Here is a 118025-nt window from a genome sequence, read left to right as displayed (position 1 = left end):
TGGACACATTTTTAGTTGTCACAATGGGTGGTGCTGGGGTGGGGGTCCGCTACTGACACCTAGTGGACACAGGCCTGAGATATTGCCTGCAATGCACTGAACAGCCCTTTCCAATTACCCAACCCAAAATGGCAATAGGGCTGGAGTTTGAGAAACTGATGTATTTTTTCCAATACATCATCTCTTTCCCATAATTTTAGTTCTGGTTGATTCTAGTATGATGATTGTGTGACCATACTGCCAACTTTCAAAGACCAAGGTTTTTGATGTTTTGTCTGTTTAGCACAAGTCTAATTAAGTTGCCCAGTCTCTATCTTAACTCCTGGGCTCAACAGTCAGCTTCCCGGATAGCTAGGACTACAGGTGTGCACCATCGCACTGGGCAACAAGGTCTTTTTCAATTACATAATACCATTTAGTACACATAAAGTGGGCAAGAGGTGACACCTTCAGGGAACTTCCATGGACTTATATTATTTCAACAGCTCAAGCAAAATTAGGTTTTCCATGTCACTGTGCACAAAACTGCTGCTTGCAGTGGGAAGCTAACCCCATTTCTGTCCCCTTTTGAAATACAGAGGACCTGCTACACTAGAGTTCCTGTCAGTGCTGAGACACAGGCTGCCAAGTTCCCAGGTCTTGTGCTGGAGGATCTTTCCAGTTGGAAGATCTACTCCCACACGCAGAACTGATCCGAAACCGGGAGGCAACTTCACATGCTGAAGGGGATTCTAAAAGGAAAGGTCCCTCCCTCTATTCTTTTTATTAAATTGTTATTATTATTCTTATATGTTATACATGACGGAAGAAAGCATTTCGATTCATAGTACAAAAATGGAGCACAATTTTTCACTTCTCTGGTTGTACCCAAAGTAGAGTCACACCATTCGTATCTTTATACATGTACCTAGGTAATGATGTCCATCTCATTCCACCATCTTTCCTACCCCCATGCCCCATCCCTTCCCCTCCCTCCCCTTGGCCGTCCCTCTATTCTGAAGATTTGATTTACGAAACTGCGGAGGAGTTGACGATGGTGCAGGATTTACAGAAAACAAGAATTGCTCGGGGTCTCACTGCCCAAGAAAGAGGTATGGCTGCTCTCAAGGGCTAGAAAAGGTAATAAAAACGACCTGGACGGCCCAGCACTATTGTGACTGACACAGGAGGGATTTCTGCACCTCACCAAACCCGACAACTCAGCACAGCCCACACGTCGCCTCCTCCTGGCAGGCGCGTGGAGTTGGGCTCACACGTATGCGTTCCGCCCTTCGCGGCGTCATACTTCCGGCACTCTCTTCTGCATCCGGGGTATGACAGAAACACACTCTTCTCTCGGTCGGGCCTCAGGAGCCCGCCCAGACCGGAAGCGGAAGTTAATCCCGAACTCGGAGGAGGAAGCCGGCGAGGCGCCGTCAGCAGCCGGCCTCTGGTACGCCGTGAGGCGGCGGCGGCGGCGCCAGCGGGCGGTGGCTGCTGTGCTCTCTACAAGTGGGTCCCACGGCGGAGCCGGTAGGCGGCCCAAGGGCCTGGCGCCATGAAGCTGTACAGCCTTAGTGTCCTCTACAAAAGCGAACCCAAAGCAGTACTGCTCAAAGCCGCTTACGACGTGTCTTCTTTCAGTTTCTTCCAGAGGTCCAGGTGAGCGGGCAGGCGGTGGTGGCCGGGCAGAGGCCAGGGATCGGGTGAGTCCTCGAGGAGGGCCAGGTTTAGGGAGAGCCAGGGTCCGCCTCGGCCTCCCGCAGTGGAACCTGGTCATGGCTTCTTTGGTTCGGACTGTATCTCTGAGGAATCGTTTAGCACTCCCTCGTAAAAGTCTTATGTCATTGCATTACCCAGCCCTTCTTACATCATTCTGCACTTTTGTCCTGTACTCAGGGTTTTTCAAGTTTCTGCCGCATAAAAATTAGAATGGGACTTTGAAATAGGCAGATTCCCAAAGTTGACGCCCAGATGTTCTGAATTAATAGCTTCTGTCCCAGAAGTGTATATTTTAAATCAGTGTCTGGAACCCAATCAGTGATTATGATCAGGGAGTCTGTGTATTATGTTTAGAGATCCACCTTTGTAATTTCTTGTGGGACTTACCAACAATTCAGTATGAGAGATGCTAGTGTATTCTTTTTTATGGTTAAAGTCAGCTACTGAAGCCCCAAGATGTTACACCGAAATGAACTGGAGTCAAACCCAGATTGTGTGCTTTTTAGTGATTGGGCGCTAATAGTACACAAGGGTTCTACACCAAAGATTTGGAAGAAAAGTATGGGCTGTGTAGGGCTACAGGCTTTTAAATGTATTTGGAGCACTTTAATTGCAGGAAGGTATACATTAGAAGTGCCATAACATGCCCAGGCCATTTGTGGGAGCCGTTAGAGTGACTCAGGCAAAAAAAAAAAAAAAAAGAAGGACCCTACAGGAGAACCTTGTCTCGGAGTCTGGTGGAATCTGCCATGCAAATTGTTTTCATTACTTCAGTGCAACAATTTGTTCTTGATGAGAGTAGCCAGTGGCTTGCTGGCTGGATCTAAAACAGTTATTGTTATTTTGTTGAAACTATCTGTTCCTTTTGGGGTTTTTTTAAAATTATTTTTTTCATTGTGGTAAAATACAGATATCAAAAAATTTATCATCTTAACCATTTTTAGGTACACAACTCAATGGTACTAAATGCATTCATGTTGTGCAACCATCAGCATCATCCATCTTTTTATCTTCTGCAACCGCCCATTTAATGCTAGTTTTCCATTCCCTCCTCCCCTATCCCTTGGCAACAGTCATTCTATTTTCTGTCTCTATGATTTTTGACTATTCTAGGGACTCATATATATGGAATAATAAGGTATTTGTCTATTTGAGTCTGGTTTATTTCACTTACTGTAATGTCTCTAAAGTTCATCCATCCTTTTTGAGACTGAGTAATATTTCACTGTATATATTTATTACATTTTGCTTTCCCATTCATCTTTAATGGACACTTGGGTTGCTTCCACATTTTAACTATTATAAATAATGCTGCTATGAATATGGTGTATAAATATTTTCTTAAGACACTGCTTATGGTTTTCTTCAGCATATACCCAAAGGTGGAATTGGTGCCTCATCTTTGGCTCCTTCTTGAAGTTCTTAATGTTTCACTTCATTTTACCATTGGTTTTCTATTTTCTGCTTTGTGTAATTGCATTTTTTTTTTTGATGGAACTTTTGGTGCCAACTTGGCTCTGGTCTTTTCTGTTTTTTTCCATTTATACTGAAGAGTCTCATAGATTTGACTATAGGACTTATACCTAACTTCTTGGGATCCCCACACTATTCTCAGATAACTAACACTAAAGGGACATCTCTCATTGTGTCTCTTAAAGCCATATGTATTCCAGCTGAATCTTTTTTTTTTGGTGAGGCCACCCATCCATCATTCATGCCCCATGATTACCAAATTCCAAGCTCAAAACCTTTGAATAGATTCCCAGCTCTTTTGACCCTATATATAGGCTCTTGCAATTAATGCAAGTCTTCCTTTGTCTAATTATAGCTGTATTCTAAGCACTATGTTTAGTTTTACTGCAAAGTCTTCCTTCTTTGAACATTTTTAAAGATTGTTTTCCTCTTTTCTATAATTATTTTGATCATATCAAAGTCTTCCTTCTTTGAACATTTTTAAAGATTGTTTTCCTCTTTCCTATGATTATTTTGATCATATCATTCCCTCATGATGATGATATGTAGTAATACTATGTGCCACACATTGTGTCAAGTTCTTTACCTGGTTAATGCATTTAACCATCACACAAATTTTGATTTTACAAATGAGTCACAGCACAGTAACTTGCTTGACATTTGAACTGGGATCCTGGAGATGGGTCTTCAGATTATGTGTGCCTCTGTGGGAGCCTTGTTTGGACTTTCATTTAAGGAATCTGTTCTGTTGGCCATGACTGTCCTTTACATTGCTTCCCCAGTCAGAGGCTCCTTAACATCTCCTATGACTTTTCTATTTTGGCCAGATCTCTCTGTTAGGACTGTTGTGAACCTTCTCTTTTCTCTCAGCCTTTGCATAAGTTTCCCACTTCCTCATCTTGGCTGTTTCCTTCTTCTAATTTTTTTTTTAATGTTTATTTAGTTATAGATGTTTACGTAGCTGAGGATTGAACCCAGCACCTCACACATACGAGGCAAGCACTTTACCACTGAGCTACAGCCTCAGCCCCAGCTGTTTCCTTCTATTTCTTTAAGAGCGGGGTTTGTCCTGTGGATGAGCCCCAGCAGACCTGAGCCAGCACTTACTGCAGAGGTGTGTGGCATTGCCAGGGTCTGTTGTATGGCTACAACAGTGACTGGTTGTATATCTTCTTGATAGATTTTTGTCACTAGTGTATGTTTTCTCATTCAGTATTTATTTATTCTGTTTCTTGGAAGTTAGTGGCGTTTTGCCAGTAGAAGCTACCTCCTGCTTTTTCACTTTGTCCCAAACCATGCTCTGACCCAACTGTTAAATTTAAGGTAACCCAAAGAAAATGCCTCCAAAATCTGAAAGTGAATTGTTTTGGTGAACTAGTGGACAGACAGATATAAAATTTATTACCACCATTTAAGTCATATCTGTCATTTATTTTTTATGTGGTGGTAAGGATTGAACCCAGGGCTTCACATGTGCTAGGCAAACACTCTACCACTGAGCCATAACTCCAGCCCTGTATTTGTGTTCTTTGTAGTGGGTTTTCTGTGTGTGTGTGTGTGTGTGTGTGTGTGTGTGTGTGTGTGTGTACAGGTGCCTATGTATCTGTGTATGTTGTTACTACAGAGGGAAAGGAATGAAACCAAGAAGCAGTGTCTCCTTAACTTATAAGCTCAGAGGTCACTTTCCATTGTACTAGGGACAGGTGACAGGAAGAAGGTAATAAATATGTGTGTGTTTCTTAGTGTTCAGGAATTCATGACCTTCACAAGTCAACTAATTGTGGAGCGCTCAGCGAAAGGCAGCAGAGCTTCTGTCAAAGAACAAGGTAAGAGGACTCTTCAACTTCTGAGTGTGTGGAGCCTGGCTGCCACATTTTGGCAGCACATAGTTTTTTCAGCACATGGAGAGAACTACTAGAACCTCACTTCTGTGCTGGCTTATTCTCTCTTCTCTCCTCTTCCTTTTCCTATTTACACAGAATTCTATGTTCACTGTTGAAGTCTAAGCTTCCTAGATAAAATTCCAGAATCCAAAGCTTGGATTCACTTAAGATTAGGATCTGACTCTCCTGGAATAATAAACAGCGTTCATATTTCCTTTCTCCTCCAGAGTTGCAAATTCCCACCAAAAAAAGGATTTTTAGTTAGCACTACTGAGGTAATGCTTCATTCTGTGCTCCATAGGTTTTGTTTTTCTTTTTATGAAAGTTTTTAGGCACTTGTTTTAAGTTATATTAAGGTTAGAAAAGAGTTATGGTAATTTCATTAGGCAGAAACAAAGACCATATCATATGTGCACTGACTTCAAGCGACTTGATTGTAGAATTACTGAATTGATGATATAAATATCATTTACATCATAGGCAGTATTCAACACACACACACACACATACACACATATATTCCACTTGAAATCCCTGCACAAAGAGCATCACAGAAGTGAAATTGAATTACAGACATTTAGTGTAACAATGATTCCTCAGACACCGATTAGCTTCTTAGTTTCTGTGGAGTATGTACACTTTGACCCCATGTTTAAATATATTTTGGATTGTATATGAAATCTGGAAGCATATATCATAATTCCCTATCCATTTTCTGATTTCAAGAGCTCACATTCTTTCTCTTCTTATTTATTTGTTTTCCTGTTGTTCAGCATTGAAATCTTTTGAATCAAATCCTTAAGGACAAGAAGGGTCTTATTTGTAAACTGTAATCCTTTTTTTTTTTCTCCTTGTTTGGGGAGGTGGTTCACTGTCATTTCTGAATCCCTTCAAAGTGATGGAAATTAATAGTAGTATGGATTGTGACTATTTTGTGGAATCCCTTTTTCAAATCATACCTTTTGGTCATATGATAATTTTAGTGTAATACTGCTAGAAACCTCAGTCAGCAGTGGCTAAATTTTTTTCCAGATAGCTCTCACTAGTCCCCCACTATAGGCTGGAGCATGTTGAGCAGTATTGCCATAATTTGGCAAACTGTGGCCTGGAAGGTAATTTCCTATCTTTTGGGCACTCTGAAAGGTTTTGTTTTGTTTTAAGAAAATAGAAGATTCTTGTCTTGTGTGGTCTTCCTTCAATTTGGGAGCAGCACAGAGCCTCAGAGAGGTTATGAATTGCCAAGACATAGCCAGGCCCGTCCTGAGCTCAAGGAAATAACTTGGAATGCTCCTGGGGACATATTGACTGGTGGCTCATTTTAACCTTGGCTTCATAGATAAGGCATCGACTGGTCCTAAGCAGGTATTGGGCTGCACTCTGGGTTAGATCCTTGTAGCTGTGCTACAGAGCCTCCACAAATCTTACCCAGCAGAGTTGAGCTTCATAGTTGCTTCAGATTGGCTTCATTTGACCCAGAATGCAGGAGGGAGCATTGTGATGTTTTGATTTGGGGGATTAAAAGTAGTACAAAACCTTCATGTCATTATTGATATGTCTGATCTCTTGTCTCCTTAGAGTATCTGTGCCATGTCTATGTTCGGAATGACAATCTTGCAGGTGTGGTCATTGCTGACAGTGAATACCCATCCCGGGTGGCCTTTACCTTGTTGGAAAAGGTAAGTATGTGGTTTGTCTGGATTGGACTAGGATGAGGGTGGAACATCATGTACTGTGCTTAAAGCACACAGGATGATTGGTTCAAAGTCCACATGTTTTTAGCCATCTCCCCTGCCCAAACCAAGAAACAATTTGACATTCCTGCTCATGTTCCCTCACTGCTACTGACTCTGAACCTCATTTGACCCATGTCCAGGCCACTGGGTGATAGTACCTTTCCTCTGACCAAAGCCAATTGTGCCTTGGGTTTTCACAGCTCTAGTCCTGCCCCCTATGCCTCTACTGAAGATCTTTCACTCTTTCTATGTTGCTTCTGCAGTCACTGCAGCTCTCTCCTCTGATGTAAGCTCTTAGCACCTAAGCATTCTATAATTTCTTGGTGGATTGCTAAATATAAACTTGATGAAAGGGGACTCATTCTGTCCCCACAGAACTAAAATACTTCCAAGTACTTAAAATCCAATAGTTGCTTAAATCCAAAGGACATAGTTCCATTTTTTGAAGAATTACTTTGGAAAATTAGAGGGCCAGTGCCCTTTTCCCTGGAAATCTTGTCATTTTTAAATGTGAACATCTTTATCATTTCCCAGATGAGGTTCATCCCAAGCTGGGCATATTTTACTTTTGATTCTAGACTACTTACAATATGTTTTAATAGTAAGAAACATTTGGAAAGAGAAACTTTAACCTAGATTGTCCCCTTGCCTTTGGATATCCTCTTCTTCCTTTCCTGAGCTCTGGGGAGTCTGTGAACCTCATTTGGGGAAAGGTGCTCAGGAGGAAGCCCTGTCACTGAGGGTGCTGGTAAGCTCAATGGGAGACTTGTTGAGGCTCCTTTGTCTTTTAGGTACTAGATGAATTCTCCAAGCAGGTTGAAAGTATAAACTGGCCAGTAGGATCCCCTGCTACAATCAACTACACAGCCCTGGATGGTCACCTTAGTAGATACCAGGTAGGTTTAAAGAAACAGACTATAGAGACTGTGTGGCCTAGAATCCACTTAATCCTAAAAAGGCCAGTCATCATGACAGTTTTGGTGACTTCTTTTGCCAATGTTCTTTCAAACCTTCTGTTTGAGAAACACAGAACATCTGCCTTCAGACTTGGGAACCCAAGCTGTAGGCAGACTTCATTTCTTTGCTCTGTGTTTAGACAGGTTGTGTCTTTTCTTACTATGAAGTTTAGTCCATTTTCCTTGGTTCGAGTTTTTTTCTAGGTAATCACTTCAGTACTGAATGTTCTTATTTTGGCTCTTTCCTAGAACCCCCGAGAAGCTGATCCCATGAGTAAAGTACAGGCTGAACTTGATGAGACCAAAATCATTCTGGTAAGCAAGCAGAGAACAACTCTGGGACCTGAGGGCTCAGGGGAATGCTGCCAGCTGAGCATGCACAAAGCCAGCCCTTGTTTAGGTAGTGATGCGGTACTGTCAAGGAAGCAGTGACTGCCATTCTATCACCTGCATCAGAGTGTCCCTCCTGTGCCTCTTGGTTCACAGTACCCTTTGTTTGACATGGATCAGACTGAGAACCAGTGCATTCCTTGATCCTCCTTCCATGGCCACTCCTTGTCTGCAGTTACAGAGTTGCCCTCTATAGTACTTTATTCCCACCACCAGTGCCATTGTTAAGTTGGTTCTCCACTTCTGACAGGTGCCTCCCCTGGCAGTATCAGTATCGAAGGGGGCAGAGTGAAGCACATTCCACTGACCAGAGGCAGCCAAATTCTGCAATACAGGCCTATTGTAGAATGAGCTGGAACTTGCATGTTTATCTGAAATCTGATTTGGAATGGTTTGTTCTTTTTTTTTTTTTAATTGCTTTTAACTGGTTCCCTCACCTCCTATCATCTACTAATCAGTAGCCATTGATCTGTCACTCTTCTACTTAAAATCCTTCAACAGCTGTCAAATCTACTCCAGGATAAAGTGTACACACTTATGCCTTATCCTCTATTATACCATTGACTGCCCAGTTTGTACACAGTGCACCATGCTGGGGGTCTTTCTGAAGGACACTCTGTTGCCACAGCTTGTTAAAGTGTCTCCCTGACCACCAGGTGAGCACCTGGGGCATCTTTCCATCTTTGTTCACTGTGCAATGTCTAGCTTACCCTGGTGCTTATCAGTTGATGAGTAAATGTGTGGATATGAAGCCCAGAAAAAAATCCACAGCTGATGTGAAGTGCTCCTGTCCACACCCACATGGCTTCGGCAGATACTGTATCCTGGGCTCAGACTTGCTGGTTGTGGGGTTGGAGTCTTCTATTTTTTAAAACCAGCCTAGGGCTTCCACATAGGTCTCTAGCTAGAGACCTATGAATAACTTGGCTTTGAAATGAAAGTTAGATGTGACCAAAATCATTCTGGTAAGCAGGAAGGCAGAGAACTACTCTGGGACCTGAGGGCACAGGGGCGTGCTGCCAGCTGAGCATGCACAAAGCCAGCCCTTGTTTAGATAGTGATGCAGTACTGTCAAGGAAGCAGTGACTGCCATTCTATCACCTGCATTAGAGTGTCCCTCTGTGAAAGTCTTCAAGCATCTATCTTTTATATAGCCTGTTGGTCTTTCTGATCACTGAGATGATGTTTCTCCACAAGCCCTGAGTCGTCCTTGTGCTGCTTGAGTCTGAGTCTGAGAAATACAGAACCTGAGATATCTACTCTCCCCTTTTTCCACTGGGGAGCAGTAGATAACCTTACCCAGTCCTTTTCTAGCTGCAGTTATAAAATCTGGATTATTGGTGTCTGTATCTTTATTTTTTCCTCTTAATAGTTTCCCCTTAATAGGGGTTGAATTCAAGGACACTGTCTCTGAACTCCATTTTGAGACAGGGTCTCACTAAGTTGCTGAAGCTATTCTTGAACTTGAGATCCTCCTGCCTCAGCTTCCCAGGTTGCTGGGATTACAGCTTGGTGTCCATATTTTAATTCAGCTAACTTTATTTTAAAACTCTTGAGTTGCTTACCTTTGCATAGGGATAAAGAACACTTGCTGATTCTTCATCCTGTACCATTTCACATGTGCATACAGCTGCCTTATCAATGGCCATCTGGAGAAGAAGTTGAGCTCTGCTTCTTTGCTAACTGTTGTGAGGGATCTATCCCTCTACCCCTTGATAAAAGGTGTTCTTATTTCCTAAGTGCAGAATGATGACATTTAGAAAAGCAGGGTGAGTTCTATCACAGTGCTGTCTAGTGGACATATACTGTGTATATATATGAGTCATGTGTAATTCAGAATTTTATAGGAGTCATGTTTTAGTTGTTAGTAGTTTCAAAAGTAGTTGAAATGTATTAATATTTTTATTAAACCCAATATATCCAGATATTATCTTTTAAGTGTGTAGTGAGAATAAAAAGTCACTAAGAGGGTATGATCATGCTGAGCCTAAGTCTCTACAACTGTGTGTGTTTGTACTTGAAGTATATCTCAATTTGGACTTGCTTCATCTTTTGTACATGATAGCTCTATGTAGCTCCTGGGTTGAGACAGCACAGCTTTACCAACTTGTTAGTTTCTTGCAGATGCTGTTAATAAATACTCACAACAGAAGTATTTTCTCACAGTTCTGGAGTCTTGGAATCAAAGTGTAGGCTGCTGTTTTATTCTGGAAGCTCTGAAGGGTCTGTTTTAGGCCTTATTCCAGTGTCTTGTGGTTGCTGGCAATCCTTGATGTTCCTTAGATTGTAGGTACATTGCTCCAGTCTTTGCCTCTGTTGTCACACGGCCTTTGCTGTGTGTGCCACTCTCCTTTCTCTTAATTAGGATACCAGTCATTAAATTAAGAACCTACCCTAATCCATCATGCCCTTATCATTTGTAAAAGATTCTTTCCAAATAAGGTCACATTCAGAGGTTCTGGGTAGATTTAAATTTTAGGGGGGGCCACTATCCAACCCAGTGCAAGTGTGCATTGTCTAGCTATGGTTTTCTCTTCCCATAGAATGCCCCACCCATCTCCCATGTAACCCATGTATGTAGATGCACACACAGTAATGTATAAATATAAATAAGCATATGCATGAACTCTCCTAAATCAGTGCTTATCTGAGTATGTGCTGGGAGCAGTTTTGGGAGGTATTTTGTCTCTGGGAGAACTAGATTCTGTGGGAATGCCACCAGGTCCTATTTTATCCACTGGTAACTATTCTGAAACGCATTCCTAACACTTAGAGATATATCTGTGCTGGAGAGGTGGTGCTTCCCCAGCCTCAGAACTTCTGCGAAGTCTCTTGTCAACAGTTGCTTACTGAACAGAGCAAAGAGTTCTCTTTTCTCTTTTGTCCAGCATAACACCATGGAGTCTTTGTTAGAGCGAGGCGAGAAGCTTGATGACTTGGTGTCCAAATCAGAAGTACTGGGAACACAGTCCAAAGCCTTCTATAAAACTGTGAGTAGCTGCTGCCTGACTCTCCTGGGCTTCTCCCACGGGGCCGTTGTAGCTTGTTTCTTCTGATATTCTGTACTATGGTCAGACCCTTCTTCGTTCATTTAATCAGGGTGGATATGGATTTCAGTCCTTGGGGCGTGGGAGCCTAAGACAAACTTCACAGCCCCCATAACAGCAGCAAGTTCACTCAGGCAGTTTCTCTTCTCTGCTTCTGAGGCTGCACATTGCTCGTTTCTGAACCCACATTGATTCCAGTTCTTATGATCAGGAGTTTGTCCTCCTTCCTCTGTGGCTAAGCAGTTGGGCAAAAGTCCTTAAAATGCCAGTAGCTCCCCTTTCTCAGGAGGTCCTTTTTCCCTTTGGAATAGCTGTTTTATTGGCAGGATGGCTCTTAATGACTGCCTCTTTTCTTTTGGAACAGTAGTCATGTCTCCCTGAGTGGATGTGGCACTTTTGACCCATTATTGAATAGTAGTAGAGATGAGTCTCCCTAGCCTTTGTACACATACTTTTGTGTGCACACTGGAGAGGTCAAGTGGGGTTAGGAGGGCAATCTATGACCAGAAATCAAGAGAGAAAGTATAACAGCCATCTCCACAAACATGAGTAGGACCACGTCTATTCTCTGGAAGATCATCTTCTGGGAAGAAATGCTACCAACATGGTCAGATAGTGTTATTGGAAGACAAGAGTGGAGGAAATTGAGCAGATCTAATTTGCATTGTTGGTTTTTTGCTTGTACCTTGTGTAATAGGAATTTTATCCACTTTTTGATAGCATTAATAGAGTGTGGGGAAAAAAAAAAGAGGTAAGGATCTCAGACTGGAAACTGTGGTTGTGGACTACTAGTGGCAGCTTCCCTTGAGACCTTGAGGACAGTCCTGGTATATCTTTTCTTCCGTCCCATTTCATATTAGTTTCTCTGTTAGACTGCTGCAGAGTCTCATCTGCCATTCCTGACACCTGCCAAGATTGGAAGCCCTGCCTTCCTCAGCACCCTTCAGTTCCCTTTCTTTCTTTCAAGGCCCGGAAACAAAATTCATGCTGTGCGATCATGTGATGCAGCCCATGGAGGCCGGCACTGGATCGTCCATCACTCATATCAGAACTGCAGTCCTGAAGAAGAAGAGACGTCCGAGAAGAGGACCTGGAACTGTGCAGACTGGTCATTTTTATTTTGGAGTTTCCCAGAAGAAACAAGGGACGGTGGAAGGGTGGGGGAAATTCAAGTTCATATGTCTGGTTGTGATTTTTAGAAAGAATTTGAGGGCCTCAAGGTGTGTTTTTGGGAAAACGAAACCATAAACTCTGAGTGACTCCCATAGATGCTGAAGGGCTCATTTTCAGCCTACCCCAGAAGGCTCTATGGGAAGAAATTCAGAGCCAGCTCTTTTTTGATCCTCAGTATCTTCTGGATTTCATTTGTGCATTAATGATATTAACTCTTCAATAAGTGGGGTGGGGGAGGGGTCCCTGATGATAGGGCTGGGGTGGGCAGAATTTGAACACTTGGGGAAAGCCTCTCCTGGGGCACCATGGGGATGGGGGTGAGCCTGCTTACCACAGTGGCCAGAACCAGGTGGTAGGCCAGCAGTTTAGGCCTAAGGCCTGTGAGGGGGCAATGGTTACTAAGTCTCACAAATTCTCAACCTGTTGTTTAGCTTGTCTTTCTGTAAGGGTTGGCTTCCACCAAGGGCAGGACCCATCTAAACACCTTCTACCCCGTACTATAAAGTTGACTTGTGGGAGGTGTTTGGAAGGGGCTGAGCTAGATAAGATGTGAAGATTGTGGCTCTGCCATCCAGCAGGCTGGAGTTAGGCTCAGGAAAGGGGGCTCTTGTCCTGGTGTTAGCATGGTCATCTGGTAGTGCCCGTCTTCAGGGGAAGATTCACACACTGGTGCCCTCAGCTGCTCAGCATGGAGTCATACCCGCCTTGACTTGGAATTTGACTTTGAACATTAGTATCAAAGTGGTGGGTGCTGTAGACTTTCAAAACTGGTTTTTGTTTGCCTCTTCACTACAAGACTGTCTTGGCAATTGCCTGGGGCCTGCACATCTAAATAAGTCTGGTGGAAACCAAGAGGAGGTGCCAGCAGCCTGATGCCTCCCAGCACCCACCTGAACTTCCTATGGTGGGAATTATACTGACCTGACTATGAGGCCTTCTCCTGGTTAGAGGCAGCTATGGGATTGATCTGAACTGGTGCCTGCAGGAGCCACCTTGGCCTTGAGGCCCATCTCCGGAACCAGGCTGGAACAGTCCAAGGGATGGGCCTAGGATGTGCTAAGTACCAAATCGCTTCTTCATGCCCCACTGTGCTCAAGCTCAAGATGCCTGCTCAGAGTACACCAGGGGTTCCTGTCCTAACAGAAACCTTTGCTGGAATGATATCATCTACAAGTATTGAACCAGTGTCATCTCATCCTCAGGAGCCTTATTATGAGTTTCCCTGCTGCTCTGAGAGCCTGCATGTGGGTGTGGGGTGGGTGGCAGAGTGGGATCTGCTGTGTGTTTTGAGATCCCTATTCCAGTTTGGTTTACCAGCCATAGCCCTTTTTCTCTGGGCACTACTGGCCAAAGGGCTTTGGTCTTCCCCGTGGAATGGCCTGCCTGTGTTTTTTCCTACTGTCGTAGACATCGTCAGTCCAGGACCCCCTGAAAGACAGATCTAGCCTGTGTCCTGGTACCTGAAGTGGAGTGAAGTGTGCCTGAATCCCAAAAGAAGAAATAGGATGGTTCCTCTTTCCCCTTCCTGCTCTGGAGGATATTAGGAAGTAGTGTAGGTAAGTGGAAGAGGTGTGAGATTGGGGAAAGAGGAAGGGAGACTGGCCCACATTTGGCTGCCCTTCAGCAGGAAGGCAGGAGTGGGTGACTCGATGGCTCACCCCACATTTCCCTGCTCTCTGTTATGTTCTAATGTTAAATCATTTGGCAAGAGTGTATTTTAATAACTACTGCCTAACTTCTCTGTGTTCTGTTTGAGAGGTTCCTGTCTAGATAAAATTGTCTTTTGAAACTACAAAGTGGTCCTGGTGCTCTGTTTTTCAGCTTCAGAGGGTACCCCTTTTTCCAAAGCCCAGCTCAGCCTCCAGGGAGAGAAGCCAATGGCTTTGTACCTGGGGGTCCTAAGATCTTGTCCGGAAGAGGCAGGTCCAGGCCCAGTGCCTTAACCTTTCTCCACACTTTTCTAGCAGCGACTATCCCCCCCACCTGCTTTTTTTTTCCCCCCTTTTTTGCTATTAACCAGGTGAGGGAGCCCTAGAGTAGAAGCCCTGTTGCCTCTGGTCTTAACTCTGACCCAGGGAGCCTAGCTGGGGAAAGCTACTTTTTAGCCTCAGAGCCATGGAGAGGAAACTAACTGGCCCAGGCCTTGCGTCTCTGCGAGAGGATCTGAGAACACTCAGTTTACTACCCAGCACAAATGGAAACTACAGCAGGACATGGGGAATCCTGCTCCCTGAGGAGCAAAACTGACCTGCAGGTTTGAATGTGAAGATTGAGAGTCATTTCAGCTGCTGATCATTGGCATTCTGAGGCTTCTGCCTGTCCTGGAAGCAGCCCTGGACCCAGTGTGCCTTATTGGAGGACCTGTCATAGCTTGGGGTAACCTGAGCCTGAAGGGGAGGGGGCACTGGGGATGCAGCCCAGTGGTAAAGCTCCCTTGGGTTCAATCCCCTGTAAAAAAAAAAAAAAAAAAAGTGAAATACCTCATTGGCGTCCCTGCCTGTAGTGCTTAGAGGTTAACCCAGGGTGGTTAGCCCTGGGTGCTATCCCTAAAATTCCATCAGAGCTGCCCTGCTGGCATCTTGCAAAAAGGCTTCAGGAATAATGCATGTTGGAGGCTCAGGATCTGTAGTGTGCTGCAGCCTTCCTGAGGAAGGCCTGGCCTGGAAAGATTCCTCTGATTACAGTGATAAACAAGCAAAGCCCTAGATACTGTGCCATCACGGCTGCACCTGTGGGTACTGGCCTAGATCTTTTTTGCACTGGTTCTTGGGATCTGCCTCCTGCTGCTCATACCTGGGAGCTTCTGACCAGGTGTAGCACACAGGGTCCAATAAGCTGACATCAAGGACATCTTCACTGAGCAAGGGGGCCTGTAACAAAATGCTTAGTGAAGGAGATAACTGGAAGCTTTGACCACTTCTGGGGATCTCTTAGGATCCCTGTTCCTACTGACAAGATTGATGGTATAGGGCCAGTGGTCTTATCAGAAGTTCCTTGGAGCCAGAAACAGGTGCACACCTGTGATCCTAGTTATTCAGGAGGCTGGAGGACCCTGTGTTCCAAAGGCCAGCCTGGTAACTTAGACCCCTGTCTGAAAATTAAAATGTTTAAAAAGGGCTGGGGATGTAGCTTAGTGGTAGAGCTCTTTTCTAACATGCACAAAAGGTCCTGGGTTCAACCCCAGCACCACATACACAGACGCACAAAATTACCTGAACCCAAGGATAGGTGTGTTTGGTGTCTGGGATTGTTTTGAAGCCAATACTTCTGTCCTAGAAAGCACAAGTTATAAGGAACCGGGCAGCAGGGACAGGCCATGGGATGCAGAAATAGAGGGGAGTGGAAACGAAGATGTGTGTGGAGGACCACAAGGACTATCCAGGGTGTGTCCGGGAAACAAGAGGGTACCAAGGCAGAAGAAAGATCCACAGAGCTCTGGAGGCACAGGTCAGGGTTGGTGTTTCTGAGGCAGGCTCTGGTAGACTTTACACCTGAGACATAGGCTATAGCGGGAAACTGAAGGACAGCTGGGGGACAGCCTGGGAACATGAAAGGCCTGGCAGAGTTTTCACAGAAAGGGATTTGCTCTGTGCTTAGACTGGAGATGTAGGGCTAAGGCCTGGGAGCCTTTCCTCTTTACACCCAGGTCAGCCAACAGACCCCTCAGCACCTGCTGACCCTGGAGGCCCATGGCTGCTCCTGGGTTGTCTCCTGGCATCCCTCTGCTCCCACCACTCTAGATCTCTGACCTGGACTCCAGGTTGTAATCTCTGTATGAAGCCTCCTGACTACAGTAGTTACCTGATGTCCATGCTGGTCTGAGTGTCAGCTGTCTGCATAATCTATGGGAATAGAGCATGGCTGTGGCAGGCACATGTCCTCACACCCAGAATAGCCCATGTCAAATGGCTTGGAGGCACAAGGAGAGACTCAATGGGACACTCAGGGATCCTGGTCTTAGAGCTCCTTCCTGCCTAGAGGCTGCCCTTCCTGGCCTCATCTGTGTAGGCCACTGGGGTAACTAGAGAGGTCAGGGCATTGGGGATGGAGGCCTTTTGGTTCCAGTGTCTGGGTGGACAGCCTGGAGCCCAGAGGACTTGAGAGACCCAGACAAGGGGTGAAGACAGCTGTTGCTATGACCCACTAGCCACCCTAGAGGGACATAGGGCCTCATCCCTCGGCAACATCAGGGGAGGGGCCTGAGCCAGGTCAGGGCCAGGGAGTGGATGTGGGTCTATACTGTGGGGCAAGGGGTTGGCAGGGTCCCAACATAAAGCACCCAGCTGCAGTTGAAGCAGTTTGTCCTGTTTTTCTTTTATTTGCAGTTTCCCGAGACAGAACAAAATAAGAATAATTTTTGTACACCTACAAGGCTCAGAAAGAAAAGACAATGAAACTCAGCAAAAAGAGAGAAGAGGAAGGGGCCGCCAGCACTGCAGACAGTGACTCCCTGCAGCACTGGCCAGCGGCCAACGCCACCACCCGCAAACACCTAGCTAGCAGAGCAGGTGTGTCCTGCTCTTTAGAGAGGGTCATGCAAAAGAATTATCCCCCAGAAAAAAAAAAAAATCCCCAAATTATCCCAGACAGGCAGCTCCGTGGAGATAACAAGGTGAGTGGGAGAGGTGGGGAGGAGGCCCCAGGACGCCAGGGTGGCCGGCCGCGGGGCTGCACGCTGTCCATGGCAAGCCCTGCCGCTGTCCTGTGGCCTGAGCCACTCGCGCGGAGCCTGGCAGATGTTTACCCTGTGTCCATGGATGAGGACAGCTGTCCTGGGCACAGTATGGACGAAAGGTGGTGTCCACTGAGTGTCCATGGGTGGGCAGTCCCCTTGGAGTTTAGGATCCTGTGTCCTGTCCCCCACTCTGTGCCCCTCCCTTGACTTGATTTGTGGGGGAAGATAAAGAAAATCCTTGTTGAAAAATGATGTGAATTGAAGGTGGGCAGCATTGGGGTGGAGGCCCTTGTACCTCTGCACTCAAGGCTCCTACCCACTCCTACCAATCTGGCTTCAGACCCACCTTCCCTGGCCCAACTGCCCTGGGACTCTGTCTTTAGCCTTGCCGTGGCACCCACCATCACAAGGGGCCGGGACCACCTCAGAGTGAGCCCAGGCAACTACACCTGGGAGCACCACCGGCCCCTGGAGGCAGCACATTGTCCCTAGGGACCCTCCCTCCACCCATCAGTGTCTAACCCCACACCCATACATCTTGCCCCCAGCCTAACCTCTTTAGGCTGCATCCCTGGCCCACCACCACCCTTGGCCTTCCACGTGCTCCTGGATGGCTCCCACAGAGACTTCTGCTCCAGGCCCAGGTAATGAAAGTACTCCTACGTCAGCAAACAACTACTCAGATCCCTGCCCAGGCAGAAGCCCAGCACCTTCTTACCCCTCTTTCAAACTTGCTGTGTCACTCAACCCAGCCCTGAGCCCCCCAGTTCCCCATCTCTGCAGATGCAGCCTGGCCTGCTCCCAGTATCCATTGTCCATCAGAGATTCCAGACCCACAGTCCTTGGTAAGGTCTGCTCCGAGCTGCACAGGGAGGAGCTGCCCAGGCTGAGGGAGGGCCATTGTTCTGCTGCTGGCCAGCAGGGAAGGGACAGGTGCTCCAAACAACAGGGAGGCCAGCCTTTGGCTGATTCCCCTCTCCACAGCTGGACAGATCAGAGCTGCAGCCAAAGTGTCTTCTTGCCAGGCACAAGGCCTGGAGGCAAATTTTACCCTTCCACACCTCACTCCCCAAAGGACCAGAGCTGGAGCCCAGGGCCCTTGAGGCTTCTCTGGTAGCCTTGGGGGCGGTGGTCTCTTGCACACTCAAGGGGCGAGAGGCTATCCATGCTGAATAGTGACTTGAGGAAGCCCACACCCAGCCCTTCACAGGGATGAGGGAAGGGAAAGCAGGAACAGCAGCAACTCTCAGGCACGACTAGCAGGAAAGGAGGCAGCCCAGTGGCCCCACAACCCTCCCCAAGACACCTGACACCACAACAGCCAGGCAGCACACACAGGGCCCATGCGTTGGCGGGAGGATGCAGATGCCTGAGGTGTGGGGTGAGTGCGATACCTACAGACTAACACCGTTCAGCACGAGTGGGGGCCTCGTGGGTATGTTCATGCCCCAAGGGCTCCCCAAGGCCAGGAGCGAAACGGACACACGTGGAGCTTGGGTGGGGAGCGACCCCACAAATGCCAGATTTTTACAGCTTTTCCTTTCTTTAGTTTTTTTTTTTTTTTCTTTTCCCATTTCATCCGATGTCAAATTTTTTTGAGTGGTTGTCGTTGTCGTCATCTTATTTTTAAAAACAAATCACGTCTGGTCTTGTTTTCTGCAGACACAGGCACCAGGGGAGGGGGCGAGGCAGACACAAACATGCGACAGGCAGGCCGTGCGCCCAAGGGCGGCCGGGCTCCAAACACCAACTCTGTCCGGTGAAACAGGCGCAGCTCTGAAACAAGGGTGGGTCACCTTCCTCAGCACCCCACCCCTGTACCAGGCCCCCAGGCTTTGCTGTCTACAAAGAGGGCCCCCACAGGGAGTGGGCAAGTTAATGTTCACAAATGGGCCTGGCCGCGAGAGGGCTCCAGGCTCAATTACTACCTGGGCGTTGGCCCCTGTGCCTACCACAGGTGATCCCCATCTTAGGTGCTGATGAGTGGCGCTAGGGAGCCCCTCCACTATGACCCACCAAGTTCTGGCCTGCACGGCTTCTCCAGCCTCATCAGTTTCCAGCCTTCAGGGTGTGCCCTGTGACACTGCTGGCTATTGTCCCCAAGGGCCACTCACCTCACTGCAGTGGGGCCACAGGTGCTCCCGAGCAGTGGAAGTGCACATTCTGCCACTTGCCATCACGGCGGTGCCACACACGTGTCTCTTCGGACTGGCTGGTACGGGGCCGGCCCTGCCCGTCGATGTACTGCGTGAGGCGGATGTAGGCGATGCAGGCTGCATCCTCACCAATGACGTGCACATGTGGGTTCAGGATGGTCGTGTGAATCGGCTTGCTATTCTTGGCCAGCACTGCAGACAGGTGGGGACTTGGCACTGAAGATAACTGGTCCCTCCAGCAATTCCCCCACTCTGCATGCACTATAATCCCCCTCCACCTCAGCATCTGACTTGCACACCTGGCTCTCTGCCCCCACCACCTTGGCTCCCCTTCATGGGGATGATTCCATAGTTGGCCACAGCCCTGCCCCTGACTGAAGCACTTCCTTGAAGGTGCTCCCCCCTCATGCCCACCCCAGTTTCCTCACTCACGGTTCTCAAAGTAGAATCTGTGGAAGTCCATCCCTTCGACCAGGTTGCCTAGAGCTTCAGGCTCAAATGAGGTCAGGCCTGGGTCACAGATTTTCCTGGGGGGCAAACCCAAGTGAGGAGGGGCCCAGTTTTCCATCCTCCTCAACAACCCCCCACCCCAGCCCCCCAGAGACTCACGCATAGGCTTCAAAGTCACCATTGTTGACGGCCTCAATGAGCTGCTCTGTAGTTTTGATAATCTCCTGCTTCCGGGCTGCAGGAAAACACTGGGATGACCACTGGGCACTGAGGTGGGGGGCCTGGGTGGAGCTCGAGCTGCAGGCTGTATCCATGTAGCGGCTCCCACCCTAGTTTCTGCTTCCGGTTTCTAGAAAGGACTCCCAGGCCCTGGCACCTGTGCCCAAACTATCCTGATCACACCACTCCCTCCACAGTCATCAATGGCTTCTTCATTTCCAAGTGCAACAGCTCTATCTCATTTTTCTTTAAATGTTTTTATTTTTTTTTTAAATGTTTAAGATGCTTTTAGACCTATATTTGTTCATTTATTTATATGCGGTGCTGAGAATCCAACCCAGTGCCTCACACACGCTAGGCAAGCGCTCTGCCACTGAGCCACCACCCCAGTCCCTCTTTAAATGTTTTTAAATGACAGAAATACTTCATCCATATAACAAAATGTCTGAAAAATGTAGAAAGGGGGGAAAAAGCTCTTTTCACAACTCACCCCACAATGGTCCTCCTATCTCCATGGGTCCTACCTGGGCTTTCCTGTAACTTCCACCCTGACTTATCTGCCTGCCCCATCTTCCACCTTTGCCTTGTTAACTTAGCTGGTAAGAGTGGTGGGTTACTAGGGGTCAGCCCCAGGCAGGAACAGCCATCAGCAGACTCCGGGAGTGACTCCAAGGTCCCTGGAGGGTGAGGGGCTCCTGAACAAAGGCTAAGGTACAAGATGGTCCAGGGATCCACAGGAAAAAAATGTGCAGTCTCTGGCTACCCCATATCCTGCTTTTCCCTGGAAGCCACAACCTGTGGCTCTGCCTATTTATTGTCCTAGTCCTGGGCTGGAATCCTGGCAGACCCTTCTACCCCAACTGGCCTCAAGTCTGCTGCTACTCCTGGCTGACACTTCTCCTGGGTTCTGGCTCTAGGCTTCTAGACAGGCTCCCTAACCTCTAGGGCAATAAACTGGAAGCCCCTTTGCTGCTTTAATTACAGTTTATTGTAAAATTTTTAAAGATGAAAGCAACTGACAATAATATATCCCATGGCAGGGCTGCCTGTCACCATTTTTGCAGCACCTCTGGGACAAGGGGAACTTGTACCTGGAAGGCAGGGAGGAGGCTAAATCCACCACTGCAGTGACACTGCCTGCTACATGGCAGCCCACGTGTGACCACATGTGCTGGCAGAAGGCATCTGTGTCTGCCTGCGAAATATGAGCTATCCTTGCTTGGTCCCTGCAGCACCTGGCCAGTGAGGGCAGAAGTTGCTAAATGGCACCTCTGAGGAGTTGGGTGCATTCATGTGTGAGAATGTGCATGTGTGCACACACATGCTTGTGCATGCAAGCAAACATGTATACCTGTGTATGAGTGCATGCATGTAGCAGTCATGCAGTGTGCATGTACACAATGCTACATACAATTACACACCTGCAGATGTGTATGTGACACAGTGCATATCAGTGCCCATATGCTGTGTCTGTGGGTACATGTCCATATGTGTGCACATGCATGCATGTTTGTGATCTGCCTCTATCTTGGAAAGGCCCTCTCTCCTAACCCAGCTGTACTTGTGCCATCATTCTGTTTCCATTTCTTGCCTGGCCTTGTGTCTGGATCATATCACTGTTTGTGTTCAGGGTAGTCTCACAGCAGGTGCCTAATCCCGCTACTCACACAATCAATTCTAGAAAGATGGTCTCCAGGAGGAGTGGGTTGTGAGTTCCAGAAACCCTTTCCCCTCCAGTTCCTGTTCCCAGTCCCACATCTATATGCCCAGCTCTGGGAGAGTACCAGGGCTCTGTTCCAAATGTGCAACAGCTATTCTGGTCCTTAACATCTGGACCCCACCAGGGTTGCAAAATTCTAAGTGCCCATCATGCCCCACTTCACCTATTCTTTCTGGAGGTGGCTCAGAGCTTCAGGTCTGAGCTCTCCTGAACCTGCAACCAAATTCTTCCCCAGTCCCACAGCCAGGCTCCCTGGGCTGTTGCCCCTGCCTTCCACTGTCCAGCACCTCCTGACACTTGATAATCCCCTTTTTAACAGAGCTTCTAACAGAGTGAGCTGCCCTCCTCCTCCTGCTATGCCCTCAGCACAGGGCAGAATCTGACTGGAATGGAGGACATTGTTTTGTTTCCAGTGGGCTTTGATTCTATAGTCACCTTATACTGTGGTAAGTGGAACCAATCTTTCATTTGAGGAATATAGTTTTAAACAAACTATAATTAAAAATGGGAGTCAATGTAAAGAGAAAATGTTAAGCAAGCAGAAGAGGAGGTCCATGGTCATAGCACCAATCAAGAGGCAGTAAACAGGGTCTCAGAGTTGGAAACAGGATCTGCTGGGAGAGCCTCCTGCCCATTCTACAGGTAAGGAAGCTGAAACCTGTGAATTGGGGCCAGACACCTCTTACCCTGAGGGATGGCTGCTGCTCAGATCCCCATGCAACCCAGCCCACTCTGTCTTTCCAAATAGCTTGTGGGCACTTTTGAGTTCTTGATATCCAGGTCTCTGGAGAAGGAAACCACCCATGAAGGAGGGATCAGGGGGCCCCCAGCATGAAGGGACGCCTGAGGCATGATGCCTGCAGCTGAAGACAAGATGCCCTGTCCCCAGCAACTCCAGGGAAGAAGCTCAAGTGGTGGGCAAGGTATGGCCTGGGAGGGTTTTCCCCAGCCCAGTGTGAGCCAGGGCCTCACGCTACCTGCAGCTCTCTTGCAGGAAGCTACCAGCCTAGGGAACCTCCTAGTGTCCAAGTGGGGCTGGTGTAGAATCTGACCCCAGCTGGCTCAAAGCCCTGTCCTTCAGAATCAGCAGTGGTGGGAGGCAGGACAGCTGCCCTGGGATCAGCCTGGATCAGCGTGGATCAGCCTGCCTCATGCATAATCCCCGATTAGGGGGCTAGGCCTGGGGTGCAGGGAGCACCCGGGTAGGAGGGTCTGGCCTGAGGTGGGCCAGTGGCACCTGGCTATTCACAAACTAAGATAGCTGTGGGCACCTTCTCAAGAAAGGGGGGAGATTCAAAACCTGCCTGCAAAACCTTGGTGCCCTCCTCCGTCCCTAAGTTCCACAGACTTCTTTCCCTACACTTTGCCTAGCCCTGCCCAGCTCCTTCCAGGGTAGCCAAACCATTCAGTCCTGTTCACAGACCCTTTCTTATAGCCCTTCCTCCTCTAGCCAAGTTCAGAACAGACCCTAAAGGAACAAGTCTATGCAATGGTCCCTAAGGTGACCCAGCCATTCAGTTTCCCCAGAGGCCCTTACCTAGAATAGCCACCCAGCAAACTGTCCGGCTTGCCCTCCATAAGGGCAGCAGGACTCCTTAAAATCAGATGAGATGCTGCAGAAATAAATGCAAAAGGGTTCTGATACTCCCAAAAGCCCCACTTTGTGTTCACTCCAGTGCTTTTCCTATTTGCCTCCCTCATGAGCTTTAGCTGCTGTCCACCCCACGATTGACCCCCAACCCCCTCACCAGCAAGAACCTGGCCTCTTGCCTCAGCACCTCATCTCCAATCACCCCAGCTGACCTGGAGCCCCTCTGAGACTGCAGGCTGCATACCCCCACCCTCTTGGGCCACTGCTTCTGTAGGTCTCTCTGTCTCCTCTACTCTGCCCCAGACACCTGCAGCAGTCCCCCAAGGCTGGCCTGCAGATTGTTAGGGAGGTGGGTGGCCCCAGGCCCCACCTATCACAGGTACTCACCCAGCCACTGCCCTGCCATGCCGAGCCCCTGGCCCGGCAGCCTCTTCTCTGAGAGCATCTCAGCACCACCCCCAACTCTGTGTCTCCCTAGAGGTGGGGGTGGTGGCGGCTGCAGCCCTGGGATATCATCCATCCCTGTAAGTGATACTGGCCGGCAGTCAGCAGACAGACTGGGGAGGCCGCCCAGTCTGCGCCTGTCTCTCCCGCCCTCTCTTGCCCCTGGCTAGCCCTCAAGTCTGCTCCCTGATGTCCAGCTGGGCAGCTGGAATACCAGAACTTTTCAGTACCCAGGACTATGTTTCTTTTCCTGCCATACTATCCACGCAAGTCCACCCTCATCAGAGTGCAACCTGTACAATGTGAAGGGCCCTGGCCAAAGAATGGACCCTCTGCCTCTTGCACTGAAGATCAGCACTGCAGGGGCAGCTGCCCACTTTACTTTCCCATCAGAAGAAAGCTATGGCCCACAGGGTAGTGCACAGGTTAGCAACAAACACGTCATTTGGGATGCTTTTCCTATATGCAGGCATTCATATGCACATGTGTGCGTGCGGGCACTTGTGCACACACATGCACACCCGCACGCACGTGCACATGCATACACACATACTTCATGACCATAATTTTAATTTTATGAGACCAAATGACTTCTTTATGTGCTTTGATGCAAATCTCCATGACCCAGTAAAGGGACCCTGTGTCCCCCATGTCTCCAAAAGCTAGGCCTTCCCAGAGCCAAGTTGGTGACACACCACAGCAGGGGCTCACCCCCTTTGAGCCCTCCAAACAGCTTCCAGGGCCACTCAAAGTGCTACTTACACGGGGTGGGCAGGGGGCCAGGGAGAGTCGGAGATGGGCAAGGTGGGGGGCCCACTGGCAGGGAGCCCTCAGCTTCTGGGGTACCTGAGCCCCTCCTCACCGAGTTGAGGATGTCAGAGATCCTGGGGGCTGGGTGGAACAGACAGACGTGAACACAGTGGGGTGAGGGGACATGCAAGAGAGAAACTATGGGCTGAGAGCCAAGCCAGAGTGGGAAGACAGAGGGCGATATAGGAGGATGGAAGGTAGACATAGGGGGATGTGTGGGGATGTGGGAGGACAGAAGGAATGTGGGGAGCTGGCTCCAGAATGAACCAGGATGCCTTTGTCTGTCCAGGTGGGCTGAACTGGAAGCTGCTATGGGCAGAGGGTGCCCTCCAAGGAGAGGCAACCTGGCCCAAAGGAAGCCACAGGATATTTTTTCATGTAACTGGCCCTTGGGAAGGGCTTGATAGATGGGGAAAAAATGGATGAGGAAGGGAAGGGAAATCTTTCTTTCTTTTTGGTACCAGGGATTGAACCCAAGGATGCTTAACCAGGGGGCCACATTCCCAGCCATTTTTTATATTTTATTTAGAGACAGGGTCTCACTAAGTTGCCTAATGCCTCGCTGAGTTGCTGAGGCTGGCTTTGAACTTGTGATTCTCCTCCCTCAGTCTCCCGAGCCACTGGGATTACAGGTGTGTACCACTGTACCCAGGGAAGGGAAATCTAAGAGGAAGCACGATCTTGGCCCATGTGGACAGCACAAGTCAGTAAAGGCCAAGCCTTTATGATATATCTCTTTGCCTATAAACTGTGGGGACCCTGACTGGGGTTCCAATTTTAGCACATTCCTCAACCCTCCACCCCTTGCTGAGGAAATTGTGCTCTGGGCTTGAGGGTACATTGGAAACCAGAGGCATCCTTGGGAGTAGGCTCCTGGGCATTGTGGCAGGGCAGGGTGAACCAGATGTGAAGTCAGCAAGGCTGGAAAATTCTCAGCAGAGATTGCCTGAGGGGGCAAGGAGGGGCCAGGCCAACTGCCCAAGTGTAGGACAGCCCTTCTGAGGGAGAGGCCTAGAGCTGACAGCGAGGTGGGTGGCGAGCAGGAGGGGAGTAGGAGTAGGAGATGAGCCACAAAGACGGCTGGGTCCCTGGAGGCAGAAGCCAAGTAGCTGCCTTGCTGAGTTAGCGCATGTGCCCCCAGGAAGCCCAGCCAGGCTGGATACCCATTGGGCATCCTGGCCTGGGGCGAGCTGGGCCGTGCACAGCAGGTGCAGGAAGCTGTGAACGCTGGCCATTCGCAGTGAGCCCTCAGCAGGAAAGGCAGCAGGCCTGGAGGCCACTACTTACACGGGGTGGGCAGGGGGCCTAGGAGACCCGGAGACAGGCAGGGTGAAGGCCCTGCTGATAGGGGCCCCTCGGCTTCTGGGGTTCCTGAGCCCCTTCTCACCGAGTTCAGGATGTCAGAGATCCTGGGGGCTGGGTGGAACAGACAAGACATGAACACGAGGCAGACAGACGCATGAGAAGATGGCAGAGCCGAGAGGAGGGAGGAAAGTAGGGCCCTGGGCTCAGACTTCCCACATGAGGGCTATCTCAGCAGCAAGAAGTCCCCAGAATGGGACAGAGAGATAACTGGGCTATTCTTGGAGATCATGGTATCAAGACCTGACCCTTCAAAGCCTCCCAGATTGCCCAGAGGCAGGCTGTGAGCTGGAAGGTAGGCTGGGACAGTTTCCCCATAAGCCTCTGGCCCTGGCTTATATGGAGGTGGCATTCACTGGGCAAAGGCAGCTCTGGGAGCCTGATGTAGAGGCCAAGGGCTGAATCAGGCTGGAGCCATTGGTCCAAACTCTGTCCCCCCCACTTGGTTCTTGAGTAGCTCTTCAGAGAGGACTGCCACGCCCTTCAAAGTGATCCCGGCAGCAGCAGGGCCCGGGCTACTTACATGGGGCTGGCAGGGGGCTAATAGGAGTTGAAGATGGGCAGGGCAGGGGCCCCTCAGCTTCTGGGGCTCCCGAGCCTCTCCTCACCGAGCTTAGGACATCAGTGACCCGGGGGCCTGGGGTGAACAGAGGCAGGTGGGTAGGCGACAGGCACTTAGGAAAGGGGGCAGCAGAGGCCCCATAATGGGCTAGAAAGGGGAGGAGGGAGGTTATCGCTGAACCCCAGACCACTGCTGGGAGCTGGAGGGTGAACAGAGATGGGTGAGGAGGGTCATCCTTTGGGGCCACCCACTGGGGTCAGGAAGCCTCATTTGGTGGCCCTGGCCAGGACCTGTAGAATCAGGAAGTGGGAATGACAATCACCACAAGGCATTGTGGCCACTGGGCCTGTCCTGGCTGAGGTGAGAGAGGCCCAGTGGCCCTGTTCTGCAGCCCCAGGACCTGCCCCATATTGGTTTCCTGCCTTGTCTCTGAGCCTTATCCTGTCCCCCTAGTCCTTTTCTATCTCCCTGCAGAACTGAGGCTCAGCCACCTTTGTTATTGCCCCATGCTGAGGGCACAATCTTGAACAGGGAAGTATGAGTGGTCTTCATACTGCTGACTTTAGGGCCTGTTTCAATCTGTGGGGGAACAACATAGATGTCCACTGTCCTGTGTCAAGAGCCCAAAGCCCTATGCTTGCCTCACTCTGAAGCTTGAGGGACATTCAGGAATAACATCACAGCTGGATGGGATGGGTAGGATCAGAATCCCCATCTGACCCCTGGGGCCATCCTAAAGGGCAGCTGATGGACTATGTAATAGGTTGCCTAGATGGCTACCAGGCTACTTCTGGGGAGTTGGACAAGGCAGAAGATAGGCTGGGGGACCACTCGATGGTGCCAGGTGCCTTGTGGTCTTTGGGAGGAACACACAAGGCTGTGCTCTGCAGAAAGAGCTTTGGGATCAGGGTATAGCACTGAAGCCCATCACGGGGCGGGGTGCTCCCGGGAAACGAAGTATGGTTCAGTCACCCAGCCACTCACCAGTGCAAGATGGACGGAATCACAAGCTTAAGGAACTTTAAGAGAAGAACAACATCTTGAGCAAATTCTACCCTCATGCTTGGTCCCCCATGGGAACTGAGCTCCTGGCTCCCAGAACAGAACAAGCCCCAATTCATGGCCATGGCTTCCTCACTTGGACAGGGTACTTGAGAAGCTTGGTGGTGGTCTCAAAGCTGCTTCTTGTCCACACTGGGCAGCCTCTGACACCAGGTCCTAAGCTGCTGTGTTGCAGGACACTGGACCCCCTGAAGGCTTATCCACCCCAAAGAGTAACCCAGCATGGATGGGCTAGGTCTCTGGTAGGTACCTTTAGCATCTTCATCCTCTATGGTTGTGTTGGTGCTGTCAGAAGATTCCTGAGGAAACAGGGGAGGTGCAGGTCAGGATGTGATTGAGGACAGAAGGGATACAGCCAGCAGTGGGACTAGCCAAGGGCTCTGGGTCAGGCCTGTGGTGGCAGGCCTTGGGGCCCCCCAAATCTTATGGAGCAGTAACTGGAGGAGAAAGCTCCCTGATCTGTACAGGAGCCCTCTCAAGGCCTCATCCTGCCCCACCATAGGCAGCATCCATCCACATCCCCAACAGCAAGGGCTTTGACTTCCCTTTTCCCAACGAGACTCTGGGATGCTTAACTGACTGTCTAATGAGAGGAACCAGCACTTTGAAATTTCAAGACTTAAAACACAAGGTGATTTTTCTGACTCCTGGTGATGTGCCTGGGCATTTGACATTTAGATGGAGCAACTTTCAGATTCAAGTCTCTTGGGGCCCCAGACAGAATATACCTGCCACCTAGCCCCTCCCCAGAAAAAAGTGAGATGCCCACCTGGGCCATCTGCTCCTCCAAATCCTGCCAGGCCCAGCCCTTCCCACCTCAAGTGTCTGCTGCCCTTCAGAGAAAAACAGTATCCAGATGCCTCATGTCTTTAGGGACCTTGCTCTGTTCCTCAGAAGGAATATCTATCTCATAGGTCCCTGAGGGACTACCCCCTGGTCTGGACACTGACTGGACTTTGCTCTGGGCCCTAGGCCAGAACTGGAGGTGTTCAAGTGTAGGATCATGGCTCACCTCAACCCAGAAAATGTTGTCTAGGGGTCCCTCACAGAGAAATATGATCCCTCTCCAGACACACAGGGCCCAAGGGGCACCCATCATCCAAGCGGAAGGAAGACAGGTCTTTGGTGTCTAGCACTGTGGATGCCCACAGCCTCTGGTCCCTGCCATGGGATGGTGTCTTCTGGAACCTTCAGAAGGGAATGGGGGCCTCATGGGGGCATTCTGGGGGTTCATTAGGGAGATCAGGTCCTGGCATAAGTCTGAACTGCTTGCTGGCATGGGTGCTGTACTGGAAAGGGTTCAGCCACCTGCCCATCCCTCCCACCACCACAGAGAGCCAGCCCCTTCCCCGGCCCCTGGTGATGACGCCAATGTGATGGAGCGGATGGCAGAGCAGAGAGGAGGGGGGGGGTCCGCTCAGCAGGAAGCACTGGGGCTATGCTAGGGATTGAGGGGTGGGGGGCAGCCAGAGGGGCAAGGACAAAGTTCCTGAGCCGTGGACCTGCCCCAGTGCCTGTAGTGGGAGGTCCCCTTAGAGCCTGGCTGAGAGCTGGCATGTGGTGACAGGGCACAGCTGTAAGATTTCTTCCCAGGGAAGCGCCTGGCGCTTCGTTTTCTGCTGTGGTTCCCAGGCAGGTGGGCCTGTGGGCTCTGCCCTGCCTTGGGAGTTCAGGCCACTGCACACCTGCCCTCCACTCTGGGCACAAATGCTTTCCCAGGTCACTGTCCAGACCCTCCTCCTGGGCCCGGCGCCTCCTGCCCGAGGAAAGGGTGAGGAGGAGTGAGGCAGCCGCAGTACCTTAATCCCGTCCACTGGGTTATGGATAACGGTGGTTTGAGGCTCCTATAGAAGGCGGCAGACAGAGGAAGGAAAGAGAGGGAGAGTGAGAAAGAAGGAAGCAGAGGACAGGGGAGCCAGGGAGACAGAGGAGGAGTGGACAGCGGCCAGAGTCCACCCAGAGAGAGTGCAGAGCAGAGGGGACAGGGATGGAGGCGACAAGTGGTCAGCGAGATGGCCCAATAGGGATGGAGGCAGCAGGTGGTCAGCGATGGCCCTCAGGGCAGTGGAGCAGGCTGGGGTCCGACCAACATGATGGAACCAACAGATCTTCCCAGGCTGGAGATGGCGCCTGCCCTCCCGAGGGATGATGGAGCTCATGGGGGCCAAGAGAAGCTGCAGGTACATGTGGGCTCTGCCTCCAGGAGCTCTCCCCACCCTTTGCTGCCTGGACCCTCTGCCCCAGCATGGGGGAGGCACAGGCTTAAAGATGCCATCGGGGTGGGAGTGGTACATGGGATGGACAGGGCCCAAATGGGGCTGGCTGTGAGGCGGGTGTGTGAGCCACCTTGGCCCACTGGGAGGACCTAGGTGGTGCCTGGCACCCTCTTGCCACAGCCCAGCTGCTCTGAGCAGGTTCCCCACTGCCTGTACAGGACAGCTTTCCTCTCCTGAGGACTCCCCATGAGCTCAAGGGAACCATTTGGCAAAGGCAGCCTTCCTGTGGACTGTCTTGGGCTGTCTCCCAGAAGCCTGACCTGAGGCCCATGGGAGATTCCAAGCATACTTCTAGCAAACTTAGGAGCCTATGGCCCAGCAGACTCCAAACTGCCCCTGGATAGTGAGTGTAAGCATATGGTGCCTCAGCAGGAGGCTGGTGCCCTCTGACCACAACTCCACATCTCTGAGAATGCCAGCTGTGAGATTTACCTGGACAGGAGCCCCCCAGGGCAAAGAGGCCAGAGATGGTCAATACCACCTCAAGAAGCAAAGTGATACATAGTAGGGGAGTCAGCATCCCCACCCCTCCCCAGCAGGGAGCCCCCAGCCTCCCTTTCAGGCATCCATAGACCAGCAGTGGTACCTTAGTTTTGATAGGAACAGATGGGAGGGGCAAGCACAACCCTGGATGCTGCTGGACATCTCACTACACCACCATGGCCCCCACCCCATGGGACTCAGGGTGTGTCACTCCAGGCTACACCCCTAAGCTGGGTCAACCTGTTGAGGGTGGCAGAGAAGCTGAGGGTGAGGTCCCTGGGGGGATGGGGAGCCATGGCAGTGCCCTTGTCTTCTGCCTCACCAGCTTCCTGAACAATCTCTTGCTGCAGATTCTTGGGGGGATGACTCATAAGGCAGCATAGGTGGGAGGACAGACCTCTCCTCTGTACCTATATCTCCAGACTTCCCTGAACAGCTCTGTACTGGTCTGAACCTGGGGCCCCTGACCAGTGGTCTCTCACTTGAGACCAAATCCCCCATCACTGCCCCCAGCAAGTGTGGGATTGGTCGGGGTAGGTGTGTGCTGTCAGAGACCAGCCAGGCTGGGTGGGACCCCACCTCACAGGGCCTCTCAGACAGTGGGTGTGGGAGGGGCCAGGGGTTGAGGAGTTCAGTACCAGGGCAGCAGGAGGGAGGGTCCCTTTGGGGCTGGTGATGGCCGAACTGTTTTTGGTGCTGTTTGTCTGGGGCTGTGGAGAGAGAGGAGAGGAGCTGTTAGGGAGGAAAAGGGTACCCACTTCCCCTCCCATGCTTATCAGGGTGTCTAAAGCCACAGCCTCAGTGGCAGGGGCACAGCTAAGGCCAAACTGGCTCCTCACCTTGACTCCATCTGCCTTCTTGTTGAGTAAACTCTTGGCTGCTGCATTGGGAAGGAAGAAGGAATTGTTAGTGATGGACCCGGGTCTCCCTGTGGACCCAACCCTCCCACCTATCTCTGCCCTTTCCCCAGGAGTGAGGCCCAGGACTGGAAACAGTTGTGGCTTCGGCACATAGCCAGGCCCTGAGCAGCATCAGAACCTCCAGAGGGGTCTGGGCCACACTGCCCAGGGACCCCTCACCCCAGGATTGCCCCTTCCCCAGAATCTTCTGCAACCTTGGGGCTCCAACAGGGCACGGAGGCGCCTTCTAGCCCTGTGCCCCTTGGCTTTCAAGAGAGGGAGAATGTGGACTCCTCCCTTGGGGGCTGGCAGCAGGTTGGGGGTCGTGGGCAGCTGAGCAAGGAGGGAAGGTCTTGACTCCCACAGTTCACCATGTTCCCATCAGGGGTTCATCCCAGCCCAGGTACATGCCCTGCTCAGACCCCACCCTTCTTTCTAACAATGGGACTCCGACCTCTCCACCAGTGTCCAAATGCCTTGGCCTTGCTGTCTTCCTGAACCGTCCCAGCAACCCTGCTTGTGTGGGCCATTTCTTAGTGGCACTCACTGGGGCCAACAGCAGCCTTTTTGCCCACAAGCCCCAGCGGATGCCCAGGCCCAGCAGATGACCCTGTGACCCCAAAACTCCCCTCAGAGGTCAGGGTAGACCTGGCTCTGCCCCGTCCTCCACCCCCAGCATTCACACCCTCCACAGCAAAAGTTAGAATTTTCATTTTAGAACTTAAAAAAAAAAAAGAAAAAAAAGGAGGAAGTCAGCTTACCTTACAGAAAAGGAAAGGTGAGGAAGGGAAGGAGTGAGAAAGGAAGAGAGGAAGAAAGAGAAAACAAGATTTGTATTGGTTCAGGCAGGCACTCACACGGGGCAGCAAAGCCAGCCCGTCCTGGCCCAGCATTCCCCAAGGACAGCCAAGTGGCCGTGCGGCCGGTACAGCAGGTTAGAGAAGCAGCCAGGGCTGGGCACAGCACGAAGGGCACGGGAGGGGTGGGGTCCCTTGGCCCCAGGTCCAGTGAGGAAGGAGGAGGCACAGCTCCTTACACACCCGGTTCCAGGATGCTTGCTGACCATGCCTGATGCTGGGCTCTGCTGCTATCCAGAGGGGGGACTCTTACTGCCCAGGGCAGGCCTGGGTCTGCACACAGAGACCTAGGGCTGCAGCATTCTCAAACAGGGTGTCCCCCAAGAAGCAGCAGCAACAGCAGCACCCTGCATGAGCAGAAATACAAATTCCTGGGCCACCCAGCCCTCTTAAGTCAGAAGCCTGGGAACCTTGGCATCTACCTACCCACAATCTCACAGGGCAGTTCTGACCCTTGCTTCTTTGGGTGGCCTGTTTCATTTCAGAGACCAGGCCTGGGCCCCAGTGTTGCCTGCTGACCACCTGCCTTCTAGCCAGATCACCATGCCTGGTCCCTCCCAGGCTCTGCATGTGGTGTCACAGGGTCATAACCACCCGGGAGCTGCATACAACCTCAAGACCCTGAAAGGCAGGCCCAGCCTGCTGTGGCGGCACAGTTTTAGTTCACGGTCTCCCTCCTTGTGGATCTGTTAACTCTCACAAAACTTCTGCCAAGTCCAGGGTTACGTCAGGATCTTGAGAGCAGGTCTCCCCTGGAGCTAAGCAGACACTGGACTCCTGCATCCTGTCCTCTGCCGTTCATCCCCGCAAGGTTGAGTACCCTCCCCCCACCCCCCATGGAGCTCCAGGGACTACCCTGATACCCTAGGGCAGCCCTGCCAAGGGTTCCCAGGACCAGAAATTCCAACTTCTTTCCTAGAGCACAGACGGTGAAAATCCTCCCCTCACTGGGGCTAGAGTATATCCCTTAAAACTTATTACACAGGGATAGGCTAGTCCTGGTCCAGGGCAGCCCCACTCCTGTCTGTGGACCCTGCCTCTCTCCTTCCCTATCTCTAACACACAGCTCATCCCCAAAGATATCTACCCAGTGCAGGCAGCATGGAATGCCCATCTGCCCCTGGCATGGAGCTGCGCCTGGCACTGCTAAGGCTGTGGCATGGAGACCTCTTCCTGCTGGTGACCTGCTGCTGACACAGCAGGAGAACAGGCTCCTCCTTGGGGCATACAGAGGAAGACAAGAGTCTTAAAGACACTTGTCATGGCAAGCTGAGCAGCAAGAGAGGGACCTCCATCCCTCTAGGGATGTGACTTTTTAAATGCAGCAGGTTCAATGGGTGTTTTGCACAAGGTAGGCCTGACTCTACCTCCTATCAGGCCACACAGCCTTGGCCAAGCCAGCACATTCCCTGCTGAATTCTGAGTTGAAACAGTGCAGGACAATACTGATCTGAGAGTCGGCCAGACATGGGATCCTCCTACCTTCCCCCTTGGCTTGTCTCCAAATGATTCTCACAGGAAAGGAAGCATCTGCAGGCCTGTAGAGACCCCAGGACTGTCCTTGGTCATAAGAGGGCTCCATATGGGTCCACAAATCTATCAAAACCCACTTTTCCAAGCTGCGCTACTGGAGATGTTAACAGTTATCCACAGGAAGGAAAAGGACAGAGTTGAGGCTGGGGTGGATGTGCCAAGTCTGAGGACTTGGATGAGCCATGGCTTTGGCCCAGCCCCAGAAAGCTTTGAGCCCTGAGCTTATACCTATGTCATTTCAACATCCTCCCTGTGAACCCCTGTTTTACATCAGCCCCTGTGCATGTCTTGAGTGCAGCATGAGGCGCAGCCTGGCCCTTCCTAAGTAGGCAGTTCCTGGACATTGGTTTCCTGGTCCACTTCTTTCTTCAATATCCACATCTGCCCTGGACTAACTATGTCCTTTAGGTGCAGCAGGAGCCAAAGGTGGATGGAGCAGTCATGGGATCCCATAAATCTCACCTGGGGACTCCACAGGCCAGTGACCCTCCACCCCTGGGAGGATACTGCCTATTCCCAGGGGTGGTCAGGCCAAGAAACTGCAGCCAACCCACAGCTAGCCTGATAGTTATGGTCTTCTTTGCTCTCACATCTGCTCAATGTTGGAGGGATTTTGGAGGACAACACTCTACAGCAAAGGTTTCCCTGCTGGCTGAGGTGCTCTGCCACACTGGGACGTCTGACAGAAACACGGAGAAGAAAGACTCCTGATGCATATCACTGGAATACAGCTGAACCAACCTAATCAGGCAGGTGGGACCCGCAGCCCCACCTTTGCCTCATCCCCTAGCTGGGAACCCTGAACAGCCATGCTGGGCTCCATCAACATGCACTGACCACCCTCCAGGACAGAGTGGCCCTTGGAGCCCAGGGCGGAACCGCACATGCAGGCGGCCTCATGCACCGTCGCCCTTGCTCACTTGCAGGCAGGCGGGCATTGCAGCAGGAGTCCTGGGAAGAGTGTCACTCAAAGGGGCCTGTCTCATGCCGCTGTACCCTGGGCAGCAGGCCTCTCCAGGAGCCACTAGCTTCATCTTTTCCTAACCCCATTCCTCCCTCCCATACATTCTTCTAGAAGGCCATAAAATGGAGACTTGGGACTGTTCACTCGGCCCTCATGGGGAGAACAGACTCCTTTTAGGACAGCCTGAGCCTCCTCTATAAGGAGAGCCCTCTGGCAATGATAGCCTCACTGTGGCTCTGGAGGGTCACCAGGTAGAGCCAAGTGGGCGTGCAGGAAGAGCCGGGCCTTGAGAAGGCAATCCCTTTACTCCCAGCTGTTGCTGGAGGTTCTTATGGGAGAAAGCTATAGCTTGGTTTGGGGAGAACCCAGGGTGACCCTGTGTGCTTAGCAGCCACCCTTAACATGTGTTAGCTCTCAGCTTGGATAGCAGCTATGGAGCCTCTGAGGAGGTACCAGGGTCACCTAATCCTCAGGGGGTCCATGTCCCAGCTCCTGGCAGGAGGATCCACCTGTACCTCCCTGAGAAGAAGGTCAGCAGAGCTGCCTCCTCCCTCACAGATATGGGACTAGATGAGAAGTATCTCTAAAAAGAACCCAATAGGAGGCCTTCAGAGTCTCTTCAGGGCACTGAAGCCATCCCATCCATCCCTGCATGTGGGAACTCCGCAGTACAGACCACCAGCTCCACCTGCTTTGAGAGAAGGACTGACCACGGGCCCATCGCTCCCTCGAGTCAGCATCCCTGCCTCCACAGCCCTGCTCCCAGGGCTCCCCTTCCAGGACTCAGACCTCCAGCAGCAAGCTCAGTGGCTCCCCATGAGGTCACGGTCATTCTGAATGGGGTCTCCAGACCCCAGGCACCAGGATTAGGGGTCTTGGCCAAATGTACCTGGGTTTAGCATGGCCAGGGGTCACCTAGCCAGTCCCTCCTCTTATAGGTGAGGAGACGAGTGAGGACTGCCCTTGGGTGGACCCTCCTGGGATGTGACCACAGCGGGAGCAGGGGCTCCCGGGGGCCCTGCCAGCCTCTGGGGCGGCTCTGGGAACCTGGCCAGCGGCTGCGTGCAGCGGGGGGGCTGCATGCCAACAGGAAGGACGGGCAGGAGCGGGTGGACGCTGGGCAAGACACATCTACCTTGTTCCACCAGCCCCATGGTGGTGCCGGAGGCCGCGGTGGACATTGTGGCCGGAGCGGTGGTCTGTCTGCCCACTGTTAGCACCAGGTTAGAGACGAGGGGGGGAGGGGGGTGAACACAGACGGGGTGGGGGGCGAGGTGAGGGAAGAGAAGAGACAAAGGAAGCAGAAGAAGATTAGAGTTAAAGTTTAGGCAGCAGATGGCTCCAGAATCCCTTTCTCAGGAGAGTGAAAACAAGATTGGGCCGATTGACACTGAAAAGCATTTGCCTCCTTTCTCCTTAGAACACCCCAGTGGGGCTTCTCATGCCCGGCAGCGTGTGCCGGGCTCACAGCAGACAGGACAGTCCCATTAGTGTTGGTGTGACCATGTGTGCCCATTCCCGGCAGTACAGCATCACAGCAAAGTAACAGGAAGGGGGAGGGTGCCAGATGTGAACGGACAACGAGAGACAACCACAGGCGCTCGCACACGCAGTGTCAGACGACGGAGAAGCCAAAGGCACAGCTGTCCGGGCGCTGAGGCCAACACCACTCCCTGGGGGTAGCCTGCGGCACCCTGGGCCTTGGGGGGTCTCTAATAGACCCTTGAGATTTCATTTCCCCACCACCCACCCTGAACAACCAGGGCAGGCGGCGCCAGTTCTTCCAGAAGGCAGGTCCCTCTACACGCTGACTTCACGCTTACCCACCCCCACTTCTGCCACACCCCGCACACAACATGGTGCTCAGAGCACTGAAAACAAAGAGGCCACAGAGCTGCCCTACAGACGCCTGGACAGACACACGTGGCGGGCTGGGTAGTGGGCAGCACAGACACTAGGGTGTCAGGTGAGGGACACAGACCCAATACGAAGGAGACAGGGCAGGAGATGGCAGACTCTGGGCAGCTGCCCAAAGAATGAGCCCAGGAGGCCTGCTGGACAATAGGGGTCCCCGAACTGAGGGCAGAGGCTGGGCACCAACCAGCTTGTTGGAGATGGGTGGAGGTGCTGGTGAACAAGGAGGGGCTTCCTGCTACAACCTGCAGGTCAAGGGCAGCATCATGTCCTCCCTGGAGAAGAATGTCTCACCTGAGAAATTCCTTGTGGCCAGCATGGTGGTGAGGATGGCCCCCTGGGGAGAGACACACAGACAGAGCCAGGACCACTCTGTTAGTGTCACCTGCTGGCTTCTGGTCAGAAGAGCCCTGCCCACCTGCCTGCAGGCTCAGCCTTCCAGAGAGGCAAGAGTTTCAAGAACCTACCAGTACCTCTGAAAGAGATCATCTGTATCCAAATCAAAACATACCTGGGAACCCAATCCCGTCGACCGACTAGGCTTCTAGGCGCCTCAAGACCCTCCTAAGACTCAGGGGTTGCCAGAATCACTGTCACCAGGGCAGCCCTCTGGGTCTTCCTCCACCCCTTCTTTCCTCACAGGCCCGGGGTGGTAGTGACCGACTTAGGCTTTTAGGAGAATTATAGTTAAACGACATTCCCCAGGTCCAGGCCTGGCCTTGCCCTCAGCACTGAGGACCTGGGGAGATGGCTGGCCTGACCAGACAAACCATCATCAGGATCTTCTGGTCACCTTCCAGGGACCACCTTCCACTCCCATGGCCCACCTTCACTCCCATGGCCCTGTCCACCAAGACCAGCATTCAGATCTGATCTCCTCCTTACCAAACCTTCTCGGGACCAAGGCATGTTCTTCCCAGGTGTGGAACCTGCAGAAGGTCCTCAGGACACCCCTCCAGGACTGCTCAAGGCAGCAGGGTCGACTAGAAGGGGCCAGCTCTGTGTCTGGGGCCAAGCCCATACTCATGGCCTCAGGGGGCTTTGGGCTGTTCCCAGGGCCCAGATTCATTTGGTCTGGGACTTGCCAACAAGCACCGTCTTGGGGGCAGCTGTGACCCTGCTTCGTCCTTTGGCTGGATCTGCCGATATCACCCCCAGCAAGGGCCCGTGGGAACACAGGGACGTGTGATGGTTCTGTGGGCTAAATGGTAGTGCCTCACCTTGAGCTTCCTCCTGGCATTGAACTTCTTCAAACACTCCACGGTCTCCTGTCTGTGCATCATGGAGGCCACTGTGGAACGTTGCTGCAGGGAGAGGGGTGATCACAGAGTGGCAAGAAGCACCAGAGGCATCGGCCTTGTCCCGGTGGGGCAGACCCCAGAGTGTCAGGGGAAAGGCCCAGGGCAGCAGGGCTTATGGCATCCCAGGGCTCCTAGGTGCTGAGAGGTACCAGCCACCACTGCATCAAGAGATCAACTGTCCCCACCTGCTGTATCCTCCCACCTGTGACTTCAAGCCTTGACTCTCATAGACAGTACTGAAGTCAAGAGGAAGCTCAATGCCATCCAAGCCCTGTCCTCGAAAACCATCAGCATGTCCCAAGCCAGAGGCCATGAGGAATATCCAGGGAACTGTCAGCACAGGGACAGAACCCCAGTGCCCTCCTGGGGCCCTTGAGACCTCCCCCAGGAGATCCATTCCACAAGCGGGCACCAAGGACGACTTACGCAGACCCATGGATGCTTCAGGGCTTCATGGGCTGTGATGCGCTTGGCAGGGTTAATTGTCAACATCTGGTTGATGAGGTTTTTGGCTTCAGGAGTGACAGTGTCCCACTCAGGGGATGGGAACTGCAGAAGCAAAGAAATAATGCACAGGCCAAGGCTGAAACCCCCTCCCCCCATGCAGGGACAGAGTTGAGGAGGGCAAGATAGAGGGTGTGGCCACAGGAGGCTCCACCCCCACCCCCTGGTGCACACTCACGTCATAGGCCCCAGCCTTGATCTGCTGGTACAGCTTATGCTGGTCCTCATCCCAGAAAGGTGGGTAGCCCACCAGCAGGATATACAGGATCACTCCTATGGTGGGGACATGAGCAGCACAGCCCTGGGAGGGCACTGGGGTCCTCAGCATTCTTTTACCCCACCCCAACAGGCACCAGGCACATGGGAAGAATGGCATATATAAATCCTATTCCCAGCCCTATGCCCACCATACTTCACCATGGAGCCCAGGCTAGCCCCCTCTACTTCAACACCACCTGCAAGAGGAAACACCTGCCCTAGGAGCAGCCCCACCAGGTGGTCTGAGTGTCCCTGAGCCCTTCACTCAGGCTGTCCACTTGGCTCTGGGCCCAGACCTTTGCTGAGTGCAGGTGGACACAGGTGACGGGCCCTGGGTCATGTTAGTAATTCTAGTCTGTGGATCAGACCCCTGCCAAGGCAGCCCAAAGCAGGTATGACACATGAACCTGGTCCAGGGCAAGCAAGTCAGCCATCTGCAGGTTCCAGAATAGACATGGCGACCTAGAAATGCCCTGGAACACCCCAACACACCCTCTGACCCACCCACCCCACACACGGGTCTCACCACACGCCCAGATGTCCACAGGCTTGCCATATGCCTCCTTCCGAAGGACCTCAGGGGACAGGTAGCCCGGTGTGCCAGCAAAACCTATTGAAGCGGAAGGGGCCATGAGGAGCTGTGAGGGGCCTCCAACACCTCCTGCCCTCCCCCTGTGCACTCACCAAACCATGCCTGCTGGTCCCCCTGCACCTCGATGGCCAGGCCGAAGTCCGCCAACTTCACTGCAGCCCCCTTGCACTTGCTGGCCAGGAGCAGGTTCTCAGGCTATAGAGAGGTGGCCGCGAAATCACCATGTTTATACCCGAAGGAGTCACAGGAGGGGTATGGGACAAAAGAGAGATGACAGCAGCTTGCAGGAGAGGGGTGCAGGTCTGACCCTCCCACACATGGAATTCCCAGGGCATGGCTGAGTTCCGGTCCTGTACCCTCTAATCTGACTACCTGAGGACAAAGACAGCAGCCCCAGCCTGTCAGAGGAGAAAGTTAGCCCTCAGGCAGAGTGTAGCTCCCCTGCACCCCAGAGCAGGAGTCTGAGAGGGCCTCTCAGACCAAAATCCCCAGCCCATCCTCACAAGCAACTGTGATGGTCCCTACAGCTCTGGGGCAGGTCACACAGGAGCTTTGGAGGCTCCCATGGCCCGGGACTCCCAGTGGCAGAGAGGTTTCAACTGGACCTCCCTCCCTTCTCCATTTTTGACCCAGTGTATAAGTTGACAGCTGGCGGCAGGGCACAGGGGGAGGTGTCCTGTAAGGCTCAGGAGGTAGTTCCTACTTGGACAGTGGCCCTCAAATGGCATGAAGAAACACTCAAGAGCCAAAGTGCCCAGGACAGCAGAGGACATCCACCTGCTAGGCATAGCCTGACCACCAATTCCCACTTGGCTCTGGTCAGCAGGGCAGAAAGGAGGCCCCTGCCCCAACACCTTCCCGTCCACTCCCACAGGTGGGAAAAGGCTCTTTGGACCCCTCTCAGGGAGCAGCACCCTTGCTCACACTGAACAGACATCTGTTCCTTGTCTTGAAGAAGCAGCCAAGGAGGCTGCTCTCATTCTGTGGACACCTGGTACCAAAGGCCTGAGGGGTCCCTGGGCTTCAACATTCCCTGACCTTCCTGTCCAGCTTCCAATTCCAGCAGGGTTCTGGCTATTGGTGGTGCTCAAAGCCTGTCCATTATGATCCTTGACCACCGAGGCCTGCTGGGTCCTCAGGTCCCCTGGCAGCTCTGCAGTCTCCCTCCATCCTGAAATTGCGCAGCCTGCATAGGTTACACTGCTGCTAATTATCCACCCCAAAGACAACACACTGCCTCGCGGCCTACTTTTAACACTGGCTGTCAACCTCAGAGATTTTCATATGTGAAAAAGTGGCCTTTGCAATCAATGAAATGTACCAGTCCTGTGTGAAAATATTTGTGCTCCAGACCAGAGCTTCCTGAGGTTTCAACTATGGGCTGCATAGCAGCTAGGGATGAGGCCTCATGCCCTCTTGGGGGGAGTCTGACCCCAGATGGAACTCCATATCTCTCTGGTAACAGGAGGGAGCACACAGGGCCCTACCCACTGGTTGCCTACCAGACACCACTGCCCATCTTGATTTTGCCAACCTAAGCAGGGCAGGGGCCCCAAACCATACTTCCACATGGAGAATCTGAAAGAAGAGGGGGCAGGGATGGCCCAGATGGGCTGCATAGCCACTCCTCCACCTCTGGACTCCACTCTGGTTCCTTTACAGCTCAAGATGGCACCGACAGCCTTCTGCTCTCTGTCACCACCAACTCTCATGGGATGGGAGCAAACCCACCATGGTGCCATTTGGGGGCCATCTCAGTCAAGACAGTAGGATTTCTCCCCAAGAAAAAGGGTTGTTCTTCCACCACGACAAGAGGTGGAGGCCACAGCAAGAATTCTATTTGTTTCCCAAATTAAGAGGTGAGGGAGCACCCACCTGCACTTCTATGCCTTGATCTCAGAGTTAACTAGATAAATCACAGGGCCTGGGAACAAAGTGTTACCTCCTCTGGGTGCTGGCACTAACACATGGGGAGAATCTGGGCCCTATCCTCCTAGGGACCCTGAGTGAGGGCAGTTCAGTTAAGACCATGGATGGAGAAGCCAAGACATGTGAAGGGACAAGGAGGGAATCCCAGGTCTGGTCCTCCTGTGACACCCTCCTCAGAGCAACTGTGAAGACCAGCCTCCCATAGCCACAGTCTAAGGAAGGTATGACCTCTCATTCAGCCTAGGGAAGATGTGACCCCTACTCAGCACCAACAGCCATGGGACAGCTGGTCTTAAATACACCGGGGCCGGGCTCAGGGGTCCATACTACCTTCAGAAAGTAACAACGGGTTGAACCAAGATTTGGAAAAGGAGGGAAGGAAAAAGAGGGAGGAGGGAGAAGTGCCGGTGGCTTCTGGGATGCCACAGCCACCCCGTGTCCTGGGGGTGAGAAATCTTCTTTTGAACAGAGCCTGAAGCCCACAGCTCAGCTCTGGGAAGCAGAGAGTTGGAGTGAGAGCTGAGAGGAACTGGCAGGGCCAGGTGAGACTGGCTTTCACCACCCTGCCCCCAGCAGCATCAGCCTTCTGTCCCCTGTGTCCCCACCTGCCAAAGCTGCATCTTGGTGGAAAACCAGAAAGTGTATACATTTGTTGCTAGGCGTATTCCTAAAGGCTGCCCCTTCCATCCCTGAAGGCATCGAGCCAGATGTGTGCAGGCACATCTCACACGTGTACACACATGCACACAGCACATACGGTGTACATTCACACACATGCATATACGTGACCACTTGTGCACACACACATAATCACATGAATACACTCACACATGCACACACATACACTCGTACATTTATATGCATGCACACACTATATGCACACACATAAACGTGTGACAGGTGTGTACACATGCCTCCATGTACACATACAATACACACATCCAAGTGGACACATGTACACACACACAAATAAACATGCACAGCCCTCAATGCATGCACACGCAAGCACACTCTCACCTGTGTGCCCACAAACATGCACAAACCTATATGTACATGCATATCACATACTTCTACACACAGGCATGTGCGCACACCTCCATGAACAAGCACACATACACACACTCCTTCACACAAATACACGGTATGCAGACATGCCTGCCCACACCCCGCATCCCCCTCACTCCACACTGCCCAGCCCCTCATACCTTTTACACAGCATGCAGGTGTGGATCATACACACCTGACACAGAGTGAGATAGGAACTCACCTTGAGGTCTCTGTGGACAACCCCCATTTGGTGACAATGGAGAACGGCCTCCAGGATCTGCTGGATGCAGTGACTGTGGCAAAGAGCAGGTGGGTCAGTGCAAGTGGCCCTGGGGATAGACTGGGGAGGGAAGCAGGGAGAGGAGGCACAGGGAGAATGGCAGTGCTGGGTGGTACTGGAGTGCAGCTCCCAGCCTGCGGGGAGTGAGGCAGATGTAGGAAACCAAGTGGAGAGGAGATGCTAGCCAGAAGGGGCCTCTGGGGTTCCTTCCCCACTACCAGAGTCAGATACCCTGACCCTCGCCCTGCCTTCCTCTTTGGGCCAAGGTCTGCCTAGGAGGCAGGGCCAGGTGCACAGAGGTGACTTTCAGGGCAAACATTCCCGTTCCCAATATACTTTCCCAAAGTTCGTGTTGACCAAGCTGACCCGAAGCCTGAACCTAGGCAAATAGTAGCCTGAGGCAGAAACACCAAGAGCCAACCAGGAGGCTGATTCCCAGCAGTGCCTTCTCCTCCTCCTCCTCCTCAGTGCAGAACACAGGCTCAGGAAAGTAAAAGAAGGAGGCTGAGGTTGCTGAGAGGCTGCCCTATAGGCACGGGAGCTGGTCAAACCAGCAGGGCAAGCCCAGGAGGAAAGTCTCCAGAGAGCTCCCTTGTGCCCTCTCCCTCCCCGATAACTCAGTCTCCAAAATAACTGCCAGGGTCCTTGCACCCCGCCCCATAGACTCAGGCTGCCCAACCCTCCTCAGTCTGGTCACTGAGCATACTCCACTGGAGCCTCCAACCTCAAAGAGGCAGTTTGTGAGAAGAAACGAGGGGTGTATGGTGGAAGAGTCCCACCTCTTCTGGGCCAGATTTGGGGGCCTCCAAACACCCAGTATCCTTGACTAGGGGTCCCCTGGGGAGAGGTGAGGAGCTCTACCATCAGAGCAGGCAGGGTGGGGCCTGGCGAGGGTCACAGGGCTCTTCTTTCCCCAATTCTTCAGTGTGAAGAAGGTTCCTGGGACCAGAACAGTTCAAGCACCCAGAAAGTTCCAGCCTCTCCCCTCCTAAAACCTATCTGAGGCCACTTGTCCTGAACAGTTCTCCTGGCCTGCAGCAAGAAGGCTACGATTCAGGCGGCAGACTTTCTGCCTCAGGTCAGGTCCTCCAGAGTCACCAGGGGGCGCTGTGTGTCTGTGAGAGAGACTAAGTGTAGAGGTCCAGTGAGCAGAGGCTGAGGGCCCCAGCGCAACCAGCAGAGTGGCTAGTGCTCTGGAAGGACAGGCCACCTGGTGTGGTGAGGGCAGCACACAGTGAGCCCTCTACCCCCTGGCCTCCACTCTGGTGTTTAGGTCATTTGGAAGGGGGTTGGCACTGTGAAGCCCTCAACAGCTCTCCAGGCTAGAGGATGACAGGTCCCACAGGGACAACAACAGTATACAGGGAGCAGAAGGGTCTGTAGGGGTGGAGGGGGCCGGGGCTGGAAGACGACGATACAGGGGAAGGAGCGTCAAAGAAGGTGGGGCACAGGGTGAGGGCAGGTGAAGATGATGTGAGAGGCGAGCTAGGCTATGGGTGGCACCATTAGTGAGAGGGTGCCAGGGGGTGGGCATGAGAACACCAGACCCTAGGGCAGTGGCCATGGCATGATCAGTCCAGGTACTGCGCAGTAGGGCCTCAGAGTCTGTTATGTGTGTGGAAGGCTCCATATGGCCAGATGATGCCCACTACCTTGCCTGGTATCTATGGGTCCCTCAGAGCATGTGGCCCAACCCGGGGCCGCTCTTGCCCCAGCAGGCATTTGGAGGGTCAGTGGGGATACTTGGGTCCGTTTACCAGCATGCAGCCAAGTTCTGAGACATTTTCCACTCGGCATGACAGAGCAGCTGGAGGGGATTTCGTTCCACTTTCTGCTTCTAAGTAGAATATAAAGAAAAACCTCATCTCTCTCCACTCTGAGGGACAGGCCACTTCCAGGCTGTTTTGTAAAATATAAAGTCCTTCCTGAAGAAGCCCTAGAAAGAAGCTAGTGAGCTTAGCCTCTCAGGATCTGCGGGCAATAGGAAGGGCCACAGGCCTGCCTGTCCCAACTTGTCCTCTCCCTGATCTGGCCTACGGCCTTTGCTTGCCTGGCTCTGTGGGGAGGCCTGAGTGGCCAAGACAAGTCGGAATGCTCACACCTTCCCAAAGGGACTTGTTGCGAAGGGGAAGGCTGCCTGCTGGTATAGAGACAAGCCACAAAGCTACTTTAAAAAATATTCCTTTTTTTCTTCATTAGAAATGCAATACATTTTCAATAAAGAAGAGTTTTAAAATAGACAAGAAAAAAAATTTAACCATCCATAACTCCACCACCTGGAGAGACCCTGTAGCCTTTTTTTCTTGTAAAATGCATATCTCTGTGGCAAAGCAGGGTGGACAGAACCTGGAAGGCAGGAAGTGACCACCCTCAGCTCTCCCTGAGTTGAGATACACTCTTAAGGAACAGTGTATCACTTGACCTGGACCAAAGCAGCCCACAAATGGCTGACCCTTCCTGGGACAGGAGTCATCGTCTCTCCAGCTGACATTATGCATCCGTCAATCTGGTCCCCAGAAGCCATGCCACAATTGGCCATCTCTGGGATCATTGTCTAGCTTCATTGCTCTAGTGAGGGCTGACCCCAAGGGAAGGGCTGTCTAGGGTCCACAAGGAAGCCCAGCGTATAGAATCCATGTACAGAATCCATGCTCCTCTATCCCACCCCCACACCAGGAGCCCAAGGGCCCAGGGGTAAGCCCTTGAATGGCACACTGGGTACAGAAGTTTTGAGTGTGCTCTGGCCTCCTCCCACTGTCCTGGGTGTGGCAGGTAAGAGTGCAGGGACCCAAGAGGACAGATAGTGGTAGCTGTCCCAGCAGCTGTACCAGGATAGGCTGTTGACTTTCCTTGGCTTTATGCACAAGCTGGTTGGGGCCAGAGATGGCATTGTGAGGACACTATGGAAGGGGATTCCTGACCTGCCTTCTGGGGAAGAGCATTTGGAAACTGCTTATCTCTGTGAGGAAAGTTAGGCAAGAGATTACTGCCATGGCCCTCCACACCAAAGGGCAAGAGGCTGCCTATGACCACCCTCTAGCTGCTGCTCCTCCTCCACCAGCTGTTAGAGTCTGTAAACAAGTCAAGATGGCGCCTGGCATTTTGCAGAGGGAGTGGTTTGTGAAGTAACGCCAGCGAGCCATTAAGTGTGGAGATTCCTTATTGGTTGACTGCTGTATCTAGTTTATGTTAATTAAGATAAGCTGTGTGGAATGTATATATACCCCTCCGGTCCTACAATAAAGGGCTCCCACTCCTGCTGTATCAATGTACACAAGTTGCTCATCACCCCCCCGGGTTATTTAGCTGCAGCCGGACTGCAGCAACCAGCCACCCTAAGAAAAGCACCCCTCACAGTGCAGCAGGTCCAAGACATTCCCACAGGCAGCACCCCTGTGCTGGTCAAAGACACAGGATGGGCCCCTCCTTCCTTGGTCAGAGAGCTTCCAGTAGGGTCAGTGGGCCAAGTGACACTTCCACTCAGCTGCCTTCTGCTGGGAATATGGAAGGGACCATGATGCATGGAATAAACAGGGGTTACAGGAGAGGCAGGAGTGGGGCTGAGTGAGGGATGGGCAAGGGGGAAGATGGAGTGAGGCTTGGAACCCACCTGGCATCAGCCTCACTGTAGTACTCTCTTGCCACAATGTCTTCAAAGAGCTCCCCACCAGTGACCCTGTGGGAAAAGCACATGGAGGTCAGATTCTGGAAATACTGTTGCTTTCATCACCTTCTCTACTACCATCACCACCATCACCACTGCCACCACTACCTCACCACCACCACCATCATCAGCTTCACAAATATCACCACCACCTCCATCAATACCACCACCATCACCACCACCACCGTCACAATCTCTATCACCACCAACATTCACCACCACCATCACCATACTAGCACTAACGTCACCTAGATCTGACAGCTTACCAATTACTCACTCATACATGATGACACTTAACCTTTCTGTCTTCACAACCATCCCAAGCCATTGGCACTATTATATTCCATTAATGGACAAGAAAACTGAGTTCCAGAGATCTAAGTGATTTTCCCAGAGTGGGCAGCATAGAGGTTTGAGTCAGGCATCTGGATTGTGATACTCAAGGACCCCAGGGCCAGATATGTGCCCTCCTATCCCCAGGAGTGAAAGGGCCAGAAGATCCGGTGCCTGGATCTGGCTTCCCTGATGGGCCACTGTCTTAGTTATAAGACCCATCTTTAGGGAAGAGAGTGGATCGTGACAGGTGCTGGGGGTGGTCTCAGCTGGCACAACCTCATGCCCTATGTCCCTACCCAGTGACTGGCCATCAGAAGGTAGTCAATACGGGCTTTGGGGCAGGAGCCACTGACTGGAGGGCTTCTGAGAATGTAGAAAGGGTTTGGGCTTCTGGGAGTCCTTGGTCTGGTAAAGTGGAGAGGTGTGGACGCACACCAGCAGGCAGGATAGAGGCCCTGAGTCTGCCCTTGTCTCTCCCCAAACTGAAGGTTCTAGGTTTGCCAGAAGACACCATACAATGGCTCCCTGAGGTGAGGCCCTCCCTGAGGAGTGGGGAAAGCCTGTTGTCCTCTTCCCAGGCTCCTTCCTGCTCTAGCTGCCCCCTAAGTGAGTCTGCCCCCTAAGGAGGGCACAACCTCAGCCAGGCAGCAGTGGCTGTGCTTGGGCCAACCTTAGTCACCTCTGTTTAGTGTTACCCATTTTTTTCTGTTGAGGTTTGGGTCTTCCTCATTTTTGTGTCCAGCACTCAGCACTGGTCCAGTTCATGGCCGGGGTGATCCAGGGAGTAGGGATTGTTGAAAAGTGACCCTGGCATGGGTAGGTACTGTGTCTTGCATTGGAGAAAAATTTAAATGAGGATGTGCTACGTGTTAGCATGTCCCTGCTCCAGGCTAAACATGCCCTGAGGACCCTGCAGGAGCCCCCAGCAACACCTAAAGTGAGGAGCTTTTAAGGTTCCATTTTGTCTCTGAAGGAGCCTTAGCTCTGAGCAGTGCTACCCAAGGCGGTGACAATAGTGGAGCAGCAGCTCTGGGCCTAGGAGACTCAGATTGGGCTCCACAAGCCACCCAATCCCTCTATCAGGGAGCCCAGCCCTAAATTAAGTAGAAATTCCAACATGAGGGTGAAATGCACATGCACCCATGGGTGTGGAGCAGGAGGATCATATCCCAAGTGTAGACCAGGTCGTGCGACTGACTGTGTAGGTCGTGGTTCATCAGCTTACACATCAGGCCCAAAGGCCCTGAGTCCAGGCAAAGAACAAAAGCAAAAGGCTACCGGGTCTAGGTCCAAGGTCACAGCTTACAGTAGCCTCCTAAGAGGTACCTCACCTGGGGCCAGACCAGACCTTCTGGGGTGCCCTGTGTGTTTAGCCAACTGCAGTTCAGACTAATGGGCACCTGGGACTTCCTGGCTAGGCCATCGTCTGGTCCAGAGCTTCAGGGCAGGGATTTTGTTCCCACCATGTTTGTTGATGGGGGCATATGGGCACAGTGCTGGCCCAAGAAGGGGATACGTCTGGGAGGTTCTGCATCTGAATCACCTCTCCACAGGCCATGGGGGCATATAACCAAGGAAAGTCATGGCCCACATGGGAGCCTCCTTCCTCCAGGTGTGCAGGTATGTGCAAATCCTTCCATTCCCAGGCCTACTCCCTGAGTCCTGTGACATTTCTAACCATGGGGAGTGTGAACACCTGTCAATGTCCCCAAATCCTCAGAGCCCCTCAACTGCTAAGGGACCTCTGGGCCTCTGAAAGGGAGGCCAGCCCATTCCAGAATCTGCTGCCCCATCAGACACAAAGGTTTGGGAGGAGGATGTGCAGGACCCCAGGACTCACCACCCTCAGAAGCTTTCCCGACACCTCCTGGTGAGTGCTGAATCAGCTCTGAGCAAAGCCAGCCCCGAGAGACAAGTCATACACACACACACACACACACACACACACACACACACACACACACACTGTTCTCTTTCCTTCTCAGTTCCTGGAACACATGCAGCCATCTGTTGCCACCAGGAGCCCTGGACAGGGCCACCCTCAATCCAGGGGCTTCTCCGTGTCCTGGGAAAAGAATCTGGTGGAGGTGGCTCTGGTGGACACAAGGGCAATGGTGAGTCTGCCCCCTAAGGAGGGCACAACCTCAGCCAGACAGCAGTGGCTGTGCTTGGGCCAGCCTTAGTCACCTGGCTGACAATTTGAGGTCTTATGGGACACATGGGGCATCCAAGAACCCCCTGAAGGGACAGCCTTGCCTCTCTTGACCAGAGGACTCCATGTGAATGCAGTCCTCTGAGGTCTGCACACCCCACAGCCTGGGCATCTGTCACTTGAGGAAGGAAGAACTGAGAGGGCGGTCCATACAAAAGTGCCTCCTGTCACCACTGGGCCTGCAGCTCAAGAGCTGCTGCGGGAGGGCATGGGGTAACCATGGCAATGGCACCACAGCCAGGCTTCCCTGGCTGTGTGCCTTCCTGGAGGCCACAGAGGTAGGCCAAGACCCATGGGCCCCCACCCAGCGCAGGGTCCCACAACAGCCCTGATTCACAGACAGCTAAATATAGTGCTGCTTAGAGGGAGCTGTCAAGAATGAGGGAGATGAGATCATCGCTTCTAAATCTGGCAGGAAGTGAGAGGCGGCACTGGCCCCAGACGCCTTCCTCTCTCAGTTACTGCATGTGCAAGCTTGTGCGCACACACACTCGTGCAAACACACACGCACAGGCATATATGCATGTGCCCCCACAAACCATAGCCACACATGTTCATACAAGGCACACGCACACGCCTATATACCATACACATACACTCAGACACGCTCAGATACCCACACGTGCACACACATTCACACATAAGCACAAGTGCACACATGTACATGCTTTTACCCACACTCAAAATACACATGCTCATGCCAGGCAATGGTGCCACCACAGTCCAGCTTGACAAGGGCACACAGGGAAGGGAAGTGACTGAACCTCTGGCTGCACTCCGCAGTCCTCCCTTCCCTCCCCTACCCCTGTGGCCTGTGGGGAAGAGGGGTCACAGGTCAGTCCCAACCCCAAGGTACTCAATAAAACCAGAACAAGACCAAGGAGGCCGGGAAGATGTGGCTGGGAGAAAGGTGACCCACAGCAGAGGTGCACTCAGGTGGTGGCCAGAAGTAAAGACAGGACTGCTCCCTGGGCTGGGGAGGTTTTGGACCCCTCCCTACCCCTGCACCAGGAGTGGGAGAGGGTTCTCAGTGCTGGCACTTACAGATCGAAGACCAGGTAGTGGAAACCCTCCTCGGAGATGCTGTCATGGAGACGCACTGCAGGGACAGAGAAGCCATGAGGAACTGGTGGTAGCTAGGACACACCCACCTTCACACTGTCCAGCCATATGCCGCTGTGCAAGCCCTCAGGGAGGGACCCACAGCCAAGGACCCTAGGGCTGCCCACAGGATGACCTGTGGGGAGGGCCAGGTGGGTGACCAGGAGGCAGGGAGGGGGTACTTCGGGCCCTGCAGGCCACCAGCCCCTGGGTGAGCATCAGGGGCCTCTGGGCAGCACCCTGACCTTCCTCCACTCCCAGCTGCCTGCCTGATCCGTTTCCTTCTGCCAGAGGGAGATCGAGGAGGGCAGCAGTAGGGATTTGCCCAGCTGAGCTCCTGGACAGGAGTCCCTGAAAGGTGTCACATGGGGGAGGATGCAGGATGAAACACACCCATTGTTCACCCTGGGCCTTCCCAGAGCTGCCCTCTGTCCTCAACAGGCAGGGACCTGGTCCAGAGGAAAACCTGTCCCAATGTGTCATCACCCAAAGGCTCGAACCCTGAGCTCAGGTTCCAGCAAGGTGGGGCACTGCCATTCTCCCCTCCTCAAGCCTGTCTCCACGCTGCCTGCGAAGGTCTGTTTGCTTCCTGCCCCTCACTCTAGACCCTGCCTGGTGCAGGGCAGAACTGACGAGGACACACAGGATGCGTGACAAGTGGACAAAGGAGCCGGGGAATAGCGGTGCGATCTCAGCACCAAAGTGTGCTCCACCAGGGCCTGCTTTTCCTCACCTGGAGATAGGCCCTGCTCCAAGCAGTGAGTATTTGCTCAGAATGACTCACTTTGGGCCCTGCTCTCCCACGTGCAGAATTCTGCCCTTTGCTAGAACAGCGACGACAGGCATTGAGCTCTCACCGTGTTCCAGGACTGCTATGAGCACTCTACGGATTAACTCAATTAACCTTCCAGCCACTCCTAGAGGCTACAGATGAGGAAGCTGAAGCACAGAGAGGTTGAGTAATCAGCTGAAAGTTACACAGCCCAAAAAAAGGCAAAGTGGGGCTGTGAGCTGAGGGGTTGGTCTGACTCTAGGCCCTACACTGTGCCAGTCTTGAGGTATGGGTATGGCTGTCTCCCATGATCCAGACACAGGAGCTGGAGGGTGAAAATTGGTCGCCTTCTCCCACGTCCCATAGGCACCGGGGCCTTAGGCATAAACAGCCCACACAGCTCCAGCCCCTTCCTGGTGCCCTCCTGCACTGTCCTAGTTTCTAATTAGCTGTCAAGGCCCTCCTTCCTGGCTCTGGTCCTTCCAGGTGCCAGCCTAATAGCATCCTCATGCCCAGAAACTCTAATCTGGCCTCTGGGGCCCAGGCCTTGCCCAGACCTCTGGGCTCCAATGACCCCACACCAATGGCCTTTCTCAGCACCTACACCTCAGGCACAAAGCCCCCGAGCCTGTGAGAGCAGGCTGGGCTCCAGGTCCCAGGAAATGCAGGACCACCCTCTCCTGCCACTGTACTGGCTGTATGACCTTGTACAGGTCACTCAGCCACGTAAGCCTGTCTGCTCCTCTATGAAATGGACGAAATTAGCAACTGTGGATCATTGCAAAGATGAATTAGGTGACCTGCAGGAAGCTTCCACAACATGGTGAGTACCTAAGGACAATTGTCATTGTCACTGCTGTTAGCAGTTTGTGAGGCTCAGTACCAGGATCTGGGGCTGCTTGGGGACCTGGGCTTCTTTTCTGAGCTCAGAGCAAAAAAGTCTAAGCCGAAAGGGCAGCAGCTGGAAGGGGTCTTCTGGTACAGTGCTCCAGGGGAGGAAGGGAGGCCCAGGGCCACTGTCCCCTGGGTTCAGCAGGCACAGCTTGCTGGTGGGGGCTGGCACCGGACTCCTGGTGCAATATGGGTTTGAGGTCAGGGGCCCAGGGGACATCAGGCTTGAGTGGGTCCTACTTTCTGCCAGGAAGTGGGTCCCTCAATCAGATGGAGCCACTGGGGATACTTGTAGGAAATCAAGGTAGTGTGCATGTGAACATTAAAAAAAAAACATTTTTTAACGTTTTAAAAATAGTTAGGTGCTTATTTTAATGGTTTAGAAGAAAATCTAACTAGCACATCAGACCCGTAAATTCACAGACAGGGCCAAGCAAAAAAGTGAATTGTCACAAAATCTATTTAAATAAAAACAGTAAGCAAATAACACGGTGGTGGCATGCAGAGGTGGCAATAAGTAAGGTCCCTGGCAGTATCTTTAAGAGTCCAGTCTGGAAACCATGGGTCAGGTCAGCAAATATCCTCCAGAGATAACCTGCTGTTCTCAACCTCCCAAGGGAGAAGGGGCTCAGGAATGTGGCCTTGCCTTGGGCTCCTGTTTGCCTTGGGCTCCTGATTGTTGGGGTTCTTCCTTCCCTCAGGGATGTATTCCTGCTGGGCAAGGGGCTCAAGGGTCCAGTTCCCAAGAGCCTGGGCTGGGGCTTGGACTTTCTTGGGCCGGGAGACCAAGAGCAAGGAGGTTCAGGGGGATCCTTCTGCTTCTCCCAAGAAGTTTCTTGGATCCTCTCCTAGATACCCATGGTGCTTGCAGTTGACAGAGACACTAACCCTTGCCTGCAGGGTCAAATGATGCTAACTGGTGGCACATAAGAACAGCTGCTAGGTGGCAGCTCTAGTGACCTTTCACCCTTGCCCTCCTCCTCAAGCCTCCCATCCTCTGGGTGTCCCCCTGCCCAGCTCCTCAGTGGGGACCCACTGAGGAAGGCTGATTCTAGCCCTGAAATCAGTCAAAATTACAAACTTCCTGGCCAGGGTCAAATGAGAGCTGGTCAGGGTGGGGAGAGGAGTCTGGAGGGCAGCTGAGGGTCCCCGAGTCAGGGCTGGGGGCTTTCAATTCCTGATGGAGATGCTGGGCACATTAGCAGGAGATGCTGAGGACTGTGACTCTGCTAGGCTCTGTCACCCCGGGGTCCTGGGGGCAGCAGTGGAGGTTTGGGACCTGCTCTTTTGATGAGCTCCCTACCCCCAGGACACCTTCCACATCAGAAGCAGATGCCCCTGGCTGGGTCTCCACTCCTGGGACCTCACCTGACACCAAGCAGACATTTGTAAATATGTGCTTCATAGTGAATTCTGGAACCCTGGGGAGGGTGTTGACCTGGGGCTACATCCAGGCAGGTACAGATCACCTATGCTCAGGAATAGGCACTCCACAGACATCAGCTAGACTTGTCACTGTCACCTTGACCTGATCTGGGAACCAACTCCATACTCAGCCTCGTAGCCAGAACCACAGGGCTGAAGAACCCCTTCACCAAACTCTCATGGTGGTTGCGGCTCTGACTCGGAGGGCAGGCATCTGTATTTGAGGACACAGGGTTTAAGGAGCTCGGGACCATCTGAGTGCTTTGGTTTATTCCAGATGACCCCAACAGCAGCCCCCCAACACCTGGCCAGACCCTCCTGTGGCTTGTGGTACCATCCCTATGGGTCCTGCCTGATTCTTTCCTCCTGGGTTTCTCTGTTGACACAGGAAACTTGTGAAAACTGCCCAGGGTGACATTTTGGGCAGGAGGGAGCCCAAGCCCCAAAAGGCAAAGTCTCCTGGCTCTGAGAGGCCTAGTTGGCCCTAACCCCTGCCCCTATATGAGTTGCTACCGAGCAAGGTCAGGTCACATCCGGCCCAGTTCCATCTGCCCATCCTCCCTTTGTCTCTGAGGGAAACTGAACCCCCTGCAAGCAAGCTCCTGGCCAAACCCCTGACTCAGGACCCCCTTGAACTGGTAGCTTGGAGTCCATCTGTGCAGTCAGTATAGGGCCAGGCTTTGAACCTCCCTCGCAATGGGATAACTCAGTTCAGTGGACACCAGGCTCATGACATCAGGTGCTCACCATCAGTGGCTATAAAACACATCTCCAAAGCCTTTGATGCATCTCCTCTAAGAGGGAACTCGACTCCTCGCCCTTGTGTGTGGGCTTCGAATGAACTGGCAGAGGTGACAGTTTGGAGGCTAGGTCATAACAAGGCACATGGTTCCTCAAAAGGTTAAATGGAGTTCCCATATGACCCAGCAATCCCGCTCCTAGGTACATACCCAAAGGACTGAAAGCAGGGACTCACATACCTGTGCACCCCTGTTCACAGCAGCACTATTCACAACGGCCAAGAGGTGGAAGCAGCCCAAGTTTCCATCGACAGATGAATAGATAAACAAAATGTGGTACCTCCATGCAATGGAATATTATTCAGCCTTAAAAAGGAAGAAATTCTGACAAATGTACAACAGGGATGAACCTTGAGGACATCACAAGTGAAATACGCTGGTCACAACAAGACACTATGGCTCTACTCTTCTGAGGTCTCAAGAGGAGTCAGACTCATAGAGATAGAAGGTAGAATGGCGAGTGCCAGGGGCAGGGGGACAGGGTGTTGTTTAATGGGGACAGTTTCTCTTGACAGAAGATGAAAAGCTTTTGGCTATGGACAGTGAGGAAGGCTACACAGAACTGTGAATGTGTATGCCACAGAACCGCATGCTCACAAAGGGTTAAGATGATCCACATTATGTTATGTATATTTTATTATAATTTCAAAAAAGGCATCACACTTCTTTTTCTTTTCGTATCCTTCCTTCTCTGTCCCTGTCTCACACGTTCACTCCATCTCTGTCAGTCCATCTCTGTCCCTTGCTGTCCCTGTCTGTCCCTCTTTCTCTCTTTCTGGTATGTTTGGAAATGTCCTCCAAAGGCCCATGTATCGAAGACGTGGTGGTCAGCTTGTAGTGCTACTGCGGGGTGGTGTGACCTTTAAGAGGTGGGGCCTCACAGGAGGAAGTCAGGTCATTGGGGGTGTGCCCTTGAGGGGATATTGGGACCACCCCCCACTCTCTCTCCTTCCTGCCTGTTGAAAGGTGAATAGACTCCCTCTGTCATGATCTTCTGCCTTGCCACAGGCCCAAAACAACAAGGCTAAGCAGACTGAACTCTTATAAATCATGAGCCAAAGGAAATCTTTCTTCCTCATAAGTTGACTAGCTCAACTTTTGTCAGAGAAAGGAAGGAAGAACAGACTAACACGTTGTCCTTCTGTCATCGCTGGCTCTGGGGAGCCTGCGGCCATGTTATGACTCTGGAGATGCCTGTGGGAGGGGCTCAGGCCCCAGCCAATAGGCATGTGAAGAGCCACCTTGGGAGCATAGCCTGAGGCTCTGATCAAGCCCTTATAAGTACAGCCCTGGCATGTCTGTAGTCCATAGAAGCCCAGGCAGGGCCTGCAGCTGTGCAGCTATCCTGGGCACCCAAGCAAACAAGAGGTTGCTGCTTTGAAAAAAAAATATCTTCACTGTTGCTGTTTTGAGGAAAAAAAAAATCTTTTTTTTTTTTTTGTACTGAGGATTGAACCCAGGGGCGCTTAACCACTGAGACACATCCCCAGCCCCCCTTTTAAATTTTGAGACAGTGTCTCACTAAGTTGCTTAGGGGCTCACTAAGTTGCTGAGGCTAGTTTCGAACTTGTGATCCTCCTGCCTCAGCCCTTTGAGTTGCTAAGGTTAAAGGCATATGTCACCACACCTGGGTGAAATTCTTAATAATTTTTGAGCAGAGGGCCCACATCTACATTTTGTACTGGATCCCACAAGTTGTATGGCAGGCCTGCCGTCTGCTGAACTGCTCTTGGATGCACAGAAGCTGTTAACCTGTGTGAGGGGCACAGATTGTGGGGTCATTTGTTCTGACGCATGGTGAGCCAACAAACTCGTGAAACCACCCTATGAAGGGGTGGGAGATTTACACGCCTTTCTACAAATGAAAGGTCTACCCCCAGAGCTATGGCTGGCCTCTGCCTTTCACTCCAAGCAGGCTGCCTCAGAAAAGAGGGGACTTTACAGTTTATGCCAGTTTCCCTTATGAATCATCCCAGTTCCTCCTACTAGATCCCTGGGAGAGAGGCAGGAACATCTCCATGTTCAAAGGAGGAAACTGAGGCCCCTCCCAGCCTGGCACACAGCTGCTGCCTGACTTAGCCACTGAGCAGAACTGCCCCTCTCAGAACTGCACCCAGCACCTGCTCTTGTGGCCCAGAAGAGCCGGTTAGCAGCTTTCTGCTCAGAGGTGGGGCCGGTGCCCCTGCGGGAAGGCTAAAGATACCCCACCAGGGACAAGTTCCTCTTGTCTCCCCTTTGTGTTCCCTCCCACTCCTCGGAGAGTTTCTGGATCTACAGAGAAGACTGTGTGACCCCTGCAGCCTTGGGTCTGCCTCCTCTGTGTTCTGGAATGTGCTGATCTTGAGTCCCTAACCAGCTACTCAAGCCGCTGCAAGGACCTCCATAGTCACTCCTCCCCTGGCACAGACTGGGAGCAGGGACCATCCACTGCTCAGATCCAACCCGGAACCACACCAGCATCCAGCCAGGGCAGAGAGATGTCTTATTGAAGAAGTGTTCAAAAACGCCAACCCAAAGAACACTTGGTCCTCTCCTCTAAGTAAAGGGACTCCTTCAAATATGCTCAGAAGGGTGACCTGCCCTTGGTTGGTGCTCAGCAGACATAGTAGTGGGGAGAAATGGAGAGCCAGGACCAGAGGAGTGAGGGAAAGGGTACTGGCAGAGTTGAGTGGGAGGTGATGTCTTCCAGGATCCTCAGGAAGGGGGCCCAGTAGTGAGCTGCTGGTGCCCAGTGGGCCTGAAGTCCGCTTAAATGCTGCACTAAGATCCCGACTCCTGAGCCTTCCCAGACCTCTTGAGTTGGACTCTCTGGGGCAGGCCCAGGAATCTGCATTGTCAGTAAGAACAAGACTCTGTGATTGAGATGGAGAGACTGAGATTCAGAAACCGTGGACCAAAGCTGGTGATCTGCTGAAGCTCCACAAATGGGAGATGTGCCTTTCCCATTCAGCTCTTGGTTTGGGACAAGGGGAAACTGAGGGTGCCCCATATACTAGAGGACAGCAGCAGAGATTCCCAGCACCAGCTCTCCTGGAGCCCCTGTGGCCCACCGGGACCCAACCTGGCCAAGGCAGATCCTCCTCTTCCCTCTCTACTTCAGTGGGTTGGAAGGGAATGTGGATGTCCCAGGCTCCCAAACTGGCTGCTTCTCACAGTCCCTGGGTATTTCTTTTAAACACAGATTCCTGGGACCTATCTTAGCAAAAGAGAATAAAGCTTTGGAGGGAGGGGCCCAGGAATCCACTCAATAAACTCTAGGTGCCTCTGCGGCCAGCCTGAGCCCTCCACTGGCAGAGAGCAGCTGTCACCTCCAAGGTGTTTCCAGCTACTCCCCAGTGTGGGCAAGGGCTGAGTTCCCAAGCTCTTCAGATGCCAGAGCCAGGGAAGGTGAGGGGCAGACAGGACCAAGTGACCCAGGGAGATATGAGCCAACTTCCTAGGGACTGCTCAACCGGGTTTCTGGGGTCTGCTCAACAGCTCCTAGAATTGTTATTTATCACCCAAACATAGGACTTGTCTGGGGCTTCAGGAAGGAGACTGGCAGACAGTGCTGCTGTGCTTTTTGAGGGCCAAGACACAGCTGGGGGCGAGGACCCTGTTAAAGTCTTGGCCTCCATCTCACTCAGATGCAGGCAGGAGGGCTACTGGGTGGCTCCCTTGCCTACCTTTCTCCTGGCAAGGCTAACAGTCCTGATGCTGAAGACAGGACCAGCTCAGCCCAGGCCCCCAGGAGCCCTCCCCATGTGCCCAGCCAGTGCGGCCTGGACAGCCCATCAGACCCGGGTTCCAAAAACCCTGAGGAGTTTTGTCAAAAATATCAGCCCCCCCACCCTCCTCGGGGCTGCTCACCAATGTTGGAATGCTTCAGCAGGCGGCAGATCCGAGCCTCTCTCTCCAGCTTCTGGTGATCTGGGGACACAGAGGACAAGGTGTCACCTTGTGCCCCACTAGCTGGGGACTCATGGTTCCATTTCAGAATAGATTCATGAGGGTGTGTAGCAGCTGCCAAATAAAAGAGGATGGGGACATGCCCACCCACGGCCTGGCCTCTGGGGTGCCTGTCCAGCTGTCTTCACCTGCTGAAGGGAGAAGCAGGGTGTGAGCACCTGCCCGGCCATCAGCTGCAGGTCTGGGCAAGGCAAGTTGCAGGTGCCTGGGGCAGAGACACCCATGGGAGGCAGCAGGTAGACTAAGCTGAGGGCTGAGAGTTTCCAGGCATTATTCAAAGAACAGGAAATGCCATATGTTAATAGTGCACTGATTTAATCCTTCACTTATTTGTCCTAATACCATACTCTTTGGAACTTTCTGCTGATACCAAATTTGTTCTTCCAAGACAGTGGTGGGATGTGCTGAACAACCCATTTGACAGGTTGGGAGGGGGGAAACGTGTCCTCCTCAGAGCCCAGAGCCCACCGACGGCTCCCACCCACACAAGGTGCAGGGTCTAGACTGGCTCTGGGAGGGTGGACCAGAGATGAGCAGTCACTGGGCACCTGGATCCCCCCCTCAAGCAGTCCCTCCACAGGACCCTCAAAGATTGGAGCAATTTGTTAGCCAGAAACTTCCAACAGAAGTGTCAGGAGGATTTAAAAAGCTGAAGGAAATTGTAATAGCAAAAACCATAAACCCACATGTAACAGAAGAAGGGAGTGCTCCACTGTGGCTCTGCGGTGACAACAGAATATGGTGCAGCAAGGAAACAGAGTCCCCTAGCTGTACCCACGGTGCACAAGCACACCCCAACCCCCAACATGGTGCTCAGGACAAAAGCAGCAACCAAGGAGTGTCCAAGATGTGCTTCAACGTACATCAAGGTCAAAACCAGGCATATCACTGAGCCACAGACGTGTGGGGGGAGCTGTGAAGAAAGGTAGGTGGATTTTCAGCACTCAGGACAGAGACTGACTCCCTGATGAGACTGGGAGGAGGTGAACCTGTCTAGAACCTCTACCCCTGCTGAGCAGGGTAGGTGAGCACACAATTAAAATGCCCAGAAAGGTGAGCACACAATTAATATGCCAATCAGGATCACAGGTCCTCCTTTACCAAGCTGGGAGCTCCTCCCAGCCCCATCAGCAGGAGAGGAGGGAAGGTACCAATTAAAAAAGGATGCTCAAAAGGCATTCAAACCAGTCTGCAGGCCTATGGTCCCTAGAGGGTGCACAGGGGAAAATCACCCACCTGGCCTGGCCGAAGCATCTCTGGTCAGTTGCATTGGAGCCAGCATGGCGTAGTGTAGGGATGGAGGCCAGACATGCAAATATGTATGTGCCTTTCCCCAGGGCAGCGGTGCCTGCAAACAGGCATGTCTCTGGAACGTGTCCAGAGGGCTTTCCTTCATTCCCCCAGGAAGATCCTTGAGCCACCCTGCCCTGCACACCTGGGTCCCATGTGCTTTCAGCCCAGGCATCTGGTATCCCAAACACAGGGACTAGCCAAGCCTCCAGGTGGGTGGAGTCAGACCCCATCCCAGCGTGCTGCCAGAGGCCCCCACATCCCCACTCCCTCACCTGTACATCTGCCACAGCAAACACCGTTCTTGTCTTCCAACATAACACCCAAGTCCCTGCTGAAATGGAAGCTAAGGCACCCAGAAATGCAGCTGGGTTATTCACAAAGAGAAGTCTATGGGGTGGTGGAGAGGTGCAGCCAACAGCTGGGAGGACCTTCTGGCTGCCCCAACCACACCTGTCATGAGGACAAGTCACAGATAAAGACAGAGAATAACCTAATGTCTCCAAGACTGAAAGGCCCATCTGGTGATGGCCAACCCTGGAAGTAGTTTAAGTGTCGACCCCATTCTCTGATGCGAAGCTTAGAAAGGGAAATCCTGAATCCACACCTTCCAATTGCTCAGTTGTGGTGAGACTGCATCCCAAACCAGGCAAGGTCATGTGTGCGTGGGTCTATATTTAAGTAAAAAGGTGACTGACAGACGGATTGGCTCATTCACTTTGGCAGCAGTCCTACACTCACACATATGCAGACACACACACTTGTGCACACGCATTACACACCTGCTCCCCAAGGGGGCTGGCTCAGAGCAACTTGGGCAAAAGATGTGCTATTTATTCCTCCTACTAGAGAAACATCCCACAGATGTAATACAGTGTTCATTTATACCCCCATAAAAGCACTTATCAAAAAAAAAAAACCCAAAACAAAAAAATGCCAAAAACAATTTTACTCAAAGATCAGGCTAAACTGGAGCCTGCAATTATCCGCCTGCCTGCCTGAATTCTAATGATAGCACAACGTCCCGAGATTCCACCCTCGGGGAATGCCGAGGCCTGGAAGCTTTTCTAGGTGATTCTGCCATGATCTCAGTGTAGAGCCCTGGCTTGCTGAGGCATCCGCTCTGCCAGACCTATATCTTGAGTGCCCCTGAGGTCAGCAGTATGCATGGGGCCCAGTGCGGGGGCAAGGCTCAGGGGCTACAGAAGGACAAGGGAAGGGAAGTGGCCCCAGCCAAGCCCTGCACACCCACGCTGATGACTCACGGCAGGGTTATCAGTAGCTCCTGCAGAAGACACCCCCATGCACCAAGCAGAGCAGGGCCTCAAAGTCAAGGCCTTCTCTTGATGCTCATGGGCTCTGTGACGAAGCCCTTGGTTTGCATTCTATGCTCCTCTGTGGGCTGGTGGGTGGTGTGTGCCTAGAGGCTGTAGCCTCCACACACTGCAAATGTTCACTCCTGCAAATGCTGCCATAGGGGCAGCAAGGCCAATGTGACGGAAGAAGAGGCGACAGCCCAACACTCGAAAAGGACAGGTGAGGGTTGCGAAAAGGCTACCCTTCTCCCTCACCTCACAGCCTTTTGAAAATCAGAGTGAGACCCCAGACAGCTTGGGTCCCACCTACTGCAGAAGCCAGACTACAGCAAACCACTCATGTCTGTGCCCACCTGGATATCACATCAACTAAGGCTCCAGCCACCTTGCAGGAGCAGGAACCACAAGGCTCCAAGAATGGCCATTTCTGACCTACAGGCCTGGAGGACTTGGCATGAAGTTCCCAGGGGCTGACGAGGGGAGCAGAGGCTCCTCTGGGCTGTTACTGTCACCCTGAAGATGATAGGAATAGGGGCCGCCCCGAGTTGTTCAAGGCCAGGACATGGGCACAAGGCACGTGACTGTCCTTCTGGAGCACCTGCCACACAACAGGCACCATCTGTTCTGTGCAAGTTACAGGCAATAACCTGTTTAATTACAGTATGCCCTGAGAGGCCAAAGTGGCCAGGGAGAGACTTCAAATGGAGTCCCCCTCACCTGCCACGCCTCCCTCCCTCAGCAGCCTGTGCAATGGGTGCCCTGAGGGGGGGTTCCCTCAGGTGGTGTCTCCTCAGGCCACCTGGGGCTCCCTCAGGGGGTGTCCCTCAGTCTGGGTCAGCTCATGGGGTTTCCTTCCAGTGGTCTATTTCCGGTGAGGACACTTGAGCTGAGTTAGGCACAAAGAGAAGTCTATGGGGGCAGCGGAGAGGTACACTTGGCAGTGGCTAGGAAATCTTGGCTGCCCCAACTGCATCTGCAGCATGAAGACAAGTCACAGATGAGGACTGAGAGTGGTTCAATGTCTGCAGGTCTGAAAAGCCCAGGATGAGGGCCTGGGGGCAGGAGGGCAGTCTCCATTCGACATCCCAAAGACAGGCCAGTGTGTGGTTCCAGGGACTCCTATGTCCTGAGGGATGGCACTCAGAGGTCATGATCACAGGGCTAGAGGACAAGCCAAGGTAACATTTTCAGTGAATCTCTGTTGGTCATTCTCCATAATTTCCTTTTCTCTTATCCAGAGTGAAGAGGTGTTAGGGGTGGAGAAGTGGAGGTTCCCTGGCCCACGCCAGGCCCCCAGCACTAAGTTTCACTCTCATGCCCCCATCTGCTCTCTGGCAGGGGTGACTCACAGCAGAGAGGGGTGGGGTGGTGAGAGGAGCCAGCATGCAGGGGACAGGAGGGATGTGGGTGGCACCCAGCCCTGCCAGCTGCAGGCTGTCATGGGAGGACACTGGGTGGAGTGGAGGAAGGGCAGGATGGGGAGAAGTGAGGCCTACCCACACCCACACCCACCGTGCACAATCTCAGCCTCTAGGATTGTGGGGATCAGAGCCTGTGGGGAGGTGGGGGCGGGAGCTGTCCCAATCAGGGTCTCCTGGGACCCGAGCCCACATGGAGCTGTACATATGCTGTAAGTCCTGCCTGTTTTGTAGCCTAGAACAAGTGATGCCCACTCTCCGGGCCTCATCTAGAGGTTGGGAACAATATGATGCCTGGTCCCAAAGTATTGTGCTGGACTCAGCATGAAATTGCGTATGCCGGGTACCCACCATGTCTAGCTCATGGTAGATGCTCAAGGATATACCCACTCATCCTGTCAGCCCTGCCTCACCCCAGGATGCTGCTAGCAACCCCCAGAGATCCCTTCACTGGGGAGCCCCTGCCAGTACCAGGGGGTCTCAGGCCCTGGAGAGATACTCAATGATAGGCAGCCTGGCTGGGAAGAGCCCAGGGACATGGACCTTCTGTTGGGAGCAGCGATAAGGCCCTGTTCCAGCTGTCCTGGCCTGGACTTGGGAGGGTAGGGAGGGCCTTTCAGTGGCTGCCAAGGCTCTACTCCCCCAGTCTAAACTAGCCCCTGCAAGTGTGAGCCCGAAGCCAACACCATCAAGGCTGAGGAGATGCAGGCCCACTTGTGTGTCAGCCTCTGGTGGTAGGGACAGTAACTAGAGGTACCCCAAAAGCCAGGGTCATGTTCCAGGACTCAGACCCTGCCAGTAAACCGGGACACAGCTCAACACTGAGGTCTGGGATGAAGGGCCAAAAATTTGCAGTTCATCTAAATCTCACTGGGGGCCTCAGTTTAAAAGGGTGAGGGCAGCATTGCTGTTCCCATCCAAAGGAGACAAGGGCCACAGCAGAGAGGGACTCTTCCTGGGCCCAGGTCTCTTCCTGTAATCCCCCCAGGAGCTGGACCTGCATCTGTTCAACACTTCAGACTGTGGTGGTGGGGTCAGGATCCTGCTCCCTGTATCTTTAGCACATGGCAAAACTACTGACCCCTGTCACCAGGGTCCTGCCCACCTTCCCACCTGTCTCAGCTTTCCAGACTCTTAGAAGGTATAGAACATCACATCACTTAGAACAACTGGGGGCTTCCTAAGCACCGTCTTGTACCAGCATACTTCAACTCATGCATCTCAATCAGGAACCCAATGGCTAGCCTTCTGTGGTGGTAAGATGCTGGGATGAAATACATGGGACATCCTGGGCCTTTGCTCCAGGCCTGGCCTCCACACCCTGCTGGCAAAGTCCTGTCCAGCACCCCCAGATTCCAGGGCTGGGGAACTGGCCAGAAAAAAAAAGTGAGTTCAGATTTAAGGGCCAGTACTGAGAGGGGGTGGCCAGGTAGGGGGAAGCTTCATTCTTCATGAAGAATATCAGCCAAGTGAGGGACCAGGCAGCTCCTCTCCTCAGACTCCCTGGAGTGTTGTATAGGAAGTTAAGCTAGCTAGCCTGGACTTTGTTCAGCTCTGGCCATTCATTATAGCCTGCCTGTCCAGTCTTGGGGTGCAGCTGGTGCAGGGGCTGAAAGGAGGTCTTGGGCAGATACTGGAAATTCCTCACGAAAGAAAAATGGCTCATGAGAGTGAACAGAGTCCTACAAGGCCCCTCGGAGTAACAGCTTGCTTGCTGAGCACTGGCTTTAGGCAGACCTGGGAGAGACTTCCTGTACCCAATAAGGCAAGGCCATTACATCCCCCAACTCTTGTACAGGTGCAAGGAGGCCAGGTGGAGGAGAAGCTGGAGAGACGATGACTCACTGCAGCCCCACGTAGAGTGTGCATTGGGTGGGAAGCCAGCAGCCCTTTCCCCACCTTCCTTCCCACAGGGCTGAGGGTGTCAGGGTGTCAGGGCATGTCTGTAGGCAGAGATGGAGGCACTGTTGAGGAGATGGGCAGTGGAGGCAGATACCCCTTTCCTGCTCGGCCTCCAGCACTAGGGGTCATCAGAATCTCGCTGGGTCTGTGTAGCTGCTGGAGGCTGAAGGATGGCAGACCAATGAGGGAAGAGAGGAGGCTCTCACTGTGGCTTTCTGTGCGTGTTTTAAGAAAGCAACTAGGCAGCCAGCAATTAATGTGACAGCTCAGCCAACAGCTTCACCATGGGGCTGGAGGCGCCTGTGTGCATGCCCTGCAGCTGCTTTCCACCCCATTGGAACAGAGGAGAGGAGCAGAGCTTCAAGAGACACTAACTACCACACACATCCTGCCCTCTGCACAGGAATATCATCCCCAGTGGAGCTACAGGCCTCTGAACTATCTGCCAGTCACATGGGGTGACTGGCACTCTGCAGCCCAGGCGTGTGGGCGAAAGTGTGGCCACTCTCGGGTTTCGTGGCAGGGGGTCCCCAGTGCCTTCCCTCTGTGAGGTCATTTGTCCTTGCAGTTGATGCTTCACACCCAGTGCCCTCTTCAGAATGAGAACCATCTCTAACATGTGGGTGAAGCTCAGCTTTGAAACAGAGATGTGTCTTGGAATTCCTGCTCACTCACTGCCAAGTGGTGGCATTTGTGAGGCCAAAGTTTAAGGCCAATATTATGCGCTGTCTTGACATCCAGAGGAAACAAGGAAGGCCTCCAATGGCCTAACAGATGGCCCCTCCTGACTCTCTTACTGGGGATTAGCAGGCAACTCTCCTCCTCACAGGACCAGGCATAGTTTCTGCTGATCTATAAGCAGTGGCTACAGTTCCCCACAACCCATGGAATTATTCAAACTAGTCAATCACATCTTCTGCGGATATCCAGGGCCACCTCTCCCTCTGGTTACCACAAAGTCGGCCTCCCCCAGCCCTGCTGGTTCACTCCACTCTCAAGAGTAGCCCTGACAACCCGGAGGGACCCTGAGAGTGAAACATCCTTGTCTCCCCTTCTAAGTGCATGTGACTATGTCCTATTGTCCATTTCATCTGTCCAGTGTCAGCTGTCATGTGGACCAACCCCATAACTCTGGGACAGGACTTCCATCTTCACCTCTATGCAGCAGGGTGTGGGGACGAGAGCTAGCTGGCAGCCCTCTCCTCTACTAGTCTCGTGCCAGAAGTCTACACTTGGGGTGGAGTCTCCTCACACCCAGACCCCAGCCCAGCCCACCTGCTCACAATCATGGGCCACCTCAGTCTCCTTCAGGGATGTCAGGGGAGCTGGGATTCTGCACTAAGGACTCTGCACCATGACCCATGACCGTGAAGCACAGATCAGAAATTTCCAAGGGTGACAGCCCCCAGCATTCAAGACTCACCCAGTCACAACCTTGCTCTCAACACGTGGCCACAGGGGTTCTCTCCAAGGAAGCAGTCCTGCCCAGAGCTCCTCACTGCAAAGGTCTTGTGCCCAACCTCTGCCTCTGCCTCCAACACTATCCACATTCTTCTTGTCCTTTCCAGTGACTAGGACAACTGCCCAGATATTCCCACGCATACCAGACTGGATGCCTGGAGACCCAACCCAACCAGAAGCCTGCATTTGTGAGGCCAGGGAGCACTTCTGCACTGTGAAAGGGATAAAGGGGGAAAAAAAAAACAACAGAAGAGACCCAGAAACTAAGGCCACATGGCCGCACTCCAGCACACTAACCACCTGCCCTTGCCAGAGCTTCTTCACAATCCCCTCATCCTTTACTGGCTGAACTGATCTCTAACTTCCCCCTAAATAACCCTCTCTATACCATCCAGAAAGATCTGAGCCCTTGCTGGTCATGTAGCCAGGGAGTTCCAGGGGCATAGGCAGCTGGAGCTCCTGCCAGCTGAGACCAACATGCAGCCAGCACCTATAACTCCCGACTTCCATGGGGGCAGGGAGATGTCCCCGGCCCCCTGCATCTGCCATTGTCTCAGCTTCCCTCTCTCGAGGTTGCTTCTGTCTTCACGGGAGAGGCCTGAGACTTTAGTGTCTTCAGCATATGATAGAGAACACTAGCTGGTGGCACTGGCCACTCCACTGTAGAGCTGGGGTAAGGGCTCCCCTTGTCCACACACAAACATGGAAGCATCATGACCCAAGTGTGCTTGTTATCCAGGACAGGGGCTACCTGCAGGGTGAGGGGCACCTCTGTGCCTTCCAATTTCTCTGTGGCTACTTCCCATGTGGGCTCAGTCTGGGTTTTCAGCTCTCCAGATTATTCACTAACCAAACTGGGACTGCTCACCCAAGTCCTTCCCCAGGCCTCAGACCTAGTACTGTGCTGCTCTTACCCAGGTGGTCTGGGGACATGCATGTTCCCCCACCCTTCCACTCACCACATCAGCTCAGTCCTTGAACTGAATCATCACAAAACCCCTCTCCTCACCTTTCAATTCCCTTAACTACATAATAGGTAGGTAAGGACCTACTAGGTGCACAGCACAGCCTTGGGCAGCCCCCACCCTCACTGGGCGGATCTAAAGTCAAAGCAAAGGAGAGGTAACCTGCTACCACACCGTAGAACCAGGCCTCAAACTTGGACCCACAGCCTCATCCATTCAGCCCCTGTCATCCTGTGCTCATCTCCTGGTGTGGGCATGGGATGTGAGCAGGATCACTCCAGATTTGGGGAATGTCAGCTTTAAACCAGCCGTGAAGGCATTGAGGTCAATCTCCCACCAATTTTATAGAAGAGAAGACTGATGCTGGAAGGTCCAGAATTCAGTCCCCAGCACGTTCCTTGCTTAAGCTGCCTTCAGGGGCTTCTTGTGAGCTCTAGAGTTAAAGCGGCTCAACCACCAGCTCCCAGTCCAGCAAGAAGGTGAGATGCACATATGGGATCCCAAGAACAGATGACAAAATGATACTAGGAGGGCCCTCAAGTTCATGGATGGACCCTCTGATAACTAGGGTCCGTCAGCTCCTCACCCTGCTCCGCCCACCCCCAGGCTCAGGATTCCTCCTTTTAGCTCCCCACACAACCCAATGGGGTGGGCACTGCTCTTGCAGACAGTTCATGGTGCATCCCAGGGATCAAGGGGCACAGAAACCTGATACTGGATACAGGCCAGCCGCTCCCAGGCCTGTAGGACTCTGTTTACATCAGCAGCCTCATTCCAGAACCAGTGGGCAGGTGGCCTGAGGCTCCCCACCTTCTCTTCACTTCACAGATGAGGCCACCAAGAACCAGGACACCCTGCCATGATCTGCTCCCCACTTTGATCCTCCTCTGGGGCCTTGTTTTCATAAGCCGTGGACTTAGCCAAATAAATTTGAGAGGACTAGGAAAACCGGTCCTCTTCCCAGCCTTGTTCCCAGTGCCAGATAAAACACAGATGCCCAGGTAAATTTGAATTTCAGACAAAATTTTTAATTAAAACTTTAGAATAAGTATGTCCCATGCAATATGAAACATACTTTTACTGATTTTTTTCATTGTGTATCTGAAACTTAAATTTAACTGCTAAATCGGGCAACCCCAGCTTGGTTTCCTTAATTGTTCCTGGTGGTTCACCCCACTATGTTCATGGGCACCCCCACTAGGCCCCCCACCTCCCCTTCCAATTCCCTCTACCCCTGCCCACAGGGTATCCTGTACCTGCCACACCGCATAAATCCAAGTTTTGGCATCAGGACCGCACAGTTTAAGATTAACCCTTGGGGTGAGAAGAGGGCGGTCTCCATTTGGAGGGTCACCCACCCCTACAAACCCTCCAAATCCCTGGAAAACGGTTAGCTTCCCTCAAGCCCTTAAGGCTGAAGCGCGGCGGGTGGGTGGCGGGCAGTGGGAAAGGGAGGAGATTTGAGCCGGGGAGAGGAGAGGCGATGAAAGGCGGGTCTTGGGCCTAAAAGACAGAGGAGGGGAGGAGTGCAGGGGAGGGTCCCTAAGAGGGGAGGGCACCGCCTCCCGCGCATGCTCAGCTGCCCTGCACTGCGGCGCCGCGTCTCTATTAACCCAGTTCCGCCGATTCTGAGACCGCACTCTTATCCCCCTGGGTAGGGGTCATTTTTGGCTGCGGGTCGCCGTGGGGCCAGAGAAAGTCGCATTGCCGGCTGCAGCAAGAGCCCCGAGGTTACAGTCCCAGGCAGGTTTCTGGTGGGGATGCAGATCTCCACTCCAAGCCTTTCCCACCCTGGGGTGTGGGCTCAGCCCTGGAGCCCGAGAGACATTAGGACAGTTCTTCCCCATCACCACGGAGCAGGGTGTGTCCCCTAAGGCAGTAGGGGTCATGTAAGATTTGGGGAGGCCAAGGGCTTGAAAGGCAGCTGGACATGGGACCATGGGTGAGAAGAGGCATTCTGTGAGCCTCAATCTCCTGACCTGTGAGGCAAATCCACCTGAGGTCAGCCCACTTGTGGTGTCAGGCTCACCAATGATGTGAGCCCCTCACGGGGAAGGTCTGCCATCCCTGTGCACCCCCACCTGTGAACACCCCCACACCCCACCCCCTCCCACCCAACCACACACACTTTGGACAAAACCTCTGTCTGCCTCAGCTGGGAGAAACCTGGAGACCTTCACACTCAGGCTTTGCTAACTCCCAGTTGTAGGACCCGGAGTGTTGTTCAGCTTCTGTAGGAAGCTGTACACTGACATTATGGGTGTGGGATCTCTAAGCAGCAGTGTGGCTGCATGATGAGGGCACATATAAATCCTGACTGGAGCCAAGGGGCCCGTCCAGGGCAGGGTTCCCATCCCATGATCACACAGTGTGCTTCCACTAACCAGGGGTCACCTCTGCACCTGCTTCCTGAGCAGTGTGCCAGTAAGCATGCCTCTCACTTCCAAACAGGCATCCTCAAAGCCACAACAAAACCACCCCCAAAAGAGCAGTCATTTAGTGTGACAATGGTGGTGGTGGGGGAGACAACAACAAAAAATGTTTCTAAGACTCATGTGCCTAATGATCTCTTTACCCCTAGTCAATTAATTTTCCTCTAGCTGCTTTTGTTAACAATTGTTTAATAATCTCTAATTATTCAGTGCATTCACAGATTTTGAATGTCTCACAATCCTCTATTTAATTAAGTATTAATTTTTTTAAAATCCAACTGTTACCACCTTTGGCATTGTGGGTGTGATCCTGAATGGTGCCAATTACTGGGTGGTTGTGGCTTTTCTGTGTTCGGGCCAGCTTCCTCTTCCTTACTGCAGGACCTCAAAGGATGACGGCTGTGTCTTCTGGGTCCTGGATGGCCCTAAACACAGCAGGTGTGGGAACACAGCATTCCCCACAGTCTTAGTAATGCCGAGGAAGATCGAGGCCCCCACATTTGCACTAGATTCATTTAAGGGCTGAAATAAAGGTGATGGGCAGGCTTCTAGAACTTCCTCTCTAGCCCTGTTCTCTGGGTCCCCCCTCCTCTCTCCTAGAATAACTGGGCAAAGCCATTTCATAAAAGCCTCAACACCAATTGAAGCAGAGTCAGCCAGGCAGAGAGCCTAGGGCCAGGTGGACATCAGAAGCATAGCAATTTCCAACTAGGCTGAGTTGGAAGCTGGGAAAGCCACCAGATGAACCAGCTGCATGTGTACTTGCTCAGTGGAGAAATGTCCTGGGCCACTATCCCAGGGCCTGGGAAGCTCCTTAGCAAGAGGATCCAGGACAGATCATGGAGGAAGGGCCCTGGAGTCTGCAAATGGTACTGGAATGGTACAGGCTATAGAGGTAGCATTCCCTTCTCCACCCCAACCATGAGGACACCTTGTGAGGTCCTCAGAAGCAGGGTATCTTGCTGCCTGTCCATGAAGGGGGATGGCAAGGTGAAAAGAGGGCCCCTGTGGAGCATGACCACACTCAGGCAACTGGTGCATCCCTCTGAGCAGACAGTATTCTCATTTTTTGGTTGGGGAAACTGAGGGTAGGGTGGCTAAACAACCTGCCAAGGTCATACAGCAGGGCAGCCAGAGTTGGCACCAGACATTTACCTGGAGGTGAGACATCTCACTATGAAGCTGAGACTCAGCCCCAGGACCCTTTCTCTTGCCCCCTCCCATCACCCCCTCAGGGAAGCTCAAAGGGTCTGGGGAACACCAGAGGAGCCTTGAGTCCCTATAAGGGTAGGTGGCCACAGAAGGCACTGGACAGAAAGCCTCAGACCAAATCGGCAGTGGTGGCAGGATTATGTCTGCTGAAGGAGACCAGGAAGGAAGCTCCGTGATGTCCTCCCCTGAGGAGTTAGTGAACCCTTCAGCACTGTCACCACCAATCCCTGTGAGGCAGTCTGGAGGAACAGAAGGGAAAAGTGAGGCAGAGCCCACAGCAGTCAAGGCAAATCTGACTCTGGGTTATCTCCTGGATCCCCAGGTTTCAACCCAAAAGGATTGGGTATCCCTGGAAACCAGATTCAGCAGGGTTTGTTGGGCTCCCTGGTAGCATTGTCTATATGGCTGCACTGGGACCAACAGCTGTGATAAGGCAGCCACTCAGGGATGTTCTTGGAGGAAGGCCTTAGTACCAGGAGCCTACAACTAGCTGTAAGGTTCGGCCTGCAATTCTGGCAAAACCAGAGAACTATTAGAAACAGAAACAGGGATGCATAATTTGATATACATTTGATAAGGAATTACTGCTGGTTTTAGGAGGGATAATGCAACTGTGGCTATGTTTTTAGAATCCTTTTTCTGCTAGGAACACATGCTGAAACATGGATGAGATGCCAAATGGTCTGGGTTCTGGGGTACAAACAAAACTGGCTAAGAGCTGCTAAACGCTAAAGCTGAAAATCATTCTGTTATTTTCTCTGTATTTGGGAATGTCAGAAATTTTCCATGATAAAAAGTTAAATAGGACAAAAAAAAAATGCCCAAGAAAATGGCAGGGCAGGACAAAGGTGAGAGGATCTGGAGGGGATAAAACAGCGAGGGTCAGCCTGCCCTGTCCAGAGGGAACTTCCCTGGCCCTGAGAGAGTGACTGTGCAGGAAGAAGACAGTAGGGAAGGAAGACAGTAGGGAAGGATGGCCTGTGGCTACACATAATTCCAGCCCTGCCCCCTCATCCAGCCCAGCTTGTATCAAATGAAAATGTGGCCAGGCACAGGGCTTGAGATGAAGACACTCTGGACAGGGAAACCCCACATCACCACTCCAAGCTGTATGCTCTGGCTGAGACCTGCTCAGGGATCCCACTGCTGGACCCCTCCTAGATGGACAGAGATCTAAGAGTGGCCAGCAGCTCATCTAAACTTTTTCTTAGGATATTAGTGCAGGTCCCCATCCTGCCCAGCCCTCACAGGGCAGGCCAACCCTGCCATCTACATCTCACAGAAGAGAGCACCCCACTACCTACATTCATGACTTGGCAACCACTTGATGCATGATCTGCTCCCTGCTACTCTTGCTTGTCAGCCCTGTGCCTGGGGCTCAGTCTAGCAGCATCGCCACGAAGCTGTGGGTCAATCCACACTGATTCACACCAGCCTGAGACAGAGGGGCAGTGGACAGCAGAGAGATGCTCCCCATTTTGTATCCTACACACAACAGCCCATCCCAAGGTCTGTGTACTCAGAGGCTCCAGGACCCTGGCCAGACCTCTTGACAGCCAGTGATTCCCAGCCACGTGCTCTTGGTAACATCTGCCTACCTAGCACCCCAGCCAGCATTGTTGCCACCTACAACACACTTAGACAATGTCCAGAGCACATCAAGGCTGACCTTCAGAAAGCACTTCCCTCACCTCACCTACTGACCCCTGGGCCACTCCCATCCATCCTGCAGCAGTCCCCTGGGGTGTCTGAAGTATCTTCCTGCATAGGAACTAGGAGGACCCTTCAGAGTCCCCACTGTGCCTGGGCTGCTCACAGCTTAAGTGCAAGACCAACTATTCTGGAAGCTCCACTGGAGAAAACACCCAGTTTCCAACAGGCTGACAAATACGTACAGTTATGTACACACACGCACATGCACACACCACTCCACATAGCCACACTAATGCACACACAGACACACAGAGACAGGTGTACACATGCATATAGGCACACATAGACTTGTACACACACATCTCAGCCTGCTTTGTATCACAGAGCTCTTCTCCATGGTGGCCTTGACAAGAAGGGAGTGTCCTCGCCTCAGGGAGGTTGCCTGAAAACCCACAGCCCAGGAACTGGCACCACACTGGTTGTGGGATCACCCTGAGCATCACAGGTTCCCGAGCAGCTCTGTGTTTTGTTTCATTTAATATTTATTTTTTTAGCTTTAGGTGGATACAATATCTTTATTTTATTTTTATGTGGTGCTGAGGATCGAACCCAGTGCTTCCCGCATGCCAGGCGAGAGCGCTACTACTTGAGCCATATCCCCAGCCCCAGCTCTGTGTTTTGACAGAGAAAAATGAAGCTCACAGCCCTAGGCCCTGGAACACAGCCCCACCCACCCACCCCACCACAAGGCAGGCCCAAGAGGGGCCAGCAGAGCTCACCAATGGCCAGTGGTCCACATCTAGCCCATGCAGAATCCCAAGAGAGGGTTCACCCAGTCCCACACCCCAAAAGCAGCTCCCCCTGGTCCCAGGTAGCCAAAATTTGTGTCCAGATGTTCAACAGGGCTGCTGACAGTGTTCCAGGAGGGGAGGGGTGACATGGTGCTGCCATCTCACTGAGATAGCCACCCATCACACCTGCATTCCTGCTGCCCTGCCATGTTGGGGACTCTATCCAGAGCCCTACCTGGGGTCCACGCACTCCCCATTCAGATCTGTGCCCCATCACCATGGAACTTGCTGTAGACTGACTTCTGGTTTTGTTTTCTGTCAGCTTGCCTGAAAACACCCCCATGAGGACAAAGATCTGTCTTCTCCATCATCAGCAGGTCTTGAGAGGCCCATGATGCACCAGAGCTGCCCCGACCAGCACCAGGCAAGACCTTTCTTCCCATGCCTGCAGTCTTCAGAGCTCTCCCCAGGGTAAGTGGATGCACTGTTCTCCTGCTCAGAAGACTCAGTTAAGAAACTGCCTGTCGTATGCCAAGTTGGGCACAGAGCCAGAGGGTGGCCGTTGACTGCAGCCCTATCTTTCACCTGGAGTCATGGGCTTCTCCTTGGCCACAGTCCTTGGGAAAAAGCACTACAGTGCCTAGCACCTAGTGGGGAAGCTCTGAGAACAGAAATCAAATAGACTTGGGAAAGGGAGGCCATGTGGGGACTCCAGGGACACCCAACCAACGAGTGAAGGTGCATCCTGAACCTGGGGATGAGGACTCATACGTCCTTCAGACAGAGATGCCTTCAAGGCCTTAATACTCCTGCACTCCTTCACCCCCTCCCCCCCAACACACACACAACCTCTACTCCACGAACTCTGAATTCTGCTCCATCCATGTGTAAAACTGCTGGCCAGGCCAAGCTAAACACTGGCCAAGCCTAGGAGGGATCCACTGCCCTGTCCACAGCCCTCCCAAGCCCCTGCCCAGCCCAACCATGGCCACACTGACACCCCTGGGCCCTACCTCTGGCTGACAGCTTCTTGGTGTTGATGATCTTGGCTGCATACTCATGGCCGGTGCAGAGCTTGACGCAGCGTCGGACCACAGAGAAAGCCCCCCTGGGGAGGAGAATACCGGGCAAGAGACAGACAGAAACAGACAGGGAGAAAGAGAGAGCCAATTAATCGCCCATAAACACTCAGTATCCAGCCAGTAGCCAGGCCTTGGGCAGATGGCCAGTGATGGGAGGAAGCCTGGACCCTTCCCACACCACTGGGTACTGCAGGACAGGGCCTAGCCCTCCGGACAGCTCCTGCCAGACAAACACCCTGACAAGGCTGCAGGGAAGGGGGGCCACCACAACACTGGGAGGAGGCTGTCCAGGCCCCCACTCAACTCCCCACTCAATATCCTTATGGGTCAGACGAACTGATAGTCCCCCGGGCCTTCCATCTCCCACGCTCAGGTGTTCTATACCAAGTGCACAAGGCCTAGTTAGTTCTTTTTCAAAGAAAGGGCCAGAGGCCAGCTACCAAGGGCAGATATATTGGTATTTGGTGCAGACCCAGAGACTCACATAAGGTTGGAGAGAGAGGGAGAAGCAGCAAATCATTAAACTGCAAAGTGAGAGGAGAGAGTCCCCTGGAATATTCCACTGTCCTTGTGTCAGAGCAGAGGCTGTGGAGGTCCAGAGTGGGGCGCCACAGGGACACTGACACACCAACAGCTTGCAGGTGTCACACTGAAGAATCAGAGCTTGGGAATGTGGGTTAAAATGATGGTGGCCATCAAGAGAGGCCTTTGACATTTCCCACAAAACTGACACAGAAGAATTTCTACTTCTAGAGACCTGAAGCCCAGAAAGGGAGGAAGCCCAGAGCCAGACTGAGCCCACTACTATGACACCTGACCTCTGTCTCTGTACCCCCAAAGTGCCCAGCCTCCCCACTCAAAGCACAACCTCACTCCCTCTTTGGACTGGGCATCCTGAGTAATCTCAGTATCTAAATTGAGGTTCCATGACCAGAAAGAAGTCTCTTAAGCAACAAACACTTGTTTTTTTTTCTTTTTCTGCTACCATCTTTGATAACAATGTAAATGAACACACTATGCCTCCTTGAATACATTCAAAATGACTCAGGTCCTTCCCATCAGTGACTACCCAGGCAGCCCAGCGGCATCTTCACCTTTTAAAGTCAATCTGCAAAAGGGGACAAGGTCTACCTCGGGAGGGGCTGGGAGGTGGGGAAGGCTGCTCGCTCTGCAGCCTCTTGGTTCTATTTGATTTTTTCACTTATGTGTAACAGTTACATTCTCAAAATATTCCTTCTTATAAAAAATGTAAAGAAAGGATTATTGTTTTGACTCATGACACTGTCCTGAGAGAGAGTGGAGAAAGGGAGAGGCCGTGAGCTTCATGCCTAGTCTGGTTTCAATTCTTATCCATCGCTTCTGGTTGCACAGGGTGACGTAGCTCTCAGTCTCAGTTTCCTCGTCTGTATAAGAGAGCAGAAAGGCCTCTTGGGGCTGCTGTGTGGCTGTTGCCCACTCCAACCTCATCCAATGCTCACCCTCATATTCCCTTCTTGCTCATCAAGAGTTGAGAGCTTCTGTTAGGGGCCCTGAGCTTCCACCTGATCTGTTCCCCACTCAGTGCCTAAGAGGGCATGGTGCCTGCAGTATTGGCTCTGTGGACACCTCCTAAAAGCTCTGGGCCAGGTCCTAAAGGAAGCAGGAAGTCCAGGCTTCCCTGTGCCAGGGATGCAACCTCACATGTGGGCTGACCCTCAGTGGGAAGTTTGCATAGCTGGACATTCATCTCTGAGAAACAGATAGGTGATGCTGGACACCGGGTCCAAATGGGGAAGCCTGTCCCTGGAGCAGGGAGGAGGTCCACACTCATCTTCCCTTCAGCAGAGCCTGCCCCCAGTTGCTGTGCCAACCTGGGTAAAGACATAAGCAGAAATCCCTGCAAGTCACAACTCTTCTGCAGTGAGAGTGGTCACGCATGAAATGACCAAGATCCTACAGCAGATGGATGGTTCAGGTTACTGCTCAGGTGGCCCTCCCCAGGTCAGACACCCGCTTTTCAGCTCTATAGAAGGCTCTGGAGCTGCCCCTGCACTGTCAGCCAGGGTCTAGGATAGTCACGGACTGGGAAAGGTGAGCAGGGATAATGGCAATTGCCACAGGGAGGGAGAAAGGTACACTGGGGACCAGGAGGCATCTAGGCTGGGGGTACCAGCTGCACAGCCATGTGAGAGGGAAAGCAGCAGGCAAAACACCTGCTGTTCAGCAGATGCTCAACAGGAAGGGCCAGGGAGGAAGAAGCCCTTCTTTCTTGGCCACAAGTCCACAGGGTGAGGTGGAGAATATCCAAAGAAAGGACAGGTCCCCATTCCAGTGACTCAGCCCCAGATACAGATACAAAAGGTGGTGAGGACAGGAAGGCTCAGCCCCCAGGATGGCTGCTCTTCCCTATGCCCAGTTCCTCAGCCCCACCTCTTCCACCCTTGCAAAGGGCTTCTCCTCATAATGGCCACCTCCTTCTCCTCTAGCATCCATCTCCCTTCCCCTCCATCCCTCCAGCCTACCACAGGCACTTGGCCAGTAGGTGCAGATCCTCCTATGCCCTCCCTTTCCTTTCTCAGTGGCTCTATCACCTGCCAGGTACTACCCTATCACAAGAAGTCCCCCTGGAAGTGGCCACAAACACATTCAGCATGTGCCACGCAGGCTACAGCTGGGAGCATTGGCATCTTAGATACCTCCAGAACAGGGAGGCCAATGCCATCACCATCCTTTCTTGTAATCATGGAAAGGACTCTGGGTCTGTACTGTAAGCCTGTTCCTGCCACCGCAGTCCAACTCCTCTACATCCTTCATGGCCCAATTCTGACAGCTTGGTCTTCTGTGATTATTACCTTTCACACGGGTCTCAGGTCAGTTTCTCCACATCATTATAATTATTTATCTGTCCGTTTCTACCCCCTCTCCACTGTGGCTTTCTATGGCAGGGCCTCTGTCCTGCCTACCCTGATCCTGGTTTTAGGCATGGTGTCGCCTGTTGATACAGGAATCAGAACTAACGGAAAGCAGTATACGCAGGCTAGAGTACAGAGTGGAGCTGCTGGGCCTCAGCTTTGTCCAGCCCAGTGGTGCAGTGGCTGCTAAAAAGCCAGGGACAGGGTGAGATTGGGCTAGACTATGGAGAGAGGACATGGAAAAGGGGACCCCTAGAGTGGCCAACAGGAGGGAGACTTCTAGAATCCCCAGCAGGAGGTGGGCCCCACTAGAGTAGTGCAACAGGAAGGGAACACCTACAGCTGTCCAACAAGAGACCTCCCCCTCCCACCACCACCAAGGCCTCCCCTGTGGGTAGACAAGCATCTCTGGGACAGAGGCCACATGGGCAAAGGGTCAGACTCAGAGAAAACAGAAGTAAGGGTCTAGGGAAACCCCCACACATAAATAGGCCTGAAGCCCCCTCTGCTCGTCCAGAACTACAGGTGAGCAGGACAGGCAGTGGCTTGTGGCAGAGGAGACATAAATGGTGCCAAGGCAGGAAGAAGGTCCAGAAGCAGGTAGGCGGGAGGGTCTCCCTGTCAACACTCCTGCTAGAGACTGGCTGTGAACTTCATCTGAACATCAAGGTCACTTGTGAGATGCCTGGCATGGGACACCTGCCACTGAACTTACTAGGAAGTGATTTGAATAACTCATTCGGATCATGAGGCCCCCAGGTACCAAGTGCGTTATGGGGCTTTTAAAATCAAATAAAGCTAATTAAAACAAGAAAATACTCTTTGAGTCTTTCCCTTGCTGAAGGCTCAAAACACTTTCTCATTTGCAGTGGGATCAACAGTACCAGGGAAACGGGCCCTGAGAGAGAAGAATTAATTCTGCGCAGGAATGGAGCCCTGGAACTGCATGGCCCGTTTCCGTGAGCTGCTTGGGGGCTGTGGGCACTAGCTACCTGCTTCATTGCTGGAGGTAAAAATCTCTTTACCCAAGAAAAGGGACCCTGCCAGGAGAGCACCAGGTCTTTCCAGCTGGCTATACTGCACAGACTACATGAGTGCATGGTGAGGAAGGGTCAGGGTTTGGACACATTCACAGGACCCCATCTGTGCCTATCTTCTCCTGGAGCCTCACTGGCTCCTCCCACCTTATGACAGACAGCTCATCCCAGCTACTATTCCCAGCCCTACTGCTCCTCAGAGGTAGAATATGGCCTCTGGTTAGCCCTGACTCTGAGCTGCCCCCAAACCAGAAACTACCAGGAACCTGCCACCTGCTGCTCTCTGTGGCTCCCACTGGCCCCCTCAGAGCTCCCTGACATGTGGCTTTGTGGTCCTCTCCGCCCTCCATCAGACCTTGCTAGCCACACTGCAACCTTGTCCTGCCATCCAGGCTCCCGTTCCCCTTGCTCCACTGCCTGGTCACACCCACATCTTTCCAAGGTGAACTGGAGGGAAATGTCCTTGAGCAGCATGGCCACTGCTGGGCTGAAATAGCAGAGACAGGAACGTTCTGAATCTCACCTGTGATCATAGTAGGGTCTGCAAAACAGCTTCTCATGGACCCTCCCATGCCCGACTTTCTAGTGAAGCTAGGGTTACCCTGACTGTTGGCTCTTGGAGTGCTAGTTAAGACACCATAATGATACCTTCTGTCCCCGACGGCCAGGCAGACCCTGCTCACGGGCTGGGGATTTTTGTCAGTGAGGGAGATAATAATGCTCCTTATTAAACAAGGCAATCCATGGAGAAGGCACTTTCTGGCGCCCAGAAAGAACTGACAACACAACTCTGTTCCCAGGGTGGTATGGACGGGAACCAGGCTCTGCGATCCCCACATCAGGCTTCAGAGCCCCTGCACAGCAGTGCTCAGGAAAGCTGAATCAAAGGGTACTCTCAGCTGCCTCAATACTTGGATTCTATCTTCCTGGTGGAAATTCCAGAGTCACAGCAACTTCTCTCCCCTGCTCCCCTCTTGGCTTCCCCCAGTCCCACGTCCACACCCCACCCCGCCACCCCCGGTTTTCTCCCTGTGTACTCTGGGCTTTCATGCCTCCATGCTGGGCCTCTGCTGGCCTGTCCAGGGTTGTCACCAGCTTCCTGCCAGGCCTGCTAACTATTTGCGTAACTAAACCTGACAACCGGACTTCGACCTTCTCCCACAAACGCCTTTGGTTGCTTGACAACGCAGTGCGGGCATTTCACATGCTCCCAGAGGCCAACCACAGCAACAGCCCAGGGATGAGTCGGAGACCCTGTCTGTCTACAGAAAGGCTACTGCAGATTCCAGGGATTCTTATTTTGTAGCAAAAAGATGCCCAAGAACCTTGCGTAAAAGCAAATATACAACCCTGTTGACCTATTTTGTAAATGGACATTTCCCATTTGGATTTTCTGTGTAAGGACTCAGGAGAGTCAGGGCTGATCCTCCAGGAAGAAGCACAGCTCTCCCCAAACCCTGGCAGATCCTATCTGGCAGACTGGCAGATTTTTTTTTTTTAATAGGCTGAGCGGACAACAGTTTTATTTCCTGCTGTAAATTACTAAATAGCTGTTCTGAAAGTAGCCTCAGGTCATCCAGGTCCAATTTCCCAGCCTGGTCAGCCCCAAATGGGCTGTGTCGATAGGGATCGGAGCCAGGGCTAGTCCAGCAGGTGCAGGTCCATGACCACACAGAGGGCTTGCACATAAAAAAAAATTAATCAAGTTGCTATTTAATTGTGTTCTGGCTTACAAAAAATGTCCCTACCTTCAATTATAATGAGCTCTGGGAGGCAAAGGAGGGGTGGCCTTTTATATTTATTTTATTCACTTATTTTATTTGAGATGGGGTCTCACTGTGTTGGCTTTGATCTCCTGGGCCAACAGGATCCCCCTGTCTCAGCCTCCCACATAGCTAGGATGACGGGCTTGCCCCATTGTGCCCAGCCCTTTTATATTTTAGTACTGATCTAATCAGCTTGGTGGAAATAATCACTTCTATATGAAGCAGAGTGTTGAGATTACTGTGGTGTTGTTTTCTTTTATGTATTTCTCTGCTTACAGTGTCCACAATGGAGTACACAGGATTGTTTCAGAATATGTTGAAGTCCCTGTCAAATCCCTAATCTGAAACGCTGTTGGTGCAGCTGCACTGATGTTATTTGTGCAGGTGTGCAGCTCTTACACCGTGGGGAGGTGTCTTTTTACACATTTAGGAGCAGCTCGTCTCTATTTTTCTGCTTTCCCCCTCATTATTTCTCCACACCTTTAGCAAATCTTTAACAGATGATCAGACCTGTGCACTGCTCCGCCCTGAGGAGGCCCTCCGGATGCCCTCCAGTGTTTAACCTCCACAGTCCCCCTGACCTGGTGTTGACCAGATGACAAAAGCATTTCATGTAAATATGTGTTACACCAGGCAGGAGCTGGAGGCCCCCAGGACAGGAGTGACATGCCACAGGGTGACAGACACTGCCCATCACCCACCCCTAGGAGTGCAAAGAGCAAGCTGCACTCACAGGCTGCCGAGTGCCCACATATCCTGGGTTCTGAAAAATGGTCTTGAGGTAGCCCTGCTGGAGATGAGCGGCTGGACAGCACTGAATTCTGTGTTGAGCACTCAAACTCCCTGTGGTCTCGGCTGGCATCCAACCACTGCTTTATCATTGATTCCAATTTTGTTTTTGCTTTTTATATTCAACATCACACATGATTTCCATGTTTTGACCGAAATCCCTTCCTCATTTTGGTCGTGGAGAACATTCCTTCCAGTCGATACTTCTGAGACTGCCAGGCGTTTGCCATGCTTCCAATTTGCTGTCTCATAAACGGCCTGCCATGAGTGGTTCAGTTGTTTCTACAGGATTCATTTCCAAGGTGCACTTGCAGGGTGGTTTTATCACAATTTACAACACCAGCCATGGAAAGCTAGTCTCTCCACTGCCCAGGGTTCCAACCTTGGCCTTTGAGAGGTCTTCCCTAGAAATCCTGGCGGCTCATAGAGCCCTGCAAAGGTTCCTCAAAGCTCTCTCCTTCTCTGGGCCAGGGCTCCTCTGTTTCCTGGCAGGCAGGTGCACCTCTGCCTTCATGATCACATGGTGTCCACTGGGAGTCTCTGTGTAAATTTTTTCCCTTTTTATAACCAAACTTAGGGCCAGTATAACCTCACCCTAACTTGATGAATACACATCTGCAATTACCAAATTTCCAAATAATATCACCTTCTGAGGTACTAAGGGTTAGGGTTTCAACATATGAGTTTAGAAGGGACACAATTCAGCCATAACACAGGCTGACCCCCAATTCTGCCTTGCAGAATCTGCCACTGAGTGCAGTAGGGAACAATTCCCTGCATTATATTCCCCAAATATTTGCACCATTGGACGTTGACAGATGTTAGGTACAAAAGGGGTTTCGTGAACAAAGAAAAAGGGAACCAGCAGTTTCCTTTCTTCTTTTTTCACATCAGGACTTCTCAGGGCCTTTAGTGCGGTCATCGGTACTGAGTCTCAAAAGAGGGAGAGAGAGAAGCAAACGTTCCCTAACCTATTTGACCACAGAAATCTTTATTCACAAAAGGCTCCAGAGGATGGAACATTCTTAAGACTGAACACCAACCCCTTTCTGAAGCCTCCTGTGCCCCACAGAAGCCCACAGCAAATGCTTCTGAGGACGAGCATGTTAGGGAAATGCTACCCATCTGTCCACTTGAGGACACACCCAAACTCAACAGACCTATCTTGGAACTACAGCTGCTCTTCTTGGGGTCACTGTGTACACATTGCAGACCAAGACAGCCTCAGTGGGGTTCCTTCTTCTTTCTGCCTTCTCAGTAGGGCAGGGCTGAGCCTGTGGGGCCCCACCACCTCTGGCTTCCTATCACTGGGGGTTCCTTCCTCTGAGGACCCCCCCCTCCTTCAGTGCATGGAGTCCTTCCCCCACAGGTAGAGAAGCCTCACACTTCAGTGCTGCAAAACCCCAGACCCTCCAGGCCCCACTTCCTGTTCTGCATCCTCACCTCCCTACCCTGAGTGGCTGGATGTCATCTGGATGAAGCAAGAGAGTGTATCTGGAGACTACTATTTTCTTTACACTTCTGACAATGCTTTAAATGAAGCGGAGGTTGTTCCTTGTTTGCCTGATGAGGCGCATTTGTAAATGGCCATGCACAGGAACCTTTTCACCGTGAGTGAAGGTGCCATCATTTTCACTCAGCCACGTAATGGTGTCTGCAGGGTTTTCTCTCCTACACTGACAGTTCTGTACAGGATGTGGGAAGAGTATGATGTTGACCTGTTTCCATAACACTGTGCTAGATTTCAACTTCACAGGTCCCAATCCTCACAACACCTGGATCACCACCTCTCCCTGACACAACAGGACTGTCTGGTCATCCTAGAGAGCTTAAGGCAACAAAGCCGATAGAACAAGAAGATGGATGGCAGCAGGGCTGGGCTGGGTCTGATCTTTTCACCCAGCACCCCATATGCTCAGGTCCTTCTCTGCGGAATGGGACCCCCAGTCTCTGCCTCTCTTCCTGGGTCCTCCCCACCAAAGCCCTTAACCCCATGGGCCCCTATAGGAGGCTTCTGTCTGTTTCTCACAGAGGGGATAGGAGGGATAGGGCAAAGGGTAGGGACCAGGACACAGGCATCCTGGGCTGCTCCCACTGTGAAAGACTGCTGAGAGAGGCATGCATGGACAGCAAGAGGGCTATGAAATGGACCACTGGTCACTGACTGCTCCCTCCTCTATCTCAATGACAAGCCCAGGACTGGCTGCAGAAAGCACTTGGCAACATCTGCTAAGGAACAGAAGGAACCCTAGAGTACAGCTGTATGAATATACAATGATTGATTAGCAATGTCGGTCCTGGGTACTGGAAGGGCACTGTGGGCTATGCAAACTCTATCCCTGGTCTAAAAAGATCCACAAACCAATAGACTTGTCTTCCAGCCTCTCACAACCTGTGTAAGTCCCACCTCTTAGACCTCTGCTCCTCTCTCCTCCCGGGGTGTGTGTGTGTGTGGGGGGGCAAGATGATCTGGGAATTTACCCTTGACTTTAGCAACTGGCACTTCACAACTCAAACCCATCTGGTGGCAACTTCTCTGCTGTAAGCTTTGCGATTACTTCCCTGGTCCTAGCTCATTCCACAGGTCCCATGGCCCCCTGTGTAGGAGCAGTAAGAAACACATATCTGTTTTCACACTCCTAAAAGTGTACCCAAGGATGACACCCTCACCTCCTTGGCACTTCAGCCATGGCTCAGCCTAGCACGGTACAGCATATCCTCTTACAGCAAATATTTGGGAGGTACTGGCCTCTCCAGGATCCTATAGAACCTTCCTAGGACACCATAGTTGTGTACCCACCTCTCCCAACACAGGGTCAGACAGGTCCCTGGGAGGAGCAGGGTCAGACCCAGGTGGAGGTGACAGTTAGCAGATGGGATTCTGCAGACATGGATGATAGATCTGCCCCAGTGGATCTACCCAGGATGTACTTTCTGTTCCCACCAGGGATGTGGGACATCAAGGAAAGAAGATCAAGGCCCATGATTCTTGGACCCAGAGAAACTGAGAGTAGAGAGAAGGGCAGCTTTGAGTCAGGAGGACCCAAAGTGAATTCTGGAGTTGCAATTTGGTGACTATTTCACAATGGATTTAATGATATATATCTCACGGGCTTGATGAGATAAGATAACAGGGGCCTACCTCAAAGCATGCTGAAAAATAAATCACGAATAGATTTTTTTTTAAAAATGCCTGGAAGTTGTCACTTCTGCCCTCATAGACAAAAAGATGAACACACTGAAAATCCACAACCCTTCTTGGATCCATTAAAGAATTGAGAAAACAGGTAAACTGCCCTCCCCTAAATCGGAGAGACAGATACGGAGAATCACAACTTACCAAAGCAGAGACCTCCCTGGGAACCAGTGCTGGGGTAGGAAACCTGTACTGTGACTGATGAACTGCTGGAAGCTCAGTGTGGACAAGCCTGAGGGTTAAAATCCTGGGTGCCGGGCTGGGGATGTGGCTCAAGCCGTAGCGCGCTTGCCTGGCATGCGCAGGGCACTGGGTTCGATCCTCAGCACCACATAAAAATAAATAAAGATGTTGTGTCCACCAAAAACTGAAAATATTAAAAAATTCTCTCTCTCTCTCCCGCCCCCCTCTAAAAAAAAAAAAAAAAAAAACCCTGAGTGCCCAGCCTTCGTGGGGTGCACTTGTGCTATCGTGAATTTTGCCTACAAAAGCCCTACCAGGTTTTCACAGTAAAGATTGGAGGAAACCCCCCAGGACTTCAGGCAACAGGAAAGAAAAAAAAATATTATTAAGTATCCCAGAGCATTCTGTTCTTCTGAACAAAGCCTGCCCTCAGGGGAAACTGGTTAACGAGAGTCAAGGAACTTTCCACCTCAACCCCTTCTGGACATCCTGTATCACTGAAGAGGTGGAAGCGAGAGACTGAGAAGCAGGTGTGAAGGTCATGGCCTAGGGGCACAGGCTCACTAAAATATTAAGACCTGACCACTGAACTCTAGAATGCTTCCTCTTCTACCACTTCTCTAAAGTCCTATTCATCTAATTGCTTCTACCTAACACACATCACATCCAGCTTTCAATAAAAATCTAGAGGGCATACATGAAGGAAAAGAACACAGTCCAGAGATAAGGGCAAGCACCAGAAACACACTCAGATAGAGCAGAGACGATGGAACTATTAGACTGGGAATTTGAAACAACTATAATTTATATGTCAAGTGCTCTACTACTCTGAAGGCTGAGGCAGGAGGATTGCAAGCTGGAGGCAAGCCTCTTCAACTTACCGAAACCCTTTTCTCAAAGTAAAAAATAAATGGGGCTGAGGATGTAGCTCACTGATAAAGTGCCTTTGGGGTCATTCCTAGTAGCACACACACATGCGCAGGGGAAGAAATATCTTTATTAATGACTGAAAAGTTTCCAAAATTAAAGACACATATCAACCCATGAATTTAAGAAGCTCTGAGGATACCAAGCAGAACAAATATCTAGAAATCTATACCTAGTCCTATTATATTCAAACTGCAGAGTAAAAGACAAAGAGATCTTGAAAGAAGCCAGAATTTTTTTAAAATTACATATACATGGGAAACAGTAAGAATTATATCAGCCTTCTCAGAAACCAAGCAAATGAGAGCAAAATAAAATATATGTAATCTTTTTGTCTTGTGTTGAGGAAAAAATAAAAGAACTATCAGCCTAGAATCTAGTATCCAGAGAAATTATCCTCCAAAAGTAAATAAGAAATAAAGATGATCTCAAACAAAAATTGAGTGACTGGGTCAACAGTAAACTTGCCTTGAAAGAAATGTTAAAAGAAATTCCTCAGAAAGTTTAAAAATGACATGTCAGTAGGGCTGGGGTTACGGCTCAGCGGTAGAATGCATGTGTGGGGCACTGGGTTCGATCCTCAAGGAAATAAAATAAAGGTATTGTGTCCAACTACAACTAAAACAAAATATTTTTTTTTAAAGTGACATGTCAGAAACCTGGATCTACATAAACGGGAAGGGAGAGAAGCAATAAGCAAAGATGGTATAAAATCCTTTCCCTTATTATTAATGATTTAACAGATAACAGCATATTCATAATAATAATAGCAGGAATGTTTTTCATGATCATAACCTCTGGATAAGTGAGAGCATGCAAAGGATGGGAGGAAGGAGTTAGCAATGCTCTGCTAGAAGATTATTGTACTACTTCAGTACCTGTTCCATAGTATAGTATTTAGAGTGGACTTGGATTAGTTGTAAATGTATTAGTTGCGAATGTATATTACAAACTCTAAGGCAACCTCAAAAAGGTTGAAGAGAAGGAAAAGAATTATTATTGATATGTTAAGAGACGGGGAATGGTGAAGAGGAAATAGAATCACATAAAATGCTCAATTAAGCCACAGGAGGCAGAAAAATGATGGGAAATTTAAAAGGGGGGAATCAAATAGAAAATCATGACAAATATGGTAGCTATTAATCCAGCTATATCAATAATCATTTTGAATGTCAATAAATTTATATACACAAGTAAGACAGATGGAATTGGATAAAAAAAAAACTACAGGCTGGGGATATGGCTCAAGCGGTAGCGCGCTTGCCTGGCATGCGCGGGGCGCTGGGTTCAATCCTCAACACCACATAAAAATAAAAAACAAAGATATTGTGTCCACCTAAAACTAAAAAATAAATATAAAAAATTACTACATGCTATCTATAAGAAATCAGATTAGGAGTAAAAAGACATGAGTACTACTCAAAATAATCTACAAATTAAATGTCATTCCTGTCAAAATCCCAACAGCTTCCCCACACCAATAGAAAAATCTACTCTAAATTCATATGGAATCCTAAGGGAAACCTAAAGGCCAAAATAATCTTAAATAAAAGAAAAATAAAGTTGAAAGGTTCACATTTCTGGATTTCAAAACCTACTACAAAACTACAGTAATCAAAACAGCATGGTACTAGCATAAGAACAAAGAAACAGACCAATAGAATAAAATAGAACTTTAAACTGGGGGTATAACAGTAGAGCACTTGCCTACCATGCTGAGTTTGATCCCCAGCACTGAAAAACAAAAAACAAAGGTAAACTACAAAGCCAAGAAATAAATCTTCCCATACATGGCCCACTGATTTTCAACAAGAGGGCCAAAACCATAGAGTGTTATCAACAACTGTTGTTAATATTGACATACAAAAGAATGAAATTGGGAATCTTACACCATAATTAAAAATTAACTCAAAATAGATCAAAGACTTAAATTTAAGACATAAAATTATAAAACATCTAGAATAAAACATAGGTGGAAATCTTCATGACATTAGCTTTGGCAATGATTTCTAGATGAGACACCAAAAAATGCAAGCAACAACAACAACAAAAATAGATAAATTGGACTCCACCAAAAAATACAAATTTTGTGCATCAAAGGACACTATCTTTTTAAAGTTTTCTTTGTAATTTATTTTTAATTTACTTTATTTATTCATTTATAGGTATGGGGAATTGAACACAGGGGCACTTTACCACTGACCCACATCCCTAATCCTTTTGATGTTTTACTTTAAGAAACAGTCCTACTAAGTTCTGAGGCCGGCCTCAAACTTGCTAGCCTCCTGCCTCAGCCTCTCAAGACACTGGGACTGAGGGCATGCACCACTGTGCCCAGCCAAAGAACACAATCAAGAGAGTAAAAAGGCAATCCACAGGATAGGAGACAATATTTGCAATTCATGTATCCGATAAGGGATAAATATAGGAGAACACTTAAAAGTCAACAACAAAACCTTAAAAAGCCAATTCTAAAAATAAGCAAAGAATTTGAATAGACTTTTCTCCAAAGAAGATATGCAAATGGCCAATAAGCACATGAAAATATGTTCAACATTACTAGCCATGAGGGAAATTAAATCAAAATCAGAGTGAGATACCACTTTACATTCATTAGGATGACTACTAAAAAAAAAAAAAAAAAAAAACTTTAACTGAAAAAAAAAAAGAAAAAGAAACTGAAAACAAGTGTTGGTGAGGACGTAGAGAACTTGGAACCCTTGTGCATGGCTGGTGAGAATGTAAAATGGTGCAGCCACTGTGAAAACAGTCTGGCAGTTCCTCAAAAAGTCGAACACAGAATTACCATATGATCCAGCAATTCCACTCCATAGGTGGAGCCAAAAGAACTGAAAGCAGGGACTAACAGATCTATCTATATTCACAGCAGCAGTATCCACAATTGCTAAAAGGTAGAAGTAACCCATATGTCCATTGAGGAGAGAGTGAATCAACATAGTGTGGTATAAACATACAATGAGCCTCAAAAAGGAAGGAAATCCTGATACATGTTACAACATGGATGAACTTTAAAGACATTAAGCTAAATGAAATAAACCAGTCATAAAGGATAAATACTTCATGATCCCTCTTGGTACCTAGAATAGACAAATTCATGGAAAGAAGGTAGAGGAAATGTTACCAGGGCCTGAAGAAGAGAATGCATAGTGAGTGTATAGTGGGTACAGGGTTTTTGTTGAAGAAGATACACAAATTTTTTGTCTTGAACGGTTTTGACAGTAGAACAACAATGTGAATGTATTTAGTGCCTGTGAACTGTACACTTAAAATGATTAGAATGGTAAATTTTTAAAGTATATGATATGTATAATAAATAAGAATTTTGATTAGCCATATAAATAATTTGTACTGATTTCATTTATTTCCTCACTGATTTCTAGTTTAATTCCACTGCAGTAAAAATATGATGCTATTAATCCAACTACATTAATAATAACTTTAAATGTCAATGTGTTTTAATACATCAGTTAAAAAAACAGACTGGACTGGATTTAAAAAAATAAGACCCAACTATATGCTGTCTATAAGAAACCCACTTTAACCATAAAGACACAAAGAGATTAAAAGTAAAGATATGGGTACTACTCAAAGTGAATTATTTATAGAAATTTTTAAAAAATAGCTTGTATAGCCAATATCTTCTGACAATTCTTCCTCCACCCCCAAGTGATACAGAGGCTAGAATTAGGCAAGTGCTCTACCACTGAGGTATACCCCAGCCTACATATGGCATTATTTTTTTTTCTGGACTCTGCCATTTACGAATTATATGATCCTGAGAAAAATTCTCATCTGTAAATGGAGGTGAAAATAGTACTTCTTAGAGCTTTTGTGAAAGTCAAAAAACAACGTACAGTTTGGTGCAGCTTAAACACTTAAATGATAACTATATAAGTTTTTCAGTGGTGAAAATGTTGAATATTGGCTTTTTAATGATTAAGACTGTAAATTTTATGTCTGTATGTTTAACATAACTTTAAAAAACTAGGGGGACAGAGAAAGATATATCATACTAATACTCACTGAAATAGAGCTGGAGTAGTTATATTAAATTTCAGAAAAGATTTCAGAATAAGGGAAATTGTGAGGGATAAAGAGGGACATTGTATAATAATAAAGAAGTCAATTTTCCCAAAAGAACTAACAATCCTAAGCATGTACACACCTAACAACAAAGCATCAAAATATATAAGGTAAAAACTGACAGAACAGAAATTAGAATTAGAAGAGACCACTATTGTAGCTAGAAAATTCAACATCCTCTATCAGAAAGGGATAGACCCTACAAGTAAAAAAAACAGGAAGAACATAGTTGATTGGGACAGCACTATCAATCAGAAGGATAAAAAAGACATCTAGGCACAGATTACCCCATCTGGCAATAGCAAAACCAACACACACTCTTCTCAAGTTCCCATGTAACATTCACCAAGACAGACCATCTCCTGGTCCATAAACACACCTTAAACTTGAAAGAAAAGAAATCATATAATGTGTGCTCTCAGAGTACAATGGAATTAAACTAGAAATTAATAGAAAGATAGCAGGAAAAACTCCATATACAAGGATATTAAACACCAAATCTTTAAATGCCACCACATGGACAAAGAAAAAGTCTAAAAGTAAGATTTTTAAAACAATTTGAACAAAATAATGAAAAAATATTTATCAAAATTTTTTGAATGCAGTGAAAGTAGTAGAGGAAATTTAAAGTATCAAATGCGTATAGTAGAAAAGAAGAAAAATCTAGGATACATAATCTAAACCTCCACCTTAAGAAACTAGAAAGAGAATTAAATACAACGTAAGCAGAAGAAAAGAATAATAACTAGAGTAGAAATCAATAAATTGCAAACAGGAAATCAATACAGAAAATTTACAGAGCCAAAAACTGGTTCTTTGAAGAAAAAAATCAATAAAAATTTAAAAAAACTGCTAGCAGGATAACAAGGAAAAAAGAGAAGACACAAATTATTAACAACTGAAATAAAAGTGGGGCCATCATTGCTCATCCCATAGAGATTAAGAGGATAATTAAGAATACTATGAAAAATTTTATGGCCATTAATTTGATAACCTTAGATGAAATGGACCAATTTCTTGAAAGATGTAATCAATCAAAATTCACACAAGGGGAGATAGATGCTCTGAATAGGCCTCAATGAATTAATGAATATTTAAAAACCTTTTAAAACACAAAGCACCAGGCCCAGAAGGGTTCACTGGTGAATAATAACAAACATTTAAGAAAGAAATTTTATCAATTCTCTAAAATCTCTTCCACAAAACAGTCATAAAGGAAATACTTCCTAATTTTTTCTACAAGGCCAGACTCATCCTAATTCCAAAACCAGACAAATATTACCAAAAAAGAAGGAGGAAGAAGAAGAAATCTGCAGATCAATATCTCTTATGAACACAGAAGCAAAAATCCTCAACAAAATATTTCCATATTGAATCCAACAATTTATGTAAAAAATTACAAGCCATAAACAAGTGGTATGTATCTCAGGTATGCAAGCCTGGTTAGAAAATCAATTAATATAACTCTTTACACTAACAACCTGAAGAAGAAATATCACTTGATTGTACAAATAGATGTACATTTAACAAAATCAACAACCATTTGGAATTTTTTTAAAAAGCACAAGAAAACAACAACAACAACAAAAACATTAAAACCCCTCTCAGCAAACTAGGAAGAGTAGAACTTCCTCAAATTGATTTTTAAAAAAGTCTATGAAGACCTGCATTTTACATCATACTTAAAAGTGAGAAATTTCCCACCAAGATCAAGAGCTATGGATGTCTTGTTTTAACACCGTGACTCAACCTCTTACTGGATGTCTTACTCTATGTAATAAGACAAGGAAAAGGAAACAAAAAGTATATTGATGAAAAAGGAAAAAATAAAACTGTCTTTGTTTGCAAATGATGTATCTATGTAGAAAAATCTCAAGAAAAATCAACAAAAATCCCTCTGGAACTAAGTGATTACAATATGGTTGTAGCATATAGATTAATATTTAAAAGTCAGCTGTTTTCTCATATGCCAGCAAGAACAATTGGAATTTGAAATTAAAAGCACAATACCATTTTATTAGTTTCACAAGGGTAAAATATTTACATTTAAATCCAACAAAATATGTACAAGATCTATAAGAAAAACTATAAAACTCTGATGAAAGAAATAAAGAACCAAATAAATGACGAGATATTCCATGTTCATGGATAGAAGCTTCACTATGGTCAGGATGTCAGTTCTTCCCCAACTTTATCTATAAATTAAAGGCAATTCCAATAAGTTATTTTGTGAATATAGACAAACTTATTCTGAAGTTTATATGGGGAGAGTAAAGACAGAGAATGATCAACATAATATTGAAAGAAAAGAATAAAATCTGAGGTCTTTGGAGGTCAGATAGAGAAAGGACAGTCTTATCAACAATAGCACTGAAACAATTGAACATCCAGGTGAAAGAAAACAGATTTAGACACAGATCTTATGCCATTTACAAAAATTAATTCAAAATAGATTATAGGCCTAAATGTAAAATGCAAAATCATAAAACTCCTAAAAAGTAACATAAAGAAAATCTAGATAATGTGGGTTAAATGATGACTCTTAGGTATAACACCCAAAGACAAAACTGATAAGTAGTACTTAATTAAAGTTCTGTTCTCAGAAAGACACAGTTAAGAAAATGAAAAGACAAATCTCTATAAACCAGAAGAAAGTATTTGCAAAACACATATCTTATAAGGGACTGATTTCCAAAATATACAAAGAACCTTTAAAACTCAACAATACAAAAACAACCCTATTTTAAAATGAGAAAATAATCTAAGCAGACATGTCACCAAAGAAGATACACAGATGGCAAATAAACATATAAAATGATACTCAATTGATGTCATTAGGGAATACAAATTAAAACAACAAAGAAACACTAGTATTGGGCTGGGGTTGTGGCTCAGTGGTAGAACGCTCACCTAGCATGTGTGAGGCCCTGGGTTCGATCCTCAGAGCCACATAAAAATAAATATATAAAATAAAGATATTGTGTCCATCTGCAACTAAAAAATGAAAAAAAAAAAGAGAAAGAAACACCAGTATACACTTTTCAGAATGGCCAAAATCCATGACCCTGAGAATATCCAACACTGGTGAGGATATGGAGCAACAGGGACTGTCATTTATTGATGGTGAGAATGCAAAATGACACTGTCACTTTGAAAGATAATATGGTGATTTCTTAAAAAACTAGACCCACTCCTACAATATGATCCACCAATTGCACTGTTTGATATTTACTAAAATAAGTTGATATGTACACACAAAATCCTGCACACTAATGTTTACAGCAGCTTTATTCCTAATTGTCAAAAATTAGAAGCAAACAAGATGTCCTGAAGATATGGATAAACAAACAATGGTTCAGCTCAGTGGGAAAGTGCTTGCCTAAGTAAGGTGCTGGGTTCAATTCTCAGCACCACATAAAAACAAGTAAATAAAGGTTAAATTCTAAAAATAAAAATAAATAAACAGTGGTTCATCCAGATAATAGAATAATAGCCAGCTAAAAGAAATGAGCTATCAAGCCATTTAAGGAACCTTAAATGGGTATCACTAAGTGAAAGAAGCCAATCTGAAAAGGCTATATATACTACATGATTCCAACTATAAGATATTCTAGAAAAGAATACAAAGACAGCAAAAAGATCAGTGGTTTTCAGAGGATAGCAGAGGAGGGAGGTTATGAGTTTGCAGAGCACACAGAATTTTCAGGGTAGTGACACTACTTTGTATGATACTACAAAGGTAGAGACATGTCAGTACACATTTATCCAAGCCCTGAAACTGTAGGACAACAAAAGTGAATCCTAATGTATACTACAGATGTTAGTTAATAACATATCATTGTCTAGCATTCCCAAGGCCCTAGGTTTGATTCCTAGCAGCATTCCTGCCAATCATCATCATCATCATCATCATCATCATCATCATCATCAATATCAATCTTGGTCTGTTATAATTATAACAAATGTACCACCCTAATCCATAATGTTAATAGGGGAATCTGGGGGTCAGGGTGGGGTGGTGAGGAGTACATGGGAATTCTGTACTTTCCAGCCAATTTTTCTGTAGACATAAAACTGCTCTGAAAAGTCCAATGATTTTTTTTTAATGAAAGAGACAAAAACATACCTTTATTATACCAGGATAGGGAAGACTTTTTAAAAAACTAAATTCAGAAAACATATACCATAAGGAAATTACTGATATTATTTGACATACAGGGAAACTTTAAATCTTCAGTATGATAGAGGACTCTGTACAACATTTGGTAATAATGTTTTAGGGCCTCCAACATCACAGCCCATGAACTGTGTGACAAGATGCTCCCTGACTCTTATCAACACCTGATTGATGTCCTGACTATAACTTCAGTCACAAGTGCCCCCTCCCTGTGTTCTCACACTCCAGGAAAGGATGGTGTTCCACTCCCAATTTCACTGCAGGAAGACAAGAACACCCCACAGATCAAACCATCACAGGCATAGAGGTGGGACTTAAGCCAGAACTACCCTCTCCCTGCATGTTACCTACAGGTGCCCTTTGCAGGCTCAAAAATGGTCTATTGCAAGAGTACATTCCTGTGGGGTGGAGGAAGCAGCAGAATGAATTGCAGGACCTACACCCAGCAAAGAGAGAGCATATGGGAAAGGAGTCTGGAACCTGGCAGCAGAGCCCAAGGAAAACAAATGGCTTCCCTCAGTCCCTTGATGGCTCTATCCTCCACTAGTCACTTTGACTGGGCTGTGGCAGAGGTTGCTGGGCCTCAGAGACAGCTCTTACCATCTGAGAAAACCAAGTCCCATGCTCCCAAATTCTGCTTGCTGGTTGTTTTTTTTTGTTTTTGTTTTTGTTTTTTTTGTTGTTGTTGTTGTTTTTTAAGAGAGAGAGAGAGAGAATTTTTTAATATTTATTTTTTAGTTTTCGGCGGACACAACATCTTTGTTTGTATGTGGTGCTGAGGATTGAACCCGGGCCACATGCATGCCAGGTGAGCGCACTACCACTTGAGCCACATCCCCAGCCCATGTCAGTATCTTGATATTGGCCGTGACAGGCATATTTACAACACCCAAAAGGGCACATGCTATCATCAGCATCCCACCCCATTTGTCACACGTTCACCAGGCACCACTGGAGAAGGGACTCTAAGGCCATGATGTGGCTTCTCTCTGCGTGTCCCCAAAACCCTTACTGAAACCTTTCATGCAGGGTGGAGATGCTGCCAGGCTGGAGGCCTCCTGGGTCTGACATTTCAGGTTCTACTTGGGAATAGGAGAGGTAAGAGGGCTGGTGGGGAAACCAGCCCTACTAAGGACTCTGGACACAGTAATCTAGGCTGGGCTCCCCCAAATCCAGGCCCTCCTGAGCAGCCTCCTTGGGAGCTCACCATTCTCAGCCTTCTCTATATAGCTCACTCAAGCCCTTTCTACTCCTTGCTCTTGTCCTGTCCCCCTCTCTCAATCTGTGTGTCTGCCTCTTTCTCTCAGGTAAACCATATTATCCAGGGATCTTTGGCCACAAGGATTTTTCTTCAGAAAACCCACAGCCGTCAGGTGTGAAAAAAAGGAGGGTATAGTGGGAGGGGGAGAGTGTGAGCACAGGGAAACAGGTGTGAGCAAAGGGAGGAGGGTATGAGTAGGGGAAGGAGGTGTGAATAGGAGGAGGAGGTGTGAGCAAGGGAAGGAGTGTGTCCCAGGAAGAGGGTATAAGCAGGGGAGGAAGGTGTGAACAGGACAAAGAGGGTATTAGGAGGAGGAGGAAGATGTGAGAAGGGGGAGGAGGGTATATACTCAAAAAGGAGTATGTGAGCAGGAAGGGGATGGTGTGAACAGGAAGGGGACAATGTGAGCAGAAAGGGAATGGTGTGAGCAGGGGATGGTGTGAGCAGGAAGGAGAGCTTATGAGAGAATAGGAGGACAGGGAGGAGGAGGGGTGGCAGGAAACTCAGTGTTGGGACTTCCCCTACTGTTCTGTCTGTCCCTTGGCACTAGGGACAGGCCCCTAGGCTCAGCCACATCTTTGAAATTCTTCATAAGCCCACATGGAGAGGCCTGTAGGTGGATCCATGACTGAACCATTCTCTGTGAGGAGACCATGTGTGCCTGTAGCCTGGGACCTTGGTCATCCTTGGCCACAGGAGAGAAGCTGAGCCTGAGAATGGCCAAGGTGGCCTTATTAGCAGATAGGCCACCTGAGTTCCTCTTCTGAGGGGGCTAACTCTTGTTTGATTTGTCTTCTTTTTACAAGCCAAAAGCTTTCAATTTCTTTTTTTGTGAGCTGCCTACTTAACATCTTTCATCTATATTTCAATTAGGGCTTTGGCTGTCTTCTTATTGACCTGAAGGAGGTCTTTATATGTGAGAGAAACCACCCTTCAACATCTCCAGCCCCAGTATCACGTGTGCCTGCTGTGGCCCCCTGACATATGGAAATTATCTGGGAGATATGGAGTACGGCACATTCTTCTGTCCCCATAACAAAAAGGTGGGCACTTTGAGGAAAGAGTCTTGTTTCTTCTCTGTGTCCCTAGAGTCCAGACTTACAGAAAGCCATGCTTGTCAAGAGATGCTGGCAATTAGCTAGCATGGGGAGCTGCCATCCCAACTTCCATCTGAGAAACACCAGGGACAAGCCAGGTTCCAGGATGAACATGCTGCCCAGGCAAGGGGAGCCAGCATGCCCAAAGGGAGGGTTAGGCAGGCCAGAAGAGGGATGAGCCTTGCCCACTCCTGTGTGCTGTGTCCCTCATTGTTCTCCTCCTCCTTATCTGCCCCTCTGCCCTGCCTGGGACTGCCAGCACTTCTCCACAACCCCCACTTCCTCAAGCATCTCCCCTCAGTACCCAACTCCTGGACCCCTCTGCTGCCCTCTCTGGGCTGGGTTCACAGGAAGAGGTCCATTACCTACCACAGTTAGCTCTGGGAGGACCAAGGTGCAAGGGAAACTGCAGGGAAAGAGCAGTGGAGGGCCCCAGATTCCACCTGTTTCCTGAAAGCCAGGCCCAGTACTGGTCAAGGAACACGGGTGACCACTGTCTCTATGATTGATCATTTGAGCATCAGAGAAGAGACTTTGCCCATTGGCAAGTCTTGCAAATGTGAAAGCATGGCAGTCCCTTAATGCTCACCCAAAGAGGTTAGGGCTGAGTGGCCAACTCTCCTGGAGCATCTATCCATACCAGCCTGCCCCTCACTGACAGGCCAGGGAGAGCCAGAAGGGTCCAGCAAAGGCAGGAGAGCACTGAGCTGTGGGTGGTGCCCTTCCTAGGGTGGCTTATGTCCTCAGCCCAGAGCCCTACCTGGCACTGCCTCCCTCACTTGTTGGGCCACCAGCACAACTGCAGATTCCCCAAAGTGCCACTTCCATCTGAGAAATGACAGGGAAAAGGTAAGGTCCCAGGGGAGTGGACAGGTACCAGGCTAGGCCCCAAAAAGGAGGGGGCTCAGTCTGCCTCTGAGTAGGCTGTCCAGCTGGAGCCAGGGTCTGGGGTCCAGGTTGGCATACTCAGTCAAGGGCTGTGTTCCTGGCCTGGCAGGAGAAAGGACTCATGGTGGCTTCAAGGCCACTATCCTCTCAGGTTGGCTAAAGCCTGAGGTCAGAGCTAGTAGGAAAAAGGGATGTGCTGTGACCTCTCTTCACCTGCCCACTGAGAGCCTACCATGGATATCTGATCCTTAGCTCCATCACAGGGCATAGAGAGGGCTTTAGGAAGGAGATAAGTCATCCAGGTGTGCAGAAGAGCCATCTTCCCCCAGGGTACAGGCACATTGGCCCAAAGCTTCCCTCGCACATAGACTGTCTCTCCTCTGTGGCCTGAAGCATGGCGGCAGGAAGAGTTTGCCTCATGACAGCAAGCAGCCTGTGTTATCAGAACTTCTATGAGATGTGAAAACATCCAAGCTTGTACCAATCTGAAAGACACCAGGCCAAACAGCAAATGGATTCAGAAACAGCCGCAGTAGTGGGTGCTTCAGAAGGCTGGCCCAATGGCAGCCAAAAAGCCACCTTCAAAGTCAACACTTCAGAATCCACAGCCCCCTGCCTGGCAGAGGCCTCCCATTGCTGTGTCTGGGAGGAAAGTCACCAGGAATGGAAGGCCATGTTGGCTCATGGAGGACAAGTGGGAGGACTCAGGATATGTACAGTCTGGTACCATGGACACAGACTCTGGGCACAGCAGCTATACCTGGGACGTGCAGGCTCCCAACTCACAGACCCAGAATCAGAGAGGCTTCAGAACTCATAATGTTTATGTCCCCTTGGTTTTCCCTGTAATGTGCATACCAATTAAAGTTTTCAGGATTTTTGTTTTGTGTTACATTTCAGATCAAACAAATTTAATCACTCTTATTCTTTTTTAAAAATATTTATTTTTTAGCTAGACATAATATCTTTATTTTATTTATTTATTTTATGTGATGCTGAGGATCGAACCAAGGGCCTTGCATGTGCTGGGCAAGTGCTCTGCCACTGAGCCACAAACCCAGCCCTTATTTTATTCTTAAGGAATGCAAAAGGATGCGGTAAGAACTGTCCTTGGGATTGGTCTGTGGGGCACCTTCATGTCCAAAGGCTAAGCTTTGCAGCAACTCTCAAAGAAAAGAAATGGATTTCCACAGAACCAGAAGGGACCCTAGAAAGTCACGTGACCTGACACATCCGGTTTATATGGGTGAGGCCAAAACCCAGAGATACGTGGCGGCCCAAGGCTATACCTCCCAGTGGCCAATAAGCCATGCCCAGCAGGAGGAAATCATGTATCATAGGCCTTAAAATATTTTTGTATATCATATTCAAAGCAGCATTATTCACAATTGTTAAGGGGTGAAAGCATTCATTGATAGATGAACGGATAAGCAAAACATGGTCTACACATACAATGGAATATTATTCAGGAGAGAGGGCTGGTATGCATTTTAGTGATAGAGCTCTTGCCTAGCATGCATAAGGTCCTAGGTTCCATCCCCAGCTTTGCAAAAAAAAAAAATTTTTTTAAAAAGGTAGACAGGAGGGATATTCTGACACATTCCACATGGAAGAACCTTGCAGATACTGTGCTGAGTGAAATAAGACATCTGTGAAGGGACAAATACTGTATGATTTCACTTATATGAGGTATTTAGAGGAGTCAAATTCTGAGGCAGGAAGTAGAATGGGGGTTACCAGGGGCTGTGGGAAGGTGTAAAGAGAATTAGTGTTTAATGGGGACAGAGTTTCCATTAGAGAAAATAAAAAATTCTGGAAATGGATGGTGGTGATGGCTATACTTAATGTGACTGAATCATACTCTTAATAATAATTAAGACAGTAAGTTTTGTGTTATGTGTATTTTACCACATTTTTTAAAATGTCCTGGTAAGACATGTGGCCAAATCTCTGAGAAATCTTTAAGAAATAATGAAAGACTTGTACTTGAAATGCTTTCTTTAAAATCTTTTAGCTGGGCACAATGGCACACACCTGTAATCCCAGCAGCTTGGGAGGCTGAGGCAGGAGGATCACAAATTCAGTCAGCTTCAGTAACTGAGCAAGGCCCTAAGCAACTTAGCAAGACTTCATCTCTAAATAAAATATAAAAAGGGAAGGGAATGTGTCTCAGTGGTTGAGCACCCCTGGGTTCAATCCTCGGTACCAAAAATAAATATTTAAATAAATATGGTTTTTAAAAAGAACTCCCATGTGTCCAATGAAACCTTAACCTCTGGTGACAAGTAAGAAAAATCTAAAGGAAAAAATCCATAATGACTCCAGACAGTAAATCATGAACTAAAAGCAATGGGTGGCAGGCAGGGCTGTTCTGTCCCCACCATGTTCCCATGAAGCTGGCAGTCCCCAGACCTCCCCAGCCCCAGATGCCCTGAAGGCCATCCTGCCAGAGAGGTTCAGAGCAACACTCCTCCCACAAGACAGGTTGTCCTTGGCTGTCCGTCATGCAGGTCATTGGTTAAAACAAGGTTTGTGAACGCCAATCAGAAAATTAGTGTAAGGATAACATTCCTCTCAGCCTGCAGAGGAATCATGAAAAGCACCCAAACCATGGATTCTGTTAGGACTTTCAGATGGTGGGGTCTGTGGATAATGCTCCTGGCATTGTCTGGGAGCTGTTATGATGAGGGGATGAGCCAGGTCAGGTGGAGAGGCAGCGAGCCCAGGATGGGAAAGGGGCTTCATCTCTGCAGGGGTCAGACACAGGCTGGGCCACTGGGGACAGAGAGGGACCCTCAGACCCTCACTTCCTTCCAGCCTGCAGAGGCCTTGTGTCTACCAAGTTTTCAGTGACTGCCAAACACACAGCCCCTAAGGATCCCAACTGTCCTGCTGCCCAGCCTACTGTCCTGAGCAATAAGCGAGTTCTCACATACTCTATCCTAATCTCCCTGATCTTGGGGCTGCTTTTCAGAGCAGCCACATCTGTGCCCCAGATGTTCCACCACAGCAAAGTTGTACTGCTGTCATGAGGACCTCTACCCAGACTTGAGGTGCCTGAGCCTCTTGAACCTTCTCTGAGGAAGGAAAGAAGGCAACAAAGGGATCAGGGATGCCACCTCACACGGGAGTAAAGGGAAGCCTCAGCTCCAGCCTTGCTGCAAAGATCTGGCCTTGAGTGTCGAAGGGATGGTCTTGAAAGCTGTTCAGAAAAGAAGGAAGATGGATCCCAGAACATGGAGTGAGGCCACTATGTCAAGTTTTGAGAGCCAAGGCACTTATTGGGTCCCTAGAAGTGGAACCATCAGAAGGACATTCCTGAAAGTGAAGCCCTCGGGGTGTGCCCTCACCACTTACCTGCCTTTGGGAAAGATAGGAGGTGGCATGCGTCTTGGGTCCAGGTCAGAGCTAAAGGGGCCCACAGGTCCTGGACGCTTCTTGCCAAATGGGAACCTGACGTTCCCATGCCTCAGGCTTGAGCTCACATCAGGCAGGGGCCCAGGGACTGGCTAAGTTTAGAGACACCGTCACCAGGCACAGGTCAGAGGTTGTGGTGACAAGACCGTTTCTCACTGTGGTTCATTTGTGAAGACTCCACAGCAGAATTGGCTCAAAAGAGCTGGCCAGCCAGAGCAACCGTTCTGGCAGGTCCTGCCGATTAAGGAAGGCCCTGAGTGAGGTGTTGGCGATCACATTAGTTTTAAAGCTCACTTCTCAGCAATTGGAAGGTTGAGATCCAGATGGAAGAGTTTTTATTTTTCTAAGTGGGATTTACACATTTTAATAACTTTACTGAGATATAATTCATATATCAAACAATCCATCCACTTAGAGCTTATAATCCAATGGCTTTTAATACATCCACAGAGTTGTACACCCATTACCACCATCTAAATTTACAACACTTCATCACTCCCAAAAGAAACTCCTATCCATTAGCAGTCACTTCTGATCCTCTCTCCCCACTGCACCCTCAGTTCCACTGTCTGCTCTGAGGATTCACCTATTCTGAACATTTTTTTAAATTATTTATTTATTTATTTATTTTTATGTGGTGCTGAGGATTGAACCAGGGTCTCACACCTGCGAGGCAAGTGCTCAACCACTGAACGACAGCCCCAGCCCTATTCCAGACATTTCATATAAATGAATTATAGAATATGTGGTCTTTTGTGACTTGCTTCTTTTACTGAGCATGTTTTTAAAAAATATTTTTAGTTGGAGGGGCTGGGGTTGTGGCTCAGTGGTATAGTGCTCACCTAGCACCTGTGAGGGCCTGGGTTCAATCCTCAGCACCACATAAAAATAAATAAAACAAAGGTATTGTGTCCAAATACAAATAAAAAATAAATACTTAAAAAAATTTAATTGGAGATGGATAAAACACCTTTTTTATTTATTTATATGTGGTGTTGAGGATTAAACCCAGTACCTCACACGTGCTAGGCAAGCACTCTACCACTGAGCTACAATCCCAGCCCCACTAAGCATGTTTTTAAGGGTCATCCATGTTGTAACATGTAGCAGTATTGTTAGAACTTCTAGAACTTTTAGAATATTCCATTTCTTTATTCATTCTTCAGATGATACACATTTGAGCTGTTTCTACTTTTGGGCTGTTATGGATAATGATGAATATGAACAAGTTCATATGTGGATATATCCAGAATGACTAATGATGTTGAGCATATTTTCATGTGTTGTTGGGCATTTATAATGCCTTCTTTGAAGAAATGTCTGTTCATATCCTCTGCCCATTTTTTAATTGGGTTGTTTATTTTACTGTTAAGTATTAAAAGTTCTTAAAGCATTCTGAATACTAATTCCTCATCAAATATATGATTGGCAAATAAGAATCAGCTTCTTATATGTTGTCTTTTCACACTTTATTGAAAATATTATTTGAAGTACAAACTTGAATGTTAATAAAGTTCAGTTTATCTGTATTTCTTTTACTGTATATTTTTGGTGTCATGTCTACAAAACCATTGCCTAAACCAAAATCACAAAGATTTACTCCTATATTTTCTTCTAAGAGTTTAACAGTGTTTTAGCTCTTACATTTAAGTCTGCCATCCATTTTGAAATAATTTTTTGGAGATAATCTTTGTATACAGTATCAATTAAGGTTTCAACTTCATTCTTTTGCACCTGAATACTCAACTGTACATTTGTGGAATGGACTCTTATTTTTTTCCCCCATTGGATCATCAGGGCACCTTTGTCAAAATCAGTTGGCCATCGATAAATAGATTTATTCCAGATTCTCAATCTTATTCCACTGATCTATGTGTTTATCCTTCTGCAAATACCACACTGTCTTAACTGATGTAGCCCTATAGTTTTGAAATCAGGATGTGTGATTTTAAGTTTGTTTTTCGTTTACAGATTATTTTGACTATTCTGAGTCCCTTGCATTTACATGTAAATTTTAAGACAAACAAAAAATTTTAAAGAGATAATACATTGAATTTGTAAGTCAATTTGGATTGAACTACCGTCTTAATAATATTGCCTTCAATCCATGAACATGGGATGCCTTTACATTTATATAGGTCTTCTTTAATTTCTCTCAAGAGTGGTTTGTAGTTTTCAACACACAAATATGTCTTTTCTTTTATTAAATGTATTCCTTTGGATGATATTTTATTTTTTATTTTTTTTAATTTTAATATTTATTGTTTAGTTTTTGGCGGACACAACATCTTTGTTTGTATGTGGGGCTGAGGATCGAACCTGGGTCACACGCATGCCAGGTGAGCGTGCTACCGCTTGAGCCACATCCCCAGCCCCTGGATGATATTTTAAATGGAATTATTTGTCTTAATTTCGAGATTAAGCATTACTAGTGTAATGAAATATACTAGATATTTGTACATTGATCTTTTATTCTGCAACTTTGCTCGATTCATTTTTTTAGTTCTGATTTTTTTTTTAGTAAATTACTTAGGATTTTCTTACACAAGATCATGTCATCCACAAAGAGGTAGTTTTATCTGTTCTTTTTCTGGTTATTTTTCTTTATTACCTAATAGCCATGGCTAGAACCTTTTTGTACCATGATAGAGAGAAATGAAAAGAAAAGACATCCTTGTTTTGTTTCTGATCTTAGGAAAAACACATCTAGTCTTTCACCATCAAATATAATTTTAGCTGTGGATTTTTCATAAATGCCTTTAAACAAGTTTAGGAAGTTCTCTTTCCTAATTTGTAGTGTTTTTTTATCATGAAATAGTACTGGATTTTGTCAAATGCTTCTTCTGCATTTATTGGGATAATCATTCTTTTTTTGATTAGTCTATCAATATGGTATATTACACAGATTGCTTTTTATGTTAAACCAACCTTTCATTCCTGGGATAAATGCTACTTGTTTGTAATGTGCTATCCTTTTCATATGTTGCTAGTTGGTTTCATTATTATTTTATAAAAGATACCAGTTGTAATGTCCTTTCTGGTCTGGTATCAGATGGTCTGTCATTTACAGTTACTGGCTTCATTAAACGAACTGGGAGGAATTTGTTCCCCTTCTATATTTTGGGAAAGTTTATGAAAAACTGTATTAATTCCTCTTTAAATGCTTGGTAGAATTTATCATAAAGGTCTCAGAGACTGGGTGTTTCAGAATGGGACATTGAAATTACTAATTCAATCTCTACTTGTCAAATTTTCTATTTCTTCTTGGGTCAGTTTCAGTAGTTTACGTCCTTCTCTTTGTGCATTTCATCTAGGCTATCTAAATTTTTTTTCACACAATACCTTTATTTTGTTTACTTATTTATTTTTATGTGGTGCTGAGGATTGAACCCAGGGTCTTGCATGAGCTAGATGAGCGCTTTACTGCTGAGCCACAACCCCAGACCAGCACATAATTTTTTTTAATATTCATTTTTAGTTATAGGTGGATGCAATATCTTTATTTTTATGTGGTGCTGAAGATCGAACCCAGTGCCTTCAGCATGTAGGCGAGCACTCTACCTCTGACCCACAACCCCAGACCCAGACCAGCACATAATTTTTAAAAATTTTATGTTTAGTTGTAAATGGACACAATATCTTTATTTTTATTTATGTATTTATTTTATATGATGCTGAGGATCAAACCCAGGGCCTCACACATGCAAGGCAATTGCTCTACCACAGAGCTACAACTCCAGCCCGGCACATAATTTTTCACAGTATTTCCTTATAATCCTTTTTATTTCTTTCAATTTGGTAGTAATGTCTCCTCTCTCATTCCTGACCTGAGCAATTTGAGTCTACTCTCTTTTTTTCTTGGCCTGATGACACTTTCTTAAAAAGAGCAATTTTTATTTGTTCTCTTTAGCTATACATAACTGTGTAAACAATTTTGATATATTTGTACAAGCTTGGAATATCTTCTTCTAATTAAAATCCCTGACCACCCTTTTTATAGCTGCAATCTTCCTTCTAACTGGTATTTCTACATTTCCACAGATATTCATCACCAGCTACACTATCATATAATTCTTTTTTTCAGTACTGGGGAATTGAACCCAGGACCTTGCATAAGCTAAGCAAGTACTCTACCCAGTCCTTTTTTTTTTTAGATATTGATGGACCTTTATTTTATTCATTTATTTATATGCAGTGCCGAGAACTGAACCCAGTGTCTCACACATGCTAGGCAAGTGCTCTACCACTAAGCTACAACTCCAGCTCCTCTACCCAGACCTTTGATTAAACTGTCTTATTTTGGACAAGCTGGCCTCAAACTCGTGACCCTCCTTCCTCAGCCTCCTAAATAGCTGGGATTACAGGTGCATACCACTGCACAGGGTCCCGTCAGAATCTGTTTAGTTTTTACCTGTCTCTCACCTGCCACCAGCACATAAGCTCCCCAAGGCAGGCATCCTTGACTGTTTTGCTCACTACTGTTTCCCAAGCAGCTGGAAGATGCCTGACAGATGGTGAATGTGCAACCAGATTTGTACAATGAATAAAAGAATCTTCAGGACAGCAAGAGAAATCAACAACTGGCAAATACAACCCAGAATGTAACTACCATCCTCAAAAGAAACCAGGAAAAAAAATGTAAGCTCTGGTCTCGTGTTGTCCAGCTCAATAGCCACTTGGCATCTCATAACTACAAGAACCTGGAATGTCTAGTCCAAACCAAGACATACCTTAAATATAAAATACACAACAGGTTTCTAAGATATAACATAAAAAGGAATGCAAAATACTTAATAATTTTACATTGATTACATGTTGAAAATATATATGAATATAAGGTTAAATGTGTGTATGTAAAATTACTTTCACTGTTTCTTTTGACTTGTTTTTTTTATGTACTAGAATTTTTTAAATCACACATGTGGATCCCCTTCATAGCTACATTTCACTTCTTCTGGACATTACTACTCTAGAAAACTTGGATGGGATGGGGGTTAATATCATTGTGAGTGTACAGAAAACAAAGCCAAATTCCAAACACAAATAGTGAGGCTCTTAAGGAACCAAGGAATGTGAGGGTTGTACGGCTCGGGCCATAGGACAGGTTCAGGCTTCATGGCATATGCATTTACCACTGGAATCACTTGGAAGCTTTTCAAAACCCTAGTGTCTGAGTAACTGGGCTTCAGTGAACATTTCCCCAGAGGTCTCCAAGCTTCAGCCTGAGCTGAGAAGCATCCCCCTGATCACTTCTTCTTCAGAAGATTCTGCTTCTACTAGAGCCACAAACCTCCCAACAGCCAGCCTGGATCAAACCCATGGACTTAGAGAATCAGGCTGTCCCTCAACATGCAAGAACAGAAATACCATGGAGAACTTCATTATGAAATGAGCAGGATGCTGCAAACCACCTGGAGGCCTGCTCCAGGCAGGTGTCTAAGAGTGACAGCTCTGTGGCTGTCTCACCAGGTGGCAAGACCAGCAGGTCACTAGGAAGGTACCAGCAGACACTGGAGGACCTGCATCTGTGAAGTGGGATGACACTGCTCTGGGAAGCAGGCAGGACTGCAAGGCCTGAACGGTCCAGGCTATCACAGAGCCACTGCTGAGCACCTGCTGTGTGCCCAGGCACTGGTCTGAGCACTCAAGCACATTGGGTGAAAGAAGGAGGCTTGGAAACCAGCACTGACTAGATGTGCATTACAGCAGAGCACAAACCCTGGCATCTCCCCAAAACATGAGAACGGCTCCTTCCCTAACCAGGTTCACATGCTGCTCACAAAGTGGGGAGACATGGGCTGGGGATGTGGCTCAAGCGGTAGCGCGCTCGCCTGGCATGCGTGCGGCCTGGGTTCAATCCTCAGCACCACATACCAACAAAGATGTTGTGTCTGCCGAGAACTAAAAAATAAATATTAAAAAAAATTCTCTCTCTCTCTCTCTCCTCTCTCATTCTCTCTTTAAAAAAAAAAGTGGGGAGACAAAGATAGGGGTGATTGTCAATAGTGGGAATGATACCCCCTTCTATAAAATATCCCAAAATTGTTGCCTGACTACCAATCTGTTCTAGATTCTACTAAAGCTTGTATCTGGCTTAATAAAGAACAGTGACTTTAGTTATTTTAGGATCATCATGTAAAAATATGAGGCACCATGTCCACCAGCCGCTGAGCCCTAATCAAGTTTGTGATTCTCATCCAGGAGACAGAAGCCACCCAAAGTTCAGCAGCTAAAAACACCATCTTTCACACAAAACCATGTTTTTATTTTAAATACATTCAGATTTGCATATGAATAAGATAGGTATTTGTATGTGATATATCCATATGGCAATGTTTTCTACCCCGAACTAAATTGACACATATGCATTTTCATGTTTCTACACTAACAAAGTGACTTGCAGCTGTAAAGGATGCTTCACGAATAATCAAATCAGATTCCATTTTTGGTAGGAGAGACAGAAACAAAAAAACTTAAAATCTTTGGAAAGGCCATATCTCTCACTTGGACCAGGGAGTATGGGGTCAAGACGTCTTCCCAGAGCAATCGTTACACATTTCTATCTACTTGGTCTTTTCCATCAAATTACTATTAAATTCCAGAATGACTCAATATAGACTCTTGAAAGGCCAAGAGAGCCAAAATAAGAGAATCATTCCTATTAGAAAAACAAGCATTGCATATCCTTCCCCTCCATTCTTGTGGAGGCCCAGATACAAAGAAAAAAAAAAAAAGCCCAGAATACACTCTTCAGTTTCTTCAAGTGAGACTGGGACTTTCTTAGTATCAATGACCTTAACCTCTGCACATCTAAGTGGTCAGTACCTGCGGTAATACCAAGAACCCAGCCCTTCATTCACAAGAATCACACCTTCCTAGAAACTTTTCAGGCCCTGAATTCAAGTATAGGGCCCTCCCATCTTCTGTCACACTCATCAGAAGACTGGTCCCAAATTTGGGTTTTAAAAGTATGGCCAGGGCTGGGGTTGTAGCTCTGGGGTGGAGGATCTGCCTCGCACATGTAAGGCACTGGGTTGGATCCTCAGCTCCACATAAAAACAGATAAATAAAATAAAGGTATTGTGTCCATCTACAATTTTAAAAATTTAAATAAATAAATAAATAAAATAAATGTATGGCCAATGCATGTACATCCATCTCTCTGCTAAGGGGACCCGTAGCTCAAATCCCTAGGAAAAGACATACTGACATGGCGGATAAGCATGGAAAAGTGTCACCAGTCACATGCATAGTGATTCCATATGTGCTTTAAAATCATAGACACATGACATATATGTATCTGTGTAGATATGTGTATACATAACACAACCTTATAGTGACATAAAAATAAACAGCCCAGGTTTTTCCAGCACATTCTGGTGCACACTTCTTACTACTTGATTTTTTTTTTCACAACAAGACTATATTGCCCTAGTAATTTAATTAATAAAATAAAAGTTTCAAGTCTTACTGGTTTCAAATGGGGTCAGATTGCTGGTTGTCAAGGAGAGACAATGAAAAGAAACGACATTTTCACAAATGGGAACTGGGGGGGGGGGCAGTGCCCTGGGTTTGGAAAGGCACAAAGACAGCATGGCAAGCTGCTAGATGAGGTCAGGTGCAGTCTCCAGAAGCCTGGGTTCAGAGTGGACCACAAGCTTGCCACAAGTCAGTTAACAGAAAAACAGCATTTTTAAAGTACATTATAGAGTAGGTTCATGTGCTTTTGAGAGAAGCAGATTATAGAGTTCAGAGTCAAAGTACCTAGAATCAAACTCTGACCCTGTATGACTTTTTGCTGGGGATGGGGCTTCTCAGTGCCTCAGTCACCTCTTCTGTAAACTGGGAATATCACAGCACCTATTTCACAGAGCAAGCATGTTAATAAAATAAGCACCACTGAAGTGCTAGCAACTGTTACCAGAAAAGAAAGAGTCCGGTAGCAAGCATGCAGATATATTCTTAGCTCTCAGCAAAGTAGGTTATGGTATAAAAATACCATTAAATAGTAACTAAACTAGCGTCACCTTAATGCGCATCTTGCCAGCAACCTCAGCATGTGCAACTTCTTTTTAAACTACCCTACATTAAAGAATCAAGACAAGAACTTCTCTGGCCTTCTTGGAGACAGACCAGTAGGCCTGAGGCCACTCACTCCTTCCTCACCTGCAGAAGCCACCCTCAGGCCAGGACCTAGGGACCCAGCCCTGCCTGTGGGTGGGTAAGTGGCCAAGTCCTAACACATCTTGCACCCCAGTATCCCACAGAGCAAGGTACAAGGGAGAAGGCAAAGTAACGAGAGTCCTGAGGAGGGAAAGGCAACTGGGGGAGGGATAGTGTTTGGGACAGCCTGGCTGAGTAGCCCAAGAAAATGGAGCCTGTCATTGGCAAAGACCCTGAGACAGGAAGGGACTGATGTACCAGAGGAAGGGAGGAGGAAAAATACAAGATTCCTCCTCCACTCCATTCCTGTCTTCCCTGGCAACCGCTTCAAAGCAAGGAAGTCTCAAAAATTGATCTGCTCTGAATTTCTGAAGTTTATCTATTAACTACCTAGCAGGCCATCCACTGGTTCAGAGTAGGCCTGCTGGCAGAAAGCAGGAGCAAACAGCAATACCTCCAGTGAGTGGGCAGGTTACACATGCCCCAGAATGCAGCCTGCTCTCTACTTCCTGGGGGCCAGTGGAGGAGTCAAGGACACATCAAGGTCAATTCTAGGCCTAACTGAGGTTTGGGGATTGCTGGGAGGAATGGGAGATACCCTGAGCTGGAAGTCAAGGACATACCTGCTGCCTAAATTTGGGCAAGTTGCTGATCTTCCCAGCAGTTTCTGTAGTTGTAGAACAGAGGTGGAGGGAAAGCGTTCCTGGACAGCTCAAATAATATCAAACATTTAAAGTTCCACACCCATTAGATGCTGTGACCACGTGGGCCATGGCCCCAGTCCTCTGGAGGGGTTCATGAACTCCTGAAATTACATACAAAACCTCATGGGAACTGTTTCCCTCTAAGGAGATCATCTATGTTTTAAGACAACAATGACTTCCCAAAAGTGAAAGATTCACAAGCTAGAACCCAGAATGTGAGACACTTCCTGCCCATAAACCTTCACCACCTGCCTGTGCCAGGGAGAGCAGCACCAAGGGCAGGGGTATCCACAACACAACTAGTGGGAGTGGACATGGCAGACTAGACCCTCACTGACAACCCCACTGACAGGGATAAACCCCAAAGAAACTCTCACCCCTGCACTAGCGAACACATGCACAGTGTTGGTCTCGGGGTGGGTAAGAGTGCAAAGCAGGAAGCAAATCTAGACTCCCATCAGGAGGAAAGCAGATGAGACATGGTGTTGATACGATGGATCACCACGCAGCAGTCGGCGACCACAATTTATTGGTGCGCGCAGATGTCAATAAGACTATGCTGAGAAAACACGTGAAAGAATCCCACATATTAGTATGGATACTTCTATCTCCCAGGCTCAAGAGCCCGGGAGAAAGGATACAAATGCCCAACAGCAGTCAGAGGAAAATGGGTTACTTAACATTTATTTGTAATGCTTTACTTTTCATAACTTTAAAACAGGACTTAAACCAAAATGATGAATAGTTTTCGATTCTGGGTAGAAGAGACAAGAGTGTTCATTTTGTTTACCCTAGAATTTCTGGATTTTAAAAATCTACCTAATAAAAAAAGTAAACTGTACTGTTATTTGGTCCGTGTGGACTGAGGGTTTTCCTCCTTTGCTCTGTGTCGGCTCGCAGGACCTAGGCTAGAGGTGGCTCCGTATCCCAGCATATGGGCCTCCGGGCAAATGTCCACGAGCCCCACGGAGTTGGGCAAGGAACGGCACACACTGCAGCACTGTCACTGGGGACAAGTGGAGCAGGCCCCAGAAAGTATCTCTCCTTGGCCAGTTGACTTGCTGCCCAAGTGTCCAGGGAAAGATCAGGAGCAGAGACAGCCGAGAAGGCAAAGGCCAACGCCCCATCACACACACGCAGCTGTGGGCCTGTGACCCTGTCCTTCCGCCAAGCAGGGAGTCAGCCTGACTGGGTGCCAGGACTATGGCTTTAAATAAACTTGGATGTGTCCACCTGGGGCTGGGAAGCAACACCACTGTGCCCCAGGCAGGCACTATCAACAATTGTCGGACATGGCCATGGGCCTGAGTTCCCCCAGCTTGGCCTAGGGGTGTCCTGCCCTCCAAATATACTTCCTGCATTTGGCCCTGGCACCTAGCAAACTCCACAAATGAATGCTAGACTGAACCAACTCATTCTGGCTAGGATTCCTAGCCTCTGGTCCCAGGTCCCCTTGACTTGAGGCTTCATTCCTTGCCTGATCACATGCCTGGCCTCTCCATGTGCTCCTTTATGATGAGGGCTCATTGTCTTGCCTGTCTACAGAAGGAGCTGGTGGCCCCAGCTCTCACCTGTCTGAGCCCTCTGTCTCACCTGCCATCAGCCCTCTCAACCTCCACCCCCCAGCGTGGCTGACAATAACCAACAGCTGCTAGACCCAGAGGCTCAGGGGAGGGCTGGTCACTTATGCCATCGCTCAACTCAGGGAAGCTCACACCAAAGCCAAGGAGGGAAGAGCAGTGGTGAGCTGCAGACTGGGAAACCAGGGCAAATTGGGAGGTCCTGAAAGGGGCTTCTTGGAGGAGACTGGTGAGGCCTGAGCACAAGCACAAAAGAAGCCAAGAAGCTTCCCCAGGAAGAAGAGACTACCCCCTGCTGCCTCTTCCTGACAGAACCAGGCAGGCACACTGACTGCTGCCATCTGCCCCGCAGTGCAGGACACAGCTCTGGAGGAGACAGGATGGACAGGAACAGAGCTACTCAACTGAGGGTCTGAGAGCTGGAGAGCCAGCCCCCCACCCACAGCCCTGGGCCTTCTGTCCACATAGGAAGCCAGCTCACCCCCACCTAAGGGCTCCCAACCTGTCACCCTCTTCCTCACAGGCCTCCATCCCCCAGACTGCTCCTGGAAGCTTCTTCAAGACCTGTGTCCCTGGGGCCCACAGGGAGGAGCACACAGTGAGGATGAGGATGTCCCCTGGGTGGCTCTCCAGGTCCACCCAACCCCCACCCCTTGCTATCCAGCATAGACTTCCTCTCTGTCACTTCACTGTGTTCCTCACCCCCCAGGCCTGACCCGATTCCTCTCTACACGTGCAGGGAAGTGGGGAATGCGCACACCCCCACACTCCTCCAGCTGGGCACTCCACAATTATCAATGATCAGCGTCCCTCGCCCACCACAAGGTTTCACCAGACGCTTTTTTAGTAAAGGAAAAAAAGGATTTGCTGCTGGATGTGTAATAGGAAATCTCGCCAGCGCGCCCCCACCGCGCAGGAGGGGTGGGGGGAGGGGGGAGGAGATGGGGATCTGGAGTTCTCAAACCAGCCCCAAGGGATGCCAAGTGCAGCTACCCAGACTCAGAAAGGAGACCCTACGTTAGAGACGAGGCCCCTGAAGGGCTTCTTGGTCTCTGACCCAAGGGGCAAAGCCAGGTCTGGACACTCCAAACTAGGGCTCCCGCCCCCACATTGTTCACGCTGCGGAGCACAGTAAGAGGAGCCAGGGCACCTGTTCCCCGTGAGGCCCTACCTGAAATAAGCTTCCAAACCCCCTCCTTTCAACCAATCACCACCACAAAAAATAATGCTCCAAAATCCAGTCTCCACCTGCCTCGATGACCCCAAAGTCGGAAGCCCAATCGGGTTCCCCGCCTCACCCCCTCATTTCCCACCCTGATGACCTGATCCAGGCTCTTTGACCTCTTCCCCCGCTCTCCAAATTCGTTTCCAGAAGAATCTGGGGGGAAAATCCTCCAGAACCCAGATTCCTCAAGGGACCCCTGGCAGAAGCTGCTCCCACGCCGGCACCCCCCGCACAGATGGGGCCACGCGCAGAAGCAGGCGGGAGCAGGTCCGCCACCCCCGCTGCCTGCCGCTCGGGTGGGGGTGGGGACAGCGTTCCCACACCGGGGATGACCCCCTGGGGCCACGACTGACCCCTCCCGGAGCTCCAGGCCCGGCTGTCACCCCCATGTGCCCCTCCTCTCTGACCTCCCCGCCGCCAAATGCGTCACGTCTGTCCGGCGCTCCGGGGACACCTGCTGCCGCCCCCGCCGCGCCGAGTCCAGAACCTTGAGTCAGGGCCCCGGCCGAGCCACCGAGCTGGGCAGGGCCGTACACGCTGCGGTCCAGCAGCCGGGCCCAGCACCGAGGCTCGAGGGTCAGGCCCGCGCGGGGCCGTGCGGTAGGGCCGGGAACCGGGAGGAGCCGGGGGCGCGCGGGGCCGCAGTGCGCTCGGAACCCGCGGCGCGGAGGGTCCCAGTTCCCCGGGGCCCCACTCCTCTAGGGTCCCAGGCCAGGACGCGCGCGCCTCTGCTCTTACTTGCCAATATCCTCGTAAAGCTGGTACTCGTCGGTGAAGCGGGTGCAGGTCACCGTGGTGGCCATGGCGGCGGCGGACGGGCTCGGCGTGCGCTCGGCTGCGCTCGGGCGGCGACTCCGTCTCCCGCTCGCGGGCACGGCGGCGACACGGGCGCGGGCGCGGGAGACACCTCGGCTCGCGGCGCCGGGCGGGGGCCGGGCTGGGCTGCGCCGCGCGGCGAGCGCACGCGAGATCTGCTCGCTCGGTCCCCGCCAGGAGCGCGCCGCACACCTACGCGCGGGGAGGCGCGGGCGCCGCTGTCACCGCCGCCGCGCCCGCCGGGCCCGCTGCCTTCTGTACGCGCCGCGCCCGCACCCTACTCACTCAGCTCCTGCCTGCACCCGCACACGCACCGCACCAGTACCCTGTACCTGCACTCGTTCCCGCGCCTGCACCCGCACGCGCGCCTCACCCTGCACCCGAATCGCGCCTGCACCCCGCACACACTCCGCGCCCGCGCCTGCACCCGCACTGCGCCCGCACATCGCACTAACAGCCGTGCCCGCGCCCCGCCCCCGCACTTGGGCCGCACCCGCACGGTGCCCGCACACTGCACCTGCGCTGGGCACCCACCGCGCCCTGCACAGGCAACCACCGAAGAGCTGGCTCTTCCCTGGGATACCAGGATGCCAGAGACTCCCCTACTCACACACACACAAGGGACCGAATACAATGAACCCAGCCTCCTCTGCCCTGAAGGCTCCCTCCCCTGGGCTGCAGTGGGGAACTGGTGTCCACATGGAAGATTATTCGTGTGCCATACCCAGAGGACTCATTCCTTACAGTCCCATGAAAAGATGCTGCCAGACCCACCCTGCCCAGTCTCTATCGTTTCACATGCACAGTGGCTTCCTGCTTGGCCTGGCAGAGCAGCCCAGGGGCTTCCCAGGCTGAGCACACACTAGGGTGAGAGAGTGGGAGGGTGAGAGCTGCCCCTTTTTTTTCCTTCTATGATTGGCTGCTGGGGTATCTGAAGTCCCAGGAATGGACATTTGGAATCCAGGCAGAAGGACCTTGAGCCAGTGGTACAATGACTGCTCTGTCAGGGACTCTGGGGTCCTGACAACTTGAAGTCACCAGGCTTTGTCCATCTGCTTGCCCCCTTCTCTGCCCTGGAAGGAGAGAGTCCATTCTTCCCCTCTCCATCTCTTGAAAGTGGCCCTGAAGGCCAAGGAGGAGTTGAGCACAGGCAGGGAAGAAGGGAGGGTGGAGGCAGGACCCACCCTGTTTCTTCCAAAAGCCTTCCCCCAGGGCAAGCACCCACACTTTTCTGATGGGATGGGACCAGGTCTGTCCCAGGCAGGCTCTGAGGTCAGAGTCTTCCAATCAGTTCTGATAGGGCCAGACTGCTGTCCTGAGATAACCTGCTTACTGCTCCCCAAGGGCAGATTCTAGGCTTGTTCAGCTGGTACCTCAACCCCAGGCAAGACCATGCCTACCCCTGGAAACCACAATGTCTCCTGGATAAAGGAGCTAATGAGGGTTCTGCAGAGGGCAGCTAGGGTCCTTCCCTGCTAGGATGCATTTGGCACTGAGCTGCCTGGCAAGGAGTATGCCACATGGCAAATCCCTGCCCTGGTCAGAAGATGGATAGCTAGAGGATGAGGGAGATGCACAAGTTCAAAGCAAGTGTGGTTTCCAGGTAAAACCAGTTGAGGCAAAGAAAGCCTGGCCTTGATCTCAGCAAGAAGGAAAAGCAGGCAAGAAGGGATAGCAGTTTGTGCCTCAGCATTGGGCTTAGACATGGAGAACCCTAGGCCATCCTAACAGTCACAGGTTGGGGGACCAAGGTTTGTTCTTGGGATCTAACCCCACAGGAGCCTGTCCCTGCACCTGCTGGGAGCAGCTGCATTGTGCCCTTTCTGAGTTCCAGAAGGAGGAGGCAGGGCTACACCTAGAGTACAATTAGCAAAACAAACAAAACAAAATTGCACCCCTCTGTAAGTCAGAGTCCCAGCTACCCAAAATCACATACACTCCTACCGATGTGTTCAGATACAAAGTGATACTGGAACTTAATGACAGCAGACATTGATTGTTCTTACATGCATTTTACATGTTTTCTTATTTATTTCTCAGTCTTATGAGGCATGTATTATCATTATCCCATTTTACTAGATGGGATAACAAAGAAAGAAGTGAGGTAAGTTACATGGCCACAAGAAGTGGCTGGGATTCAAACCCCATGGCCCAAGAAGCCTCCCTTAGCTTTAACTTTCTCACACAAACACACATATACAAATACACATATATACACACTTACTGACATACATACAGAAACACATGTGCATGCATACACATATAAATGTAATATGTTCACAAACAATGCACACAAACACGTGTGAATATACGGTACACCCATACACAAACACATGCAAACACACACATCTATACATACAGCTTCTTGAAGCCCCAAATGAAGACATAGAAGCATTCTGGGTGGTCTCATATGAGGTCACCTTTCAAAAAGTAGGGAGGCTATCCAGGATCAGGGTTACACAAAAAGTTGAAATCACTAAGAGGCACAATTTGAGGTCCACTGTATCTCTCCCACCTCTGTTTCTGTTAGCACCTGGGATGCCCAGGAGCTCTCTCTGGGCTGAACATTAGAAATCAGGTGGCCCTGATGAGGACAGGAAAGTCAGAGCAAGTGGGCACTAAACAGTGAGGAAGGGTTCAGCTACCAGAGGCAGCCAGGCTGTCCCTCCCCATACAGAACAGCCCACTCCTGCCTCCAGAGACAGAGGGTTTCTCCCTCACAGGGCAAAAGATTGGAATGAAGAAATGCTTCCAGCTATGACTCTTTTTGGTCTGGAATCCAGAAGCCCTCTCATTCCCTTTGACTCTATTGAAGCCCAAACTCTCCTCTCCTCCCACCCCACCCCCTCTCTTCAGGAAGGACCCTCTTCCACCCCCACTCCCATGTCATCTCTGCCTCCCACCTTGTCCTTTCTAGCTCACTTTCGTAAGCAAGGAGGGCTCTCCCTCCCAGGTGGCAGCTGGGGTGGTTGTGGGGAATATGGGTTCTAGGAGGTTATTGTTAGGACAGTCACCATGGCAACGAGCATCACATCTGCAGAGCCAAAAGTGCTGCACATGGGGCTCATTCTCCCAAAGAAAGCAGTCTTCCCTGTCCCCTCACCTTCGGGAGCTGCTTTCGTGTGTGTGTGTGTGTGTGTGTGTGTGTGTGTGTGTGTGTGTGTGTGGAGGGGGAGTGGAATGTCACTGCTCTTACCTCTCCCAGACCCAGCAGAAGCAGATTACCAGAGCAGAAAGACCCAAGTCCATAAATCCCCAATCATCTGACCCTGGATGTGGCAACCCATTCAGGACACCATGGCAGGCATATGAAATGGGGATGGGGATGGTGGTGGTGGTGATGGTGATGGTGGTGGTGATAGTAACAGTGATGACGGTGTTGGTGGTGGTGGTGGTGATGATGGTGGCGATAGTGACAGTGAGAGTGGTGTTGATGGTGTTGGTGGTGATGGCAATGATGATGGTGGTGGTAATGATTAAGGTAGTGGTGGGAATGGTATTGGTGATAATGATAATGGTGAAGGTGATGATGGTAATGATAGTGGTGGTAGTGATGGTGATCTTGAAGACGTTGATAGTGTTAGTGATGGTGATGGTGAAGGTCTTAGCTATAATTTACAATGCATTCACCACAGGCAGAAATCATTCAGAAAGTCTGACATCTACCACTTCATATAAATTCACAACAATACTGCAGTATAGGAGCTATCATCACCTTCCTTTTATAAATGAGGAAACTTTAGTATAGGTAGACTGAGCTTGGATCACAAAGTTAGTCCAGTATTAGCATCCAGATCTGTCTTCACAGTTGATGACTTTAACCATAATGCTTAACTCAAGAGTGATCCCTGACCTTCTTTATGCAGTTACTGTGCACCAAGTGTATGCCAGCCCTGTCCAGGCACCAAATCACATACAGACTAACACCCAAGCCTGACAATAACACGTCAAGTAGTGGTGTTTGTTATATAATAGTCCTCCCCACCACTACCTCACCCACAGCTTGACTTTCCATGGTTTCAGTGACCCATGATAAACCACAATCCAAAAGAGTTAAACGGAAAGTTGCAGAAATAAGCAATTCTTAAGTTTTCAAAAATATTTTCAGTGGTAGATGGACACAATATCTTTATTTTATTTATTTTTATGTCATACTGAGGATCAAACACAGTGCCTCACATGTGCTAGGCAAGTGCTCTACCACTAAGCTACAACTCCAGTTCAATTCCTAAGTTTTAAATTGCACACAGTTCCAAGTAGTGTGACCAAACCTCACACTATCCCACTGCATCCCACTGGGACATGAGTCATCTCTTTGTCCCGCATATCCACAGTATGTATGTATGCACAGAAAAAAAAAAACATAGTATAAGGTTTAGAACTATCAGAAGTTTCAGACATCCACTGGAGGGCCTTGGAACAAATCTCCCACAAATAAGGGGAACAATTCTATATAAATTTAAAACCGAGTGATCTGCAAAAGAGTGACAGAGTGGCACCTTCAGAGTGGGTGTCCATGGAAGGTTTTCTGAACTGGTGACCTGTAAAATGAGGTCTGACTGAGAGAGAAAGTAGCCTCAAAAGAATAAACAGGAAAGGTTTGACAGAAGAGGCAACCATGCAAAGACCCTGCAGCTGGACCAAAGTGGTATGTTTAAGAAAGAGAGTGGAGAAGGGATGGGGTTGTGCTCAGTGGTAGAGCACTTGCCTAGCATGTGTGAGGTGCTAGGTTCAATGCTCATCACCACAGAAAAATAAATAAAATAAAGGTAGTATGTCCAACATATATATATATATATATATATAAGAAAAAAAGAGGGTAGAGAAAAGAGAGCAAGCAAAGTCCCCACGAAATTTTTTACATGGTTCATCTACAGATTCTCTCTGGCATCTAAGTCCTCTAAGGGATTTGGGCCACCTTAATGATTAATAAGCAAAGTAATGAACCTTCCCAGTCATCACTTGGCATCCACCACTGGCCCAAAGGCCCTCCTGAGAACATCGGTCAGGAAGTTCAGACTTGCTCTCTTCTCAGTGGGCACCATCATGTCAAAGAAATGCCATACCTCTGGGAGGCAGAGGGAAGTGAGGGCAACCTTGCTAACTCCACTCTTCCACTGGAGCTTGGTGCCACGTCTCCTGCATCTTGTCCAGACCTCTGGGTGGCTAGAATTCCCAGAGAACCCTGGCTCTCTCTGATCCCTGGGTGAGGTGGACCCTGTCTGTTCTGGTTGGTGTGACCTCCATCCTCCTGGAGACACCTCGGACCTAGACCTCCAAAGAACTAGCACTGCCTCAGCCTAGCCTCCAATCCAGGCATCTCCATCACCAGGAGTGCTTAGGCTAGTGGGAACAGGTAGGTTCAAATGGCCATGCAAGGTCAGGGTCAGCTCTAGTTCCTCCTTCCCTGGGTGAACACCACAGGCTTGTTGTCATGGAAACTGCCTCCTACAGGGGTGGGGAGGAGATAGATGTCAGGAGATCTGCACTGGAATGCTTCCCATGATGTTTTGTGCAGCCTCCAGTCATGGGCACGAAGGCCCTATTGTCAGAAGAGGCATGGTGCTAAATCTGTAGTTCACTGAAGACAAAGAGGCCTATATGCACAGTGGGGTGGTCGGGAGGCCTCAGGAACCAGGCTATCTCCATGTTCTGCTCTGGTGTCTGGGGTCAGCCCCATCTTGGTTCTCCCACATTCTGCTCTAGTATCTGAGGTTAGCCCTTTCCCAGTGTCCTGACATGGAGATTCAGCCATCACATCCATGTTCCCTACAGGGGATAGAGAAAGGAAGGATGATGATTAGCACTGGCCAGATTTTGCCTCTTGGCCCCACTGACAGTCCATCACATGACTATTCTTAGCCACAGGGGAGACTAGCATGTGGGTGCCTGTCACTGAGGAAGTAGAGAATCACCCAGAGGTCAAGCAGTGAACTGTGTTGGCCATTGCTGCTGAGAAACAAAGTCCACAGAACATATGGCAATTGTTTCTGGATTCTGCTTTGTGATAGGAGATAATACTTGAAAACTGTAAGTATCTGCTATTGTTAACAGATGTAATACACTATAAAGATCATGTACATAAACAGAAGACAGATGCTCAGGAGACGTGTTTGGCAGGGGTTTTTGTTTTTGTTTTCGTGGTACTGGGACTTGAACTCAGGAGTGCTTTACCACTGAGATACATCCCCAGCTTTTTAAATTTTGAGTCAGGATCTCACTAAGATGCTCAAGCTGGCCTCAAATTTGGGAATCCTCCTGCCTCAATCTCCAAGTTACCAGGATTATAGGCATGTGCCACCTCACTCAGCTTGACAGTTTTTATAAAGCTAAAGAGATGTCTTCCCTATGACCCATCAATTCTTATCTTAGGTATTTACCCCAAAGAAATAAAAAATATCCAAAAGAAGGCAGGAAGGAGGGAGGGAGTGAGGGAGGGAAGTTTGTACACACACATTTGTAGTAGCTCTATTCATAGAACTGAAACTCAGGAGCAGCATAAATGTCTCTAAACAGGAACATAAACAAAGTGGTTCCTAGATCAATAAAAAAGAATACCTACTAATACACTCGTGATGCAGAAGAATCTCTCAGAACTAAAGCTGAATGGAAGAAGCCAGATACAGAGAACACATACTGCACAATTTTACTCCTACAGAATTCTAGATGTAGTCTATATTATAGAGATCAGAACAGTGACTGCTTCTGCATAGGATTAAGTGGCACCAGAATTGACTTGGAATTTTCTGGGATATGTATATCACTTCTACCATATATGGTGTGTATGTATGTGTGTATATATATATATATATATATATATATATATATATATATATATAGTGTGTGTGTGTATGTGTGTGTGTGTGTGTGTGTGTGTCGTTGCCCAAAA

At 49.6% G+C, this 118025-nt stretch overlaps 2 protein-coding genes across 18 annotated transcripts; one reads left to right on the top strand and one right to left on the bottom strand.

Moving 5' to 3' along the window:
* The first annotated feature begins 1360 nt into the window (after positions 1–1360).
* Ykt6 (YKT6 vesicular SNARE protein) lies at positions 1361–14152 on the top strand. Its single transcript, XM_005319237.5, has 7 exons — positions 1361–1641; positions 4918–5000; positions 6633–6733; positions 7582–7686; positions 7996–8061; positions 11025–11126; positions 12151–14152. The coding sequence occupies exons 1-7, from the start codon at positions 1538–1540 to the stop codon at positions 12184–12186; spliced, it is 597 nt and encodes a 198-aa protein (XP_005319294.1). The 5' UTR covers positions 1361–1537; the 3' UTR covers positions 12187–14152.
* A 2499-nt stretch (positions 14153–16651) lies between these two features.
* Camk2b (calcium/calmodulin dependent protein kinase II beta) lies at positions 16652–111251 on the bottom strand. Of its 17 annotated transcripts, none has more exons than XM_078039810.1 (24): positions 111059–111251; positions 72847–72941; positions 57295–57354; positions 49501–49555; positions 45855–45920; positions 42185–42257; positions 39081–39183; positions 38923–39006; positions 38317–38411; positions 38061–38183; positions 37554–37637; positions 36628–36670; positions 35555–35629; positions 31006–31046; positions 30805–30876; positions 29207–29251; positions 27658–27706; positions 26307–26420; positions 25709–25837; positions 24374–24502; positions 19797–19872; positions 19620–19714; positions 19146–19379; positions 16652–18807 (listed from the first exon to the last, which is right to left on the bottom strand). In XM_078039810.1, the coding sequence occupies exons 1-23, from the start codon at positions 111121–111123 to the stop codon at positions 19147–19149; spliced, it is 2004 nt and encodes a 667-aa protein (XP_077895936.1). In that variant the 5' UTR covers positions 111124–111251; the 3' UTR covers positions 16652–18807; position 19146. The 17 variants fall into 17 exon arrangements, with proteins under 17 accessions (XP_077895936.1, XP_005319295.1, XP_077895937.1 ...); XM_005319238.5 differs by having other exon boundaries at positions 31006–31043; positions 111059–111250; XM_078039811.1 differs by lacking the exon at positions 29207–29251.
* Between the last annotated feature and the right edge of the window lie 6774 nt (positions 111252–118025).

This window comes from Ictidomys tridecemlineatus, chromosome 2, assembly GCF_052094955.1.
Source record: "Ictidomys tridecemlineatus isolate mIctTri1 chromosome 2, mIctTri1.hap1, whole genome shotgun sequence".
NCBI lineage: Eukaryota > Metazoa > Chordata > Mammalia > Rodentia > Sciuridae > Ictidomys > Ictidomys tridecemlineatus.
This window is presented reverse-complemented; position numbering and strand designations above follow the sequence as displayed.

What these genes read in the sequence shown, in the direction of transcription:
- Camk2b (XM_078039810.1), bottom strand. Translation starts at nt 111,123, where the DNA reads ATGGCCACCACGGTGACCTGCACCCGCTTCACCGACGAGTACCAGCTT. An exon ending in CTTTACGAGGATATTGGCAA is followed by an intron (nt 72,942 to 111,058) that starts GTAAGAGCAGAG and finishes TCTCCTCCCCAG; the next exon opens with GGGGGCTTTCTCTGTGGTCC. An exon ending in CCCTCCCTCCTGCTGCCCTG is followed by an intron (nt 29,252 to 30,804) that starts GTACTGAACTCC and finishes CGCCTTCTATAG; the next exon opens with GAGCCTCAAACCACCGTTAT.
- Ykt6 (XM_005319237.5), top strand. Translation starts at nt 1,538, where the DNA reads ATGAAGCTGTACAGCCTTAGTGTCCTCTACAAAAGCGAACCCAAAGCA. An exon ending in ATGAGACCAAAATCATTCTG is followed by an intron (nt 8,062 to 11,024) that starts GTAAGCAAGCAG and finishes TCTTTTGTCCAG; the next exon opens with CATAACACCATGGAGTCTTT. An exon ending in CCAAAGCCTTCTATAAAACT is followed by an intron (nt 11,127 to 12,150) that starts GTGAGTAGCTGC and finishes CTTTCTTTCAAG; the next exon opens with GCCCGGAAACAAAATTCATG.